Source organism: Brassica rapa, chromosome A06 (genome assembly GCF_000309985.2).
Source record: "Brassica rapa cultivar Chiifu-401-42 chromosome A06, CAAS_Brap_v3.01, whole genome shotgun sequence".
NCBI lineage: Eukaryota > Viridiplantae > Streptophyta > Magnoliopsida > Brassicales > Brassicaceae > Brassica > Brassica rapa.
Genome location: NC_024800.2, coordinates 21,402,708 through 21,540,538, shown reverse-complemented (window position 1 = coordinate 21,540,538; position 137,831 = coordinate 21,402,708). Strand labels below are relative to the sequence as shown.

General features: G+C 34.4%; 22 protein-coding genes, 2 long non-coding RNA genes and 1 other non-coding gene across 35 annotated transcripts in view; 12 read left to right on the top strand and 13 right to left on the bottom strand.

The window, feature by feature from the left end:
• Positions 1-4,265, bottom strand: part of LOC103874257 (alpha-humulene/(-)-(E)-beta-caryophyllene synthase) — a 17,848-nt gene extending 13,583 nt beyond the window's left edge. For 2 of the 4 annotated variants that reach the window (XR_004448607.1, XR_004448606.1), the window contains exons 1-7: positions 4,127-4,265; positions 3,716-3,998; positions 3,228-3,603; positions 2,932-3,150; positions 2,689-2,827; positions 2,345-2,593; positions 1,462-1,648 (exon numbers count right to left, since the gene is read on the bottom strand). Coding sequence is in view for 2 of the 4 variants with exons in the window: in XM_033273622.1 (XP_033129513.1) it covers positions 2,345-2,593; positions 2,689-2,805; positions 2,910-3,150; positions 3,228-3,603; positions 3,716-3,998; positions 4,127-4,219 (1,359 nt within the window). In the remaining 2 variants the exon portion in view is untranslated. Of the gene's footprint in view, positions 1-1,461; positions 1,649-2,344; positions 2,594-2,688; positions 2,828-2,909; positions 3,151-3,227; positions 3,604-3,715; positions 3,999-4,126 lie in introns of all 4 variants that reach the window. The other 2 variants (XM_033273622.1, XM_009152672.3) reach the window with 2 other exon arrangements.
• Positions 4,266-29,173: 24,908 nt separating this feature from the next.
• Positions 29,174-32,560, top strand: LOC103874254 (BAHD acyltransferase DCR). The gene is made up of 2 exons (XM_009152670.3): positions 29,174-29,763; positions 31,369-32,560. Exons 1-2 carry the CDS (start codon positions 29,308-29,310, stop codon positions 32,299-32,301), a joined length of 1,389 nt encoding a protein of 462 aa, XP_009150918.2. The 5' UTR covers positions 29,174-29,307; the 3' UTR covers positions 32,302-32,560.
• A 3,523-nt stretch (positions 32,561-36,083) lies between these two features.
• On the top strand, positions 36,084-38,664 carry LOC103874253 (endoglucanase 9). Of its 2 annotated transcripts, none has more exons than XM_033273661.1 (4): positions 36,084-37,537; positions 37,638-37,787; positions 37,939-38,020; positions 38,110-38,664. In XM_033273661.1, the coding sequence occupies exons 1-4, from the start codon at positions 37,370-37,372 to the stop codon at positions 38,295-38,297; spliced, it is 588 nt and encodes a 195-aa protein (XP_033129552.1). In that variant the 5' UTR covers positions 36,084-37,369; the 3' UTR covers positions 38,298-38,664. The 2 variants fall into 2 exon arrangements, with proteins under 2 accessions (XP_033129552.1, XP_033129553.1); XM_033273662.1 differs by having other exon boundaries at positions 36,087-37,537; positions 37,939-38,040.
• Positions 38,665-39,507: 843 nt separating this feature from the next.
• On the top strand, positions 39,508-41,231 carry LOC103874251. Its single transcript, XM_009152665.3, has one exon. It carries the CDS (start codon positions 39,747-39,749, stop codon positions 41,085-41,087), a length of 1,341 nt encoding a protein of 446 aa, XP_009150913.1. The 5' UTR covers positions 39,508-39,746; the 3' UTR covers positions 41,088-41,231.
• LOC103874252 (kinesin-like protein KIN-10C) lies at positions 41,210-46,059 on the bottom strand. Of its 2 annotated transcripts, XM_009152666.3 has the most exons (18): positions 45,601-46,059; positions 44,989-45,154; positions 44,688-44,888; positions 44,422-44,599; positions 44,142-44,344; positions 43,787-44,043; positions 43,630-43,684; positions 43,523-43,555; positions 43,382-43,435; positions 43,248-43,301; positions 43,064-43,175; positions 42,925-42,990; positions 42,545-42,837; positions 42,316-42,362; positions 42,089-42,110; positions 41,931-41,999; positions 41,733-41,771; positions 41,210-41,491 (listed from the first exon to the last, which is right to left on the bottom strand). In XM_009152666.3, the coding sequence occupies exons 1-18, from the start codon at positions 45,792-45,794 to the stop codon at positions 41,447-41,449; spliced, it is 2,088 nt and encodes a 695-aa protein (XP_009150914.1). In that variant the 5' UTR covers positions 45,795-46,059; the 3' UTR covers positions 41,210-41,446. The 2 variants fall into 2 exon arrangements, with proteins under 2 accessions (XP_009150914.1, XP_009150915.1); XM_009152667.3 differs by lacking the exon at positions 43,523-43,555.
• LOC117126174 lies at positions 45,858-48,929 on the bottom strand. The gene is made up of 3 exons (XM_033273669.1): positions 47,373-48,929; positions 47,015-47,290; positions 45,858-46,926 (listed from the first exon to the last, which is right to left on the bottom strand). Exons 1-3 carry the CDS (start codon positions 47,431-47,433, stop codon positions 46,847-46,849), a joined length of 417 nt encoding a protein of 138 aa, XP_033129560.1. The 5' UTR covers positions 47,434-48,929; the 3' UTR covers positions 45,858-46,846.
• Positions 48,930-49,983: 1,054 nt separating this feature from the next.
• On the bottom strand, positions 49,984-54,395 carry LOC103874250 (restin homolog). Its single transcript, XM_009152664.3, has 10 exons — positions 53,895-54,395; positions 53,557-53,643; positions 52,523-53,457; positions 52,334-52,422; positions 52,125-52,228; positions 51,956-52,046; positions 51,590-51,665; positions 51,402-51,516; positions 50,792-51,323; positions 49,984-50,676 (listed from the first exon to the last, which is right to left on the bottom strand). Exons 1-10 carry the CDS (start codon positions 54,178-54,180, stop codon positions 50,193-50,195), a joined length of 2,799 nt encoding a protein of 932 aa, XP_009150912.1. The 5' UTR covers positions 54,181-54,395; the 3' UTR covers positions 49,984-50,192.
• A 171-nt stretch (positions 54,396-54,566) lies between these two features.
• LOC103874248 (cleavage and polyadenylation specificity factor subunit 2) lies at positions 54,567-59,687 on the bottom strand. The gene is made up of 17 exons (XM_009152663.3): positions 59,409-59,687; positions 59,149-59,317; positions 58,977-59,073; positions 58,768-58,894; positions 58,542-58,660; positions 58,368-58,462; positions 58,127-58,278; positions 57,981-58,038; positions 57,732-57,839; positions 56,923-57,166; positions 56,393-56,577; positions 55,850-55,942; positions 55,610-55,708; positions 55,393-55,524; positions 55,262-55,306; positions 54,926-55,171; positions 54,567-54,824 (listed from the first exon to the last, which is right to left on the bottom strand). Exons 1-17 carry the CDS (start codon positions 59,555-59,557, stop codon positions 54,723-54,725), a joined length of 2,220 nt encoding a protein of 739 aa, XP_009150911.1. The 5' UTR covers positions 59,558-59,687; the 3' UTR covers positions 54,567-54,722.
• An 821-nt stretch (positions 59,688-60,508) lies between these two features.
• LOC103874794 (zinc finger BED domain-containing protein RICESLEEPER 2-like) lies at positions 60,509-64,296 on the bottom strand. Its single transcript, XM_009153233.3, has 3 exons — positions 63,336-64,296; positions 60,859-63,091; positions 60,509-60,778 (listed from the first exon to the last, which is right to left on the bottom strand). The coding sequence occupies exons 1-3, from the start codon at positions 63,450-63,452 to the stop codon at positions 60,741-60,743; spliced, it is 2,388 nt and encodes a 795-aa protein (XP_009151481.2). The 5' UTR covers positions 63,453-64,296; the 3' UTR covers positions 60,509-60,740.
• A 443-nt stretch (positions 64,297-64,739) lies between these two features.
• On the top strand, positions 64,740-70,161 carry LOC103874247 (pectin acetylesterase 9). Of its 4 annotated transcripts, none has more exons than XM_018659454.2 (14): positions 64,740-65,124; positions 65,479-65,561; positions 67,257-67,386; positions 67,984-68,063; positions 68,210-68,296; positions 68,381-68,505; positions 68,598-68,658; positions 68,757-68,816; positions 68,920-68,997; positions 69,133-69,238; positions 69,314-69,462; positions 69,546-69,671; positions 69,811-69,841; positions 69,945-70,161. In XM_018659454.2, the coding sequence occupies exons 1-14, from the start codon at positions 64,983-64,985 to the stop codon at positions 70,040-70,042; spliced, it is 1,356 nt and encodes a 451-aa protein (XP_018514970.1). In that variant the 5' UTR covers positions 64,740-64,982; the 3' UTR covers positions 70,043-70,161. The 4 variants fall into 4 exon arrangements, with proteins under 4 accessions (XP_018514970.1, XP_033129521.1, XP_009150909.1 ...); XM_033273630.1 differs by having other exon boundaries at positions 64,743-65,124; positions 70,021-70,161; XM_009152661.3 differs by having other exon boundaries at positions 64,743-65,124; positions 70,015-70,161.
• Positions 70,162-70,844: 683 nt separating this feature from the next.
• Positions 70,845-73,256, bottom strand: LOC103874246 (tubulin beta-8 chain). Its single transcript, XM_009152659.3, has 3 exons — positions 72,772-73,256; positions 72,374-72,643; positions 70,845-71,792 (listed from the first exon to the last, which is right to left on the bottom strand). Exons 1-3 carry the CDS (start codon positions 73,163-73,165, stop codon positions 71,107-71,109), a joined length of 1,350 nt encoding a protein of 449 aa, XP_009150907.1. The 5' UTR covers positions 73,166-73,256; the 3' UTR covers positions 70,845-71,106.
• A 4,404-nt stretch (positions 73,257-77,660) lies between these two features.
• Positions 77,661-82,110, bottom strand: LOC103874245 (O-glucosyltransferase rumi homolog). The gene is made up of 6 exons (XM_009152658.3): positions 80,201-82,110; positions 79,138-79,721; positions 78,815-79,007; positions 78,639-78,703; positions 78,302-78,512; positions 77,661-78,206 (listed from the first exon to the last, which is right to left on the bottom strand). The coding sequence occupies exons 1-6, from the start codon at positions 80,384-80,386 to the stop codon at positions 77,841-77,843; spliced, it is 1,605 nt and encodes a 534-aa protein (XP_009150906.1). The 5' UTR covers positions 80,387-82,110; the 3' UTR covers positions 77,661-77,840.
• Positions 82,111-91,276: 9,166 nt separating this feature from the next.
• LOC103874243 (heavy metal-associated isoprenylated plant protein 39) lies at positions 91,277-93,867 on the top strand. Its single transcript, XM_009152657.3, has 3 exons — positions 91,277-91,519; positions 91,642-91,720; positions 93,536-93,867. Exons 1-3 carry the CDS (start codon positions 91,511-91,513, stop codon positions 93,757-93,759), a joined length of 312 nt encoding a protein of 103 aa, XP_009150905.1. The 5' UTR covers positions 91,277-91,510; the 3' UTR covers positions 93,760-93,867.
• Positions 93,868-97,979: 4,112 nt separating this feature from the next.
• Positions 97,980-99,888, top strand: LOC103874242 (remorin 1.4). The gene is made up of 5 exons (XM_009152656.2): positions 97,980-98,363; positions 98,727-98,768; positions 99,111-99,198; positions 99,322-99,403; positions 99,471-99,888. The coding sequence occupies exons 1-5, from the start codon at positions 98,153-98,155 to the stop codon at positions 99,663-99,665; spliced, it is 618 nt and encodes a 205-aa protein (XP_009150904.1). The 5' UTR covers positions 97,980-98,152; the 3' UTR covers positions 99,666-99,888.
• Position 99,889: 1 nt separating this feature from the next.
• LOC103874241 (40S ribosomal protein S11-3) lies at positions 99,890-101,229 on the top strand. The gene is made up of 5 exons (XM_009152655.3): positions 99,890-100,138; positions 100,214-100,355; positions 100,557-100,701; positions 100,786-100,875; positions 100,959-101,229. The coding sequence occupies exons 1-5, from the start codon at positions 100,127-100,129 to the stop codon at positions 101,047-101,049; spliced, it is 480 nt and encodes a 159-aa protein (XP_009150903.1). The 5' UTR covers positions 99,890-100,126; the 3' UTR covers positions 101,050-101,229.
• Positions 101,230-101,356: 127 nt separating this feature from the next.
• Positions 101,357-106,391, bottom strand: LOC103874240 (dual specificity protein phosphatase PHS1). 2 transcript variants are annotated; one of them, XM_009152653.3, is made up of 11 exons: positions 106,101-106,391; positions 105,866-105,946; positions 105,617-105,759; positions 105,283-105,484; positions 105,001-105,180; positions 104,747-104,907; positions 103,184-104,285; positions 102,549-102,695; positions 102,256-102,483; positions 102,005-102,162; positions 101,357-101,928 (listed from the first exon to the last, which is right to left on the bottom strand). In XM_009152653.3, the coding sequence occupies exons 1-11, from the start codon at positions 106,140-106,142 to the stop codon at positions 101,571-101,573; spliced, it is 2,802 nt and encodes a 933-aa protein (XP_009150901.1). In that variant the 5' UTR covers positions 106,143-106,391; the 3' UTR covers positions 101,357-101,570. The 2 variants fall into 2 exon arrangements, with proteins under 2 accessions (XP_009150901.1, XP_009150902.1); XM_009152654.3 differs by having other exon boundaries at positions 105,283-105,479; positions 106,101-106,246.
• A 179-nt stretch (positions 106,392-106,570) lies between these two features.
• LOC103874238 (DNA-directed RNA polymerase III subunit rpc6) lies at positions 106,571-107,636 on the top strand. The gene is made up of 2 exons (XM_009152651.3): positions 106,571-106,721; positions 106,828-107,636. The coding sequence occupies exon 2, from the start codon at positions 106,843-106,845 to the stop codon at positions 107,542-107,544; it is 702 nt and encodes a 233-aa protein (XP_009150899.1). The 5' UTR covers positions 106,571-106,721; positions 106,828-106,842; the 3' UTR covers positions 107,545-107,636.
• On the bottom strand, positions 107,533-112,316 carry LOC103874239 (coiled-coil domain-containing protein SCD2). Its single transcript, XM_009152652.3, has 17 exons — positions 111,082-112,316; positions 110,825-110,991; positions 110,579-110,654; positions 110,432-110,473; positions 110,267-110,329; positions 109,811-109,860; positions 109,686-109,713; positions 109,458-109,532; positions 109,265-109,375; positions 109,117-109,177; positions 108,868-108,984; positions 108,660-108,772; positions 108,533-108,593; positions 108,363-108,404; positions 108,106-108,146; positions 107,842-107,971; positions 107,533-107,758 (listed from the first exon to the last, which is right to left on the bottom strand). Exons 1-17 carry the CDS (start codon positions 111,403-111,405, stop codon positions 107,628-107,630), a joined length of 1,632 nt encoding a protein of 543 aa, XP_009150900.1. The 5' UTR covers positions 111,406-112,316; the 3' UTR covers positions 107,533-107,627.
• LOC117126186 lies at positions 109,868-110,759 on the top strand. The gene is made up of 2 exons (XR_004448645.1): positions 109,868-110,059; positions 110,192-110,759. It is a non-coding gene; the product is annotated as an uncharacterized LOC117126186 (long non-coding RNA).
• A 1,411-nt stretch (positions 112,317-113,727) lies between the features above and the next one.
• Positions 113,728-116,866, bottom strand: LOC103874237 (poly(A) polymerase I). The gene is made up of 14 exons (XM_009152650.3): positions 116,599-116,866; positions 116,408-116,516; positions 116,162-116,263; positions 115,947-116,044; positions 115,772-115,858; positions 115,551-115,690; positions 115,404-115,476; positions 115,261-115,306; positions 115,053-115,162; positions 114,861-114,968; positions 114,739-114,798; positions 114,598-114,659; positions 114,185-114,509; positions 113,728-114,098 (listed from the first exon to the last, which is right to left on the bottom strand). The coding sequence occupies exons 1-14, from the start codon at positions 116,680-116,682 to the stop codon at positions 113,889-113,891; spliced, it is 1,614 nt and encodes a 537-aa protein (XP_009150898.1). The 5' UTR covers positions 116,683-116,866; the 3' UTR covers positions 113,728-113,888.
• A 2,074-nt stretch (positions 116,867-118,940) lies between these two features.
• LOC103874236 (ankyrin repeat and SAM domain-containing protein 6) lies at positions 118,941-122,338 on the top strand. Of its 2 annotated transcripts, none has more exons than XM_033273652.1 (2): positions 118,941-120,370; positions 121,229-122,338. In XM_033273652.1, exon 2 carries the CDS (start codon positions 121,379-121,381, stop codon positions 122,090-122,092), a length of 714 nt encoding a protein of 237 aa, XP_033129543.1. In that variant the 5' UTR covers positions 118,941-120,370; positions 121,229-121,378; the 3' UTR covers positions 122,093-122,338. The 2 variants fall into 2 exon arrangements, with proteins under 2 accessions (XP_033129543.1, XP_033129544.1); XM_033273653.1 differs by having other exon boundaries at positions 118,941-120,372; positions 121,232-122,338.
• A 1,365-nt stretch (positions 122,339-123,703) lies between these two features.
• Positions 123,704-123,775, bottom strand: TRNAQ-UUG. Its single transcript has one exon. It is a non-coding gene; the product is annotated as a tRNA-Gln (tRNA).
• Positions 123,776-131,111: 7,336 nt separating this feature from the next.
• LOC103874235 (bidirectional sugar transporter SWEET12) lies at positions 131,112-133,259 on the top strand. The gene is made up of 6 exons (XM_009152648.3): positions 131,112-131,367; positions 131,483-131,519; positions 131,701-131,911; positions 131,987-132,148; positions 132,248-132,367; positions 132,746-133,259. Exons 1-6 carry the CDS (start codon positions 131,316-131,318, stop codon positions 133,028-133,030), a joined length of 867 nt encoding a protein of 288 aa, XP_009150896.1. The 5' UTR covers positions 131,112-131,315; the 3' UTR covers positions 133,031-133,259.
• Positions 133,260-133,514: 255 nt separating this feature from the next.
• Positions 133,515-137,831, top strand: part of LOC103874234 (transcription factor SRM1) — a 4,438-nt gene continuing 121 nt past the window's right edge. The window contains exons 1-2 of the mRNA XM_033273637.1: positions 133,515-135,559; positions 136,077-137,831. The exon at positions 136,077-137,831 is cut by the window's right edge and continues 121 nt beyond it. Of these exons, the coding sequence (XP_033129528.1) occupies positions 135,189-135,559; positions 136,077-136,689 (984 nt within the window). The 5' untranslated portion in view covers positions 133,515-135,188 and the 3' untranslated portion in view covers positions 136,690-137,831. The remainder of the gene's footprint in view (positions 135,560-136,076) is intronic.
• The window catches only part of LOC117126182, a 15,327-nt gene continuing 15,326 nt past the window's right edge, over position 137,831 (bottom strand). Inside the window, exon 4 of the long non-coding RNA XR_004448641.1 lies at position 137,831. This exon is cut by the window's right edge and continues 84 nt beyond it. This is a non-coding gene — a long non-coding RNA (uncharacterized LOC117126182).

Below are 137,831 nucleotides of genomic sequence, written 5' to 3'. Positions count from 1 at the left end.
CCAAAAGCTACAGTTAAAAAACTAACAAGTGCAGTAGCTCAATTTTGGTGGAGTCCAGGAGGGAGCACAAAAGGCTTGCATTGGAAATCATGGGATAAGTTATGTCTCCCTAAAGACAGTGGTGGTTTAGGTTTTAAGGATCTTATGGATTTTAACACGGCGATGCTTGGAAAGCAATTGTGGAGGCTGATTGAGAAGCCAAACACTCTTTTCTCTAGAATCTTTAAAGGACGGTACTATAGGAATGCTTCACCCCTTGAACCGATCCGATATTACTCCCCGTCATATGGCTGGAGAAGTATGATCTCTGCTAGATCTCTGGTTTGTAAAGGACTAATTAAAAGGGTGGGAACAGGTTCATCTATTTCGGTATGGAATGATCCTTGGATCCCAGCCACTCGCCCGAGACCAGCAAACAAAAATTTTCACAACAGTTACCCGGATCTCACAGTGGATTCCCTCATTAATTTGGAATCCCGAACTTGGAATCTTGAGGCAATTAAGGCTTTGGTGGATCCTCATGATGCACAAATTATTGAAAGTATTCCATTAAGTAAACATCAGATGGAAGATAGGAATGGATGGCATTTCACTAATAATGGAAAATATTCGGTCAAATCAGGGTATCAAGTGGAACGGGTCTATCCTGACAAGGAAAAACCACCAGAATTTTATGGACCCACAGTGGATACGTTAAAAGCTTTCTGTTGGGAAGTGCGGTGCCCGCCGAAGTTAAAGCATTTTTTATGGCAACTCCTTTCAGGTTGTATAGCGGTAATGAAGAATCTTCGGGGGAGAGGACTACAAGGGGATATTTGTTGTTCTAGATGCGGAGACCCGGAGGAATCAATAAATCATGTGTTTTTTGAATGCCCTCCAGCACGTCAAGTGTGGGCATTATCTAAAATACCATCGAATCCAAATTCTTTTCCTACTTGTTCGTTTTTTGGTAACATGGATCATCTTTTTTGGAGAGTTACTCCAAAGATGGATGACCACCAATTCGCATGGATATTATGGTATATATAGAAAGGTCGGAACAATAAAGTTTATAGTAATCTGGATATTGATCCAAGGGAAACACTTAGATTAGCAGAAGTAGAATCGACACTTTGGGCTGAAGCACAGGTAATCACTGATCAAAGAAGGGAGAGGCAAGTGCAGACCATACCTATATTAGAAACTACAGGACGATGGTGTTTTATAGATGGTTCGTGGAAAGAGAAGGAACTATTTTCGGGACAAGGATGGTATAGTACCTTACCGGGTTTTGATGGTTTATTGGGAGCAAGGAATGTAAGGGCGTGTCTATCACATCTTCACTCGGAGGTGGAGGCGTTGATTTGGGCAATGGAATGTATGAAAAACTTACGACAATTTCAGGTTACGTTTGCAACGGATTGTTCTCAATTGGTGAAGATGGTTTCGGAACCAGAAGAATGGCCAGCATTTGAAAGCTACCTGGAAGATATCAAGCTTTTATGAAGAAGCTTCATCAACTCAGACGTCGTCCATGTACCCCGAACGGAGAACCTAAGGGCGGATAGCTTGGCACGTTGTGCTAGGAAACAACCGTCTTTCGTCGTTCATATGGATGCAGAGTTGCCGATTTGGTTTACAGAGTCAATATGAGTCTGTGAATGTGTTGCTGTCAAAAAAAAAAAAAAAGATGATTTCATATTTATAAAAATATTTATATTTATTAAAACTAATTTTGTATTTATAAAACATTTTTTTATTTATAAAAACTATTTTATTATTTTTTGTATTTTAAATATGTTTTCTATTTCAATTTTAATTTTATATTTTCGAATTTCAATTTAAAAAAATAAATTTATAATTTTTTTTTTAATTTTGGAAATATTCCGAGGAAGTGTATCCCTCGGGATATTCTGACGACATCTTCCTCGGAATATTCCGAGGACTTTCCGACGAACTGGTGGTCCTCGGAGTTTCTTCGGAAATTCATTAATTTCCTCAGGATTTCGTCGGAAATTTCCGAGGGATTTCCGAGGAAACATGAATTTCCGAAGAGTTATTTCCGAGGACTTGTTTTGTCGGTATGTCATCGGAATAACGTTATTCCGACGACATACCGACGATTTTTTCCCTTGGTATGCCGCTGTTTTCTTGTAGTGATATTTTTCTAAAGAGAAAAGAAATATCGGATTTTGCGAATAGTATAAATACATATGTAAGGATTGTAAACTTATCATTCACATAATTAATATACAAACCTTAAACATGTATTTGATTCGATTGGTTTTGCTTCATTTGCTTCCTTATAACTTAATTCGCGTTTGGTCATTGACAAAATTCAAATAATAAAATATTAATTGCTCACCTCGTAGCTAGAAATGTCATCTGTGAATCGACTGATTTTCTCTGAAGCTACCCTAATTTTAGGGTTTGAGCTTAACCATTCAAAAGCATCAAGATTTGCGACATCTCCCATTCCTGCGAAGGTCATTGCAATCAAGGGATAGTAACCGGAACTCACTATCGCATTCTCTTTATACTCGTCAAATGTAGCAGTGTACTCTTCTTTCAACCACTTTGCCTCTTGCATATATCCATTCGCCGTTGTCTTCAACTGATTGTAAGTAATTCATCAGGTCTGAATATATATATATATATATATATATATAAAACAAAATGATATTGAAGGTTGATTCTTGTGGTCTTAACTGATTTCTTAAGATGAAAGCCACAACCTGACCTTCCTTCGTTCTCAAATTCCTCATCAAGTTTTTCATAGAAATCTACCATGATACGGTACACGTACTTCATGCTCTCAGGTATCATGTTAGGCGGAGCGGGAAGCCACCTATTAAAGCCAACCATATCGTATTAATCATAGCCATAAAGAAAATTAAAATTCTACAGTACATGGTTTATTGTATTTTAATTTTTGTTTTGCAAATGGAGTACTTTTCTATTGCATCTGAGAAAATCTCAAGTTCCTCCATTGTGCCATAGGCATCATACGTATCATCAAGCATTGTGAATATGATTAGTGCAACAGCTGTTTTAACTCGTGCTTGAGAATATTGAGGCTCGAAATATGCCCCAATTGACCACAAGTACGCCTCTGCTACTCTATGCCTTGTGTATGTTACTTTAGATTTAATTTCCATTTCTTCGTACCACCTGAATTGTAATGGTAAAAAAAAGATCAACTTCATGTCACATACTACTTACATGCGTTGAGTAGCTCATATAGTTACCTTGTTACGCAAGCAAGCTCTGTGCGGTGCAATATTTGGAGCATATTGAAATCTATCTTTGCAAACTCAAGTAAAACTGCGTCACGCTTCTCTTCTGCCTCGTAGTATGATATATATTTCCTCGTTTCTATCCTTGAGATGCCTCTGTGGTAAGGATGCTTTAGAGCATTTTTGATGCGTACTGCAAGATGCTGGGGGATAGATTGAAAAGAAATCTCTTTTAAGTGACAGCTTGAAAAAGCAAGAGCTTGGTCGATGATATCTTCTCCATGAGTGTTCCATTGTGAAGCTTCATACAAGCTTAATATACCGCTTGTATCTGCCACTAAGTGTTCTTTAAACTTCCCATCCTCGCTCTTGAACTTCTCAAACACATCTTGAGAGTATACATTTTAATTGGTTTAAATGAAAATAATCAAAAGTTGGCAGTGTTCTTCATTTATATATTTTTATCTGAAACATATATATTAAAAAATTAAAATAATTACCAGCAGAAAGTTTGAATCCGAATTGCCTGAAAACTTGGAAAAGCAACCCAACAGTATACAAATCGCACTCATCATGCCGTATCAACCGATTAAAATCAAGACTATCAAATGAATTTCCCAACTGCTCTATGATGTCTATCTCAAAGTGATAGGAGACACCAAGGCGAGATAGAGAGTCGATGAACTTGATGTTCTCTATGGGATTCACTTTTGAAGCCATAAACGATTCCTTCACAGCCTCCTTTAGAGTCCTATGCTTTTCTTTTGACGTATCAGTACTTCCCTATACGGAAATGGAGGAATGTGAATGCATGAGTGAATCAACTGAAAAAAATCACAATAGGCTGAGGATGCCAATGCATGTTATAAAATGCAATGCTTAAAGTGAATAATATGAAAGAATATACGTACAAGCTCAGATTTTGAGAAATGAGTTAAGAGATCTTCCCAGATGTTTGCGGAATAATCAGCTAGCGGACGGTGGACTTCACTCTCCATGCTCATGTTTACGCTAGCAATTACTTGTGTTTTTAGAATGCTTTACCAAAACGAGTGAGCTCTATATATATATATATATATATATATATATATATATATTAGAAACTCGAGGGAAGTTGTAATACATTATACATGGATGAATTTTTTTATATATTGATTAGATATAAAATTAATATTTAAATGATAGACTAAACTTATTTTATTTTCATAAATATAAAATTAACCAATAAACATTTATTCAAAAATAAAATAGTTAACATATTTTAAACTTTTATATCTACCACTACATTATATTTTATCTAAATTAACTAATTTTCAAACAAAATTAAAATTTTGTTAAAAATAGTTTTGCGTTTTAACGTTTTTAAAATGTGACAAGAAGAATAAAAACATTAAAAGAAGGTATTCGTTCACGATTAGGCATGGTTAATAATGCTCCACCAAAGAAACGAATAGTGAATCCATTTTGGCTTTTAGGATAGTCGACAATAACATTAGTCCGTTTTAATGAATTTAGTTAATTGTTAGGAAGATTAACTAATTTGTGTTTCCTTAATTGTTAAGAAGATTCTAAAAACACCTTTCAACTTTTTTCAGCTAGTCGGTAGACTTGCAACAAACAAACAAAATAGGGCTAAGCAAATCATTTCCATTGTTTACATTGGTAATCTGGATCCAGACGAAGTAGCCAACTAGTTCTCCATTCAGAGCAACAGATTAGAAAGGTGAGGTAACACAAACTTTGATCCAATTTATGAAAATTGATGGCAGCTTAAATTCGAAAATTTGAAAATTCAGTCATTTCCATTTTCAACCGAATTAACACAATCATTAGTCATTTCCATTTCCATTGAAAATCCAATATAACACAATCATTTCCATTGTTTAACATTTTACATTGTCAACCGAATTATATATAGCTAAAACATCAAAAAATCCAACCTTGAAAAGAAACATATCTGAAGTTCGAAAATTTGATAGGTTGCTTTTTTTTTTTTTGACATCGAAATAGAATCTAAAAACTACTCTGCAGCCGTTAGACTAGCTTCCGGGGCTAACCATATGGGCGCAAAGACACTAACTGAGGGGTTTAGCTTGCGTAGTCGGCCACCTTTGGCGAGTATGTCCGCACATGCATTCTGTGATCTTGGGATAGCAGATATAGAGAAGCTTAAGAAATCAGAGGATAAAGCTTTAATCTCATCTATCTCCGGCGCTAAGGCTACCCACTCCATATCGGTTAGTATGATCTTCACAAGTTGTTCGCAATCCGACAGAATTTAGATCTCTCTTCTCCCGCTTTTAAGAATCTCCTGCATCGCCCAGATTATGCCTTCGGCTTTCGCATGTAGAGGAGAAGCTGAGCTGATGTTGCCCCTGGACCCGAACATGATAGATCTTCCATCGTCTATTAGTACAAACCCGAGACCTGTAGCCCCCTGCTCTTCGATCCAAGATGCGTCAACCTGGCATTTCCACCTCCCTGCTTCAATTTCCTGTCTCGACTGATCACCACCTACTGGCAGATCGTCTCCCCCAATATCCAAAATCTCTGTTGCCATTTGAGCTAAACGCAAGCTCTCGGCTTCCTTTATCGCCAATTGGATCGTATCCATCGGAGATGTGTCTTTGTTATTAAAAACCTTATCATTCCTTGCTTTCCATATGTACCATATTATCCACGGGAATACCTCTACTTGCTGCGCACTCACTCCTCGAGTTGTGGCTCTGAAAAGTAGGTAATCAAAGTTAGCGTATAGAGAACTACTCGGGAAATACCCCGGAGATGTTGGAATAGGAGACAGAGCCCAGCATTGGAGGGCTGGTGGACACTCGAACAGAGTGTGATTTATTGATTCTGTCTCCGCTTCACATCAGACGCAAGTGCTTTCACGCGCACAGTGTCGATGCTTTAGTTGCTCCGCCGTCGCAATAAAACCGGAGATTGAATTCCATAAAAAGTGTTTGAGCTTTCTTGGTGCTTTTAGTTTCCATATCGTTTTCTTGGGAGTTAAGGTACTAGGTTCTAAGACTGTTGGGAACAGAGACCTGTTTCTCATCTCATGGGCCATCTCGTATCCTGATTTCACCGTGTAGAGTCCAGACTTTGTTAAGTCCCAGCTGACACAATCCGGGCTGCCAATTCTACTTATGTGTAGAGATAAGATTCTTGGAATATCTTCGGCACTCACAAATTCATTGAGCATGTTCCGATTCCAGGTCTGCGATTGGTAATCTATCAGATGATGTACTTTGAGCTCCTGGTCATAGTGGTTGCTTCTGCTAACGGGAGGTCTTGCTGGTTTACATGGCAGCCATGGTTCTTCCCACACCTTTGTATCAACACCATTCCCTATCCTCTTTCGTAGTCCTTGCTGCAGTAGCGGTCGCGAGGCAGTTATACTTTTCCATCCATACGAGGGATTATGCGCAGTACCGACATTCATCGGATTTGTATGGCGATAGTATCGGCCTTTCAGAACTCTGGCTAATAACGAGTGTGGGAACTTGAGGAGATGCCACAACTGCTTCGCCAGGAGGGTTAGATTAAAGTCTCTGAAGTTTCGAAACCCCAGGCCACCACATTCAAGTGGGATACAAATTTTGTCCCAAGCTATCCTGTGTAAACCTCTATTGTTATGCTTTGTACTCCACCAGTACCGGGACACTGCGCTGGTTAGGTTCTTGGTGATCCCTTGTGGTAAAAGATAACATGACATGACGTAGGATGGCACCGCTTGAGCAATCGATTTAATCTGCACTTCCTTACCCCTTTTAGATAGGAGTTTCGCTGACCACGAGTTAGTTCGATTATTGAGTCTTTCCTGGACGAAACTGAAGACCTGTTTTTTAGAGCCACAAATCTTTTCGGGTAGGCCGAGATACATTCCCATTCCACCTTCTTGATCAATGGCTAGAGACCTTTTCAAGTCAAGTTTTTTGGACGCTACCACCTTAGAACCGAACAGAACTGAAGATTTGGATTTATTCAGTTGTTGTCCTGAGGCGTTGCCGTAGACGTCGATGAGTCGCATTAGTTCGCGACATTCTTCCGGTTCCGCTTTGCAGAAGAACAGACTATCATCTGCAAACAGCAGGTGCGAGACTGCGGGGCATGCTCGAGCGATCTTGATACCAGATACCTTCTTTTCAGCTTCAGCATGCTTAATCTGAGTTATCAGCACCTCTGTGCATAGGATAAATAAAAAGGGCGATAGAGGATCGCCTTGCCATAGCCCCCGAGAGGGACTAATATGTCCTTTGGCTTCTCCGTTGATAAGGACTCAGTATGACACCGAGGAGATATAACTCATGATCCATTGGATCCAACGGTTGTCAAATCCCATCCTCTCCATAAGTTTTTCTAGGAATCCCCATTCTACTCGATCATATGCTTTACTCATGTCTGTCTTAATGGCGACATATTTCCTCTGGCAACTTGGGTTCGTACGGAGAGCATGGAACATCTCTTGTGCTACTAGAATATTATTTGTGATAAGACGTCGAGCCACAAAGGCTGATTGGGTTTCCGATATCAATTCAGGAAGCACCTTTTTTAGACGGGAAGATAAGACCTTGGATATAATCTTGTAACTAACGTTGCATAGGCTGATTGGACGGAACTCTGTCATGGACTGTGGTCTGTCCGTCTTAGGTATGAGACATATTTTGGTCTCATTGATGCGTGGGTCCATCTCCCCTGTAGCGAAGAATTCTTGTACGGTCCTTATAATGTCTTTCCCGATTACTTTCCAGAATATCTGATAGAAGAGGCTAGTTATCCCATCTGGGCCAGGTGCTTTTTCTGGATTTATCGCAAAGACTGCATCTTTGATTTCTTCCTCTGAAGGTGCTCTTGTCAGGAGGTTGTTCATGTCATCAGTGACAGACGCGGCAATATACCGGAAAGCTTCATCGTTGTCTTCAGGGACAGAGGACATGAACATATTATGAAAATATTCAGTCGCCATGTGCTCAATACCTTCTTCAGTTTCAATCCAATTCCCCATTGAGTCTAAAAGCTTTGTTATTCGGTTCCGAGCTCTACGTTGTTTCGTCTTTCCATGGAAGAACTTTGTGTTTCTATCCCCTTCTTTTAGCCATAGGGCCCTGCTCTTTTGTTTCCAGAAAAGTTCTTCCTTCCGGTATGCTTCAGAGAGCTTCCATTTCAGTTCTAGTTCCTCCTCGCTCGATATGGAGTCATCGTTTTGAGTCTGGTCTAGTTTACGCTTGAGTTCCTCTATGAGTTTCTTGGTGTTCGACGGGTTGCTTCGTTTCCATCGGGAGATAGCTCTGCGACAATTCTTAATCTTCTCGTATAAAGAGGTGATTCGCTAGAGTCTACATGTCCCCATCCTTCCTTAACTGTTTCGATAAAGCCCTCTTTGCCGAACCACCTTCTATCAAACTTAAAACCTCTTCTTCCACGCCCTTCCTTTGATTTAATCCGAACCAGTACAGGCCTATGATCAGGGCCCCAGCGCAAGAGGTACTCCACATCAGTGTGGGAAAATAATTGGTGCCAATCTTCATTACCAACCGCTCTATCTAAGCGACATTGGATCCTTCCTGATCTTCTCCTGCCTTCCCAGGAAAAGAAATTGCCCGAGTGAGGGAATTCGATCATACCACAGTTTGCCAGCATGTTCTTGAAAGCTAGGAAGGATGACTCAGTGCGTTTTCTCCCTCCCTTCTTCTCTAAGTTACTCGTGATCTCATTAAAGTCCCCCACCATCAACCATGCTCCTGACCGTCTTAAGCTGATCCTCGTCAGCCTCTCCCATACTCTTCCGCGGTATTCGACTACCGGATCACTATACACGAAGGTCATAAAGACCTTGTGTCCTTCAATCTTTGCTGCAATATCTATCATTCGATCGTTCGAGAATTCAATATTCACATCAGCATCATTCATGTAAAATAAAGCTAGTCCACCGCTTCGCCCAGCTGGTTCCACGGTGAACACATTGTCATAACCAAACTCAAACTTAAAGTCTTGCATAAAAGAGAAATTATTTTTTGTTTCTGAAAGAAAAAGAAAACTAGGATTAAAGCAGCGATGTAACTCCCGGAGATGTTGTTTCGTCAGGTACGCTCCAGCCCCCTGACAGTTCCAAGCTATTGTGCTCATATCCGAGAACTGGATGGTTTCTGGGACACCACTGAACCTGAGTTTGACACTGGTTTTCTGCCTTTACTGGCAGAGGGATACACCTCATGGCGAGGGAATTTTAGACTGTTCCGAGCCGAAGCACTTGGCTCTCTCGACGGCTTTAGCAACTTTGCTTTCGGGGAAAGCCTTCCACGAGTTGCTAGCTTCTTGGAGGCCGCGGCACCTTTGAGGTCAGGGCTACGTGATCCTCTCCTCTTCCCTATTGTTTGAGCGATCGTCGTATCAATTTTTCCTAGAGCTGGCTTATTTGAAGTGCCCCGAGCTACCACCTCGCCACCCTGTACTTCAGATGGTTCCTTTAGCTTCGTTAGAGACAGGCGATCCTTCCTGGATGGGGAGAGCTGTGAGATTGCCTCGATTCTCTCATCTTCAAGTTCCTTCTCAAAAGCCTGTACTTCTTCAGATATTTCATCTAATAAGTCATCGTTCTCCATCATCTCTTCATTCATAGCCAGATCAGCATACGCATCTTCCTTTCCCTTTTCATTGTCCTTTGCTATGTCAACATGGTCCTTATCTATCCCAAGCGTGGGGTCTTTGTGGAGCTCCACTTCCGTCACCACCTCCTTGTTGTTCCTGGTAGTATCTTTCTCTCTCTCCAAGCTTGGAGCGAGATTCTCAGTCGCCCTCGGCATGATAGTCTCCTAACCCTCTTCCTCGCCAGATGCTTGTTGGCGACGCTAATCTTGATCACTTTGGATTCTGATATCAACACTAGTTCTTCCACTCTTTGCAGCGTCAGGTCTATCAGTCCCGACAAGTTCTCTGCTTCTACTCCCAGCATTCTCTTGTCTCTGTGTTGTGTTACACTCTTTTGTTCATGTATCTTTGCGCACCGGTCTCCACTCCATGGTTTGAGTAGGTGGCGATCGGGAACGTCTCCCGCCATATTTTCCTCTGGGCCACTTACTCTGTAAGTTCTCTGATATGGTGCGTTGAGAATCTGGAGAGTGCCTTCTCCTGGGGGAGTGATTATCTTGACGCTCATTATAGTTACCTTTTCCTGCCTGTTTCACATAACTACTATAGCTATCAGTCCTCCTGTCTTGTCAATCTTTAGGGCGCCATTCCGAGGAGGAAGCTGTATCTCTGTTTTTTCCCCTAGTCTCCATTCTTGAGTTATTTTGGTAGGGATGGTATCTCTCTCGATTTCAAGGAAGTTCAGACTGATTGGAATTTTCCAAACGGTTCCATACGTTTTTGGATTGAGCTTCTCGCCGGTCTGTGATTCTATTTCGGAGGTCATGTGATCTACCATATCGCTTTTTTTTATAAATTTCTGTAACTTTTTTTTTTTGTAAATTAAATTTCTGTAACTTCTGATGAGAAAAAAAATCCTGAGCATCGGCTCCTCTCCCTCGACAACTACAACAGTCTTAACCCATTTACCAGGTACATTGTTCAACCAAATCTTCTTCAAGTTTTTTTTTCTTTTTTTTTTTTTGAGAAGTATCCCTTCTATTTTGTAACGGGTTCTCAGTAGGTTTTATTTTTTTCGAATGTTTTTTTTCTTCAATAAAAAAGTGTACAAAGGTTGAAATTGATATATAGTATCATTACAACGAAGAAGGAACTTTTCACATATAGTTCCAAAAGCTTGCCAAGCCAATGGTGCTCTAGATCAGACGAGTTTTTCACAATTTGGGCATGTCATTTTAGATTATATATTTTTTTTTGTCACCAACATAACAGACTCATATAGACTCTGTAAACCAAACTGTTAGCTCCGCATCCATATGGACAACAATCGACGTTTACTTTCTTGCACTGCGTGCTAGACGATCAACCCTTATATTCTGCGTTTGTAGTATATGGATAAGCTCTGAACTGTTGAAACTTCTTCTCATAAGCTCTATATCTTCCAAATAACTTGCAAAAGTCGGTCATTCTTCGAGTTCAAAAACCATCTTCACCAACTGAGAATAATTTGTCGCAAATGTAACAATAAACTGTCTAAGATTCCTCATATATTTCATTGCCCATATGAGAGCCTCGATCTCTGAATGAAGTGGTGATTGACTCGCTCTTGTGTTTCTTGCTCCCATTAAACCATCAAAACCATCCAAAATACTATACCACCCTTGTCCTGAAAAAATTTCTTGATCTTTCCATGATCCATCTGTGAAACACCATCTACCAGGAATAATTGCTACTGTTGCGTTCATTACAGATCATGTCTGATCTGTTCTTTGTGTAAGAGAGATTTGCACCTCAGCCCAGAGTATCGACTTCGTTTCTGCCAACTTGAGGGTATCCCACGGATCAATATCCAGATTGCTAAAGATCTTATTATTTCGTCATTTCCATATATACCATTGGATCCATGCGAATTGAGTGCCCAAATCTGAACTGCCGGTGGACATTCGAAAAACACATGATAAGTGGACTCCTCAGGTGCTCCACATCATGCACAAATTGTGTCTCCTTGGATTCCTCTTGCCCGTAAATTTTTCTTAACCGCTATACAACCTGCTATCAGTTGCCAAAGAAAATGTTTTATCTTAGATGGGCATCGCACTTTCCAGCAACGAAACCGAAGGACCATACTCTGGTAGTGTTCTTTCTCTATCTGGATACACTCGCTCTACCTGATATCCAGATTTAACCGTATATTTCCTATTAGTTAAAAAATGTCATTCATCCCGATTTGCTGTCTGAATTCGACTTAGAGGCATGCTTTTTATAAGTTTCATATCTTGTGGATCCATCATAGTCTGAATAGCCTGTGAATTTCATGTTCTCGATGTGACATTGATTAGAGAATCTACTTTACGGGTAAAAGTAAAAGTTGTGTTGATTTTTGTTTGCTGGTCTCGGGCGAGTGGATGGAAACCAATAATCATTCCATACTGAAATAGATGATCCTAATTGGTGGTATATATATATATATATATTTAAAATAATTCGGTTACATATGTCAGTTAAATAATTTCATCAATATCTAAAAATGTCTAAACAAATTATCAGGCACAATGATCAACAAATGAGTGTCTATATCCGAAATCAAACGAGTGTTTAGTTAAGGGTCAATTGCCCACCCAATTAATGGCAGAATCTTGGGAAAATATATTTAATTAGAATAGAAATCATTAAACAATATCTCCTATATATTAATTGAGGAAAATTTGAAAATATATAACTTTAAGTTTGTAATAATTAAAAAAAAAGATTTTGCTGAGTTGTCACGTAATTAGAATACTAATTTTGTTTACGTGGCGGCTTGAGAATCAATTGAGTATTTTGTTAGTCCAAAATTAAATTTCTAGAGAATGTTATATTATATAGTATGTCCATTATAGATCATTCATTTATCAAATTGAAATTATTATATATTCTTTCCTTAAATAAAACCTACAGAATTACCTAATGTGATCAAAATATATGACAATTAATGATTTTAAATAATAAAGATTTACTAACAATATGTATACTTTCTATCATTTTTGTTTAATTATTTATTATTAAAATAAATTACATAATTAAATTAATCATATAAAAAAATTAGATTTTTTTGTATATGTTGTATTTTGAATTTTTCAAAACGAGTATCAATTACTAAAACTGTTAAAAGCTTAAAAGCTTCACATAAACTTTTGTAATCAAGGTTTAATTTTTTTCTATAATAAAATACAATAATTACAAAATCATATGAATAAATAACTTTATTTTAATAGGTGTTTATGGTAATATATATATATATAAACACATATATATATATAGTTCATATTGTTTAAATTAAACTATACATCATATGAAAATACATACTTATATTTTGATATATGCGTTGAACATATATTGAAAAGTTAATATTTTAATTTTGAAATCTTCAATGTTTTTTTTAATAATTATAAATTATTAAAACCGCAAAACATTCCACATTTAAAAAAAATCCATTCGTGTAAACTTTTGTTACACAAATATGCAAATAATCATATGAGTAGAAACCTCATTTAATAAATATCCATATTAAAAGTATACTATATATATATCTATGTTAATATCATTTGAATTTAATTATATATCATATACGATAGATAAGATTGATTGTTTTGATTTATTTACCCTAAAATAATTGCGAATAAACAAGAGCGTTTGTTTGATTTTTAAGCGCACGCCAATTTATTACATAATAGTAAATGATTTCTTTTTTATTTAATATATAATTATTATTTTATTATTTCATAATACGTAGAAAAACATAAAATAAATAATAAATATAAAATATTTATTATGCTTATGATGCGGATCTTAATATAAGTATGTATCTCTTTAATAATTTTAAATCTTTAACATTTTTGAAATCTCAAGCCAAAACAAAATAACGAAATGAAAATAAACTCAAAAATCAATATTTATATCGAACAATAACCAAAATGAAAAAAGCAACACAAAATGAGAAAAATATTGAAGATAGATAGGATTGGCACATGAACGTAAACTTCTCATAACCATAATTAACCTTTAAATTGCTAAATCATGATATAAAACCGAGCCGCCATAGTTTCATTGTAACCAAATAGCAGGCCTGAGATTCTTGGCCAAAACGTTAGGTTCTTATGCTATAAGTGATTTTTTGACCTAAAATATATATTTTTTTAAATGAGATCAGCTCATCAGTAAACAAATTACGTAATTAACAGAAAAATTTTTAAAAAAAAATTTAAGGGCCAAAAATATTTATTCGATCAAGAATATAAATTTTATTTTTCCATACGATATTTCTTAGGTAATTTTTCTATAAATTCACCCTTCGTAAGGTGCAGGTCTTATCCTGCGAAAGATATTTGTATTTCTATAGTTAACTAATCAAGACTTACGGTCTAGATTATGGGTTAGGTGGATGGGTTTAGGATTCGAGGATTAGAATGATACTTTAAGATTTATATTGTAAAATTTAAAATAATAATTTTAAAATATTTTTAGGAAAAAAAATCGATTTTTATTTTTAATATATATAGAGTACATTTTAATATATATAAAGTCTGGATAGATATACTTGTGTGTGTTTTTAATCATAAAAACATTTTAAGGTCGTTTTGGGAGATTTTCCCCGTTTAATTATCATGACTAGTGGGACACTTGGTTTGGTTTAAGCCTGCAACTTTTAACCAGATCTGACCCGAAATGGACCGGTTTGGTTTCGGATCCAAGAGATTTAACCAATGAATAAAGTAATAAATTTCCATGGATATCTAGTCGGGTTCATTTTATATCCGGAACCGTTCTGGCACTACAAGAAAACATCGGGATACTGAGGGAAAAAATCGTCGGTATGTCGTCGGAATAACGCTATTCCGAGGACATACCGACGAAAAAGTCCTCGGAAATATCTCCTCGGAAATTCATACTTCCTCGGAATTCCGTCAGAAATTTCCGACGGAATTCCGAGGAAACAAAATTCCGAGGAAACTCCGAGGACACAAAGTTCGTCGGAAGGTTCCTCGGAATATACCGAGGGAATTCCGATGGTCCAATCCTCGGAAGTTTCGACGAAATATTCCTCGGAATGTTTATCGGAAAATTCCGAGGAACATATGTTCCTCGGAATTTTCCGAGGGAAGAACCTTCGTCGGAATTTTCCGAGGGAGTGTAGTCCCTCGGAATTTTCCGAGGAACTCCATTCCCTCGGAATTTCGAAAAAAATTATTTTTTTAAAAAAATTATTTTTTAAAAAAAAATTAAAATTTTTTAAATTTAAATTCAAAAATTTAAAATTAAAATTAAAATTGAATAAAACATAAAATAAAACATAGTAGATAATATTCAAAGTTAAATAAAACATTCCGAGTTTTTGGTTAAAAAAAAAAAAACTACGGGTCTTGAATGTTCGGGAACACCTCGTTCGGGTACATCCTCTTCATCATCTCCATCATCTGCTCGTTCAGCCTCTTCTGGGTCTCATAGCCCGCCTAATGAGCTGCCATCTGGGTCTCCAACGCAGATATCCGATCATCCTTGTCCTTCAGCTGAGCCGTAAGAACTTCTGGATCAACATATGGCGGTGGTGTAGAAGAAGGAGCAGCCGACCGGGAGCGACGACCCAAACCGACCAAACGTCCCTTCTTCTTTGGAACCGACTGAAATATAAATAACCAAATTTAGATAATATAAATTGATGATAAAATAAAAATCAAGAAATAAATAAATTGAACTTTAAAAAAAAAAAACTTACCGATTCAACGATTTCGTTGATTCGAATCCGGGACAAGTTGGTCGAAGCCGTCGAATCGTCATCATCGGTTTGAAGCTGAGACACTTCGTCGTACACCTGAGTTTGGGGGTAGGTTGTATGGTGTAAGAATGACTGGCCATAGAGAATACTGTCTTCCACTCTTGCCAAACGGGCTGAAACCATCAGTACATAATCCAAGGTAGACATTTCTTCTCTCATACGCAAAGTCGGGATACTTTGATTGGAAATGCTTCCACGCTTTTGCATCTGAAGGATGTCTGATCTCACCATCTGTTGAGTGCTCCGCATGCCATCTCATTGGTTGCGCTGTGCGTTCAGACAGATACAGCCTCTGCAACCTTTCCGTCAAAGGCAAATACCACATCCTTTTATATGGTAATGGAACTCTTCCACTCGTATCTTTATAACGAGGCTTCCCACAAAATTTGCATGAAACCCGCTGTTCATCCGCCCTCCAATAAATCATGCAGTTGTCTCTGCATACATCTATTACCTGATACGATAAACCAATACCAGCTACGAGTTTCTGAACCTCGTAGTATGAGCCAGGAGCTACATTATCTTCGGGTAGAATACCTTTTACATAATCAGCAATCGCATCCACACAGTCTTCAGCCAAATTATAATCCGTCTTAATGCCCATCAATCTTGTAGCAGATGATAAAGCTGAATGACCATCTCTGCAACCTTCGTACAATGGTTGCTTTCCAGCATCCAACATATCATAAAATCTCCTAGCTTCGGCATTGGGTAAATCTTTCCCTCTAAAATGATCATTTACCATCTGCTCAGTACCTACACCGTAATCTACATCCGTTCTAATTGGATCTTCTAATCTAACCGCTGGCTGAGGTTCGCTAGTACTACCATGTTCATAATCAGTTTCCCCATGATGATACCAAATTTTGTAACTTCGTGTAAACCCACTCAAATATAGATGAGTCCAAACATCCCACTGTTTAATAACTTTTTTATTTTTACATTTAGAGCAAAGACATCTTAACATACCTGTTTTTGCTTCCGGTTGTCGGTGAACTAACCCCATGAATTCGGTTATACCTTGTTGGTATTCTTCCGTAAGCAATCTCGTGTTCGGATCCAAATGAGGTCGATCGATCCAAGAACGAAAATAATTTGAAGAAGACATGTTTTTTATGAATCAAATTCGTGTGTAAAGAGAGTGAGAGGGAGGATGAAGATATGGAGTGAATGAAGAGGAAGAGGGGTGCTTGTATTTATAGTTGAAATCCTGCCGACACACCGAGGAAATTCCGACGGAATTCCGATGCAAACGGCTAGTTCGTCGGAATTTCCTCGGAATTTTTAAAATCCCTCAACGGTTCTCCAACGGCTCTCTAACGTCTATAATATTTCCTCGGAATTCATCGATTTTTTCCGAGGAATACAATTTTCCTCGGTATTCCGTCGGAATATTCCGACGGAATGAATTTTCCTCGGAATTCCGTCGGTATATTCCGAGGAAATTCCGAGGAAACCAAATTTTGTGTTTCCTCGGAATTTCCTCGGAAACTCCTCGGTATATTCCGAGGAATTCATTTTCCGTCGGAACGTCCGTCAGAATACCGCTGTTTTCTTGTAGTGTGGTAACCCGATTAATCCAAAAACTATATGTAAGAACATGAACAATAAAGGATTACTTTTCTTTTACGAGTTTATAATCGGTGATTCTATGTTAAATCTTGATGTTTTATGCGTAATGGAAAAAAATCATGAATCAAATGATGAATTACAGTCTGTAACACCAAAGGAGGATGCAAGTTAGAGTTTAGAAAAGGGAGGCACGAAGAAGAAGAAGATGAAGAAAATTATAAAAATGCCATTCATTAATGTTTTTTTTGTAAAAAGCAAAAAAAAAAAAGCAACATGTTACACGAACCCAGGTTGCCATAGATTTTAGAACCATTTGTGACCGTTGGAACACTTAAACCAATTGTTTAATTCTTTCAAAGTTTTCAAAGATATTTACATTTCGGGTTTTAAACAGTATAACCGAAACCGAAACCGACCCAGAACCAAACCGGATCCAAACCAAGATTCAGTCAAGTACTATTTGGATATATTTGGACCCAACTCAAAATCCACACATAAATTTATAATATTAAAATTGAGTCTACTTTCAAAAAAAAATGATACCCAAAATGAACAACTCATACTTAAATTGATAACCAATGTTCATACCTAACTGATTTTATAAACTAACAAAAATGAATTTTCTATGTATTTGGCTAAATTAAGTGAAATAGAAAAAAAAATTAGTATAATAATTATACTGAGTGAAAAAATTGACAATAAATGTAATATATTTTTATTATTTTGATTTAAGTTGTTATTTGATTCACAAAAACATATCTTTGAATTATGTTTTTCGCTACGTAATTTTTCACCGACTGAAACTAAAATAAAATAAAAGTTTTAGTAAAATAAACTAAACCTAACATTTAACCATATGCAAAACCTAGTTATTTTACATTTTTTGTTTTATAATTGGCACAAAGTTAATGTTAAAAACTAATAAATAAAAATATGCACTTTTATTGTTATGGTAATGCAATTAATGATGTGATGTATTGTTAAGGTAATATAATTAATGAAATTGTCAAACTGATTAAAATAGGAAAAGCCAATTAATGTAATTATTTTAATGAAATTACTAAAAAGACTATACTTCTTTTTTATATTGCTATCTATATTTCCAAATAATTCTTATTTATATTCATGTTTCCAAAAAATTCCAAAAAATATTTCAACTTTAATAATATAGATTACTAGCGAGAGCGAGAAAATATACAATGTTTCTAAATTAAGAATACTTTTTGGTTACATTACATGTTTATAAATTAACACAGTTTTTGTGCATCAATTTATCAGATTAATGTTTGTTACTATGTTAGCGTGAAGAGTTTAGTAGTTCATAGGCCTGAGCGTTCGGGGGCCCATCGGTTTCAGTTCGATTGATTCAGATTTTTGAATTTTCGGTATTATGCTCATAAGTCTCATTCAAATTTTACTAACTACTGGGTCGTGTTCGGTTTGCTTCCTTCTGGGTTCGGATCGGATTATAACCAATGTCTTAAATCGCCAAAATGTGTTTTTTAATTTAAAAAATTGACTCAAAAAAATTCAAAATATATTAATTATTCACAAATCTAATTAAAAATTATTTAAACTATCTAAACTAACTAAAAATTATTCAAAACAACAAATAAAACAAACTACCAAAATCTTTAGAATATAATAAAAATATCTAAATTACCTTAATATATATAAAAACATTAACATATTTAACTAATTTGTGATATCTACGGATCCTAATTTGGATTTCGGTTCGGGTTATATCCAAACCCCAAAGTACTAAGCTCATAAGTCTCGTTTAGATATTTTTATACAACGCTTTGGATCCAAATTTGGTTTTTTCGGTTCGGGTTTAGGTAGGTACTTCGACTTGGGGTAAAAACGCTCGAGCCTAGTAGTTCATGTAATATTCGATTTGCTAAAAAAATCTGTGTATTTTTCTGGAAGTTATTATTTAGTTCAAGCAAATAGTATTTTCCAAAATTTTCTTGGTCACATATTTTTTAAAAAACTTCACATTCTGTTATTCAGCTTTTTTTTTGAAAATACTATTTGCTATTCAGCTTAACATTCATTTTAAACTCTTCGAAGAAAGGCCATAGAACACGAAAAGAATAATCAAAACACGGAGCCAACACGTCTATTTACTTGGCCCAAGTCACCTATCGTCTTAAGCGTTATATGGCCGGTCAATTACTATTCAAGAATCAGGCCATAAATTTTATAAGTTTTTTTAAAAGATCTTGAACCACGACTCTCTTGGAACTTTTTGATACACATGTACTGATAGAAGCAAAGAGCTTATTAAACATCATTTCAGAAATCAGAAGCATGTATTCAGCCAAACTATTGACTGTTCCAAGGTTTAACTACTTTAAACTACTCCTATTTACTGTTCAAAACGGTGACATAATTACTTTATTTAAAACCTTAGGCCATCTTTATTGGTGTCCTTAGACAGAGTCCTAAGCTATATTGGACTGAGAAATAAATGAAAAATGCAGAAATTACAAAGAAACGGAAGTCATTTATCCTTAATTAAGAAGTTTTTTGAGATGGTCCTTAGTGACAGCTGGCGAGCTTTTTTCTTCCTCCTCCTCTGATGATTGAACAATGGCGTTCTATCTACCCATTTCTCGAAACCCTTAAACTCTTCTAAAACCATTTAGTGAAACAGAAGTAAGAGAGAATCATCTCATTCCACGAAAAGATTCGATTCAGGTATTAAACTCTCTTACGGAACCAAGCCATAGGGTTGATGAATTGCATTCTGCTTTGCTTAAGAACAGTAGCTCACAGCTTCTAGTCAATGATTCATACGATGTTGGTGTTTGGAGTGCTCCAAAGGTTGAACAAGCATACATTTTAGATATGGATTCGGTGGAGAAGTTGGCTCAAAAGTCAGTGGGGGCTATTGATTTAGTTGCACACCAGCTGTTTGATCAAATGTGTTTAAGAGGAAGAAGATAGAATCAGCAGAAGATCGTGAGTAAAATGCTAAAGACATTAAGTTCAAAAGAAAGGAGTTGACTGCAACCAGGCCACAACTTGACCATAATAATCAAGGGTCACATGCGAACATTGGAGAATGCAAAAGGTGTTGATGGGAAAGGGACTCTCGGGTTTATCTCTTTGTGTTAGAGTGTGGGAACCGGGTGGTGTCTTCGTTAAGCTAGCTAAGTGCAATAGATTGGAGACTTGTCATGTATATGGTTGGCTGATGAGAGTGATAGGTGTTGGTGATGTCAAGTTTGTCAAGAACCAGAATGCAAGTTTGCTATCTGTTGTGGGTGTGATGAACCTTGCTGGCCACGAAGTGCTAGAAATGCAGGAATGTTTTTCTAAAACATGGAAAGATAAGTACAAGAAGATAGAGCACAAGGAATGTTCCAAGAGTTGGTTCGTTTTATTTTCAGAATCAAACGTAATACAAGTTCTGCTTCTTCACAAATTCCACCTTCTTCAACAAATGAATTTCACCTTCTTCAACAAATAAATTTACCCTAAAGACCAACATTAAGTCCCACCAATAATCCTAATTTTCATTAAAAGTCCTTAACATTGTCCTAAGCTAGAAATAATAATAAAAAACACTAAGGACCAAAAAAATAGGGACATGGATAATCATGCTCTTAGTTTTCAAACATCATTGATTCTCGTCCCAACATCAGCCAACCTGTAAAAGTTTTGAAACTAAAATTAACACGTAGGATTGATGTTGGAACGAGAGGAAATGATGTTTGAGAACCAGTGTGTTAACTTTGAAATTGTGTTTTGTTTAATTCATTAGTTCTCTAACACTGGTGCAATGAAAAAGCCTCTAAAACCATAACAAAAAAAAATTCATATTGGCTAAAAGCAAGCATTTAGATCAATGTGAATTGATCAAAAACCATTTCTCTCTCATTTCAATTTTTTTTTTCAATTAGGTGTGGCTTCTGTGATCTCCTACGAGCAGCGCTCGGCTCTTTTAGTGCCATCGCCGGTTCAGATCTCCTTATATCTTTTTCTATTGTACTTTGTGTAGTTAGTCTCGGAGGTCGCAGATCTGAACAAACAAAAAGTGTGAGAGCTCACTTGACGTCGTTCTCATAGCGATGGTCCTGAAGGTTTTAGTGGGGTCGGTCTCCATCACAACGTGGTGGATACTACTGGACCCGAGATTTCGGTACATTCTAGTTTGGGATGGTTTGGAAAATTTAGGGCCAGGTTCAGGTGTGGGATTTTTGATGGTCTAGAACTATTTGGTCGAGGTCAGTTACCAGTGATGAACGTGGTTCATGATCTCCTCGAGCGATCATGTTTGCGACCTTTTCCGAGTGGATTAATTAAAGTTGCTCCGGTGGAAGTCTATTTCTAGATCTCTATATTTGAGCTCGGTGTGGTGGTGGTTGTCGGTGTCAACTAGTTCAGAGTCTCTCCTGTAACTATTTTTAATTTCCTTTTCAAGCTCTGTCTTCTTCTCTTACGGTCTTAGCGTCTGCTTGTGTGGTTGTTTGCCTCTTGCGGTGGATTTTTCGTTTTCTGTAGGTTGTGCTTATCCTTATTATTTGTTGCGAAGGCTGAATTCAGTTTGGTTTGGTGAATTTTCCGGCTCTTGATTCAAGGATTTGAGGATACGTTCTTTTGGTGGAGGTTTGTAAGAGCATGTACATTGAAGGTTTATAAGCGGGTCGTGGGCTCAGTTTCATAGGGCTGGATTTCGAAAAGAAAAAGAAAAATTGGTAATTAACGTTGAACCGGGCCGCTGGAGTGATCCTGTATGAAACGGGTTCAAGCCACGTGGCGAGCAGGGAGTGGCTTCTTCGACTCGCGTTGACGACGCCGAAAGAAGGGCTTTCACGTTATTCTCCTCATTTCCTCTTCTCTCCAAAAAAGCTAGGGTTCCGCGTCGAGAGGCGATTTTTCGTGCGACGCCGATCCAGAGCTCTTTTCTCCATCAAATCGACGGCAGAGTGTCTTCTCATCGAGCACAGGTCCGTTTCCGAGTAGAGTCACGGTTCAATAGAGTTGTTTTTAGGGATTTAGGGTTTCGAGTCTGGGATCTGAAATCTATTTGGGAGTTTCTTTGTTAGGGGTCTAAATCGATAAGGGGGTTTCGATTTAGGGTTGTTTATCGTCATGGTGGTTTGATTTAGGGTTCGTTTATATGTGATTTCACATCGAGTTAATCGTTTTGGGTGTTTCGATATAGGGTACTAAATCGTCAATCTGGTTGGATTTAGGGTTCGTTTGTATGTGAATTGAATTAGACTTACTTGTTTCTCTTAGTTAGCTGTTTCTCTTAGTGGTTCGTTTAATCATATTGTTTAGTTAGTATGTTCTAATCATTTCCTTTTCTGGTGCAGATGGATCCCGCAGAAGAGAGAAGACATTCAAAGAAGCAAAAGGATTACTGCGACATGTTAGGGTTCGTCGCCGATTCACAATCATTAATTCCCAGAAGGTGTGCTTGCGGTGGAAGAATCATTGACGAGGTTCGGGGGAAGGAAGACTATGACACTCTTCCTGGAAAGTGCTTCTTCACCTGCGTAAACTATGAGTTAAGTCTCAAACGGTAATTATGTTCTTATAATTAATGTTACTCCAAGTCTTATAATTAATGTTTCTGTTGTCAACAAGGATGACGGGTTGCATTATCATCATCCTTGGGTGGTTGGTGTCCAGGAGGAGATCAAAAGTCTGATTAAGCGTGTGGAGGAGGCTGAGCAGGTGATCAAGGGGGTGTGGGATCTCAATAAACGGATTGAGACACTGGAGGTTAGTGTATTTCCTTGCTCTTTCATTGCTTTTACATTATACTTATGCACTTATTAAGTCACTAACACTGTATTATTGTTGTTTCATGTCCAGGAACAGGTTAGACACCTCTCTGGGTAGGTAGATTACCTCACTGTCGAGGTAGCTGACCTGGAGAAGGTCTGCTACGACTGAAAATCAGAGGTAAGTCTAAACTAAATTGTATCTGTGTAAAACTAGAACTAGTTCATTTTTTATATAAAAATAATTCGATTTTTTAAACTAAACTAAAGTAGTAGTAGTTCAGTTTGTTGGTTGGTTGCTCTGATTGTATTAATTAGCTAAACTAGACCTAGAACGAAAAGTACACTGGAATTAATTCTGTGTTGGTTGGTTGGTTGCTCTGATTGTATTAACTAGTTGATTGTATTAAGTAGTTGATTTGATGTGTAATGACTGCCCTCTGTTAAGTAGTTGTTCTGTAATGGCTTCTATAATGAATGTTTGGTAGGTAGAGTTTAATTGTTCTCTCTTATCAAAGCTAAAACTAGTTTAAAAACATACCAACCCCGCCTGTAAAACCCCATTAACTTAAAACATCAACCTAAATCAAAACGAAAACGGATCCTTTTTCAATACACTCTCCCGGGTTTATTGACATATTAGCTTCGCAGGTAACTCTCCCGGGTTAGTTAAACCGTTGCAAAAGAGAAAGTGGTCAACCAAAGAAGACCTTGTGCTCATCAGTGGTTGGTTGAACACCAGCAAGGATTCTATTGTTAGTAACGAGCAGAAGGGAGGATGCTTTTGGAAGAGAATAGAGGAGTACTTCAATTCAAGCCCTCAGCTCACTGGCTGCGTCCCTAGAGAGTGGAGTCAGTGTAAGCAGAGGTGGGGAAGGGTGAACGAGCAGGTGTGCAAGTTTGTGGGAAGCTATGAGGCGGCTTTGAAGGAGCAAGCTAGTAGCCAAAATGAGAATGATGTCATGAAGGCTGCCCATGACATCTTCTTCAATGATTACCAGGTCAAGTTCACCATGGAACACTGTTGGAGGGAACTGAGATATGATCAGAAATGGAAGTCAATTTCGAAGTCCAGAGATGGTGCGAAGGAGAAAAGGAAGGAAGCTCAAGAGGTGATGCATGAGGAGGAGGTTAGGCCGTCTGGTGTTAAGGCTTGCAAAGCAGCCAAACGCAAGAGGCATAGGAATGAAGCAGCTTTCGATCAAATAGAGAGCATTCTCGCTGCGAAACAGAAAATATCCCAACAGAAACTCCTTGATCGTCTTCTTGCCAAAAACGACAATGATCTATCTCCTAACGAAATCACTCTGAAAAACAAACTCATTTGTGAAATGCTTGATTGAATTGGTTAACTTGCTTGGCTGAATCTCTCTTCTTTTAATTATTTAGTTGCCTGAATCTGTTTAGTTATTTATTTTCTTGTCTGGTTTTTGTTTTGCAGGTCACGGGTTTGTCATGAAGGCTGGATCACGGGTTGCTATATGTCTGCTTCTTCACAGGTTGTTTTACGTCTGTTGTGCTTAGCTTTATATCTGTTGTTTCACGGATGCAGTGTAGTATTTTGTTAGTTTCTACACTGCTACTATGTACTTTGTTTCACGGGTAGTACTGAACTTTGTATCACGGGTTATGTAACAAGCATATATAAATATGCTCTCTTCATGTATGTTTTTAAATCAAAACTCAACTTCTTCTCTTTGTATCTCTGTTTTTATATTTCTCTTTATGTATGAATCTCATCTTATCTCATAATATTTCTCTTTAAACACAACTACAACCCAACAAGCCGAACACTACTACAAGCCAACAAGCCAAGTTTTGTTAAACACTTGATTAAATTTAGAAAAAAAAAGGTGAAGAATCGCAAAGGTCTTGAAGAATCACGTGAGCCATTGCCAAGGTTTTAAAAAAAAAATTTGAAAAATGTCAAGTTCCTCAAATGATGAAGTATATGAAGTTTTTGAAGAAATAGTCGACCAACAAAATGATGATTTCATCGACTCTGTTGTTGATGCTCAAGCCAACGAGCCGAAGAGACGAGTCTATATCGAAAGAGATCGGGAACAAAGACACAGTCAACTACGGCACGACTATTTCAGTGAAAATCCTACATACCCACCCGAAATGTTTAGGCGGTGTTTTCGAATGAACAAGCCTTTGTTCCTTCGCATTGTCGATCGCCTAAGTTATGAAGTTCCATACTTTCAGCAACGAAGAAATGGTCACGGAAGGTACGGGCTATCTGCACTTCAAAAATGTACTTCAGCTATACGAATGTTGGCATATGGTCAAGCGGGAGATTCGTATGATGAATATCTCCGACTTGCGGCAAGTACTGCACTTTTATGTTTTGATAATTTCACGGAAGCGATAATACAATTATTTGGAGATGAGTATCTAAGAAGACCTACACCGGATGATCTTCGACGATTACTCGACACTGGAGAGGCACGCGGGTTTCCGGGGATGATAGGCAGCATCGACTGTATGCATTGGGAGTGGAAAAACTGCTCAACCGCTTGGAGAGGGCAGTACACACGTGGTTCAGCAAAGCCGACAATTGTCTTAGAGGCTGTGGCATCACAAGATCTTTGGATATGGCACTCATTTTTCGGATTACCAGATACCCTCAATGATATTAATGTTCTTCATCGGTCACCAGTTTTTGATGACATTTTACAAGGTCGAGCTCCTAGAATTCATTTCAAGGTCAACAACCACAAATATCGTATGGCGTACTACCTTACCGACGGAATTTATCCGAATTGGTCAACATTTATCCAATCCATCCCACTTCCTCAAGGTCCTAAAGCAGAGTTATTTGCTCAACGTCAAGAATCGGTTAGAAAAGATGTCGAACGTGCTTTTGGAGTATTGCAATCGAGGTTTGCAATAGTTAAAAACCCAGCTCTATTATGGGATAAGGAAAAGATAGGAAGGATTATGAAAACTTGTGTCATACTCCATAATATGATATTAGAGAACGAACGCGACGGATACACTCAGTATGATACATCTGACTTCGAAGCAGGAGAGTCCAGCCGAAGTTCCAAGGTGAAAAGGAGAAAAAGTGTGAATGTCCCTATGCTTAACATTCGCAACCAAATTCGGGATCCACAGATACATAAGCGTTTGAAGACTGATTTAGTTGAAAATGTATGGAAAAAATATGGTAATCATGATGAATAATCTTTGTATGTTCATGATTCTCAATGTATTGAATAAAAATTTTTAAAAAATATTTTAAAAGTTGTTGTAAGTTTATGAATTCTCAATGTATTGAATAAAAACTTTTTTAAAACATATTACAAAATATTTTCTATCTTCATGAATTCTCAATTTATTGAATAATATTTAAAACAAAAATTTTATTCGAAAATTCTCATTATATTGAATAATAAGTTTTCAAAAAAATTAAAAATTACTTTCTTTTTCAAAAAAAAAATATTATTTTATTCCTATGAACTCCGACTTCAGATTCATTGATGGAGGACTACAATTGATCCGGATTCATCACTATTCATGGCCCCACCATAAAATTAATAAACAATACATATGAATCCCAAGAGGGGGTTCATTGATGTACATGCTCTAAGGTAAAATGTTTTTTTTTACCTTCCGGATTTGTTTTTTTTTTTGTTTTGTTACTCTTGGCTCGTCAGGGTGTGTGCGAGAGCAGTATATTGAGTTTTAGAGTTTTTCTTTATCAAGTTCATCTCAAAGTGTGCGCTTAGCTTCTTCCTCCTTATGCGATGGATCTGTTTGCTTTGGTTTTTGTTTGATATATGTAGGTTTTATCTGGTTATTCTCTTAAATCCTTGTTGTCTAAGGTTAATTTTTGTTCCAAAAAATTCATGTAATGCTGCTGGCTTCTTGTCTCTAGGGGAACTTATGTTCATGCTGGCTCTGGTATCAAACATGTGTACTTTTCTGAAGAATGCATTTCCAGTATTCAAAAAAGATCAATGTGAATTTAAACCATATATCTAGCTAGTGTTTATACGAGAGAAAAATGTGAATATTTACAAAATAAGAGCAAAAGTATCAAAAAGAGTAAAATGTACAATAGAGCTTGCAAATACGAGAGAACAATTTTAAAAATGTAAAATCCTTGTAAAAGGATAAAACGATGCAAATCTTCTTTTAATTTAGTAAATGGTCACTTTGTTAGAATGTGAAATACGTTTGTACAACCGGCCAGGTACATCTCTAACAATACATACTAGATTTTGACCCGCACGCCCGTGCGGGTGTATTTTTTTTTAAAATATGATATTATTTACTTTTTATGTTACTATTTAGGGTTGGGCAAAAAACTCGAATTCGAAGAATCGAACTGATCCTAATCCGAATAAGTAGTACTAAATCCGAACCAGAATTGATTAAATATCTGAATTATTCAAAAATTTTGTATTTGAAGAATTGAAACCTAATCCGATCCGAACCGAATTATTTTGGGTATCCAACATATATTTATATACTTATATATATTAATTATTTTTATATTTAATATATATAAAAAACATCCAGAATATATATGATACTTTTAAGTTCGCATAAATGCTTGAAAATATATACAAATAATTAAACGTAAATATCTTAAATAGTTAAAAAATACTCAAAACTCCAAAAATACTCAAATAATTATTAATTCTCTATCCAAATATTTAAACCAAACCTATTTAAATTGGTTATCCAAATCAGAACCAAATCCTCAAAGATCTGAACTCAACACAAAATCCCAAAAAGAACCGAAAACGAACCCGAACGCCCACCCATAATCACTATTATATATATATATATATATATATATCCATATATGTGTTATCATAGGTTACAAAATATGTGTGAACATATAATTAATCGTATTTTATACGTACCATCAAATAAGTTTTCTTATAATTAATAATATTTTATACGTACAATCATATAAATAATCACATATATTATATTTTAAAATTTAATATGAAATATAAAAACCATAATTTAAGTTGTTGTTTGAAATTGAGCTTTGTATTGTATTTTTATTATATATATTGAAAATATTTTTATAATAGTTATTGGAAAATATGTTAGTAAAAATCAAATTTTGAATATATGTATATTTTTGAATGAATTTTTGATATAAATCAAGTTTAAATTATTATTTTGATTTGAATATATATATCAAGTAAAATAGACTCATTACTTTTTAATATAATGTAATGGACTTTTAATTTTTTTTATTAGCATAAACCCATTATTTATTTTTCTAACTTACTACTATCCATGTTTCCAAACAATACTATTTTTTTAACTACTATTCATATTGCCAAACAATCTCATTTTGTACTTGAGTTTTAATAAGATAGATTCTTAACCAAACACATTCGGCTTCTAGATTCCTTAGTCCTTACACTAAACACAACACACCTAGTTCTAACAATACATATATGTTCATGCTTGTTTAAATTGCCAAACACAACACATCACACAATCAAGACCAGAACATATGGTTAGTGCATTATGCTAACGTTGTCATTCTGTCACCATCCAAATTTTAAATCATATATTAAAGTTGACTGAAAAAAAATTAAAACATCACGTTGCACCCTTTTTTGTTAAGCCTATCACTTTTTATTTATTAATCTTCTTTGTTTTATATTTTGTCGACTGTTTGTCTTCTTTAAAACTTTTTGTTTGGGTGTAAGTCTTCTTTAAAACTTGCATCCTTGATGTGGGTAATTTTTCTACAATAATGTCAAAACATAAGATTTTATTAGCCGGAGAAGTCGCCCTCCAACTTCCACAGTTCCACATACCTACTATTTCAATATGGGCAGTAGAGTCCTTTAAATCCAATAAAGTGATTGACATGTGTAATGTTTAGAGAAGGTAATTTATCCCATAATAAAGTTTAGAGGATAAAAGTAACTCAAACTATTAAAAGGCCATGCACCAATTTTGACAGCTTAGGATCTTTGTAAATCCAGGTACGACCCATAATAATACCGTTTGCATTGGTCCACTGCTTTTAAGCTTCTTTACCATCTTTCTCGGCGATAAAACACATCGCATCATTACACTAATTTAATTTGTGTATCTACTCTCTAACCTAAACCCTAACTCACCTTAACAATTCATGCAAATATATTTATCGAGAGCGAGTTTAATTGAGTCATTAGTTGAATCTCAACTACTTTCATGGAACCTTAAATGCCTACCCAACTACACACTGTACGTCTCTATAAATAACAGTCTTTAGTTCTTACTTCACCACCCCACACTACACTACAATCTCACACCAAAAAGAAAAGATTGATATATATATTCTTGTGATCATCACAGGTATATTACATTGATCCAAAAGGATATATAAAATCTCTTTTTCACCATGAAGATAAAGATAACAAGCAAAACACATGTGAAACCAAACAAGCCAATACTAGGGAAGCAACAATTCCAGCTCACCACATTTGATCTTCCTTACCTAGCTTTCTACTACAACCAGAAGTTTCTGCTCTACAAGTTCCAGAACCCTCTAGATCTCGAGGAACCCACTTTCCAAAACAATGTCGTGGAGAAGCTCAAGGACGGTTTGAGTTCGGTTCTTGAAGACTTTTATCAGCTTGCTGGTAAGCTGGCCAAGGACGACGAAGGGGTCTTCCGAGTTGAGTACGATGCTGACGACGAAGAGATCAACGGCGTGGAGTTCTCGGTTGCTGAAGCTCCTGACGTCAGCGTCGGTGATCTCACGGTTGAGGATGGGACAGCTAAGCTCGAGGAGTTGGTTCCGTACAGCAGGATCTCGAATTTGGAAGGACTTAGCAGGCCTCTCCTTGTTATCCAGGTAATTACTTAATACAGTACATACATATTATTCCATATAGAGAAAAAGACTAGGATAGCACCAAACCAAGTTTTTGTTCTCAAAGTAGCACTCAAGGCTCAAAGTCACAAAAATAGGTTTCATTAAAGAGGTAAATATACATTTATATCCTTTGGGTTAATTAATCCAAACCTTAAGGTTTAGAGTTAAGGGGTGGGGTTTTGGAATTAGGGTTTAAAATTTTATAAAAAAATAAATATTAAAATAAAAAAAATAAAAATTTTAAAAACAGTTTCAAAAGTATTTTAAATTATAAAAAAAAAAATTTGAAAAAAAAAAATCGAAAAAAAAAATTTCAAAAAAAAACAAATTATAAAAATTTCGAATCTGAAAACATATAATCTGAAACTATAAAAAAAATTCTTTTTTTTTCATTTTTTTATTTTTATTTTATTTATTTTTGCTTGTTTATTTAATTTTAAATCAAGGGTATTAGAGATATTTTACCCTTTAATAAATGTCATTTTTGTGACTTTCTCCTTCAAGTGTCATTTTTTAGACATAAACTTCAAAAGGTGGTATTATGGACAATTGCCCTTCCATATATGCTAGTATATTTGTCGTGTATATTGTCTATTCTCACTCGAAACAGAAAGGAATTATATATAAAAACCTTGGTGGCAGAAAAAATGCTAGTATTGATTTTAAGCGCGTTTGAATAATATGATTATGATATACCCACTTATTTGACATATCTGTGGCGATGTTTTATCTATGTCTATTGCTGACGAGGTTAAGTTGGTATATGTTCATCTCAATGAAGCTCTTACAAAAATGAGTCAAAATTTAGTCATGAATTAACATATTCAGCTTTCAAATGCTTTTGCAATTGGTTGAATATGCAGTTTTATGTAAAAGAAACATAAATTTAGCTAACACACTCATTAAGTACAACATTCAATGACTGACCAATAACATTTTTATGGATGGTAACTACGAATCGGTAAGTACCGGGACAACGTCATGTAGACATGCATATTTACTCTACCATGTACGACAAAACAAGTACTCAGAATTTAATTATAGGTTTTGCGAATCAAATCCTAAGTATCTTTAAATACAATTAGCACACAGAATCTGGTTGACGTTATCAATCAAAACCTACATTGATATGGGTGTCAGCTTTAGAATAAATAGAATTTGACCCAATGCATGTTAGTGACTTAACGCACTTAATTTATCTTAGGACTATATTGTTCGACTTGCAACGAATTATATCGTCGACCTTAAGGCAAACATATAAAATACAAACATGCATTGTATTCATACGTAGAAACTTACTTATGAAAAAAAAAAAAAAAACTTGCTTATATATTAGTGTATAGGTAACGTACAATGCATACAATACTTTAAATCAGTGTCAGATGCTCATTTAAATTCTTTACGGCATTTAAAGTGAAATTAATATATAGGCTTTTGAAAACAGGTGTGGTAGTTGGAGTGGTCATTGTTTCTGTTGCTTTTCTGGTCTCATTGAGTACTAACTCCAAAGAAACGTCGATTGTATTATTGGATTCTTAGAAAAATATGTACTCAATCAAACCATTAACTTGTTTCTCAAAACAGGTGACCAAACTTAAAGATGGGCTTGCAATGGGCCTAGCTTTCAATCACGCAGTGCTAGACGGAACTGCCACATGGCACTTCATGAGCTCATGGGCCGAGATTTGCCGTGGGGCCAAAACCATCTCGACCCAGCCTTTCCTGGACCGAGCTAAGGCGCGTGACACACGTGTGAAGCTGGACCTAACTGCCCCAAAGGACCCCAACGCCGGGGATGGTGCGGCGGAACCGCCGCAGCTGGTAGAGAAAGTCTTCAGGTTCTCAGACTCCGCCATCCACACGATCAAGTCAAGAGCCAACTCAGTCATCCCATCCGACGGCTCAAAACCTTTCTCCACTTTCCAGTCCCTCACATCGCACATCTGGCGCCACGTCACCCTCGCGCGTGGGCTCAAACCCGAAGACATAACTGTCTTCACTGTCTTCGCCGACTGTCGCCGCCGCGTCGATCCTCCGATGCCGGAGGAGTATTTCGGGAACATGATCCAGGCGATCTTCACGGGGACCGCGGCGGGGCTTCTGGCGGCGCACGGGCCGGAGTTCGGAGCTTCGGTGGTGCAGAAAGCGATCGTGGCTCACGAGGCGCGTGTGGTGGACGCGCGGAACGAGGAGTGGGAGAAGTCGCCGAAGATATTCCAGTTCAAAGACGCGGGAGTGAACTGCGTGGCGGTGGGGAGCTCGCCGAGGTTCAAGGTGTACGAGGTTGATTTCGGGTGGGGAAAACCGGAAACGGTTAGGAGCGGGTCGAACAACCGGTTTAATGGGATGATGTACCTGTACCAAGGGAAAGCTGGAGGTATAAGTATAGATGTGGAGATCTCTCTGGAAGCTCATGTCATGGAGAAGTTAGAGAAGAGTAAAGAGTTTTTACTTGTCGAAGAGGAAGATGGAAAGAATCTCAGCAATGGCAATGCTAATGGTAACGGTTTGGTTTGAAGTTTATCAAAGCGAGTTAATTAATCAAAACTTCAAATCTGGTTTTCGGGTTAATGAGCTGATTATATGTCAGTGGTCGTATTAAAGTTTGCTCTTTGTGTTGATAATAATCAGCAGAGTGCTGGCGTGTGAGTTGTAAGTGTGTTGGTTTGTGACTTTGGTGTGTGTTCGGACAATGTTTTAATGTGGCTTATGTTGTTGTTTAGGGATTAAATAAAATGCACTTTGCTATCTAAATCTCGGAAAGTTGTCATTAGAATTTTTTGTTGTCGACCAAACAACTTTAGATTACGCATAAAAAGGCAAAAACATTATGTGGTCTTTGATGGATTTTTTTTTTTTTCTTTTTCTTTGATGGATATTAAGTTTTAAGCAGCTTTAGATCATGTTCCCATGTTTTATTACTGGTTAACTACATTTTCAAAACTCATTTCATACCTTATTGGTTTATATATTTTGATTGATTTAGAAATCCATATAGTATTTATAAATTCAAGTAAAATATATAAATGTGGAGGCTTTCCCTCGGATTTGAGTCTTTGTATTTTTAACAGAAAAATCCAAACAAATCCATTCAAATCTATACTAATAAAAGGGACCTTTTGAGGCTCCATAGAGCGTCCACATCAGCAAAAAAACTTCTCCCGAAAGATGACACGTGGCATAAAATATAGTTTTACATTTTAATATTACTAATTTTCGAAAATTATAAATAATATGTAAACATACAGCATAAAAAATGGAAAAACTACATTAAAGATATGTAAGATTACCATTTTTCACTTAAAAAAAAATGATTTATCTCCATAATGTAACATTACCGTTTTATAAAAAAGATACTAATAAAATTGACCTTTTAAGGCTCCATAGAGCGTCCACATCAGCAAAAAAAACTTCTCCCGAAAGATGACAAGTTGCATAAAATATAGTTTTACATTTTAATTTTACTAATTTTCAAAAATTATAAATAATATGTAAACATACAGCACAAAAAATGGAAAAACTACATTAAAAATATGTAAGATTATCATTTTTCACTTAAAAAAAAGACGGCTTATCTTCATAAAATATAGTTTTACATTTTAATTTTACTAATTTTCGAAAATTATAAATAATATGTAAACATGCAGCACAAAAAATGGAAAAACTACATTAAAAATATGTAAGATTATCATTTTTCACTTAAAAAAAAGACGGCTCCATAGAGCGTCCACAATCAGCAAAAAAAACTTCTCCCGAAAGATGACAAGTTGCATAAAATATAGTTTTACATTTTAATTTTACTAATTTTCGAAAATTATAAATAATATGTAAACAAACAGCACAAAAAATGGAAAAACTACATTAAAAATATGTAAGATTATCATTTTTTACTTAAAAAAAAAGATGGCTTATCTTCATAATGTAACATTACCGTTTTATAAAAAAAACAAAAAAACATTCTATATAATTTTGAAAATAATAAATATATGTAAAAATACAACATAAAAAATGGAAATACTACATTAAACATATGTAAGATTATCATTTTACATTTTTATTTTAAAAAAATAAAATGTAAACATACAACATAAAAATGGAAAAACTACATTAAACATATGTAAAATTACCATTTTTCACTAAAAAAAGACGGTTTATCTCCATATATAATTTAGAAAATAATAATAATATGTAAACATACAACATAAAAAATGAAAATAATACATTAAGCATATGTAAGATTACCATTTTACATTTAAAAATAACAATAATATGTAAACATACAACATAAAAAAAATAGAAAAACTACATTAAACATATCTAAGATTATCATTTTCACTAAAAAAAATGGTTTATCTTCATAATGTAACATTACCATTTTATATAAAAAAGAAAAAAAAACATAAATATAACTATTTGACTATTTGTCCAAGTTCTTGTATTAAACAATGCCGTTTTACATTAAAAATGGAAAAATACATTAAGATTTAAACATCTATCTTAAAATATAAAATATCGATATTAACTAAATATAAAGTATAAGAAAGAGAAATACTCAATATATAAAAATAAATAATAAGTAAATATTATAAATATAAAATATACGAATAATATATACAATAATAAATAAATGCATAATTTTTAAAAAATGGAAAGAGTACATTAAATATTAAACATGTATCTTAAAATGTAAAATATGGATATTAAGTAAATATAAACTATAAGAAAAAGAAATACACAACTTAAAAACAATGGAAAAAGTATATTAAGATTTAAACATCTATCTTAAAATGTAAAATATAGATATTACCCAAATAGAAAGTGTAAGAAAAGGAAATACACAATTTAAAAAAATGGAAGAAGTACATTAGTATTTAAATATCTATCTTAAAATGTAAATCTATCTTAAAATATAAAATTATTAGTAAATAGAAAGTATAAGAAATAGAAATACACAATATAAAGAAAAATAAATCATAAGTAAATATATAATATAAGTAAATACCCAATTTAAAAAATGGAAAATTACATTAAGATTTAAAAATATATCTTAAAATTTAAAATATAGATATTACGTAAATAGAAAGTATAACAAATGGAAATATACAATTTAAAAAAAAAAGGAAAACGTACATTAAGATTTAAACATCTATCTTAAAATGTAAAATAGAGATATTAAGTAAATAAAAAGTCATGAAGTGGAAATAAACATTAAGCATTAAATATATAATATATGAATTATCAATAAATAATAAGTAAATAATGTAAATATATAATATATAATTATCTATATAATAATAAGTAAATACACAACTTTTTTAAAAAAATGGAAAAAGTTCATTAAGCATTAAACATCTATCTTAAAATGTAAAATATATAATATAAGTAAATACACAATTTGAAAAAATGGAAAAAGTAAATTAAGATTTAAATATCTATTTTAAAATATAAAATATAGATATTACGTAAAAAAAATAAAAGAAATGGAAATAAACATTTTAAAAAATATAAAAAGAACATTAAGATTTAAGCATCTATCTTAAAATGTACATCTATCTTAAAAAGGTAGTAAATTATATTAAAATGGAAATACCATATTAAACAAAAAAAATAAAAATGTATAGTTTTACATCAAGAAAGTCCCTATAAAACTCATTATAACATCAACATCAACCTCACACTATGATGGATTGGTGAGTCTAACGTGAAGACAAAAATATAAATATTTGATTTTCAAGATAAGAAATTCAGCTTTTATTTAGTTACTCAATATATAATATCTTAAATTATTTTTTAAAAAATATACATAATTTATATATATAGATTAATCTTCCAAACTTAAACTATTATATTATATATGAATAATGTTTTTAAATAAAAATAATTTCTGATTTTAAAAAAAATAAAAACAACAAATGGTTATTTTCAAATAATGGATGTAATTTACATTATACTATCATTTAACAAGTATTAGATACGTTTTGATATATCATTATTTTCTATTTCCAGAAAACAATAAATTGTTAAACATCAATATCATCTAGGTTAAGTATACGAACATCACAAATTCAAACATTACAAAAAATATTTACATAAACAATATTCAAAAGAATAGTTATATACTTAATATTTGAAAATCAAAGATATTTTTGCTAAAATTGTACTTACCTGGCCAAGGAGATCGACCATCTTTTTACGGATCAATCGATTATTGAGCATGTGGTCGATCCAAAAATATTCTACAGTTTAATTAAATATCTAAAACATTTATTCCAACACTCAACATATAGTTTTGCTAAATATGATAAATAGATAGCCAACAAAATTACAAAAACATATTTAAATAGTAAAAAATATGTTAATTTAACGTGTTAAAGTTTAAAAACAAATTTTAATTATGACATGTATCTTAACATTTATATAAATATATATCATAACCTAAATATAAATGATTTAACAATTTAAATTAGAAAGAAATAAAAAATCCCGGGCGTAGCCCGGGCTAATCCCTAGTCTAATACTATAAAGTAGAGCTACACTCTTTTTTGGTGTTGCCACGTCACTAAATAGTTTCACCAGAGGCTGACATCTGTCCTCCCTTTCAAAACTTCGCGTTTCATTAATATGACTTATTGTGGGCTTCTCTGTTTTTATTTACCGTAGAGGCCCATATCTTCTTCTTGAACTGGACGCTGATTCTAGGGTTTGGCATCATCGTCCGTCTCCGACACTGAACTCGTGTCTCTGCAAAAACACAGTCTCTTTCTCAACTCTTTACCTCCCAAATCTGTTCATATCCATCTATTTGTTTGGCTTCATCCAACGTATTCTTCTTTAAGTTGACAATAAATTATTTTTTTCATTAAAACGAGTAACAATATCTGAGCTCTTCGTCTCCTTTCACAGACAATCAAAACCGTAACATCGCCTCAAATTCTATAAATTGGAGATTGTCGAGAGTAGGATGAATCTTCATAGACCCTCTCAGTTAATCTTTTATCTTAAACATAGAAACCTGCCTCGAATTTGTCTTTGTCTGATGCTGTTGTTGTTGTTGTCGAAGCACCCATCTGCCACTCAATATTTGAGGTTCTCCTACTAGATAGATCTTCCCAATTCATTGTTTCTAGGCTAAGAAGCATCATATATTCAATCTCTATTTCATTTTACTTCTCATTGATTAGAAGGTATTATCTGTCATCTTACGCTAAGAAGCATCATATATTCAATCTCTATTTCATTTTTTGGAAAGCCTATTATTTAACCCTTATAACTTTTATGTTGGATTCGGTGGTAGGATTCGGTGATCAAAGGAATCAGTATCTTAACATCTGCTTCAGCTTAGGAGGTGCAGTTGGAAAGTATTTCCCCTGTATCGATTTCAAGTCAGGGATCAAAAAGAAAGAACTTGTCTCGAATTGGAGATCTCAACAAAATCATCTTCAACTCTAACAAGCAGGTTACATTTAGGCTTCCTACATAGTTTAAAATTTGTTTTTCTTCGAAATAGAATTATTAAATCTATTGTCTCGGTGAAGACACATGAAGCTGATTTTATTTGAAAGGCTCGGCTGAAACCGCAGCCGCTATGGCTGCAGCTTCTATGGTTTTCAGGGAAGTTGATTCTGAGTACCCGCTTTTGCTGCTGGCAACAGCTAAGAGTGTGATGCAGTTTACCATTCAGTACAGAGGAAATTGCAGTGATTCTCCTTCTTCATCTCTCTGTCCTTTATACTGCTCCTACTCTGGTTACAAGGTCTAAACTCACATGTCTCATCTCTTTCCCAAAGACAAATCATTGCAACTAAAACACTTTTAGTGCTACATCGGTTCCTCATTTGAATTTATGATGACAGGACGAGCTTATGTGGGGTGCGGCATGGCTGCTGAAAGCAACCAATGATCTGCATTACAAAAACTTCATAGAATCTCTAGGAGATGGAGATCAGCCTGACATCTTCAACTGGGACAACAAATATGCTGGCGCCTATGTTCTTCTTTCACAGGTGTGTTTAGTTTTGATTTTGACTAACTGTGGAAGTTTCGTTCTCTCACAGGCCCAAAGTCAACTTTTTAAAATTCTTTATCAAATGTGGTTTGAACCCGAGGCACCTTTGACTCACCAATTAATTACAAAAAAAATTCATGTTTTGGCAGCGAGCATTACTTAACAAAGACATCAACTTTGAACTATGCAAGATCCTCCCAGACGCAAGATCCTCCCAGTCGCTCCCTCTAGGTCTACCCATTACACTCAAGGTGAACATATGATCATGAATACAAATCGTTATAACTTTCTAATACGTGTTTTATTAAAATTTACAACAGGAGGCTTGATGTACAAGTTACCTCAGAGCAACCCCCAATATAACCGCCATAACATTCTTGCTCACAACCTACGCCAAGTACATGAAAGCCACACAACACATATTCGACTGCGGAAACTCCGCAACCATCATCCCCAACGCCTTGATAAGCGTATCGAAGAAACAAGTGGATTACATACTCGGCGCTAACTCAATAAATATGTCGTAAATGGTTGGGTTCAGACCGAGTTTCAACACCAGTGAAACTCCATTAGTTGAAGGGAAATTTGGCCAAGCATCCGCTACCACTTCTTCCAGCAACACGTCTGCAGCTGGTGGTGGAAAAGAAGGTGAAAGCAACGCCCCTGTGAGTGAGGTTTTAAGCAGTGCAGCCGGTCAACCCAATATACTTTCATCATTTTACAGTTTTCTAAATTGTTATGCTTTACCTATTTTGGACCTTGCAATCTATTTTCATGTTTTGTTTTTTTTTCAACCAATTACGGCATTACCTCCCATGACGAGAATAGTTTCTAAGATTTAATATAAAATAGTCAGGGTTGACTTAATCTTTCTATTCAGGTTAACAAAATGTATAACTGCATGTTTACATAGTAAAATATATATATAGCTCACGTATATTTTTCATTAACATTCGCTCTTTACACGTAAAGTGTTGGAAGTATATTTTCAATGAAACTATATATTACCCACTTGACGATTTTTAAAATTTATCTAAAGCTACAGATCATATACATCCAATTAATCACTCTAAACATACACTTCTACCATTTTTCACAAAATAAGAAAACAAAACTAAGTTGAGAGTCTTGGGACATACAATTACAAAACCTCGATTTGAAGTGGCGAGACATAGAAACCTATACTTAAGTAATTCACCCAAAAAACAATCTACTCTAACTATAGATATTAGATTCCTAATAATATAATTGGAGAAATGTCTATATAGATTAACATAAATGTCTCTCTTCTCTCTCAACAAGATTAAAACAATAAGAATTAAGAACTATCACCTCAGCAAAACACACTTATAATCCCTATTCATCTAAAACTTTTTAAAGACAACAATTATTATCGTACACATCTATTGTAAATGCAAACCAAAAACATAATTCATAAAGAATAATAATCTAAATCACAAGTAAAGTATATCCCGTCCGTAGGGCAGGCCGATCCTAGTCCATTATAAAATCAAATATATTAGTAAATCCATGCGATTGAATAACACTTGATTTGATATAGAATTTATGAATCATTAAACCAATAACACATGATTTTAATACAGATTTGAAAATCATAAAACTAATAAAACTAGATTTAGTTCGAATTTTCAAATCCATAAAAATACAACAACTAATAACCCCTACTAAGACATGATTGATCCTATCATAAGATGTGTTTCTTAAAAATCAAACTAGTCACTTGTGCGTAAGGTTTTATTTATATCAAGAATCGAAGAGCCCACCAGACATATTAAGCCCAACAGGCCCACACAATAGATTTTACGACAAAACTCCTCAAAACTAAACATTCGGTTTTGTAATAATAATAATAATCATAAACCCTAAACCGAACCGGCTTCTTCTTTCTCGCCGCCAATCTCTAGTCCCCCATCTTCTCATTTCTTCCTTCTTCTCAATGTTTTCATTCATACTCAACGCTCGAAGGTCGCGCGAGCTACATCAATGGAGAAACTTGACATCTCCACTATCGAATCTCCTCCTCCCACAAACCTCACCTCCTTTCGCTACTTCCTTCTCTTCAGATCCAACCCCAGAAGACGATAAAAAGAGAAAGACTTTCACAGTCCATTACCTCATCAACTCCTTGGGTCTAACTCCAAAACTCGCCGAATCAATCTCATCGAAAGCCAACTTCGACTCGAAACAAAACCCAGACTCGGTCCTCAAACTCCTCCGAAGCTACGGATTCGCCGACCCGCAAATCTCCACCATCATCGCCACCTACCCGCGCTTCCTCGTCGAAAACCCCGAGAAGACCCTCCGCGCGAAGCTCCACTTCCTCAAGCTCAACGGCGCTTCGAGCTCCGAGATCACGGATATCGTCTCGAAAGTCCCCAAGATCTTAGGAAAAAGAGGCCACGTGTCAATCACTGGTTACTTCGATTACGTCAAAGAGATTCTGCAAGATCAAGACAATGTGAAGCAGACGAACAGAACAAGGAACGTCTCTGTTCTGAGAGAGCTTGGAGTGCCTCACAAGCTATTGCTCAACTTGCTGATCTCCAAGGCCAAACCGGTCTGCGGTAAAGAGAGGTTCGAGGAGTCGGTGAAGAAGATCGTCGAGATGGGGTTTGATCCTACCTCCAAGAAGTTCGTCAACGCTCTTTACGTTTTCTACGAGCTGAGCGAGAAGACTATAGAGATGAAAGTGTGTATTTACAAAAAGCTAGGCTTCAGCGTTGACGAGGTCTGGTCAACGTTCAAGAAATGGCCTTACTTGCTGAAGTACTCGGAGAAGAAGATTACTCAGACGTTCGAGACGTTGAGAGAGTGCGGTCTAACGGAAGAGGAGGTGCGTGCGGTAGTTAAGAAGTATCCTGAGTGCGTAGGCACTTCGGAGGAGAAGATAGTGGGATCCGTCGAGACTTTTGTCGAGCTGGGGTTTACTGGAGAGGAGGCGTTGATGATTATCAAGAGGCATCCTCAGTGTATTGGATTGGCTTCGGATACGGTGAAGAGTAAGATAGAGTTTCTTGTGGGGAAGATGGGTTGGGGTTTGAAGGATGTGGCTTCGACACCTATTGTACTTGGTTTCAGCTTGGAGAAGTTCATTTTGCCGAGATGTAATGTGATTAGAGCTCTTATGTCGAAAAGGCTGATCGGTGAAATGCCTGCGATTTCGTCTGCGTTGACGAGTCCTAAGCTGAGGTTTTTGAAGAATTTTGTGAAGAAGCATGAGGAGGTGTTGCCTGAGTTGATCTCTATCTTCAATGGAGATTGTGTTTCATTAGCTTAGGTAATGAAGAACAACAACACAACGTTAAGGATTTGTTTGTTTTGATTTTCATTATTGAAGTGTATTATGTGACTTTTTGGTTGTAAAGAAAAAACCTTTGGAGATTTACTTACAGCGAGATGATAAAGAAAGATTGATTTGAAATTTTGATTCTTTGACATTGCTACAAACACGCACAAATCATCCGACAGTAGAAGGTCACGACACAGATGTCATAAAAACGAAACTACACACAAAAACACGTTAACTTAGTATTCCATTGATCATATACATAATCTTTCAAACTCTTAGTGGAGCAACTTCGACAAAGCCTTCTTATTCAGACCCATTTACTGTGATCAGAAGTGACTGTTCTCCGGCTACTGGAAAATATCTCCAATCTCTTTCCTTAGCATTCCCTTAATCTGCATGTAGGTGCATTTACAATTTTTGAAGTATGCTTACATGCTTGAAATTATGTATCCTCATCATAACAATCTCAATTATCTCTGCCACACTATCTATATAAACCTGATTTTTACAACATTCATATACCTAAATTTCAGAATTGAGTTGGATAATATCCTCAAAATTATGAGTTGGTAACCAACTTCTCATCAAGAAACTAAAGAAAAAGAACAGGACGAGGTGATATAACAAGCTTACCTGTTTTTCTGAGAGTCCAATATCTTTCAAGTCATCAAGCTGCAATGGAACATAAAAGAAAGCTTATAAAATAACCCAAAATGAACCTTAAATTTCACATTTAAAAACACTAAATTTGGATAGAGGTTTGACATATTTATAGTGCTGTAGATGCTATTTCTCATTCATAAATCACGAAAAAGCAGAGGTGAGCCTTACTTTCTTAAATGGTTCAGGAGATTCTTGGCGGAGCTCAACTATGTAAGTCGCTCTCTTTTCTCCGATGCCCTATATCATCATCAATGAAGGCCGTGCATACGTATTAGTTATTCTACCATAACTATTTAATATTTTTCTGATCAGACTAGTCATCTAACCTTTAGCTTCTTTAAATCTTCCCTGTAAACACCAAAAATAGAACGAGAACAAAATAGATTAGTTCACTTCATTATCACACCGAAGTAGACATGGTTTCCAATTATGATCGAAACAACAATGTGGATCCAATGAGAAAGTTTTTGATAATCTAAAAAAGCAAAACGATTCATGTCTCTCTTGTTTATCTATATAACTTTATTTTACAATAGAGATTAAGACAACTTACTTATCTGCAGTGTTTAGGAACTTGAGGTACTCACCAACCGCAGAGTTCTGCAGCAATTCCACACAAAAAAAAAAAAATTGTTATAGCAACCAACCACAATTAACATACAACAATTTCAAAGCAAGCTATTTAGCCAGCTATCACCAACATAATCATACGAATAAGGTTATGATACATTTCTGTTCAACCAAAAAGAACAACTTAAACCATGCTTGTTAACTCTTCTTACCTTCAGTTTAGAGCTGTGCGCACTGAATGTCTTCCAAGGACTAAACCCAACATTTAAAGGCATACTTCTCTCTGGTGTTCTTAGCTCAGCTTCAGCAGTAACATCGCCATGCTCTGGTACTTGTTCACGATATTTAGTCACTGCAGCTTGGTACTTCTCAGGTGTTGATGGTTGGTTTGAGGTATCGCATATCGACTTCAATTTGTTGGATAGCTCTTGAAGCCGCAAGCTGAGTGGTGGTGATGTAATTTCATTGGTTAGCAAATTAATGTTTTCTTTTTCCAAGTTTTCACCTACAAACAGGAGAAAGGCAAGAAACTTAAATAAGGTTTCACATATGATAGCTTCTAAGATTTATTATTATAAGACTCACTGCCTACCTTCACTAAACGGAGTGCGACCTTCTTCAGCGTCTGAACGGTTGTCATCCCTCTCTACAATTTGAGCTGCAATACAAAGAACAAATAAGTTAAATATTTCAGTAAACCAAACTCTTCACTGTCGACTTTACAGTTTCACCTTTGCATGCAACAGCGTCAACGCAGTTAGTGGCTTCTAAAAACCTTTCTTCATGTTTCCGAGGTGTCGCCTGAAGATTATTAGAACTTGAGACAGCCTGGACAGAACTTTCCTGCAAAGAAGTCACCGTTAGCCTGAACCACTGAATAAAAATATTGTCATTAACAATACTACAAAATATTACCTTCACTAGCAAAGAAGATTGAGAATCTGTAACAATAAATGACGAGCAGACTTCCTACATTCAAAGAACAGAAGAGCTTGTTAAGTAATGCTTTAGTAATATAGAACCATGAATTTCCATTTAAGTTCATTTACTTCTTCTGATGCGGAGGACTGAACGTTCAAGACAACTTTTGAAGTGAAAATTTCCTGCACCAAAATAAACATAAGTGTCATTTGAAGTGCTAAAAGAAACTGAAGAGCATTATTCTAACAATCCAGAACAAGGATCTCAACCTTTTTCACTGCCATCATTTCTTTGCCTTCCATCTACAAAAATCCAAAACGAGTCTAGCTAAACTACTACTGAAATTTTATCTGAATAAGAACAAGTGATGATTTACCTTGTTAGAGTTATTTTTAGATTTCACCGAACCATTTGCTTCACCGAACAGTTTCCTTCAACCATTGGGGAAAAAATAACCATCATTATTTAATGTTCTAAAACTGAATATAACATATGCAGGTATAGCAAGTAAATTAGAGCTGATAAAGTGTTACCTTCCTTTAATTGCAGAAGTGGAAGTGTTGAGTTTAATCTTTCTCTCACTCGCGTTTGCCCTTAGCTCAGTCCTTTGTTTAGAAGAAGCAGTCACATTCAAAGGTGTTTGCCTCCTTTGAGCGACAGAAGATGAAGAAATAGATCTTGCAGGACCTTTGCTCTTCTTAGTTGCATTAGCCATGGCTCGGTTACCGCCTAAGCAGATACGTGAAGCTAAGTTTAGCATGTAAAACGAGTCTTGGCTGAGTTCCCGAGGCTGAAACAAGATAATCAAATAAATTGTTAGCATCATCTGCAATTAATTTCAGTGAAGTGTAAGCCTAAAACAATTCAACAGACAGCAAAAATGTCTACCAAACAAGTGATCAGCAACGTTCTGTTGGATCCTTGTAAACAGTCTTTTAGCATGCGAGTGAGTTTGCTCTCCCTATACGGCACGTGAGATTCATTTGCGTTGAGAGCATACATGACGTTCTGCAACGCATATATCGACTTATTGATTCTGGTTATCTCTAGAGGAACCAGATCAGTTTTTTGTTTCCTGGAGTCCTCATATCCTGTCAGAGGCAAGACAAGACCCATCAGATGCTAAGGGAAGATTATCACACTAACAATGTGATAGAAAATATTCAACCTGCCAAATCAAGAAAGTTCATCCTCCCAATGGATCCTGAACTGACGTTGCTACCAGTAGCAGTTACATGTATCATCACACCTCTATGGCTCCGAAGAGGAGAGTCACCCTTCAGCTTCTGAGTTTTCTTGAGACCGAAATATAATTCTTTGAACTCTGAGAGTGACTTCACATGTACCTGAAAGCACAAACTTTAAAACATTAATAACATTAACCAGCAAAATATGAATGATACACTGTTTAAGACTTAATGCTAATGACTTTGCCTTGGAAAGTCCCTTTAGTTGGATTCTCCCTTGTGCACTTTCTAGTACAGACACCACTCTCTTTTCTTGGTCTGAGATGTCATACACTGCTTCATTACAGACCTCGTAAACCGATACTAAAATCGAGTATCCCCTTTCCCCAGCCATGGATAACATCTCAGCCATTGTAAGGACAGCTAATCCAGGTTCCTTCTCAGACCCCTACAAAAAAAATCATAACATAATAACTCCACTATAGCATTTTTTTTATCGTCAGTAATAACTTAAAATGATTTAGAGTACCTTTTCAAGGAATCAATACCTGAATAAGATGTGTTTTTCCACTACCTCTGGCTCCGTGTGCAATTACGTTAGCATCTTTACCTTCAAAGACAGTAGAGATAAGAGGCTTAATCTCCTTGGTGAGAATTAAACTCGTGGTTTCATCTTCTTCATAGCAGTAGTCCAACTTATATGAATCCTTCGAACTGCCACAACATATACAAAGAAAAAAGGTATTTTGTTAGTTAGGCTTGGGGACGCTTATGAATTAAAAAACTTTGTCACTGGACTGGTAGATTTCTTTTTCATATTAATCCTACTCAGCACTGCACATCATTTCTCAAAACGTTAGTTTTTACACAACAGATAACTCACAAACTGAGACCAAAGTACAATTAAGCTTAGTAGCTTTTCGTGTAATATGTAAAAATATTAGAGACATAGTGTCCCACTTTGAAAGTTGGAATCCTGAATAATATATAAGATAGATGAGTCAATCCAATTATCGAGTTTTAAAACAACTAATATTAATCAATAATATAAAATAAATGGTCAATCACTTATCATTGGTTTTAAGACATTTAACTTAACAAGACATATTGATAAATAATATAATCAGATTGAATTGAGTGAAAAAAGAAAACGGAATTACCCAGGGAATTGAGCTCCGAACGAAATGGAAACAGTCTCGGATTCATCACCGTTGGGTTTGTGAACTGATACAGCTGCTGCTGATGATGATGATGATGATTTTACATTCGGATATGCTACTGATGGCTTGAACCTAGCCACCACCCGAACCGCTTTATTTCGTCCATGACTAGTCATCGGCAACTTGGTCTCCATAATCACAAAATCTGAAACTCTTCAGTGTTTTTGACCCAGAGAGATTTTTTTCAATCGAGATGGAATCAAGAAATCTGTAGATAAGGGAAGGACTTTAAATTTTGAAGTTTGTTTCCTTTCAGTTCATTTGTTTATTCTGCTCTCTTTATACTTTGAATTGATTTATTTCAGATTCGAGTGAGTAAAGCGGGTTAAGTAGAAATTTGAAATTCGCGTCGTCTAGCTCTGGGGGGAGCTCCTTCGATGACTAAGAATGGTCCCACACTTATTGTGCGTGTGAAGAAAGCTTGCGTTCCGTTTCGAGTGTATACATCTCCCTTTTTGAATGATAAACATCTAAGACTTTTTTAAGAGAAATTCCGTAGGACAAAGATAATCTTTTTTAAATTTTTATTATAAAAAAAACACTCAGCAAAAAAATAATTAAAATAAATTTTATTAAAAAGTAAAAATAGAATTAACTAATCTAGATTTAAAGTTTAGAATTAAGAGGTGAGATTTTAAGATAGGGTAAAAATAAAAAAATTAAAATTTTCAACAAAAAAAAAAAAATTATTTTGGTTATTTTTTAAAATTATTTTTATGACAAAAACTTAAAAAGGTTGTTTGAGAGAATTACCACCTTTTTTTATTTCAAGTGTTGGGTATGGATCCTTCTTTGCATCTTTTCCTTCGACATTTAGCTTAACACTTCAATAAACGAAATCGTTGGCCTTCTAAACACTATTTATTGTTTGGTTAGGATCCTTAAACTTGATTACGGGTTTTAGGATTCAACACTAAGAACAGAAATTTTTGTAAACCAAAGATGTTCCGGCCAAGTGAATTTTCTAAATGTTTGTTTAGCCGGACATGTTGGAGTTTTTGAGCCCAAACTAATATATTCCATCTAGATCAAAAACTTTGAACATATGATGACCAATTAAAGAGAAGATGAAAATGTTTGTTCAGCCTTAAAAATAAGCTGAAGCGTTGAGTTTAGCCAAACCAACAGAGTGCGTAGCATGATGAGTAAAAGACATAACCAATAAGATAAAATGAACAAGTGCGAATCAAACTTTATAACCAGCATCTCCCTTTTGAACTGTCTTGAGATCAGTTTCATGAGCCACCTGAGCTCCTACCACTTGACCTATAATTATATTTACTTCCAAACCGTTACCAACACTATATAACACCAACACAAATTCGTTAGGTGTTGTAATATTCATATTACTAACCTGGAAAGTTATTGATGTTGGCTGCGTTTATAGCCTTTTGCCTCTGGACACACACGCACCAGATCCCCGCGGCGACACCAAATATCATGAAAAGCAAGAGGAAGAGTCCGAAGACAGCACTGGCAGCAGAGACAGAACCCGAACCCGAACCACCTGTGTACCCTTCGGTGTTGCACTCCAAACCCATCCTTCCCAATTCACGTTGTGATTCCTCGGTGGATTCCATCTGATTCTTCCAATTAGGAGCTGTGGGAGTTGATCCACACGGCGTTAGTCCTGAAAATTCCATGGTTATATTTGGTCAATTATATACTGAGTTTGAATGGTAAATGTATTTGATGTAGTATAAGGTAGTTACCATTAATTGATCCAACCAAAGCCACCAACGAAACGATGAGGAAAAGTAGGACACGAGACATGGCTCTATTGGAGCAACCTGATAGTTTGGTGTATGTTTTCTTGATTTGGTTAATGTATGTGTTGCCAAATTAATGGTATTTATACTAACAAGCATTTTCTCTCAACAATTTAATCTAATGTTTTATGCAAATGTCATGCCCACAGGGGTGTATACTAAAATGGGCGATCCTGTTAAGAATGATTCTCATTTGCCGATTCTTATTTGGGGAAAAAAACATATTATATAGTCCATTTGATAAACAAACTAACTCACCCTAATTTTCATCTATATTATCATATACTTATTTGCTAAATAAATTCGGACTATGGTTAACTTTCGAATATTATTTCACTCTTTATCTTTAGTAAAGTACACAAAAATTAAAATAATTATGTCTTCCTGTAATTAGTTGAAATACACTAACTACAAAACTGGCTGATCTTTTTTATTATCTATGGAAAAAAGCAGTAGATATTAAAAGGGAAAGATGTTCTTTGTTTTATATACTTTGGGTATTCCTCTATATATAGTCTATAATCCCACTAGTACTAATTAGTTTGTCTTGATTCCTGATTTAGAGCATGGCACGTAGGTCGTGCTCGTTTACTTTTTGGTATGGAAACTATAGATAAGTCAAGAATCAACCAATAACAATTACATTTTCCTTTTCTCCCATTACTAGGGCCTGGCAAAAAATCTGAGTCCAAAGAACCGAACCAAATCCGACCCGAAAAAATAGTACTGAATCCGAACCGAAATTGATTAAATATCCGAATGGGTTCAAAATTTTAGTATTTAAAGAACCGGAACCGAATCCGACCCAAACCGAAGTATTCCGAGTATCCGAATATATCCGAAATTGATATATACCCCTTTATATAAAAATATTTTAGATTTATTGTCTATTAAAAACATTCAAAATATATAAGATATTTTTAAAATATCCAAAATACTTGAAAATATATACAAATAGTCAAAAGTAAATGTTTAAAATAGCTAAAATATACTCAAAACACAAAAAAATATTTGAAATGTCTATTGATTATCTATCCAAATATTCAAACCAAATCAAATTATATGTTAAGTTCAGGTATTTTGACATATGTTATTCAATTTTTTATGTAATATAATATTTTGTTTATAGATTTTGAGAAAATTAAAGTATATAATAAATTTTAAAATTTTTAAAATAATTTTAATTGGTTATCCAGACCTGAACCGAACCCGCAAAGATCTGAACCGAACCCGAACCGAAACTTAGAAATATCCGAATGTGACTGAAATCTTTGACCCCGAAAACTCGAAAACCCAAATAGACCCGAACCGAACCTAAATAGGTACCCAAACGTCCACCCCTACCCATTACAGTTAAGCTTAAATAATTACAACTTTGTTACATCCCCTATATATTATTTTAGAAGCATTATAACTTCTTTTTGTAGCCACATGTCATCACTAGGTTGATTCTTAGAATCATTAGAGAAATATGTTGGTCCATTTAATTATATAATAAACTTTTTATTAAACTAACAATAAATTCATCATTAATGTACTTTATTATTTCCTTTAATAAAATTTACGGAATTACCTAATGTGGCTAAAGTATATATGGTAATTAATGATTTTGAATAATAAAGATTTGATAAAAAAATTAGTGTATCTTCTATCATATTTGTTTAATTTAAAACTATTAAATAAATTAAACAACCACAATAACCATATAATAAAAATTTAGATTCTTCTGTATATGTTATATTTTGAATTTTTAAAAACGACTATAAATTACTAAAACTGTTAAAAACCTCACATTCAAATTTTGTGATCCATGGTTTAAAATTTCTGTTATGAAAAAATACAAATGATTACAAAATTATATAAGTAAAAAGTCTAATTTAACTAATTATTTTAATATATATATATATATCGTTTTAAATTAAACTATAAACCATATAAAATACATAAATAATTTAGTTTCAAAATTTACTTTGAACAATTTTTTTGATAAAAGTTTTGAACGAACATTGACAACTTATTTTTAAAAAATATAAATTACTAAAACTATTAATCCCATAATAAAAATTTTGTTATCATTAATTTAATTTTTTTTAAAAAGATACAAATGATCAAAAAAATATATGAGTAGAAATCATCATTTAATAGACATTAATATTAAAAATATACTAAAATATACTATGTATGTTAGTATCATTTAAATTTAATTACATATCCTATCAAATAAAAAAAAATATTTTTTGGATTAATAAAATTGATTTATATGTTCACACCAATTTAATTATATATCTAATAGTTACTGACTTTTAATTATTCAATATATATTTATTATTTCATAATATGTAAAAATATTTAATACATAAAATAATTTTTATATATAATGTTCATCCCGTTCAATGCGCGGGTCTTAACCTAGTTTCACATTATTCTGACTACTTCATTTTTGAAGATGTTTTTAATATATATGGGCAATTCAGATGCGAGTTATGGCTACCTGTTATGTGCATGCAGTAGCCGCACTATTTGGACTTGTTTCAGTGACTACTAGCAGATCATGGAGTGTTTATTTGCCTATGTATACCATATCAAGGCAACTAGTAAACACACTAGAGTGTAAGTAAGCACATAACAAAGATTACAAAATGTTACAGTTTTTAACTCTCTGATCATCACTGACCGATACTGTATATAGTGTAATGGCCACATCCCATTATTCTCTTTTATTTTATTCCAAGAAAACAAAAAAAGCAAGTTGAAGAAACTCACTTAGGTCTTGAACCTCTGAGTGATCTTCCCAACGCCATCTCTACACTCCTCGGCCATTCTCTTCACCTTATCACCAACCTGAACCGTCCCTTTCTCAACCTCCTTTGCTGCTCCTTTTGCCTTAACAACGGCTGCCTCGCTCATTTCTCCTGCTCGCTTCCCCAAGTTCTCAGCGTATTCCTTCAACACCATAATCCATGAACGTATCTTCTCCATCACCATTGAGATCACTTCCCGGGATTTTCCACTCACGGATTCTGCCATCTCCTTCAGCTTATCCATAAGGGTTTGGGCTCTCTCCTCGGTTCCTTCAATGGAAGATCGCTCTACGGTGTTTAGCAAAACGCTTTGCTCTGTCTCTACATTCTCTTGAAGGTCTTTGTCAACAATAACTCTTAGTCCGTTTGTTTCCCATCGCTTTCTAGCCTCTTCTAAAGCTCTGGCTTGCTCCCTAGCTCTCTTTCCTTCCTCCTCAGCCCATGATCTGAGAAAATAACATATGAGGATTCAGATGCCACAGTTATGGACAGAATGAAACTCATTGGCTAGCTTCACTGACATTATTAACAAAAACATAGCTGTAATTGTAGAAGAAGTACCTGGCCATGGACAGGGCTTTACGCTCTACTTCCAATTCATATTGCAACTTAGAAATCCGCTGGCTCTCTTCTTCTGCTTCTTTTCGAAGACTGGAAACCTTTTCCTTCTCGAAAGATATCTCTGCCTTGTTGCTCATCAAGTCCTCCAGCTTCTCTTCAGCTTCATGTCTTAACCTTGATAGTACCTCCATTTCTGACTCAACTGCAGCTCGTTCTTTCACCAACACCAGATTCTCTTCCTCTCTCTTCTCCCTCAGCTGCTCCAACTCCAGTTTCACCTGTTCTGCCATTTTCTCAACTGCTTCAATCTTTTCTCGTTCCATGGAAAGCTCTTTCTCGAAGCTGGCATTGACATCCTTTTCGACCTCGGCAACCAGGGCGTTATGTGCAGACACGGCTTTTTCGGCCATTGATTCTGCTTCGATGCGTGCCAGTTCTTCAATCACTATGTCGGAAGCCTCACCATTTGAGAGAGCAATGGCAGCTTGAGCTTTAGTGACGGGTTTATGAGGCTGAAACAACCTTGTACAACCTACAAAACGGGTGTGCACAATACAATAAGGCCATGATGGTGCTAGAAGACATATCTAGAGCTGGAATATGCGCATACCAAATGCAAGGGCAGCGATTCCTTGTTCTCCGGTAGATAAATCTGCGATGATGGCAGGCCATGCATCTGGGTTTATCTTTTCGATATCAATGAAACCCGAAAGGTCATACAGCATCTGCATGGTGGATTGAATTGATGATTATATGCAATATTATGAGAAGTATATAAAACCAAGCTTGATATGCAACCTTTTTATCAGCTACTGGAAGCTGTCGTTTCTCCAAGGCCATTTTCCAGCTTATAAGATCCTGGCGTGAAAGAAGGCTGCATCGACAAGAAACAAGCTTAACTAGTAGAAATAAGCAAGTACATCAATGCAAATGTAATGTGAAAGTACAAAGTACCATACTATTCTAAAAACAGAAATAACAATGATTTTATGTCGTTCTGTTTTACGAGAATACTGAAGACATAGCACTGACATCTTGAAGAAAAATTAAGAGTGCCGTGTCAGTTAAAGATTATCTATCTTTTATTGTCCATGCGATATACACAAATGCAGATTTTTTTTATAACAAGCTGGACGAGTTCCCATTTTGCAGTGACATAAATACCTTTCAGGGGAAAACAAGAATGTGCCTTCAACATCGTTAAGCAAATCGCGGTTAGAAAGCTTGCTTGTGATAAGTCCTGCTTCTGCCAAACCTGAAAAGAGTATACAGAAGTTAGCTTTACAGGTTATCTTCGTTTTGGGAAGAGTTAAAATTCAGAGTCCACTTTCACCTTGAATGGATGAAAAATCAGGGTCTTCAGGAGTAATATCATCGAAAGCAAGCTCCGTAACATTCTCTATATACATAGCAGGATACACTTTTGAGGTCGTGTTCCTGCAGAGAGTTGAAGAACACACACAAACGTATGAAATTCACTTTCCAATACCACAGATGAACAATCTAACCCATCAGATCCACTAACACTATCATTAGATATACCTTGATAATGCGCTGCTGGCAGAAACCAACCACCTGGCATATTCTCTGCGAGTACATAGATCGCTAGGTTTGATGTCAGTTTCAATGACCTGGAAAAAGGAAAAATGATTCATAAGCTGAAAATTTTACAAGTGCCAGAACGAAGCAAACAACATACCGAGAGTCTGTATAACAACAAAATAATATTACCTTCAGAACTTGCAGAGCAGCAAATGCTTGACACTGGACCTGATCTGCAGCTGCAGGGACGAGAATCTTTCCAGGATTCACTTGAAAAGATATTGAAGGTGCAGGAATCCCTGCAGAAGAAAATGCACTTCCACCACTCGGTGTTTCCAGAAGTCCGTTGTCGGTAAGCTCGACTTCACTATCCACGGTAAGTTCATTTTTTGACAAATATGAAGATTCTTCTGACACAGGAGTTTCTGAAGATTCAACTTCTTTCGCTGTATCTATGTCCGAGATTGATGACAGACTTCCCGCAGCCAAGTCCTCAGGTGTTCCGTTTACCTCAGGAAGATCCTCAGTCACAGTCGAGAATGCTGACCCCGCGGCATTTAGTGGCACAGTGTGAGGATCCGAAGTCGAATCTGACTGTGAGGCAACCAAAACGCCAGCAGCTACAGTCTCAGTGGCTGCATAAGCATCGGTGTCAGATAAAGAAGACATGGAATCTTCTTTCTGACTGTCGACTTGATTTTCTAAATCAGACACATTGGTCGGTTCAGTGTCAGGAAGCCTATCAGCTCCTTCTGGATTTTGCGCTCCAGTAATATCACTCTTTTGTGAATCAATTGACTCAGATTCAGAAATTATTTTCTCACTCTCTGGCATGTCAGGATCAGACTGAACATGGAGCTTCAACTCTGCCTCAGGCGTAGTTTCGGAAGTGATATTTTCAGTGGCATCCGATCCATCAGATACGATACCATCAAGTGACGAATCCTCAGTACCCAGTATTTTATCTTCATCACCTTGCTGACCTATATCATTGTTCTCTATACTCTCAACCTCCTCCTTAAGAATGTTTTCCTCACTGTTAGCTACCTTGGCTTCATCACTAGGTGTTTCATCAGATGAAATAAGCACGCTTTCCTGCTGGGAAGTCAATTCCGGTTTGAGTCCTGCGCCCAAAATTAAATTGCCATATACATCAATCAATACAGAAAATTCTGAAAGAGAATGTATGTTTAAACAAAAGAGAAGGAAGGAACTGAACTTACTGGCATGATTACGCTTGTTAAAAGAGGAAACAGCGTAGCTTAGACCAGCAAACAAAACGATCGCAGCAACTCCAGCCCCAACTACACCTGAAAGCAAACTAATTACAGATTATTAGTCCACCAGAAAACAGTTTCAAGCAGAGTACTCAAAATGCTGAATTATAATCTCAACATACAATCAATGTACTGTTAGACAACAACCTCTTAATGATTATGTGTGCACACCTCAGTGTTGAAGTGTAAGGTTAATAATCTACATACATACTCATTGGAGAAGCATTTTTCAATTTTGTAATCAGATACTCACTAACTGAATTAAACAATCAGCGTATGTATACCTTCAATCAAACTCTTCTTCTTAGCTCTGGAAGACTTGTTGCCGTTACCGTTACCAGAATCGGCCCACCCGGCCAAACCATCGGCTGGCGGATTTGACGAATCCGATCCAGTCCACGCCTCCACTTCCGGCTTCTGCGAAACGCAACAGACAACTCCACAGCCAGATTTTCTACCAATACGCGAGGGGCGTAGGAAGACGGCGTTGGATTTACGGCGAACGCCGGAGCTCAAAGCGAGACGGAGCTGGAGGGAGGTAGGAGTCCACGTGGCGGTCGCAGAAGCCATGGTTGGTGGTAAGAGAGGATAAGAAAAATCACGAGGGAATCGGTAAGAAGTAGTAGAAGAAGAGATTGAAATAAAGGCGAATGAGGATTATTATTATTTAGGGTTTTAGAAATTAGAAGAATAAATATGTTTGGTGGTGCTTTGTCTTCGTCACTGAAAAAATAAAATGAGAGAGAGAGAGAGAGCGTTGTCGTTGGAGTGATCGCCCTCACACAAAACACACACACACCAACACCACCTAACCAGCTAATTAAATTAAAATTTAACTTTTTTATCTCTCATGTTTACCGCGTTAGCAAAATTTTTAAATAATGCATGCCATGTCAGCACACACTTAGGCCATGTAAGCAGAGCACACTTTTTGCTTTTAGTTTCAGTATCTCTGATAAGATGTCAAAGGACAAGGCCGATATAATATGGCTCATCGACTATGTAAAGATTACACTTAAAAGTTATTCAAAACAAAGAAGATTACACTCAAGTAGTTGAAAAGTGTTGGAAACAACAGAAGAAGAAGAAGCTGCATCTTCTCTCTTATACCATCAGAGGAGGTAAAACTGAGAATATAGATAATCCCTGATCTTATAATAATCTTCACACAACGGTCCTTCTATCAGAATTTGCTGTGGCCCTGATGCTCCCCCCTGAAGACCAACCCACCGGTTATAATTATTAACTTTACATAAGCCATTGACTGGTTATAAATAATATATTGGCTTTGAATACATTAGCATAAAGTTATTACCTTCTGACCAGTTGGACCGACCTTCCTTAGAGTGACATACTCACCGCATCGTAAAGCTCCTCCACCTGCAAACTCTACCTGAACTCCTTTGCTTGCCAGAAACTGCTTGAAGTCTTGCATTTTCAGATCTCCCACTAGCACGGGTTTGTGAGGAGCTGCTGCACTTGCCATTGGTTGCAGACACCGCTTCTCGCTCTCTGTCTTCCCTACCTCTGAATCCACCCATGCTACTTCTGAATCTCCCAGCTTATATCAATATTTCAAAAATTAAGGTTTCACAATCGGATGAGAGAATCGGATACCATTAGTGGTGTGTAGAGGAAAGTTATAAGGTACCTTCTTGAAGATCACATTGCTCATCAGCTTCTCAGAGAGTTGGACCTGATGTTATACGGAGGAGGAACCATACAGGTTAAGTTTTTATGACAACTCAAAACCCATGTGTTAAGAGGATCTTCCTAGTTTACCTTATAGGCACATAGATCAGAAGTCACATCAATGGTCTCCTCTATTTTCGGAGCGTACACGTGCGGACAGATGCTGTTCAAGCAGTGTTGCTTCAAATGCTCCGTAGCCTCTGCTGTTGCGTGCACCAGAACCTTCACATGATATTTGATTACATCAGCTGAAGTGATTGACTACTATACATAATAAAGACAAGGGAAAAAGGAATCGCTAACGTACAAGTTTCAGAGGAGAAACATGTGCAATCGTTGACTTGATTGAGCGGCCATCCGAACGACCTTCGTAGTCTATTTTAACCAGTGAACAACTAACAGTCACCTGTGCAAAAAAAGAAAAAAAGGATAGAACAAACCAAAATCATTTATCGAGGAAACTTGACAGCAGTAAAATCTCTATCAATGTCTTGCTTTTTAGATGGATAAGGGAGCTCTTATGAAGTTTGTATTGGAGTCTACTTACAATTAGCTCATTGGATATGACTTTCGAAGGTCTAGTATCTAGCATGAGACTAGCAGTTGCCTCATCAAGCCTTCCATCCACATCACCTCCTGCCTGAAATGGGATTTTATGTCATAAATCTATATAGCAACACAAGAGTTTACATAGCTAATTCTGAAACGGTGATATAAAGATTAACATTTTGGATACATTTACACAATCAAAACCACGTACAGCATAGAAATCCTTGCTCGCAAACAATCAAATGTCAAAAAGAAAACAAAGAGCCAATTGTAGAACCAATGCACTGAATTGAAGAACTGTAATCAACCCAAATCAAGAGCCTAAGCAACTTTTGGAAAAAAAGTAAGGGTTTCCTATTTATATCTCAAATCCTCAGTGCCTATCGTCGAGATTTCGTATATATATATGAATAAACAGAAAGTCCTGTTAAAGAACTAGTATGCAAACAACATGATGGGTTAAGAGAAGAGGACTAGTTGGTCGCTGATAAAAAAGAGCTAAACGAAAACCAAACAGAGACCAGATGTTAAGGAAACGTACATGCATTGCTCCTCGGTCCATGTCCTCATCCTTGATCACGTAGTCATCTGGATTAATGACCTCCCCATACTCGTCCCAGTCAGCAGTGTTATCATAGAATGGGAACATTGGGGCAATGCTGCTGGATGGGGGAACAAATCCATCTATCAATATATCTTTATATGCAGGTCCGTGAGACCCAACAACTGCATGTGTGGTCAGAAATATGAAAGGTCAGCTGCACTGCAGACAACTACGTAATGGCAAGATGGCCCATCAAAAAGACAACAGGAAGTCTAACCGAAAAAGAAACACACTGTGGGACTGAAAACTAACACGGAATTTACATAAATATAACATGAGACTTCTAAATATAGATTCTACGTCACTACATAATGACCATAAAATTGCCTCCTAAGGGCAGCTAACCAATTCATATACAAGGAGTACCATATGGACTTTTCAATCAAAGTTGAAGTTTACATGAAAAGGAAGAAGTTATAAATAATCAAGGTTGCTGGAATTTTTTAACAGTTTAAGACAAACATTACCATCGTGAGTAGTCTTGGTATCTATGACCATTGGTTCACTTGAGTTATCATCAGGTCCGTGGGAAGCTTTTGTTTCCTCCTCTTTGACGAGGCTAGCTCGCAAGGCTTCCTCTCTCTTAAGTCTGTTTTGCTCCTCTTCATATGCAATCAACTCTTCCCCGGCCAAAGGAACCCTCTTAGACATGGTGACTTTAACAAATTTGGGAGGTGGGGCTGCCTGAAGCATACGAGCTAAAGTGCCAAACTGCGAATAAAAACACATGACAACAAAAATTAAACAATTAACCATTCCAGTGAACACGGCGATATCTCGCTTGAGAAAAAAAAAAGCAAAATGAAGTACGCTAGTTCAAACTCCTCTTCTGTTCAGTTGAAATGAATGATAGGGTTCATTAAACAGTTTGTGCACCGTGATATCAATTTCAAGAATATGAGGTCTACCAACAACCGCTTTATTTTTTATAATTTTTAATGAGTGTGCAAGACTGAAATCCCAGGAGATTAACCTAAAGGTGCAAGCCAGTCCGATTGGTGGCTATTTATGCTTTAACTTGTGACTAAAAATGTGAGTAACTCAATCTCTGACTATTGTACACACATTGGTGGTGAAATATTCACACTCAATAAGTAGGACAATATCTGGGTAAATTCTCATTCAAGTCAGGTGACACACAAAATAAAAGATTCTAATTTATCATGATTCCACACCCACTTAACTAGCTGGCCAGCACTGGGGAGAAATTACCATCAGCTCTTTACAACAACCCGTACATTGAGTTCTTCAACAAATAACGGGTCTAAAAACTTACCTGGCCTGTTTCAGTAAAGAGGACTAAATTTCTGGGATCATTGGCCCATTCCACAAATATATCTCGAGCAAAACCAGCTTCAAGACTAGCCATGGACGCAAGAACAACCTATATAAGCAGGTTAAGTTACTAAAAATATTAATAAGAACAATATAGTTCTACTATCACCTGAGGAGAAAGAACACAAAATATCTAATCCACCAAAGTTCTATATACGACCAAACATGCGTGAGTTACTTATAAACCAACCTTTGGACCAGGTGGAGCATTATCCAGATCAGTCTTGTTTATCAAGAGAGTGACATGCCTGAAAGTGTTTGAATTACATTTAAAGTCTTCCGTTACTGTATGGGAACGTCGGCACAGATAAGATACTTTTAAAAGAAATTTCTTACCTCAATAGAAAGGCATTATCACGTGAAGTCTCAAAGGACTTTGAAATGGAGTCACTCATCCACTCGAGGAAGCTCTTAACATAGTCAATTGTGCTAGATGACACATATGTGAGAAAGTAAATGGGAAAGCTAAAAGCTCTCTGTGACCAATGCTGCAAGTTCGATCAATATTCAGTATCTACATACAAATAGCTGAAAGGATTAACCGAAAACAAAATACATTTAAAACTGAACCTCCCACCTGTTCAAGTATCAAGAGAAGTTCCAGAACTCGACCCGCAGTATCTACTGGCAATAAAACATTGCCCCCAACTTCCAGATGCTTTGAAATGGTATCTGAATTATAAATGTGGGACATGAGCACTCCTTAGTAACATAGAAGAGATATATAACAGATATTGAGCTAAAAGCCAACCAAGAAATTCTGTGTCCCTGTGATGGCTTTGGGTTTGATTGGTATAAAGAGCATTGTACGCATCGGTAATCAGAACAGCAGGTCGAACAAAAGACTGTAAAACAGTTCCGTTTAAATGCCTGAATAAAGATGTACAGCTCAGTATCAAGATCCTGCTTCTTTACTATTAGTTATGAACAAAAAAAAAATCGAACTCCACAATCAGATGAAAGCTGAACATGCGTACCTTTCTTTCCGATGATTGTAGTCAACAGCATACACAACCTCCTCCCCATCCTTTGTTATCTTCCAGATACTACCTCCCAGCATATGTCCAGCAACATGAGGAGCAATTACAATACCCTCTCCCTTCCCTAATAGGACAAAGATAAAACTTTTGAGGCCTCCTAATAAACTCATTCCGATAAAGACTGCGGATTACTGAAACTGCATTACCAGAAAGATGGAAGTTCTGAGAGTAAGTCAATCTGATGACATTCTGGAAAGCTGAATCAATGTCATCCAGCGTGAACAGATCAAAGTCGGAGACTTGCTGCAAACAGTAAGATCATCGTATTAGCACAACGTTGAAAATGACATAAATAAACAATACTGCAAAAGATTTCACCTTTCTGGATAGATACTGATCGTACATAGTGAGGAGACCTAGTCTGTGAACAGGCTCAGTGGCGTAAACAGGAGCAGAGAGTCCAAGCTGCTTCATGGCATAAGGAAGAGCACCGAGGTGAAGCGTATCTGGATGAGAAAGCAAAACCGCATCTACGGTAGAAGCAACCCTGATTTAAAAAAAAAGAAAAACAGAAGAATCGAAACTGAGATTGAATCTTTCGATTTCAAAAACAAAGAGGGAGTAATAAGGAGAGGAACCTGGAGAGAGGTTCGAGGAGGGAAGGGTCGAAGAGGTCGTTCCAACCACAGTCGAGGAGGAAGTTGAAGCCATCGATGGAGACCAAGTATGCGAGTGGATTCTCGTTGTACACTCCGCACAGTGGAGAAACCTGCACCGAAGTACCCATTCTTCGCCGGAAGTAAACCCACGCCGATGGTAAACCCTAATTTCTCGGATAAACCAAGAGCCACCGTGGTCGTCTGAGAGTGTGGGGTTTGTTCTTTTCAATCCGATTCAAATCGATCTGATGATCGACACAATTTCGGTTCGGTTCGGTTCGGTTAATATTTTGCAGGTCCTGTGATCTGATCTGGTTGAGAAAATTTCAAAAGGCCCAAAATATGAATGGTAAAGCAAGCCCACGATCCATATGTGGCCTGGTCCATGATTTGGAAACAAAACTACTCACTCTCGTAGAGAGAGCTTTAAGCTTCTTTTGTTTCAAAGCTTGCACTAACGTACAAGACTAAGACTTTGTTTGCGGAGTCATCATTTGATTTAACCATCCTTGTTCAATCAATCGAAGAGGTCTGAGTTTTTCTTTTTTTTTTAACAATGTTGGTTTATATATTTTTATATATATGGATAAAATGTCTATACACTAAAAGAAAATTGATTTTTATTTAATTAGATACATTTTGGTAGCTTCACTTCTTTTTCTTAAAAGAGTTTGGTAGCTTCACTTCAAAGGGAGAGAAAACAATCATCTGCGGTTGGACAACAAGGAGGACCGTTAGGACCAAACCCAACTCATCATAATGCCAAACAACTAGGCCTGCGATTTCGGGTATTCGGGTCGGTTCCGGGTAGGATCCGTTCGGTTCCGGGTCAATCGGTTAAATTGATTATGTACCCAAATAGTACTTGGATCATCTCCGGTTCGGTTTCGGACCGGTTCCTAGCGGTTCCGGGTCGGATCGGTTATAAATTTTTTTACCCGTCTTTTGATCCGAACCAACTGGGTATCATTCGGTTTCGGATATATTGTACCCGAAATGCAAATCAAAACCGAATTTTCGGTTATATTGTACCCGAAATGCAAATCAAAACCGAAGTTTCGGTTATATTGTACCCAAAATGGTAATCAAAACCGAAACATACTCATATTATCCGAAACACTGTTTTGAAACACAAAAAACATAACTGAAACAAACACACAAGTGACACAACACAAAGATAGTCTTCTTGAAACATAGAACTGAAACAAACATTGTTTTCTAAAACAGCCGAAAATGAGAATAAAATCAAACGCAACAACAGAAAGATAGTCTTCTTAAACTTCAAACGAGACAGCCACTCCTTAGTCAAGTCTATGCTTGTTCTTGGACGTTGAATTCAGGTTCATTGGCTACAAAATATAATAACATCAGTTTTGAAATTATACTTGAAGAAACCGTAATGAAAGAGTTCAAATCTAGTAAAGTTTACCTCTCATGAGATCATCTTCTAACTCCACAGCTTCAAGAAGTTGTTCTATAGTAGGAATGCCTTTCTCATTCATATGCTTCTCTGATTTCAACCATTGCTGTGTGCAAACCAACACCTCAACCATAAAGTGTGTCAAGCAGCTCATGTATGTGTCTAGGACCCTCCCACTAGTGCTAAACGCACTCTCTGAGGCTACAGAGGATACTTGAACAGCAAGAATATCAGCAGCAACTCGAGACAAGGTTGGGAACTTCAGACTGTTTCTTCTCCACCATGACAGAACATCATACTCGGTTCCAACCATAGTCTTTGTGATCTCGACTTTCTCTTTCAGATACAATTCTAACTCATTAGTAGAATCCTCTGTACCTGCTTCTTGTATAAGCTCCTCGTAGAGGTTATCCATTCTTTCATATCCAATGCCATTACCAAGATCTCTTGACTCAAAAACTGCACCAGCATCTTGATCTTGAGTCTGAGAAGATGATCCTCCTTGCGATTGTGACCCACCTGACCCTCCACCACTTCTATTAGCCACAAGACTGTACTCATCATAAAGCCTCTTCAAGATCTCTAAAATTGATTCAGAAAGCAGAGTATACTCGATGCTCTCTTTACCATACAACTTCTCAAAGCAGAGGTTAGCAAAGTTCATCTTCTTTCTTGGGTCGAAGACAGTTGCAACTATCATGAGCTTGTTCATTTGACAGCTCTTAGACTTACTCTTCTCAGCTTCATCTTCTTCCCAGAACGGATTCCAGTATTTCCTCAACTTCCCCATCATAGACAACGCTTTGTACCTTAACGAATCATCAGGACCTGGTGCACTGCTTATCATACAAACATTCCTAGTGATGGTGACTATCTCATTGTAGATCTTGTGTGAAGTGATGGATTTCGAAGCTGAGAGTATCAAAGTAGAGTTGTAGAAGATCACAAGAAAGTGTACCAACCTCTCAACCTCTTCCCAATCTGTTCTTGATGGTGGTCCAATCCTCTTTTTCCCATCTACGGTCTCCATGAAATAGTCATTGTACGGTTTGTCTTCAGACTCCATCTTCTCAAATGCTAGCCGAAACTTCAAAGCTTGGTCTAACATGAGATATGTCGAGTTCCATCGTGTCTTCACATCAAGTGGCAGACTTCCTCTAGTCATCTTCCCAGCTTCAACCCGAAATTCGAAGGACTTGAGACGATTTGTTGAAGACCTCACATACTGAATAGCATTTCGAATGGCAATAATACTATCATCGATCTCATTTAAGCCTTCTTTGACAATCAGATTCAAGATATGTGTCACACACCTGACGTGCAAGAACTCTCCATTCAAGACCAGAGCATCGTCACCGTGACTCATAAATTCTTCCTTGAACTTCTTCATTGCTGATGTGTTAGCTGTTGCGTTATCCACCGTGATGCAAAAGACTCTTCTTATATCCCATTCAGCTAAACAGTCAATCAGAACCTTAGCAATTGTAGACCCTTTGTGATCATCAACATTCTTGAAGCCTATTATCATCTTCCTAAGCTTCCAACTTGCATCAACAAAATGAGCAGTGATCACCATGTAGCTTGCTGAAGTGTACGGAGCAACCCAAATGTCTGTCGTCAGAGACAATCTTTGTTTGTTCTGTCCAAGAACTCTCTTCATTTCAGCTTTTCTTGATGCATACATGGCCACTATTTCCTTTGTAGATGTCTTCCTACAAACCGGCGTATGCAGCTGAACCTTTAAGCAGAAGCTTCTCCATGCCAAACTTTCAATAAAGGCCAATGGCAACTCGCCTAGTACAATCAACTCATTTGTCGCCTCTTTGAAAACATCTTCAGACACCTTATACAAAGTCAGATTGCCTTCTTCATCAGGAGTTAACTCTGTCTGTTTACCCTTCCCTTTCAATGCTCTTGCAGCCTTCCATGCGAGGAATGCCTTACATCCAAGTACATGCTTCCTGAGGTTGGATGTCCCGGACTTGGTTGGACAAGTCATCTCTTTCCCACAGTAACGACACTTGCATCTGTTGTAGTTGTCTTTCAGTCTGGTGACATGTTTCCAGACAAAAGACCTGGTCTTTTTCCTTGATCCTAAACCAGAACTAGCAATACCATCGTCCTCTCTCTCGTTCATTTTGGCGCCGTTGCTACCCGGTGTTTCTATGTCCTGATCAGAAGAAAAGTCCTCATCCATTGGTTGATTTTCGTTGTCTTGTTGATGAGTGTCAGAAGAAGCCATCTGCAATAAAAAAAAAACCAAACAATATAATGTCAATAATCAATCGAATTCAGACAATGATATGAACAAATAGTAAAGAACCAAACAAACAGTCGAATTCATCAACCAAAACTCAAAACAAACAATCGAATTCATAAACCAAAATTCAATCAATTAGAATAATAGCTAAGAAATGATATATGAACATAGAGAACAATTAAAAATAAATCGATTTTAAGATTAAGAACTAAGAAAATATGCATACCTCTGATTGAATTCTCGATGATGCAGATGGTGGAGATGGAAAACAATCGTCGATTCTCTCTAAGGATTCCAGGTTTGTGGTTGCATCTAACACGGTTTGCCCTTTTTGTAGAGTCATTGTCACGATTCTCGATCTCTAATGGGGGAAACGAATCGAAAAGTTAGGTTTTGGAATTGGGGATGAATGTGAAGAGACGACTCGGGTAAAGCATCGAGACACATGCGTGCTTTACAACGGTCTTAATGAATAAATGATTCGGGTTGCTACCGGGTATCCGAAATCCACCGGATAAAAACCAGAACCGACCCAAAATCCATGGTTTAAAATAATTTTATCCATCGGTTCAATTTACCTATAACCAAACCTATCCGAACCGGTTCAATTTCGGTCGGTTCCGGTTCGGGTAATCGGATTCGGTTAAATGTCGCAGGGCTACAAACAACCATAATTATTGAACATCTCTTTCTTGATGACGAAACCAAAACTTTACATTCAAAAATAATACACATGCCTTTTTATAATAAAATAAATTAATTAATAATTTTGGTGGACAGAAAAACATATTTGATTAGTTAATCAATGTAAGTTAGTGTTTATAAATATAATTATATCATATATCCCCGTTTAACATCTGTAAACAAATTTCAATGATCTTTCGTATGTATTTTTTTTTGTCTGAGATATTATAGAAGTTTCGGTGAACCTAAACCAGAAGACACCTATCAAGGTTGATTTTCGAGTCTAATCCATCGGGTGGTGACCCACTTCATGAGTCCATGACCCATCACCATACTTGGAATTATTTCTAAAGATATATAAGATAAGTATTCTCATCTATAATTTGTTTGTCCCTATCTACACACTTTGATGTCTAGTCTACTGTCTAAACATAACTAAACTCATCTCTCCTGTGGAAGTAAGATTTTTTTTCAACGCAAGTATATAGATATCAGTTTTACATAAACCAGAAAGAAAAAAAATACTAAATATCGAAATAATAGATTTTGGATGGTGACCAACACTTGAATTACATGAAAAGGTATGTAAATGTTGACTTGTAAAAAAAAGGTTAGGAAATGTTGACTAGTGAAAGAACAAAATTAAGAAATGCTGACTTCGAATAAATCTTTAGCTGAGTAGAGTCAGAAAGTCTATTAAAAAAAATCATCCCATAAGAAAATATTCTTTATTGTTTTTCTTTTAAATGAAAATAAAATAAAATAAAATGTGGACTTTATCTTTAAATAGTAACCCAAAAATGTAAAATAATTTATTTTTTGTCAGATGTTTCTCTGTACACACATACATATGAAAAATATGTTCTCTCTCCATGTGATAAAATGTGAATGCATATGAATCTATGTATAATTTTGTATATATGAGATTTACAACAATCCATCTTTCTCCAAGATGAGGAAAGTTTCTTTGTGCCTATCAGAATCATAAGCTCTCTCTTTCTCTTGCCTCTTGCCCACTTGGTCTCTCCTTTCCCTTTCTTCTTCTCCAAATAACTTTCCATATATTTGTGTAAAATCTCTATTACCTTATCTTATAAATATAACAAAAAGGCAGGCATAATTTTCACGACACCGTTTTCTTCGCCCTTTCGCCTTCACTCACCATTGAAGCGTCAAAACAGGTGAAACTATGAAGACTACGCGGCTTCTCGATCTAACGGCGGCGATGGTTCTTCTCGTCTGCGTGGCCCTATCTCCACCGCTTGTTTCCGGCGACCCAGGGCAGCGTGTTAGCATGACACTAGTTCGAGGGGCCGCTGCTCTTGGTGCTTGTATGTCTTCCTCCTTTCTCCGTTTGTCGTCTTTTCTTTTTCTTTAACGTACTTAATCATTTGTCGTCTATAACACATTTATATATATTTTTATTGGTAAATTATCAATAATACTGCTATTGCTCTATTGATATATGGTTTTTACTTTTTAGTCGATGAGTTCACTATACGTTTTAACCGCTTTATTTGTACAATATGACGCAACTCACGCAACATCATCTAAAAGCATAAACCACTCTACTTGCTGCGCTACTACTCACTATTGTTTTGGTCATTAATTTGATTTTCCTAACGTCAGTTTTTATTTTCTTACATTTGGATTTATATGTTTTGCTTTTATACTTTATTTTGTAGTTTGCTTGGACGGTAGCTTACCAGCGTATCACTTGGACAGAGGCTTCGGTGCTGGATCAGACAATTGGCTTTTGCAGTTTGAGGTAATTTAATTATTTACTTTAGTTAATTCAAAAAGATTCAAACACAGAACAGTTTTTTTATTCTTACAATGGTGTGTGATTAATAAATACTACTAGTACTAGGTTAAGATTCGTGCCTTGCGTGGAATGAATGTTATATATATAAATTATTTTATGTAATTTAATAGTTTAAGTAATTTATAATATTTTTAAAAATTAAGTTGTCAATATTTTTCAAATTTTTTATCAAATAAAAATTGTTCAAAGTACTTTCAAAATTAAGATATTTATGTATTTTCTTATATGACATATACTTTAATTTAAAATGATATATATATACACACATATATATATATATATATATATATATATTTATTTATTTTTAATACTTATTAAATGAGACTTTCAATTTATATAATTTTTTAATTATTTGTATCATGTCATAACAAAAATTTTAAACCATAGATCACAAAATTTGAATGTGAAATTTTTAAAGGTTTTAGTAATTTATACTCGTTTTTAAAAATTCAAAATATAACATATAAAGAAAACTTTTAATTTTTATTAAATGGTTACTATGGTTGTTTAATTTATTTTAATAGTTTAAAATTAAACAAATATAATATAAGACACACTTATTTTTATCAAATCTTTATTATTCAAAATCATTAATTGTCATATATAATTTAGTCATATTAGGTAATTCCGTAATTTTATTTATGGAAATAATGAAGCACATTAATAATGTGTTTATGGTTAGTTTAATAAAAAGTTTATTATATATTTAGATGGACCAACCTATTTCTCTAAAGATTCTAAGAATCATTCTAGTGATGATATGTGGCTACAAAAAAATGTTGTTATGTTTTTCAAATAATATATAGGGGATTTAAACAAATAATCAATCTATCTTAGATGCGAAGCGAATAAATTCATCAGCCATCCATTTGGTCGTTGAAATTGTATTTTCTTTTATTGATCATTGCTTGATTTAGTTCATACCTAAAGTGTTGTTGTTGTAACCAACCCCATGAGTAGGCAAATTAATTGAATCCAGCTAGCTAGTATCTGGAATAAACTCAGATGTTTACAGAGTTTTTGTTAGTGTTTGTCAGCTATCGATAAACCATTAACTAATTCTTAAATAAATCGTAATAATTACGATTTAGCCATAACAATCTTCATCATAAATATGGGTTATAGTGCAAACTATCTCGACAGCAAACCCAATCAAAAGATTATAATGTAACCAAATGGCTCTGTATTAGTATACTATAATACGTCGATATATGCTAGTAATTGATTTCTACTACTACATCTACATGCTTGTAAAGAACAGGTAAAGAGAGCAGAGACATATTCATGAACAGAAAATACTATTACGCCGCTGTCTTAGAATTTTAGAGCATCATAGTGTCTTGAGCTAGTTGGATCATGTCTCACGCCTTTCACTTTATGACGCGCATTTATAATATTCTCTACTTCTTTCCATGGTTCTTTTTTTTTCCGAAACAGAATAATGAAAGAGAACCACATTTATTTATTTGTTTTATTAGTATTTATTTCATTCAATCGACAATTCATCTGTCCGCAAGTATTTACTATATTTGTAAAAAAAATCCCAAAATTATTGGATTTTTCATTTTGCACGCATTTTTTCTTCTTTTTGCAAGTATTATATATTAATAAAAAGAAGTGGTGAAAAACTGGTGATAGGGAGGAGGATGGTGCAATGATATAGCATCATGCAAGGATAGATCAAAGACCCATCGAGGCTCGACACGTTTTATGACCAAAACCGCCGTCTTCACCGGAATCTTGAGCAATAACGCCTCTTTAAATCCAGGTCATTTCTTAACTTTTTGTTAGAACGGAGTTCTTTTTAATTTAATTTCTTGATAGCAAAGAGTATATTTTAATATAAATGACAACATTAATCAATTAAATAATTTATTACGTGAACATGTTTGCTTGTTGTTTAGGTCTCTCTTTCACGTGACAGTTCAAATGTTTCTGTTTAAATTCGGCTTTTCTTATAAAATATACACATAGAAACAATAGTTTTGACTTTTTCCTTTTCTATTAATTAAGTTATATGGCTTTGTACAACCTTATTAGCTTTTGTCTTTGTCCCCTTCCTTACGAGCACGAGTCGATCAAAACCTCGTCGACCTAGGTCAAATTACATACTCACCCTACCTTCCTCAGGTTAAATATACTTCTAAGAGGGTAAAACTGTCTACTTCACATATAGACATGTGAAGTCCAGTTCGTTCCTGTCTCGAGTCAAAATTCGCTGTTGCTTTACTGGAACATCATTCACATGCACTAACACATACTGAACACATACTATTATCATTCACTCATATTTTTGTATTAGTAGTATAGATGCACACTTGCTGGACTACACATTGTTTTATAACATAATTTTTATAAAAATCAGATTTCTATAACTGGAACAAAGTCAGGCTGAGGTATTGCGATGGAGCTTCGTTTGCGGGAGATAGACAAGTTGGCAACGGGGTAAGAATAAATAAACAACTCGTTTATCAGTCTAAAGCAAATCTTACTTTATTAACCCGCTTTCAATAACCGGTTACATGTACCAAACAACCTGGTTTATGAGTGTTTATTTACTGATACATTTTAACCAATTGAATGAATGACAGACATCAATGCTTTATTTCAGAGGACAACGTATTTGGAATGCCATCATTCTTGACCTTCTACCCAAAGGTTTAGCCAAAGCTGAAAAGGTAAAAACAAACTGGTTCCGGTTTGGTTTGGTAGACTCAGCATTATTAAATCTATTGGTACTAAACCGGTCAACTGGTGCGCAGGCTCTTCTTACTGGCTGTTCAGCTGGTGGCTTGTCCACATTTTTGCATTGTGACAACTTCACGAGCTATCTGCCAAAAACCGCATACGTTAAGTGTATGAGCGACGCTGGATTCTTTTTAGACGCGTAAGTTTTCTTGATCAAATATATGTTTTGATCTCTTCTATATACGGAACGGATGGTTTACCAACATATATGGCCTATATTGGTTTTAACAGAATCGATGTAGCATCAAACCGGACAATGAGATCGCTCTACACTCAGCTTGTCTCTCTACAGGTATATATTGGAGATCTAACTCTTGCTATCAAGTTTTCAAATATCTCTATTGTTCCCCACAATTTCTGATTTTCTTGCACTTGGAACAAAATTTTCAGGGTGTACAAAAGAACCTCGATCCAAATTGCACACATGCGTTCTATCCCGAACCATCTTTGGTACAATCTCAAATCTTAACTATATGTCTATATATCAACTCTTCTTATGAAGTTAACTATACAAATCTCTAAGTTAATGTTACACAATATTTGAATTTTGCAGTGCTTTTTCCCGCAATATGCATTGCGTTTTATTAAAACGCCAATGTTCATCTTAAACTCAGCCTACGATGTATTCCAGGTTTCTTTCTCTATTCTTAGCTAACCATAACGATTTTATATGTTAACAGTATTAAACTTGTCTAAGCCGGTTTAGTTTTTTTTTGTTGGTTTGATTGCTAAGCCGGTTTATTATTATGTTACACTTGTTAAACAGTTCCATCATGGGTTGGTACCACCTTCTGCTGACCCCACTGGCCGTTGGAACCGCTGCAAGCTTAATGTGACAGCATGTAATCCACACCAGCTCGATGCACTTCAAGGTTCAATTCCAACTGGCTTGTTTAAATAAGATAACCGGTAAAAATAAGAGCTAAACCAAAACCTTTTTTTTGCAGGCTTTAGGACAGACATGTTGGAAGCATTAATGAATTTCTTCAGAAATTCTACTAGAGGAGGAATGTTTATAAACTCGTGTTTTGATCATTGTCAGAGTGCTTTACAGGAAACTTGGCTCTCTCCTACTTCACCCAGGATCCACAACAAGGTATATACTAAACCGAGAAATTTGTTCTTAGTTTTCGATTCCGGTTTACAATAATTTTAAGCCGTGTTCGGTTTTGGTTTCAGACGATTTCTAAAACGGTCGGAGATTGGTATTTCGGGAGAGGAGAAGACGTGAAAGAAATAGATTGCCCATATCCGTGTGATAAAACGTGCCATAATCTCATTCCAGCTTCTACTACAGATTCTTTGGTAAATCTTGACATTTAATTGTTTTTACAATTAATTATAGGCATTACAGTTTTTCTATAGCAATTAATTACTGTAAAGATTCGATTAATCCTAAATTGGATTGTGTAATTATATGTTTTTTCTTCTTTTGTTATACAAGGCTCCCAATGCTCCAGATCATAAATCTCTCGGTACACAATTGTTTCCTTTTTTCCCTGGCGTTTTTTTACTTTATATTTTATGTTTAACATGAACATTCAGCTTCTTTTGTTTTTTAATGATTTGATTATGTAGCAATCAATCTGGAACGAAAAAGACAACTCTTCTCTCTTTTATATATTTTGGTTTATGTCTTTCTGATCAGGTACAGTAAGCCAAGTTCTTCTAAATGATATTATATCGTGATAGTAGACTAGTCAAGATTGCAGTTATTCCAGTTACCAACATCAAAAACTATAAAAAGAAAAAATATCATGTCTTTCGTTATTTCAAATAGAATTCCCACTTTATATTTGAATGCTTTATAATTTTCAAATATAATTCTCACTTTTCAAACATCAAAAACTTTATTCCCGTTACCACAATTCTCACTTTATATTTGAATGTTTTGCTAATTGGTGGTCAAACTGATACAAGGAGAACTTAAGAGATTAGGGGAAGTAAACTAGAAATTTCACCCACATTAACAAGCAGTCATGAGTCTTCTAGACGAACTAAAAGAACACTATACGGTCGAAATTAGATAGTTTTTACCTCAAGATTTTGAGTTCAAGATTTTGGAATGAGTATTCCTAAGTCTCAACATCTACACCAACAAGGCAACAATTCACTAATATACTCTTGAGAGAAACTACACATGATGATAGCTCTGTCGTCATTTCATAACCCAACAGACCTTAACATAGCAGAGACCAGGGGCGAGTCTATGTGGTCAGTGGGTGGGCACTTGCCCACCATGGATTTTTTTAGCTAATGTAATTTTTACTAATATTTTATATTTCCCCTGTTGAAAAGTTAATTTTGTAAGTATATTTTTAGTTTTGCCCCAGATGAAATTTGTTTCTAGATCAGCCACTGCCAGAGACCATACCAACTAACAAGGCTTCTACTTAACAGGAGTTGCATCTTGTATCCCATTTAAGTTGAAAAAGCGATAATAATGTGATAAAAACACCGTGTTGCACGCAGAGGGAATCACGAGAAGAGAAATCATATTACCACAAAACCTTTAGGGGAAAAATAACAAACAATATCTCAAATCCAGTCACTTGAAAAGACTTATATAAACACATATTTTCCTAAGCTCTAAACACACATATCCAAATGTCAATAAAAGAAAACCAAACCCGCATAAAAGAAAAACCAAGCCAATCAACATGAGAGATAAAAAAGACACTAATAAAAAAAACTCACACACACGACAATGAGCTGCACGAGGTCTTTTCTTCTCTTACCGTCATTGCTCCTCCTGCACTTCCTCTTCATCTTCTTCATACTCATACCCTTCTTCATCATCAGCCGTTGCATCTTGGTACTGTTGATACTCTGACACCAAATCGTTCATGTTGCTCTCTGCCTCCGTGAACTCCATCTCGTCCATTCCTTCACCCGTGTACCAATGCAAGAAAGCTTTCCTTCTGAACATAGCAGTGAACTGCTCGCTCACACGCCTGAACATCTCTTGGATCGAGGTCGAGTTCCCGATGAAAGTGGAAGCCATTTTAAGACCCGTCGGTGGAATGTCACAGACGGTTGATTTCACATTGTTGGGGATCCACTCGACGAAGTAGGACGAGTTCTTGTTCTGAACGTTGATCATCTGCTCGTCGACTTCTTTGGTGCTCATTTTGCCTCTGAACATGGCTGACGCTGTCAAGTACCTGCCGTGGCGCGGGTCAGCTGCGCACATCATGTTCTTCGCGTCCCACATCTGTTGGGTGAGCTCAGGGACGGTTAAGGCTCGGTACTGCTGCGATCCGCGAGATGTGAGAGGTGCGAATCCCACCATGAAGAAGTGGAGACGAGGGAATGGGATCAAGTTCACAGCAAGCTTGCGGAGGTCAGAGTTTAGCTGACCAGGGAAACGGAGGCAGCAAGTGACGCCGCTCATGGTGGCAGAGATCAGATGGTTCAAGTCTCCAACTGAACGAAACACAAACAAATTAACAAGCCCATTAGAACAGTGATGCTAGCAACAGGACAATATGCAAGTGCGTGAGATGTTACAAATCATCGAGTATGTAAAGATATTTTAAATGCAATTTCTACTCTAAGCAGATAAAAGCATAGTTCAATCATGCAAACCATTCAATTTCTATTAATATCAACATCAAGCAGCTGGATATATACAAAAAGAGAGTCTTATAGTTAGGAGTGGTGACATATTAATATAGTTAATTTATATTAAAGTAAAATAAATTTTGACTAATATAAGGTTAAAAATAATTTTATATTATAATTATAAAACTTTAAATATAAGTAAAATTAATACGAGATGGACCATATGAATGAATTGTTTTATTTATATATATATATTATATATATAATTTAATTTAATTGTCTATATTTTGAAATCACATGTTTTATTAAAAATATATGTATAAACTTTCTAATTTTCAATAAATAAAATTTTGAAGAAAAATTAAAAAACACAGATCAAAAACTAGTTTCTATTCTAGTTAATGAACGTTAAGCAATTGGATATACAAAGAAGAGATGCTTACAGCTTGGAGTGGTGAGCTTAAGAGTTCGGAAGCAAATGTCATAGAGAGCTTCGTTGTCAAGAACCATACACTCATCTGCATTCTCCACAAGCTGATGGACAGAGAGAGTTGCATTATAAGGCTCAACAACAGTGTCAGACACTTTAGGTGACGGGAACACAGAGAACGTCAACATCATCCTGTCTGGATACTCCTCCCTGATCTTCGAGATCAGCAAAGTCCCCATCCCAGATCCAGTTCCTCCTCCCAGTGAGTGACACACTTGGAATCCTGAAAAAGACCGTTCACATCAACACACACACTAATCTTAACCAAACGAAAACGAAGTCAGGGCCGGCCCTGAGATTTTGAGATTATATACGATTTAATAAAGATTTCAATAGAGAACCGAAACTAACCTTGCAAGCAGTCACAGTTCTCGGCCTCTTTGCGGACGACGTCCAGAACCGAATCTATGAGCTCAGCACCTTCAGTGTAGTGTCCTTTGGCCCAGTTGTTACCGGCGCCGGACTGACCGAAGACGAAGTTATCAGGACGGAAGATCTGCCCGTACGGACCCGATCTGACACTGTCCATAGTCCCCGGCTCAAGATCCATCAAGACGGCGCGTGGGACGAACCTCCCGCAACTAGCTTCGTTGTAATAGACATTGACTCGTTCGAGCTGCAAATCGCTTTCACCTTGGTACCTTCCCGTCGAGTCGATGCCGTGCTCGGCGCACACTACTTCCCAGAACTTAGCGCCGATCTGGTTCCCGCACTGTCCACCTTGAATGTGAAGAATCTCTCGCATCTTCGATGACTAGCTTAAGTATTCAACTAGAATCTATAGAGAGAGAGAACAGAGATTTTGAACGGTTACTACTTGGGAGGAAATGAAGAAGACGAAGCGGTTGGTTTTTATAGTGCGGAGCTAACGGAGACTCGCCGGTTCAAACTGAATCGGTTTATGTAAACCATACCAAGCTGAACCAAACCGACGATTTAACTTGCACACCACTTTGCTTTTTCATTTTTTTCAATTATAATCCCTTACCTTGATGATTTATTTACTTCAATTTTGTGTGGTTAATTTACTTTTTCTGATTATGTGTTAAAAAATAATTTGAACTAACTTAACCTAACCGAAACCGATGCTAAACCAAAGTCGCACACAGTCCACGATGGATTCAAACCGGTAACGTTGGTATTCGACTTTATTGGCGCCACGAATGACGGAGGTAAGTAAGAGCATCAGCATTAGACCCTCTCCAACCCACCCTTATTTCTATCTCTATATTTTCCCCTAAAATAGAGAAACTCTATTATAGAGGTGAAAATGCTCCAATGTATGCCTCTATAATAGAGTTTCTCTATTTATAGGGGAAAATATAGAGATATGTTATTTTCACCTCTAAATATAGAGGCAAAAAGTAACTTTCCTCTATATTTTCCTCTAAAATAGAGGAACTCTATTATAGAGGCATACATTGGAGCATTTTCACCTCTATAATAGAGATCTCTATTTTAGAGTAAATTATAGAGGTGTACATTGGAGATGCTCTTAGTGAACCCCTTGGAAGGGGGTTCACAAAGCATTTTTTTATTATTATTTTTTTTCTGTTTGCTTTTTGTTTTTTAAAAAAAAAAAAAAAAAAATTATAACCGGACCAATCGCGGGCCGCCACGTGTCGTGGGGCCCGCGCTACAGTGATGATCCGGGTTCAATGCAGTGAACTTCTAAGAAGGAGGTTCATTGCTTTTGTTTATTTTAATATTTTTTTTTTTTCGAAAACTGTGTGAACTCCCCATGGAGTTCACTAATGCAGATGCTCTAACGGCTGTTAGGTTCGTTGGCCCATGACATACATAAATATTTAAACACTCTATCTTCAAGTTGGCATTTACAAATAAAGATTGGTACCCACTGAGCAAATAATTGTGGATATTTTGTTTTCATAGCAGGAAATTCTGTATATTTTCCTGTCATTATGTGGACAATAAGTTAATTCTTTTGCAAAAGAACCTGTCGCAAATAGAGAAACACTATTTTTTCAGGTAAATCCATAAACACAATTCATTGAGGTAAAATCAGTTTTATTTTACAAATTTTATTGGAACTGAAATTTGATCTATGATAAAAAAAATTACAAATGTTATTAGCATATTCATTTTTCTAACTAAGATTAATAGAGGATAAGTTATAATTTGTGATTCTTCATTTTCTGCATTAACTCCACTGGCCATAGCACCCAAGAATAAAAAACATGGAGGGGGTTGTACAGATGGATCCAGACTGGCTCAGGTGCGGAGACTGAAAGGCTGCGAGATCTGAATAATTTCTTTATTTTTCTCACTTTTTTATATTCTTGCACATGAAGCGAACCGTGATAGACACATGATACCAACGTTAAAGCACGTGATTGGGATTACTGTTAGCAATTACTAGGTCCTTGTCCGCGCTACGCGCGGATAGTATTTTAATTTTTTTTTATATATTTTTATACTATTATGTCAATTGTTTAGTTTTATAAAATGTTATGTTTTTACTGTAAATTTGGAATTAAAAATCTAATTTTTCGTTACTGTAAAGTAAGTTAATTTTTTTGAATCTTACCACAACACATTATACATGAAGAGAATATAGTTGGTCTTTATATTCTTATTTGCTGTAATATTGAAAATTTTGATGATTTGCTTAAATGGTTTTTTTTTAATTATATATTTTAAGATTGATTTTTCGTGACTACATTCTATAATTGTCTAAAAAAAATTGTTTGTCCCATATAGACATCCACATAAATATGAACTTTTGATAAATTTGTTCATTGGAATATTTAGTTTCACTTTCAACTTTATTCTCTTTTTTGGCACCCTCATGCTAACTTGTGGGGCTAGCCAACTTGGTGCAAAAGGGTTGACAAAAGCTGATCGAGATGCGCGTGATCGGACACCTTTTGCTAGGCTATTCGTACAGAATTTTAAAGATCTAAGAATATAAGCAACAGAAAGTTCAGAAAATTATTTAGATACAGCCTGTATTTCGTCTAGCTCCGAGTCCAAAGCAGACCAATCTTCCTCCTTTTGAATGAGTATAACCAGTTGTTCACAGTTGATTAAAAGATCATCTCTTTGTGTCCAAACTTCAGTATCACTTGCATTGCCCATAGCAAACCATCAGCTTCCGCTTGCAGTGGTGATTTGGTGCGTGTATATTGGCCCTTGCTCCAAACAGCATTGGAAAGTCACCATCCATTAACACAAAGCCAAGTTCATATATGTCTCTTTCATTTTATCCAGGATGACTAGCAAGAGCGTTTCTTTGCGGAGGAACAGTTGTGTCCGTTACTTCAACTCCCATATCAATCTCCATAATCTCGTCTATACGTTGAGATATCCTCCAACAATCTCCTTCAATTTTATTCGCTAATGGAAAATACATAATTCCTACGACACTATTAATTATTGTTTTTTTTTGTAACACCGATACGACAAACTTATGTTTGATTTAACAAAACTCTTATTTTAATTTTGTATTAAAGAATCAATCATATTTCATATTATCCATAATTTTAGTAAATTTGCTTATTTGTCATGTTTTTATTAGATTTTAGCTAAATCATTGATTTATTATTTATTTTTAGCTAAGTCACTAATTTATTAATTTAAAAAATACCCTTAATTAATATTATGTATATATTAAAAAATAAATTTTATTTTAGTAATATTAAATTTCTATTTTATATTAAAATTTAGTTAGTTTTTCTTATTTTTCATATTTTATTAGGTTTTAGACTTTTAGATAGGTTATTGATTTATTATTAATTTCTAACTGATTCGGTAATGTGTTAATTAAAACAATACCCTTAATGAATTTTATATATAATTAAAAACGAATTTTATTTTAATCATATAAAATTTATATGTTATATTAATATTAAATAATTGATTCTAAAATAATATAATAAAATTATCAAAAATTTAAAAATAAGATAATTTTTATATATATTTTGTTGCTATTTGAAAACAATATTTTTATTATAAAAGTTAAGAAGATACAAAAAATTATAGTTAAATATTATTCAAGAAAAAAACATTTATATAAAGATATTTTCTAAACTATTTCTAAGATATGAGTGTTTTAAAAAATTCAGGATGTTTAAAACAGGGGATTATGCTTATGAGAGAGTGGCTCGGGAATGGGTTTCGAAATGGGTCGAATGGGCTCCGAAAATAGCTTATTTTTTTTAACTCAAACTCAAGTCCGGATGACATGGCATCTTGGTTGGTTTACAATATTTTGCCCATGTGGCAAGGCTTAGAAAGTAGAGATTTAGTCCCTTTTATATAATAGGATGCTAATCCCGAAACTAAAAATCGACAGGGTCTGATTAGCAATGAGGCTAGTACTTTTCGGTTTGGTACGGTTATGAATTCTTAGACGGTAACACGTAATGCATCATGCACAAAAATGGTAAAACGTAGTTAGAGAAATGAAATGAGTAAATATTCGAACGAGAAGTGTGTATTAGTAAATGGCAAAACAATGATTAAGAAAGAGATGAAAACAAATAACTAAAGATGCACATGTGCACGTAAATTTCCGATAGAGTCGAATGAAACTGATAGTTTTGAAAGGAAAAAAAACTGATAGTTTTGTTGTTCAGTGTGTAATTACCATTTTATATAAAAGTTATCATTTAGTTTTGTGTGAATACATTCGATTGCTTAATCTTTCTATATATTATAATCAATACAGTATTGTAGTGCGATGCAGACTGTCTAATCTGAATAGTAACGTGCAAATCACTCTATAATCAATTAGACAAGTCCAAAAGGTGTACTCGGGTCCTACATACATGACGTGAAAATTAGAGAGACAGCAAAGACAGCTTTTTAAATGATTATGGCCTCAATCAGAAGCAATGTATCGTTCTCAAAGTTAGAGCAACTTGTGTCTTGTAAGTAGTAGCCATCAAGTTACACCATCAATTTCATAACCAACACAATCTGATAACTCTGCGCTTATTAGTATTTTTCTTCTGCTGATAGTCCTGGTTTACCAAATTTAAACTAATTTCAAAGTAACTTCCTAGGCCGGCGAGTTGCGCACTCTAACATAACTTCAAGATAACTTTTGTCATTTAGCGTATAGAGTTATAGACTATTATTATAAGGAAAGAAACGAAGAATACTAATCACGAAATCGAGCCTAGATAATGGATATTCTTTGTCGCAATAATCCAACAAACAGACGAATCCGACTTAATTTACCTGAGTTTATATAGAACATATAAAACGTTTCCAGCTAATAAATAATAACATCTTCATAAATTTAGATAACTGTGTGAAGTTTTTTTCGTTCTGATTCCGTATGAAATAGCCTAAACTCGAAACATGTAACGTGGCAACCTATAACAACAATAAACCGGATTATATATATGTTATTTCTCTATACAACAAAAAAAAGAAACGAAGCTAAAAAAAATTCAAGAGCCGGTTTGATTCTGCTTGTTCCAGTACTTCATCTCCCACTGTAGTATTCTCTTAGTTGTACTTTGTTTCCTCTTCTCAACCGCGTAAAACGACGCCGGGTCGTACGGAGGCGGCATGGTACACGGACCGGTCTCTGCAGGGTGCTTCACTAGTGACTCCGTCATAAACTTACGCTCGTTCCCGCTCCTTGGACACGCCATTGTTTCCGAACATATCTCCATGGCATTCTGGGGGATCTCTGGTTTAAACTGAAGGAGTTTCGCGTATCCAGTTAAAAGGTGGTACATGTAATCATACACGTAGTCCATCTTGAGTTCTTGTTGGATGAACTCGCTCGCCGTCTTTCCAATATCCTGCGCCTGGTTATAAGAAAATATAACCGGTAGATATGACTTGAGAATCTAGACTCTATATTATCAGTTCAAACAACTGTTCTATAGGTTAATAATTGTACCTTTTGAATGTGAGAGTTGCCCCAATGAACAGCAAACTTGATGGAGCGGCACTTGTCGTGCTCCCTAACGGGCCAATAATGGTGAGCCGGAAGCAGGCCTCGAGTGAAGAAATCATAGTAATGGGGTCTCACCAGCAGAGTCACCGAGTCACATGCTAAAATGTACTTCTCGCTAACGGACCATGCAGACCCTTCTATGTATATCTTATATCTACAGATAAACATTGCATTAGACCCATACCGTTACTAATTCCTTATGTCAACTTTCATGTTTAGGGATGATTTAAAATCCCAAAATCTTTGAATATATATTTAAATTCTACAAAATATACTCTACCTGTGATGGCATTGACTCGCCAAGTCTGATTGCTTGTAGCCTTCCTTTGATTCTCGGATCCAATCCTACCAAGATCAAAACAAAACAAAAAACACACACATAAATCAAGATTGCAGTTGTAACCAGCAGAATCAGAGTTTTTTGGTATTTTCTCAAAAAGGCCATATCATTACTACCTGAGCGTATACACGAGCGTTCCATTCGTGTTCCTCGGAGACATTACACTTCATAAGATCTTGTCTTGTCTCGGCCACAGATGGATTCCCTTTCCAATAAGCATAAGGCTCTCTGTTTATCCAAGTGCTCCTCTGGTTCCCTTCTCTTAGTTCCTTCAACAAACTCTCCCATGGCTTTATATTCACTTCCGACCTACAAAAATCAACCATGTCAAAAAAACTTTAGTGGGTTTCTCTGATCTATTCGAAACTACTATGGTGTAATTGAGAGAACTTGGTAAATCACGGGTTGCACTAAAACAATAAAAGAAAGTTCTCATTACCACCCCCAGAAGGACCAATCAGGAAACACTATATCGAGCGTCTCCTCGTTTCCGCAGTACCGAAACAGCGGCGGAGGCGACGGCGCGTCGACTCCGGCGAAATCCAAAGCTCTAACGACCGGCCAGTCAACGCAGTCAAACATGAGCTCGAGATCAGGAATCTTCCCAGGGTACTTCCTTAGAAGCTGCAAGAATCCCCAGATGGTGAACACATCTCTCGTCTGAAACGCATCCTGAAACTTCTCCACGTAGACTCTCCCGCCGACGATCGCTAACCGGAAATTCGCAGTCTTCCTGGCCCGCTCCAGTGCCTCCCTCGTGATCCCTGTCTTCGCCCAGGGACGGAGATCCTCGTGGATCCATCGGAAGTAATCCGGACACGTGGCGGTCGGAGCATCTTCTCCGAAGCTCTCCGTGGCCGGGTAGTTGTTTCTTGGACACGTTGCATTGGTGTCGTTGGCGGAGCAGTGTAGTGTGAACTCGGGTTTAGGGCTTTGTGTAGTTACTGGAGTCGGAGGAGGGTATTTTGGGAATATCGTATGTGATCTAGTCTTTGTCGTGACGGCCTCTTTCTCTAGCAGAACCTATTAAGTTTGAAAAAACGGTGATGACATGTGTTAGTCGTAACTCGTAAGTGGGTTACAACTAGTTAACTCGAAAAAGTCATAGGTAGGTCCCAAAATATGCACGTGTCAGTTTCTGCGGGATTTGTCAGAGAGCCGACATCACCACCACCAAGACTCTTTCTAACACAATTGAAAATCCTCACGTGACGGAACAAAATTCAAAGTATTAACAAAGTTAATTAAAGATCGATCCATTATCACATAACTATAGTCTGAGATATTATATTGAGTTTTTATGTAAATTTCGATAACTTCTATTTATGTTATATGCTTTGTTTATACACAGAGAGGAGCTGGATCTTTATACAAGGAAATAATGCAATAAATTAAGAGCTAGTAGCCTAGTAGGACATAAGTACATGATGCGCGAGATATATTCTTTCCATAATTCTACTAAATTCAGCAAGAAAAGTTGGGAGTGTGGTTTTGAAACTTACGGTGGGGTCTAGTAGGATGCGCGTGGAGATAAACGCGCCGACGATGAGTAGGGTGAGTAAGGAGAGGAGGGCGTAGGATCTGTTGGGAGATATTCCAAAACCGGAGGACTTGACAAAGGGAGACCAGTTCGTGAAATTGCGAGAATGCCCACCTCCTGGCTCGTTCTTGGACGGTGAGCTTCTCATCGGTGGCTGCTGTTGTTATACTCTTCACCGACGGAGAAACCAAAAAGAAGAAGATGGAGAGAATCGAAGAGAAGATTCGAAAGAGTTTGGGAAAGAGGACAAAAAGAGAGAGAAGAAGAAGAAGAAAGAGAGAGAATCTTGTGAGGAAAGTAATGTGAACCATCAAGCTTTAATAATGCAACACATTGAGGGTTTTATTTAATAAAGTCATAACAAATCTTATAGGTTTGGGAGTCATAAAACCTTATAGGTTTGGGACAAAAATATATTTACGAAGTAAACAAAATATATTATTGAATAAATAGTTGATTTACATACATTTTACTCTTCATTAACTACCCTAATTTTTATTCTAAAATATATTTTGTGTAATAACAATACTTACATTAAACCTTTCTCGACCTTTTGGCCAAAAATAACTTCTGAGATTGAGAAGTGAATCTGAGAAACTCCTTCAACATTCGTTTGACTAATGAACATTATAGTTACAGCGGAAAAGAAATCAGTTTGTTATTTAGATTTTAGTATTTTTGTGACTGATATTTGTATGCAATCAACGTAGCAATAGACATTTCTAAAACTGTCCGCTTCGTTAGTCATAAGGTTTGGAAGTCACAAAAACCTTAATAGTATAATTATCCCTTCCTCAGGGCAAGGATTCAAAATTTAATGTCGCAAGCCACGACAAAACCACATGTTTTTTCTATTGCGCAACAACACGAGTTGACAAACCTTGCCTAAGAAAAACGTTTTTGGGGCCCTGATCGAAAGTTTTCGTTTAAATCTAAGCGAGATTTTTCAATCGGGAGATTGGTATAGAGCACATGTTCTTTCACTTCATGTCGTTGATTCTTCAGCTTTAACCTAATTTTAACATCTTATTATGGGTCATTAACTAGCCATGTTTCGTTTTTTCTTTTTTTTTTTCTTGATCAAATGATCAAAAGCCATGTTTCGTTAGACTTGAAATATTACGTATGCGTATGCTGCTATGGATTTTGAACTCTCTTATCTTTGGTTTATATGTTTCTGTTCTAAATACACAATTTGTTGCAGGGCTAGCAAAATAATTTTATAGGTTCTTTGGCAAACAAATTATCGACATCTAAAATTAATATTTTTTTTTTATAAAAAAACTATAAGTACTATTTTATTAAATTTATGATGAAATATATATATACTAGGTGTTTTGCCCGCACATGCGGGCATGTCTTATTAATCCAAAAATCCGCATTATAAAACTCTAATTGGTGAACATGTTGAAGGAAAAATATTATGGTAAATTCTTTGTTCCTCAAAATTTATACCAGTTATGTTGAAATTTTAGTCAAATTATTGAAAGGTAGATCTCATTTTTTTCTTTTAAATTTCCCAGGGAGGAATGAATTTACAAGAAAAAAATTTTCCTATGCAATTTTGATAAGGAACAAATTGAACAAAAATTCATATTTTTTTATTTTTTCAATTCCAAAATTTTATTTTTTATTTTGTTCATTTTTTTCATTCTTCTAGTGGTCACCAACTGAAGCTATAGTGTTTCACGGATTAAACTTAAATTGGTTTAAAATAAAAGCAAAAAAAATTGTTTTGAACTTAGTCACAAATTAAGTTATTATTAATGATTTTAAATAGTTAAATCAAACTTCAAATTATTTATATATGTCAAAAAAACGTTCATCAAACTATGTACTTATTATTGTGTTAAAAGTTTTAAAACACTCATATATTAGAAATAGTTTAGAAAATATCTTTATATAAATATTTTTGTTAATATTTAATTATAAACTGTTTTATATCTTAGTTTTTTACTTTATAATAAAAAATATTATTTTCAGATAGCAACACAATATATATAAGAATTCTCTTAATTTTAAAATATATTTTCACAATTTTATTATATAAATAATAACTAATAATAAATTAATGACCTATATAAAAGCTTAAAACCTAATAAAATATAACAAATAAGAAAATAAGAATTTAAATATAACATATAGATTTAAATATTATTAAATCAAAATTCGTTTTAATTATATATAAAATTCATTACGGATATTTTTTAATTAATAAATTACTGATTCAGCTAAAAATAATTAATAAATCAATGACTAAGATAAAACCTAATAAAAACATGACAAATAAGTAAAATTGACTAAAATCATGGAAAACATGACAAGTAAGAAAAATTAACTAAAATCATGGAAATCATGACAAATAAGTTAAATCACTTCATAAATAATATTATAAATATATATTCTAGGAGTTTTATCCGCATTTGAGGGCTTAATAATTTTACAAAAAATATTTTTTTTCTCTCTCTGTAAATAGATATATTATAAATTCAAAAAACATTAGAATAAATTATTTGCATACTTTTAAAATATTTCATAATTAATTAAATATTAAAATTTTAATATATGATAAAAAAATTATTTTAATAAAATAGCTTTTGTTATGTAAAGTAAACTTGAAAGAATTCATACATACATAAAACTATCTACATGGTTTTATATTTATTTTTAAAATATTATGATGAACAATAGTTTTGGATAACATAATATAGAATATCTTTAGATAATGATGGTTATCAGATTAATGATTTTTTTAATTTATGAGTAATTATATATTAACAAACTAACCTAATTATTTAATAAGGGTAATAAAGACTAATTTGACCGCTTTAATTTTTAACGTGAGAGCGAAAAAATATAAAATAAATGTAAAATATTGTTATATAAATAAATTAAATATTATATAAATTTAAATATTATATAAATTTAAATATTATATTATTTTTAGTGTTTTAATTATTTTCAAGATAATGATAAATTATCAGCTAAATCAATAAAATTATCTATTAAGATTAATAATTGTGTATAAAATATGGCTAAAATTATGGGGAGCATGACAAATCATCAAATTTACTTCTCAAATAATAAATTATTATTTATTAAAATTAATAATTATGTATAAAATATGACTAAATATAAATAATGGAGATCATGACAAATCAGCAAATTTATTTTTCAGTAAATAAATTATTTATAAAGACCAATAATTGTGTATAAAATATGATTAAATCTAAAATTATGGAGAACATGACAAATTACCAAATTCACTTCTTAAATAATAGTACATATATATTTATATTAAATATTTTTACTTTTTATTACTTTTTATAAAAATATATTTTAAAAAATCGAATGTGTAACTAGTGAAAAATGAAGAGAACGGAATTGGACCGGGCTGTCGCACTAGTTGTCCACTTACTTCAGCCGCCCTGGTTTGCTGTTTACTGTGGGAAGAGTATAAAGACAGTTTTAATTATAACTAGATTTTGATCCGCACATTCGTGCGGATATTTTTCATTTTATGAATGTATACTTTTGATTTATTATAAATATTTTAAGTATATAATTTTAATTTTAGTGTTATATATTGTGAATATAAACTATTATTTTATTAAATTGTATACATGGTAGCATCTATCATATTATTTTAGTAAATTTTATTGATATAGAATATTTTTTGGATGTTATGATATTAATTTTTTTTTTGTTATTAAATTAAGACTTCAAAATATTAGATTACTTTAATTTTTATAACATAGTTTGTTTTTTCGTGTTACATTTCAAAAAGTTATTCTTTATTATCTATGATTATACCTTCAGAAAAATTTAAAACATTATCATTTTAAGTTTGCATACTTATTTTTTAAATTTTATATTTTGTCAAATTGTTTGGAAAATTACACAACTATATTTGAGGTGGGAGATTATATGATTTTTGAAATTTGTTTGTTGCTAAATTAATACATTATTTTATATAAATAATTTTAATTTCGGTAAGATTTTTTTATCTCTCAGAATATTTTTTTAATTAATGTAAATATTAAATTTATAATTAAAATTTGATTTGTCATTAACATTTTGAATGAATTATTAAAATTTCATAGTTTTCTAATAACATATTTTTAAATAGTATATGAACTAAAGGTTAGTTATAAACTATTATATTTTTGTATATTAATTTTTTTTAACAATATATTGTTGATAGTTTCAAAATAAAAAATAAAATAATATATCGTTGTAGATATAAAAGTTTAATCTATGTTAATAAATTTATTTTTTCTAAAAAATATAATATAGTTTAAGAATTTTAACACATTTTAATGATGAGTGATAATTTATTTAAATGAAACTATTTTAAAAACAAAATAGTACTTCTATTTTAATTCATATAGTACTTCTATTTTAATATAATACTTAATATAATTAAAATATATACAAAAATAGTATAGACTTTTATTTTCTTGTTTTATAATAAATTTTTAATTAACATTAAATTATAAAGTTATATTAGTATTTACGAAATTAATTAAGTATTATTTTATAAAAATATTTAGAAGGTTAGTAAGGATTTTGTTGGATTATTTCTCAACAGAATTTGTTATACTTAAAAATAAACTTATATTTATATTTTTTTATTATTAATGTAAATAATGAAATATGTCCTATTAAGTTATTTTTTAGATGGTCCTAGTATGACTTGTTAACAGTAGATAAAAAATAAGACTCTATTTTAATAGATTAGATAAGAACAGTATATCAGAATATCTGAAATTTCTGACTAGCTGAGAAACATTGAGTTAGCATTTTAACTGCCTGCGCAAATCAGCGTGTCTCGACAAGGAGATATAGCGAAAACGAGATGTTAACTTAATCAACAATAATCTAACATCTAGGGTGTCAAAACAAGCACACTTGAATTTAAACTACACTAGTGTCTATAGTTACTAGAGATTTTTTCCGCGCTTCGCGCAGATTATATCTTATAAATTTATTTTATTTATAATATCATTTATCGGTTTTTTTCTTTTACATTAACTTCTTGTTTTTCCAATGTTAGTTTTTCTTAATTTAAATTTATATGTTTATAATTTTTCATTTTTCTTGTTGTAAATAGAGAATTATATTTTTTATTGATAGTTTTTTGTATGTGACATAAACTTTTTGAAATTTTAAAATAATGTTATATATAGTACGATTAACACATTAAAGAAGAAAAACATATTGAGGCACATTTTACACAGGTTTTATATGCATAATTTTAAACATTATATACGTATATATTATAAGTTTGAAACATGTAAATGCTTTCTAAAGCTAAATACTTGTTCTGAGTTTATATAACTTATCGAAAGTTTTATCTCTTTTTAAATTCAAATCACAGAAAAAATATCAAAAAATCAGTATATATGGGTTTTTTGGGCTTTAAAATCAACACTGAAAAATTATATGAATCAGATAACAACAGTTTTATAAACAACTGGATAAAATTTGACCGAGCCAAAGATTTTCACACAATATGTTCTTTTTTCTTCAAATTGCGAAAAGCCTATAGGCACAAGAAAAAAAAATCATAATTTTTGTTTTCACTTATATAACATGTTTTCTCCTTTACACACGAAGTTTATTACACTGCTATAAGCAATGAAGAACTCTATTCATATAAGATTCACATCTATGCATTTTGACAAAGAAGAATTTTAGCCATCTTTAGTTTCGGAATGGTCCAACTTCAATCATATACACTATATTTTCTCTATGATTCAAATCTTACAATTTTAATATATGTGCAGATTTCGATGTGAAAAAGCATGCACGCCATCTATCATTCAACCTATTATTTTTTCCAAAGTAAACACTATAATCCTCGTTTGGTTAGCTCCACAAACTAATCTCTTTGGATCAGTTTACTAAAAAATATGGATACTAATGTCAGAAAAGAATATAAACACTATCAACAACAAATATTGGCACAAGACTATTTGGTTCAAGGAACATATTCCACGTAATGCGTTTATATCATGGCTGGCTTTGCGGAGAAGACTGCCAACCAAGGATCGCTTGAGGCGTTAGGGGTTAAATGTCTCAGGAACGTGCGTCCTTTGTAATCTGGAAATAGAGACTCACCATCATCTCTTCTTTGAGTGATCTTTCTCTCGCTTGATATGGGAGCTTTTTGCTGCTGAAGTTTAGATTTCTCCTCCGGCTGATCTACACTCTGTTGCAGCCTGGATCAATCAACCTCGCGTCAACGCAGATGCACATGCTACTCCAGTCATCAAGCTCTACTTTCAGTCATCCATCTACCTGCTGTGGAAAGAGCGTAATGCTCGTGTGTTCACAGCTGTCTCCTCACCTTCATCAGTCATCCTTGTCTCTCTCGACCGTATGATGTGTGACCGTCTCCTCTCTTACCCGGTAAGTTCTTCTTTCTCCTCTTCTCTACTTCTTTTTATTTTTCTTGTATAAGACTTCCTTAAGGCTTTTTTTATCTTGAGTTGTTGTTGGTTGTTTTTGTTTCTTTGCTGTAATAAGTTGTTTAAAAACAACAGTGTAACTTTTCAGAAAATGATAATCTTAACATCTTACCAAAAAAAAAACAACAAATATTGACTTATTTATGTGAATATATATTTTATTTTAAATCATTATAGTTGACGAAGAAAACACCATAATTTGTACAACAAATTTTCTTAGATTCACCTCATCATACTCACCATTTTACCATTTTAATTACATAATTTTACATGAGCTTCTTCACCCTCCCCGGTTATTTTCTCTTTATTTATAACTAAAATATAAAGTTATAAACTATATATATTATAAATTAATAATTTATTTATCCTTGAAGTCTAACAATTAAAAATATAACATAATTCAATATAAATATATGATCCTATTAATAAATTAGCAGTTACAAATTTGAAATTTCTAGAAATATCAAAAGTCGTATGTTAGTTAATTATTTTCTAAATGACATCTATTTTTAATTTTTTTTGGATGAGAATATTTTGGCTGAGGTGGATAGTCTCAAAAGCCTTGAATTTAGTCCCTTTTATATAGTAGGATGGTGTCAAAATGAGCTATAGCTCATGATCTGGCTCAGCTCAGCTCGTTTTTTCATGAGCACGATTTTTATATTATAAATTCATTTAATAAATGAGTTTAATGATCGAGTTTAAATTAAATTACGAGTTATATGAACGATCTTTAATGAACATGAGCTGACTCATGAACTTGTTCATTTGGATAATTTCTATTTTTTATGTAAAAAAGAGATAATTTTTATATTTATTATATTTATCTTTCTAAAATTAAAATGTAACACATACATATAAGACATTGAAGATGAATTGGTTCAAGACTCTCACGAAGAATTGGATCATTGGTTTTGCTTTAATTTAATTTATATTAGGTGTTGTTTTTTTTTGTCATGTGTTGGCTTTTATTTAGTATTTAATATTTATGTTTTGGATTTTTTAATATTTAAATTTTGAACAATATTATAGAAAATATTCTATCATTATTTTATTTTATAATTATTATTTTTATTTAGATCACGAGTTAGCTCATTTAACTCATGATCTAGATGATATGAGTTCGAATTTACATATTGAAACTCATATATTAAATGAGCTGAGCTGAACTAGCTCATGAGCTCCCAATGAATTAAATTGAATTGAGCGAGCTAGCTCATTCCCTATCTATAGTTACCGTTTCTTATACATGGTCACATCAAATTGTTACTTAAATTGACAAATCCCAAAGTCATATGACTCATATCCTCTGAACTGAAATCTCAAGGGCAAATGGGCAATACATATCTTTAGAGATGGCAAACGAGCCCACCCGCAACCAAATGGCCCGCCCCGCCACGGGCTCAAGTTCAGTCGGGTCACAGCGGGCTGGCCCGCCGCGGGATGCGGTATCGAGAAGCAATGTCCAATCCCGCCCCGCCTAGTGCACAGGTCTTTGCGGGTAGGCCCGCGGGTCACCATCCAGAAGTTGAACGTCTCATTTGATGCTTAACTATAGCTTTTGAGTCAATGCTTCTCGATACAGTCATACAGATCAACAAAAGAAGTATATGAACCTCTATCATACGTTTCATCTCTACGTATCTTACATAACATTACTCTTGTGTTCAATACAAACATATTGAACCTTATCGGGAAAACATTATTCTTGTGTTGAATGGCATGTAGTATCAACAAGAAACTAAAACAGAAATAATCTTTGATGCGTATGCACTGATGTGTATGCATAAGAATGACATTAAGTAACAACACCAAATCTAAGTAATCATATCCAAGTAATGTAAATGAACACCCAAACAAAATCCAAACAATGTAACGTGGCCTCGGTAAAAACCTTATCGAGAAAACCCATTGGGACAAAACCCGACAAGGGAAAAAGAGCGCCACAAAATCCATAATGCGAATAAAAAAAAAACACCAGATCAAAATAAAAATCAAGTTTCTTCTTCTTCAACTTCAACTATCTCTTCTTCACCATCCATTTCATCTTCTGTAGATATTAAAAATCGAAGTTAATTAAATTTAAAGAACATGACACCCTAAAATATATAACAAAGTGAATAATTTACCATGTTCATAAGCTTCGAATCCTTTTAGCCAATTCCTACTACATATCAGAGCCTGCACATTTTTGGGAAGTAGACGGCTCCTGTATTTGTTCAGAACTCTCGAACCGATGCTAAAGGAGGATTCTGAAGCCACTGTTGTGATCGGAATGCTAAGCAGATCACAAGCCATTGCTGGCAAATCACCAAACCTGTGAGTATTATCTTTCAAACTAAACAATCAAGAGCAAGCAACCATATCATATGTAAGAGACGATCAAGAACAAGCAACCATCCACGCATAGACGATCAAGTACTAGTAAGTAGTAACCTATTACCTAAATTCTATCAGCTATAAGAACAGAAGAACACAACAACACAAGAAACAAAAAGATCTATGTACTAGTAACCTATTACCTAAATTCTATCAGCTATAAGAACACAAGAACACAACAACACAAGAAACAAAGAGATCTATGTACTAGTAACCAAGTATCTAAATTCTATCAGCTCTTATCATAAGAACTGGAGACGACATAAAAAAAAATAGAACAGAGACTAACCTGAGGTCCTTTGCCTTATAGATCGGAATGCAAGTGTGAAGTGTCCTTTGCATTCTCATATCGTTCTCCTCCTTGATCATAATACAATCCCCCACTCACCACATGTCATTATAAAGAAAAAGTTTTAGAAAATAGATGACTAAAATCACTTGAGTTTATATGATAAGGACATTAAGAAACAACAGGCCGAACATACTTCTGATTTCAATATCAAGACCGAACAGAGCGAAAACAGAGTATAAAAACAAACATCAATATTCTTTGTTCACGCAGACATCGCAAAAGATGAGAACAAACAACAATATTCTTGTTCACGCAAACATCGCAAAAGAAGCTCCATATATTCTCGATAAGAAGCTGTTTGATAAGAGATAACAATGAGACAGGACAACTTACACGATTGGTCATTGTGTAGCCGGTTGATTAGAGACAAAACAGACCCAATATCTTGTTCTTCTTTCACTGAAGATCATGTAATCCACAATAAAGAATTAGGGAATGAATTTTTATCTGTCCTTACAAATTAAATCACGGTAATGAGCAAAAGAACATGTAATCGAAAACTTTATCCTTACCTGAATGCATTGATGTTCATCAGCAACATCAAAAGGCCCTTAGTTCTTGAATCGTGGCTCAAAAGAAAAGAATTAAGCTGAAACAGCGAAGAGATGAGAGATGGATCAAACGAGAAGATGAAGAACATGCATAGAGAAGTGGAGCTTAGTGACGGATCAAAGAAGAGGAGAAGCCATTTCTCTCATGGTGAGAGCTAGAAGAGATCGGCTTTCCAATCGCCATCTCTCTCACCGATCGAGCTGGAGGAGATCGTCTTTGGCGGAGCCCCGCGCGTCCCGCGGTACACATCGAGCCAATCCCGCGTCTGGCCCAAAACCGCACAAGCCTTACCCGCAAGGCCCGCTTAAAATTCGGGCCTGTGTCTTAGAACCCAATCCCGACCCGAAGCAAGTTCACACGGGCCTGGCCCGCGGGCAGGTTCTTCTTTTGCCATCTCTACATATCTTCTTCTTTTTTGACGGAAAGGGCCAATAAGCTCTGAAAGGATATAGCCAAACTTTCATAATGATAATGACTTGTTAGTTCAACCTTAGGAAATTCTTAGTAATAGAAATTAAATGCGTTTATATGGTCCAAGTTGTTAAAAAAAAGACAAATTTGTAAAGAACTCACATTAAGAAATGGTCCACCCTTAAAAATTAGGAGAAGTTAGGTAAAAGAGTAAAAGTTGAAAAGATTTAGGTAAAGAGGAAACGACCACCATGCGGACAAAAGGGGGGGGGGGATTCACACACGATTTTGGCCCCCAACATCGATATGTCATGTGCTATGGGTGGAATCACACATTAATAGATATTCATGTCATTTATGGCTAGCCTTTAGCATGTCCCGTGAATGTTTAGGATTTTACTGTTTCTCCGCCACGTTAGTCGGAATGTAACCACTGATACCCATTTTTGGGGATTTTTATTTTAAAAAGAAAACTTATGAACACATCGTCTTATACGTGCATGTGATGTCTATAAAAATTACGTTATGTTGAAATATGACAAAATGACGCCGAACAAAGAAATCACACACATAATAATCAAACAACATGCATTTAAAAATATGAACATATATACTATATCTATATGTTAAATTAACAAGCTATTTGTTCAATGTCTATGAGCTAGTTAAAGTAACACAAAAAGTTACATGCAGCGTTAGTAAATGATACGTGAATTATGAATGTTTTGGGCGAAGTGATGAATGTCTAACAATGATGTAAAAATCACTTGATTCGAATTTGTTCTCTTGATTTCCTAATTACTTGCAAACTCCTTCTCATATCTGTTGCCATTTTTCTTAAAAATAATAAAGACAAAACAAAGCAACTTTAGAAAAGCATGCGTAGTAATAAGAATAATGTAGAGCTGTCCATTACACTGAAACATACGTCACATGTCTCATCCTTTACCAAAAGCCACCACAAACAATTTGTCAATAATCAATCAACACTCGATTCTCTCTTTTATTCCCCACAAATTTTATATTCTCTTTGAAAAAACAAGATATCAAACTCTTTGCTTTCTCGATCTCATCTCTTCTTTACTTCATCAAGATCCCAGACGAAATGGCTCAGGTTTTTTTTCTCACTGATTTTTAAAACTGAATATGACTTATGATTTATCTCTTTCTCCGAGATCCTTTTTTTTGGTTCAACCTCCGAGATCCTTTAAACTTTAAACTTTTTATGTTTTGTAGAAGGTGGTGTTGAAGGTTTTAACCATGACGGATGATAAAACCAAGCAGAAAGCCATAGAAGCTGCAGCTGATATTTTCGGTGAGTACTGAGTAGTATAACTACTTCCTTTCTTTAATTTACTGTCAACTGAAATTCGATTCTAGTTTCTACGTAATTATTTGTTATTGCTAATTTTAATCTATTTAATATTTTTTTTAGAATTTGTAAGAAGAACAAAGCAAAAATCATACAAATTTGCTGCTGGTCAATAAATTGCCACTTTTAGCTAAAATTTGATAAAAATTTGGTTCGATTGTGTAATTGCGTCAGAATTTGAGAGCTTGGATGGTCTCACCTACTTCGTTTTGACATTGTCAACGAGTTGAACAGATAGCAAGGGGTCAATTAACTTTTAGAGGCCCATAATTTATGGGCCTAGAAGAAAATGTATGTGTGAGTGCTATCTGCTTATGAAAAATTATAGATTATAGGATAGTGAGATAACACAACCGATTAAGTGTTCAACTTAGATTCATAACATTGAGTGTTGTTGGAACTATTTTTTGAACATTATGAATAATGTATTCATATGTCAAAAAAGAAGTTTTATTTGAATGAGAAATGGAGGTCTAATGTGTGTGATTTGAAAAACTTGTATAAAGTAGCAAATACACACATTGGATATTTGAACTTGGATTTGGGTTTTTTTGATTTGTTAGTTGGACTTCATGTTCATTGACTTAATCTTATAAACCAAATATATGTTGATCTTTTATATTGATAAAATATAAAAAAGAAATCCATTTTAAAGTATATTATTTTGTTTGAATTGGTCAAAACAATAATAATTTTATTCTTTAATTTTTTGGTCAAAATGTGGAATAAATTCACATAATAATGACAAGAATTAAAAACTCCATTAGTGCACTATGGAGGTTTCATTTTTGTGTTGAAAGATGAAACTTGTGCTTCTCATTATATTTCTATATAAAGGCTTGTGAGCCATTTAGAAAAGACACACACCAACACATTCCTCTACTCAGAATAGTTATACTAGTATATTTTTTCATTTTGAGTCTGAGAGTACATCACAGAAATATGTTCGATAGATTCTGTTTTTCGGTGATGGTAAACAGAAACAATGCTGCAGTTGTATCTTGGGAATCTGAGCGCCATAAAACCGTCACACTACGGGGCGTTTAAAGATTTAAGGAAAGAGATTAACAATCTCGCCTCTGCAATTCTTCTTTATTTTTATATTTTGGTATTGAAATTTTAGTTTATGTTCTTATTATTCTTTACAAATATCAGTTGTCCTATGATAGTAAAATAAGGTTCTTACACTCGTAAATCTTTAAATATTGTTTATGCTTTTGCACTAACAATATTGATATTTGTTGAAAGTTTTTTCTAAGAACAGGTTATATGAAATTTTAATTCTTGGAACCGGGAAATGCAAGATGATGGAAATCATTTTTTCATCAGAATTATCGTTTATTTATTATTATAGTTTTCAGTCAATTGTTTCTTTTGTTGAGCAGGTGTTCATCATTCTAACAATCAAACTGGAAAACAAATGCAGGGTTTGCTGAGTTATTTTATTGCAGTTTTTAATAGAATAAAAAAAAAACTGTTGGTTTTAATTTTGATTTTGGTTTGACATGTTCAAAGCACTGATTTGGTTTCCATTGTTTTAACTCTTAAAACGTTTTCTGGAAGAAGAAAAATGCATACATTTTTTTTAATTTACTACCTCATAAAGGTGTTTAAATAAAACGTTACTAGTCACAGTGTGTGTTAATGCTTTGACTTCTTTGATTTAATTATCAAGATTAACGTTTTTTGTTTCATACTAAATAAGATACAATGTGGTTCTGCAAAGTGGGTAGATGACTTGGTTATTGTGTTAAGCAGGAGTTGATTCGATAGCAGCGGATATGAAGGAGCAAAAGTTGACTGTGATTGGTATGATGGATGCGGTTGCGGTGGTAAAGAAACTGAAGAAAGTCGGTAAAGTAGATTTGATATCGGTCGGACCGGCAAAAGAGGAGAAGAAAGAAGAGAAGAAGGAAGAGAAGAAAGAGGAAAAGAAAGAGGAGAAGAAGGAAGAGAAGAAGCCAGAAGAACCTAAGAAATAAGTAACTTAGTTGATAATTATAAACCCTACGTTTTGTCATCTTGGTTTCATAATCAAACCTTCCAATCATTGAATAACTGAATATGTATAATTAATTGTTAAACTGCCAGTATGAGCCAACCCAAGACGTGCTGATGAGCAACACATGCTGGCAGAGTGTCGGGTGCAAATAACTTTTGCGGTTTGGGCGGGCCCAAAGTTTTGTAAAATTTGCCTAAGCATCCCATACACTAGGCGGTCGGATTAGGTCGAGCCATTGCATTTCCCTCGACCATATAGCCGTCCAGGATCAGTTGTCATGCTATTTTCATAGGTTATTGTATATTTCATATTTGTGTGGAATAGAAGTTTAAGATAAGATCATGATTAACCACAGTCTCTTTACAGAAGTTTTTAGCTTAGGCTAAGAGACGGTTTTTGGCTTTTTTTACATTTTAACTAAGAAAAGCTAAAAAACGTCTCTTAAATAAAAGATATAAGAACCGATTTTTAGCTGAAAAGTGTAAAAAAAAATGTCAAATTATAAATTAAGAATCTCGATGCGGCGGCATCCGTCCTACAGTGAGAAAATATATGAACTTCTTTGTAAAAATAATGAGAAAATACAAAAGTACCTGTCAAATCAAGATTTTAAAAATAAAATTAGAAACAACAATGTTGAGTGACTTGGTAGCCAACCACCACGATCACGTAGGTAACACGTAACTACATAATCAATCTATTGTCTCAAACCTTTTATTAAAAAAAATTGTCAGTTCCTCAGAAAATGAATTATAATACTGACGATATGAAATTATACAGATACAAGATTTTAACCGATGACGCAATCCTATAAGACCATCTCCAACCCAACTCTATAATAGAGATTTCTAAAATAGAGGAAAAAATAGAGATGTTGTTTTTGTTCCAATGTGTTCCTCTATAATAGAGGAACTAGATTTTGACCCGCGCTTTTAAAGCGCGCATTTATTTTTTTATTTTTTAATTGACAAATATTTAGTAAATGTCGTATTTTTATATATTTGTCTTTTATTTTATAAAAAACTTAAATTTTTTATCTTTATTTATTGTATTTCATTTTAAATGACTATTTATATTTAAAAAATTAAACTTTATTTTTTTTATGAATTAAGTTGGTATAACTCTGATAAATTAATTTTATTATGTGGTTAATATTTTAATAAAAAAATTATATACTTTTAATAAAGATTTGAACTTTTCAATAAAAAAATTCAATTATTTTTATGAATGCTTAAATTATATTAAGAAAAGAAAAAAAATAATAATTAAGAATAGTTGAAAAAAAATTATTTTAACTTGGACTCAATGGTCCAAAGGAAAAAAAAGTGAGAATTGAATCTGATTTTTTAATAGGCCCAAATTGCTCAAGAGAGATTTGATTTGGGCTGGATCCAAAAATAATGACCCAATATAGATTTGTTATTAATATTACTTAATTACCCTTAATGAAACATGCAATGTTAGTGAATGAAACATACCCCTAAGGTAATTATGACAATAGGATTCTGCTTTAATAGTATAGATGCTATATTTGCCTCTATAAGAGCATCTCCAACCTCACTCTATTTTTCACTCTAAAATAGAGTTTAGAGTAAAAAAATGCTTCAATGGTACTCTATTTTTCACTCTATAATAGAGTAAAAAATAGGTTTATTCCAAATATAGAGTAATTTGTTTTTTTTTTTGTTCATCACTCTATTTTCTACTCTAAAATAAAGTACCATTGGAGCAAACTCAAACTCTATTATAGAGTTACTCTATTTTAGAGTAAAAAATAGAGTAAACTATTGGAGATGATCTAAATAGAAGAATGCTATTTTTTTCTCTAAATACATCATCTCTATTTTTTCTTCTATTTTAGAGATCTCTATTATAGAGATGGGTTGGAGATGCTCTAAGTCTCACAGAGATATGTACATTAACTGTAAAAAAATTTATCAAAAAAAAGAAAAAAAAAATCAACTGTAAAATTACTACTATAGATCGTATATTTTTTCTTGGACAAATATAGATCGTATATTTCTATTAATTTCTGTTATAAGGAAAAAAATAACAATTACTACGTACTTGTTTTTACTGTAAATGGCAATAGCATTGTTAGGACATCTTCATCCTCACTCCATAATTTACTCTAAATATGGAGTGAAAATATAGTATGAACAAACAATAAAAAATTACTTTATTTATGGAGTAATCATTTTTTTGTTTTTTCATTATTCTATTTCTCACTCTATTTTGCAGTAAATTATGGAGTAGGGATGGAGATGGTCTTAGTTACCTTTAGGGATGGAAATGGTCTTAATTACCTTTATGCAGTAATAGAATATCAATATTAATAATACTCTGGATTTAGCAGTATTATAATTAAAATGCATTTATGAACTTCACAATTTGACATCAACAATTAAAACTTTTACAAAAAAAATTAAAACTTTTACGGTTTCGATAAGAAACTAGATTCGCGTAAAGAAATGTTACAAGTTATAAAAGAGTCCATTTTGGGGAAACAATATAAGTAACGTAACGTAAATATCTTCAGCATTTCTCTAACCTTTTATCAACCTCATATATATGACGTCATGGGAGTTGGTGAATTCGTTAGCCTCCTGTGAAATTTATGTACAAACTTACAATAAACCAAAAAGACAAGGTTAACATTTTATCTAATAATTTTTTTTACATCGAATATGACCCGGTTTGGAGTCTAGAACCGGCTCTACTATCTCTAGTTCCGGTTTAACGTTTGTATGGTCTAAACATTAATGATCGTGCAACAATGAATCAATGATAATACTAAACTAGATTTTGACCCGCGCAGGCGCGCGGGTGTATATTTTGAAAAATATGTTGATATTTGTTTTTCATGTAATTATTAGGATTTGGAAAAATGAATCCGAGGAACATAACCGATACCGATCCAAAGATATAGTACCAAACCCAAACATAAATTGATTAAATATTCTAATTATTCAAAATTTTGTTATTTAGAGAACCGAATCTGATCCGAACCGAAGTATTTGGGTATCCAAATTTATCTAAAAATAGATTTATATACTTATATATATTAATTATTTTTAGATTTAACGTATATAAAACATCAAAAATGATACTTTTAAATTGGTTTAAATACTTGAAAATATATATAGATAGTCAAAAGTAAATATCTGAAATAGTTAAAGTATACTCAAATCACCAAAAATACTTAAAATAATTATTGATTTCGTATCCAAAATTTTAAATCAAGCCAATTGATATGTTAAGCTTAAGTATTATGACATATGTTATTCAAATTTATACGTAATATATTATTTTATTTATATATTTTGAGAAATTTAAAATATATAATGATTTAAGACTTTAAAAATAATTTAAATTAGTTATCCAAACCCAAACTAAACCCGCAAAGATCCAAATCGAACTCAAACCAAAATTTAGAAACATTCTAATAAGGCTGAAATCTTTGACCCCGAAAACCCAAAATACAAACCGATCAGAACTAAACCCGTATGGGTATCCAAAAGCCCATCCCTAGTCATTATTATATATCGTATTTTATCATCATATAATTAATCGTATTTTATATGTACCATCATATAAGTAATCATATAATTAATAGCATTTTATACATACCATCATATAAATAATTACATATATTATATTTTTAAAACTTAATATGAAATATGAAAACCATAATTTGAGTTGGTATTTCAAATTGGGCTTTGTATTATATTTTTCTTATATATATTGACAATATTTTTTTTATAATGGTTATTGAAAAATAGTTTAGTAAAAATCAATTTTTGAATATATGTATATTTTTGAATCAATTTTTTATATAAATCAAATTTGAATTATTATTTTGATTTGAAATATGTATATAAAATTTAAATTTTGTTTTATGGTTAGTTTAGAAAAAAAAATTTTAGGGAATTAGATTGACCCATTTTGGTATATTTTAAAAGTGGCCTAGATAACTTTCAATTTTTTAAAAAAACATAAGCCCATTACTTTTTTTTCTTAATACTACTATCCTTGTTTTCAAACAAAAATATTTTTTTTTTAAAGACTGCAATCCATGTTTCCAAACACTCCAAATTTTTAAAAGTCCTATTTAAGTCTCCAAACACTCCAATTTTGTACTTGAGTTTTAATAAGATAGATTTAGAGGAAAAACAGATAAAATAAGAAAGAAGGCGAGTCATTTTATGACAACGAGGAACAGAACATCACTACCAAACAATTCCAGCTCAGTTTCTTCTCTCTCCTCTCATTCTCTCTCTTAAATAGCCAGACTTCTGGATCATTCTTGATTCTCTTCAGATTTTTTTGTTCTCTTGTAATCTTTAGTTGGTATACCTGACGTCATATACGACATGGCCGAAGAGGAACAGAACAAGGTGACGGAGAACGTTACAACCGTGTCTGAACCAACTCCATCAACGCCAGCTCCGGTGGAGAAACCTGTTGATGCGGTGGATGTTGCTCCACAGGAGAAGCCTGTGGCTCCACCACCAGTTCTTCCATCTCCGGCGCCTGTGGAGGAGAAGCTAGAGGACTCCAAGGCTATTGTTCCGATCGTCGCAAGTAATTACTATTTTCTTCTATAATATACAAATTATTACCCTAGTTTGGCTGAGAGAAATTAAAAAAAAAACGTGTGCCATAAGATATGTTTCCTATATATTAACTGATCACAGTCACCTTGGAGATTATTACTGACAAAGTTTCAAACGTTTTTCTGTTTAGTTCACAAACTAAGGACAAGATTTTGTAACTTTTTACTTATAGAAGGAAATAACAACACAAAAAATAGAATTTTTGTATTTATGTCAATTATTATTTTGTGACAATGATAAGTCAAAGATTATTGTTCTTTAATAATTGGTAGTTTCCCAATTTTATTTGGTGAGGACTATATATAATTCTCTCCCTTTTTTTGTGTGGCAGAAGAAGCAGGGGAAGAAAAGAAAGAAGGCTCAGTTAATCGAGGTAATTAAACGAAATAGATTCATGGTTTACTACTAATATAACGTGAAAAGAGAGAAAAATAATAATTACAAAAGTTTATTAGCACATGTCTGCTTGGCCTAATCATAGCTATGTATGTAAATCAATCTGAAGACACTAATCAAAGCTAAAATGTTAGCAACCTAATTAATCAGTGTTTAGTAATAACGGAAAGTACTTATTTAGGTAGTTTTGCTTTGGTTGTAAATAAAATCAGACAGTTGGTTTAAGGTTGGACGCGTGTGTGTTTAATTAACGATGTCTCTTATTTTACTACAACTCTGACAAATGGTTGTACTTGTTTAAAATATTTGGGGAGTGAAGATGCTGTCCTGGCTAGAGTTGAGACAGAGAAGAGGATGTCACTTATCAAAGCATGGGAAGAGGCTGAGAAATGCAAAGTGGAGAACAAGTAAACTTTATTTCAACTTTTATTTATTATTAGTCTAACATTTATCTATATAATGGATAACCGGTTACTATCATTAAGGTCTTTGAATTTAGTTGTGAGAAATGAAAACAATGTTTGAAACAGAGCTGAGAAGAAACTTTCTTCAATTGGGTCATGGGAGAACAACAAGAAAGCAGCTGTTGAAGCTGAGCTCAAGAAAATGGAGGTATGGTTTAGTTATAATTTATTTCGAAATCAAGATCTAATTCTGAATTGGCCCCAAATTTCAACAGGAACAATTGGAGAAGAAGAAGGCAGAGTATGTGGAGCTAATGAAGAACAAAATAGCTCAAATTCATAAACAGGCAGAAGAGAAGAGAGCCATGATCGAAGCTAGACGCGGTGAAGAGGTTCTCAAAGCCGAGGAACTAGCTGCCAAGTACCGTGCTACTGGAACTGCTCCCAAAAAGCTATTTGGATGCATGTGATATAATATCATTGGGAACACATGAAGCTGAATCTGGTGTTACTGTAATGTTTTTATTTTCATTATATATTATTTAATGTGGAAAACAAACCAAAGAAAGGGTTTCATTTATACGTTTGTAGTTTGCTTAATGTTGGGGTTTAATATTGCAACATAGAAAGTCATGTATGGGAAACGTTGCTTATAAATTGATTTGGAGTGCGTTTGTATTTCTACAGCTTTTATCTGAAAGGCTTTTCTTGAATTTGTACGTGCAAAATTTAACGTGCTCTAGTTTCTAGCCCAAATATAGATGGGCTTAAGGCAAATAAACTACTGACGGCCCATGAATAAAAGGCCCAAATAAAATTAGGGTTTTGTCGGGAGCTTCACTGCATCTCTTTTACACTCATTTTGCCTCAATCCATCATCAGCGGAGAGCAGCAGCAGCAGGAGCAGGAGCAGGAGCAGCAACCAGTAGCCATGGCGGAACAGGTTCGTTTATGTCTTTCCTTATCTTCGTTTCTGCACACTCGATGAATCTCTAATCATCTTCTTCTATTGTTGCAGACTGAGAAGGCATTTCTAAAGCAGCCAAAGGTTTTCCTAAGCTCGAAGAAATCAGGGAAAGGAAAGAGGCCTGGAAAAGGTGGTAACCGTTTCTGGAAGAACATTGGTTTGGGTTTCAAGACTCCCCGCGACGCCATTGATGGTTTGTTTGACTCTCTTTCCATTTTTTATGTTTTAGAACTAATCAGGGCTATAACTGATATTAGGTGACTTTCTTGGTTAATGTTGAGCTGAATATCGTTGATGGGAAACTAGAATATTAAAGATCATAAGCATTCAGACATGTTTTTTTTTTTGCATTCAGACATGTGTTTTGTAATGGTGTCTTGTTTTTTTTTTTCAGGACATTACATTGACAAGAAATGTCCATTCACTGGAACTGTCTCTGTGAGAGGACGTATCTTAGCTGGTACTTGCCACAGTGCCAAGATGCAGAGAACCATCATTGTTCGCCGGAACTATCTTCACTTCGTCAAGAAGTATCAAAGGTGTGAATCTTCCTGACACAGTCTAGATTAAGATTTTTTATCATCAATGTTTTTTAAAAATTCTTATTTTCAAATTTTGATCAGATATGAGAAGAGGCATTCCAACATCCCTGCCCATGTCTCACCCTGCTTCCGTGTCAAAGAAGGTGACCATGTCATCATTGGCCAATGCAGGTATAGGAAAATGAAAAAGAGCTTCTTTACGCTTTTTTAGGTGAGATTTATCACTGATTTTTTTTTTTTCGATTTTATCATAGGCCATTGTCAAAGACTGTGAGGTTCAATGTGCTGAAGGTGATCCCAGCAGGCGCATCTGCCTTTGCCAAGAAGGCATTCACTGGAATGTAATAGGTTTTTTGAAGTTATGGAGAGTTTCTATGTTTCGTTTTTTATGTTTCAGAATGTTTTGTTTGTTGATCCCTTTTTTGTGAGACTTGGTTTGTAATACTGCATTCTACTGTTCTGTGACTTCTGTCTTTTGTCTTTTGGTATCTCTAGAAGAAATCAAGTACTGTGTGTCTGTGTCTACTTCTTGATTGATACTAGAGCGTAAAAGAAACAACCCGAGTTGGTATTTAGATAGTATATGTTGATGATCAAATTTTTGGGGGAGATAAATTTAGATAATATTATTGAACATAATACACTCATAACATTTATATAAAAAAGCTTTTTGGTTATAATCCAAATGTTAGAAATAAACAAAGTTCGAATGTTTACATACAGAAAGATTCTGTCCTAATCAAACAGGTTTTATTTAGTTGTATGCCAAACGAAAAAGATCATTACAGGAAACGGAAAACTGAAAGATGTTCGGATTAGAGACATTAACCGGGACAAACCGCTTATAGATACTAAACCGAACTCTCTTAACCAGTAAGAGACTGAAAAGAACTGGAGCTAACATTTGAGCCACGACCACTGCTGAGCTGAAGTGCCTCCAAAGCCTTTTGTATCTCCATGTTCATCGCACTGTCCACACTTCCCGAAGACAGTTTCTTGTGAGATTTCTGGAGATGCAGTTTCAATGAACTACTGCTTAAACCCGCGTTCTTACCACAGACCGGACACACTTTCATCGTCGGTTTCCTCTGTCTCCACTCCATCGACACCTTCCCGTGACATTTCTTGTCAATGTTCACTAAGATCCTCGCAAACCCGTCGTTCGGTTGAGCTCGTCTATGAACTTTTCTTAGTTTGCTCCACGCTTCTAAAAGCGTCAGGTTCCTGAATGATAAAGTTATTATTAATCAGTTCTTGTATCGCTTTAACAACTATTTTTAAACTGTCCTCAAGAACTTACTTTCTAAGCATTAGGTAAGCAAGCACCACGGTTGCGCTTCTACTCCGACCCTCAAAGCAATGAACTAAAATCTTTCCTCCTGTTTCTTCACCATGGTTGATAAAATCAAGAGCTTCTTGAAAGATGCCTTCTATCTTTGAGTCTTCATCGTCAGTTATCTGGTCAAACAGAAGACACAAGAAGAGAACTCTCTCCACTTTATAGATGCATTTTGGTGACTAATGATATTAATCAAGAAGGGTTTTACTTACTGAGAAATTTTTGTACTTGAAGAGATCCGGGTACTGAGTATCTGATTGTCCTATTTCATTTGCACACAAGCATAGAATATGAGTTATACCCAAATGCTGAAGAGTGTATACAGACCTTGCAGCCAATCCTCCACCGATGAAAAGATTATCTTGTATCATTGATGGTTTCTCTGTATTAGCAGCTTTGGTAATCAATGATATTCTCTCAAGAATGTGCTCAAGTCTAACCTGTTATTATATGTGAGAGTGTTTATGAACAAGTGAAATGAAAAAGAAAAAAAAGTTCAGAATACCTTAAGCTCGTAAGCATCAGTGCAACTGTTATTATCACTCCCCTCAAAGAAACCAGTGTTGAAACCGTTCTCTTGGCAGAGTTTCATTACTTCATTCCGCAATGTTTCATTCCACTGGTCTAGTTCTTTATTAGACTCCGCATCAATCTGTGGACGCACCATGTAAAGAATCAATATGAAGAAGGAAGCTGAAATCGTCTTTCGTAGACCTGTGGTTTTGAACCGAACTGAACCGGAATTTTTGGTTAGTTCGGTTCAATCCAGGAAGTTTATAAAAAAAACTTCGGTTTTTGGTTTGGTAATCGATTTGTTTGGTTTTCAGAAAAAAAATTTGTTAACCAAATTTCGAATAAACTAACAGAATTAACTAAAATTTTGAACCAAATTAACCAAACTAACCGAAATTACCTGAATTTAACCAATATTTTAACCAAAATACAATAAACCCAAAAAATTCGGTTAGTTTTGGTAATTTTTTTAAAAACCGAACTACCCTAACCAAATTTTTCCGGTTCAATTCGGTGAGATTTTGGTCGAATTCGGAACTACCCAAACCAAACTATCCGAACTACCCGAACCCCGCATGCCTAGTCTTCTGTATTAGAACATAGTGATCAAAGTCTGAATAAACAAACCTTTGCAAATTTATGGAAGTCACGGAGCTTTGCTGCCAAACGCTGACTGCTAAGAGATTCTCCACCTCTACTGTATCTTCCATGCCAGCTTTCTCGTGACTTAGGCGAAGTAGCATCTCCTCCCCCTTCCTTGTTTTCAGAACCTGGAGTCCTAGGAGCTACTGATCTGTGCATATCCGACTCACTATGGTCAAAGCTGTTATCACTAGGCACCCGTTCTTTCGAAGGAGATGGGTAATGATGATTCACCTCATGTCCAAAACTTTGCGATGGCGACTCAGGAACAGCAAAGTCATCTCTATCAAAATCTGCGCACATTGTTTTGTCCATCATACTGAAAAAAGCACGCAGCAACCCATCTAGCTTCTGATGAAGGGTGACGAGGAAGATGTGGAACTCGTGCAAGTCCCTGAGACCAGCGCGAAAACCGTTCCGAAACTCGCGCACTACTGGCGTCACTGCAGTAGGTGTTTCTTCACCATCTTTCGCCTGTGGACAGCCTAAACCTCCTTCTGTTATTTCGTACAACAGATTCGAAGAGTACTGGCTGCTATTGATAAGCAGCTCTACTAGCCTCGGATAGATCTCTTGGTCGCTTGCTCGTTTGCCAGCAGGAGGACGCCGTGGAACGCCGGAGTCTATAGTAACAATGTGGAACTCAGGAGCCATGGAGGTATCAGACATTGGACTCATGAACTCAGTGTCATAAGATCTTGGAGATTCAGTTATATCGGAAAAGTCAGAGGACTGCGAGACCAAACGGTGATCGCTAACACTCAGTCTTGATCTGCTATCAACAGAGGAAGCTCTTCTCTCCTTTTGGATTGATCTGTAGTCTCTTGGATGGTACCGTTTGATGGCGGAATCAAAGGCTTCTTCGAATGAGCACTCTAGAGGTTTGGTTGATGACATGATTCTGTCGGTTAGTAAGAGGTTTGCAGGGTTGCCACGCCATCTCAGCTGACGGCAGGGTAGTCTGTCTTCGTTTCTTATCACAAGATCTAACACCAAGATTCTCCCTAACGCTGAAGCAGCTCTCTCTGCTTTTTCTTCGGTTTCGAAACTGCTCATGCTCTCTAGTAGTGGACATCCATGAACATAGCTGCCAATAACCAATTTGAGAATTGCAGCGTGCTTAGAAAGAGGGGTGTTACACAAACATCACATACCAACAAAATTGAACTTTTGAATGTGTGGAATAAGGTCAATGCCTATATTATCAATTAGGAAAAGACAAATGTCTGGTCAACTATTTTCACCAACTAATTACTCAGATTAAATTTTCTGTTCAACTATTGTGTTTTTAGGCCATACTTCTGTCCAATAAAACGATTCCACATCATAATATTATCTTACATATTTGTTATTTTATCTAATAACATTAAACTTTGAAAATTTTCCCCTAACAATACTATACTAAAATGGTATGTTCAAAATTTATAATCTCTTAGTCTTAACTTGGTAACATTGTCCGGTTTGCAATCTAATTAAACTGTGAACGAAAACGATGTGAACTGATGTTGCTGGTCGAAATAGAGAAAGTTATAAAGATGAATGTGTCACCTCATAAGGAGAAGACAGCGACTGAGCTCAAGGGCTTCCAGAAGTTCTGAACAAGTCACCTCACCAACCTCGTCTCCCTCCGAATTCGCTTTAGCTTGTGCCTTCTCAGTTGCTTCTCTGATCAGTGTCCACTCAGGATTACAGCTATGAATTACTCTAGCCTGTCTCATTGAACGGAAAATACGAAAGTGAGTGGAATGAGCGAAACCAATACTACAGTTTCTGAAGTAAGCAGCAAAAAAGAAAAGAAGCACCTGCGGAATCTGCACACCTAGCCACTTGGCAAACTCATAACCCAGACGTTCTGATTGCGTGGCCATCCTCGATGACGCAAATTTAATAACTGCTGCTGCTTCTTCCTTCCGAGAAGCATCTTCAGCGCTGGGATGACTGAACAGGGCGAAGAAAACAACTCCCCCAGAGTTCACAGTAACCTGTGAGTGAAAACCAGTAAACAAACAAACAGTGTCAGAAAAAGAAGATCTGGTTAAATGGAAGCTAAGAATCAAAAGACAATACTAATGCTATATACATACCTCGAGAGGTTTACTCTGGTCCTCTTCAGAATGATCAGTGCTACTACTATGTTCAGTATGGTGAAGCGAAGACAACATGCTCCAGGAGAAAGAGCTGGAGTCGATATCAACAATAGAAGCTTTGCCAAGCCTTTCCCACAAACTAATCTCTGAAGTCTCCTTGCTTGGTGGACTTTTTGGATCAGCATTCCTCTCTCCTGCACTGAATTAACACTTACCGTTAACAAGATTCTCACAAGATTCCAAAAACCATTAAAAACTAACTAACCCAATTAGATAAAAGCACAAAAATAGAAAGGAATCAGATTAAAAAAAGAAAAAAAAGAGACTAAACCTTGGAACCATATCATCGATGCGGTGAAGACGGTGAGGGAAGCCAGAGGAACCGTAAGTAGCACTGCGTTTACGAACTAAGTCCAACCATTGGGTAAACCTATAAGCTGGACCAGCTGCTATGTCTCCTAACATGTACAGTACCTGCAACAACAACAAAAAAAAGTCTCCCAACCTTAGAGATTAATTAATTAAAAGCTAATGTTAATAAGCGCTTATTTGAATGAAGAAGAGGGTGGTCAAGTGTTACACGAGAAGTGACGGTGAGAGGAAGAGGAGACTCGTGCTCGTCGCAGTGGCCAAGGTCGAGATCTTTCTCCTCGTCCTTCTCCTGTGAGACCACCACCATCATCATATCAGATCTCAATAATCAGAGAAAAATAAAGGAGAATTCAAAATCTGATTGAATGTGGGTGTAATGATGAGTTGCAAAAGGTGATGATAGATTACTAAATTTGGGGGGGTAAAGTAATGATTTTTTTTACCTGAGGAAATGTTTGATCTCGCTTCTTCTCAGCTTCCGCCATTGGAAAGAAAGCTTCCTTTTTTTTTAATTTGTCAAAAATGTCTTTTTCTTCAAAATGTCAGCTTTGCCGGAAGTCGCAAGGTATAGCGCTTCCCCGAGGAAGAAAGACGATCGGATATTTTAAAATTTAAATTTGCAAGAAAGACCCTCATCTTTTCTTTAATTATTACTAAAGCTCTTCATTTTTACATTCACCAATTTAGCACCAATGTAATAAAACACCATTTTTGTACTTCTTTTATCAGAGGTAAAAATCCATAGCATAATTCAGCTAAAGTGCAGTGTTAAATATTAAATTTGCAAGAAAGACCCTCATCTTTTCTTTGATTATCATTAAAACTCTTTCTTTTTGTATTTACCAATTTAACACAAATTTAATAAAACACCATTTTTAAACTTCTTTTATCAGAGGTAAAAATCATAATTCAGCTAAAGTTAGTGTGTAATTTGAAAATATCAGTGAACTATATTTATTGCAAAAACCTAGGTTTGGTTCGTTCTCTTACAAGATTAACACTGTCGTCTTCTCCGTTCTCTGAGCTCCTTTCACTTAAAAGCCTTCGTCTTTACGAACCTCGAGGTAAAATTGAATCTCATCTTTCACCATATCGTCTCACAGTTCTCATTCCCCTGTCTTGAATTGAGACATTAATCTGATAAAAGTTTGTGTTTTTAATTTTCCTCAGTGTGATTTAAGGAAGATGAGCAAACGAAAGCGTCCAGAGCCGAAATCATCATCAAGTGGTATCAACGAAGACGAGAAGAACATCCTCGGCCTGATCCGATCCAAGCAAGGCATGGGCGCGACCACTTACGAGATGAGAACAGCGACAAAGATCCAACCAACCCTCGTCACTCGAGCCGTCGCTTCTCTCAAGAAGAGCAACCTCATCAAAGAAGTCCCCAACATGAACAACAAAGGCATCAAACACTTCCTCGCCGTCGAGTTCCAGCCTTGCAAGGAGCTCACGGGCGGGGACTGGTACATCGACGGGGCCCTCGACGTCTCCAAAATCGAAGGCCTCAAGGAGATTTGCGTCAGGATTCTCGAGAGGTTGAAGAGCAAGGTCGTGACCCTCGATGTTATCTATTCGTATTTCGAAAAGGCTAGTAGTGATGCGGATAAGTTGAGTAGAGAGCAGACTAGGGAGATACTCAAGAACTTGGTTTTGGATAATGTTGTCATGGAGGTGAAGAGCAATGGGCTTACTGATTTTTCTGCTACGAGGATTGGAGAGATTTGCTATAAGCTGACTGGGAAGAAGTCTGGTGGTGGGGAAGTGAGAGATGGAGGTTTTGCTTCGGTGCCTTGTGGGGCTTGTCCGCATATAGGGCTTTGTACACCTGATGGTGTTATCTCCCCGACAACATGTGTTTATTTTCAGAAATGGTTAGACTTTTAGCTTTCTTCTGGTGTTTCAGAAAAAAGATGTTACAATAATGTTAAAGTTTTTTTCTCCCATACAATTTATGATAATCTATGAAATTAAGTGTCGAGGTTTGCGAGAGTAGAGGTAGGAGAAGAAGATGGAGGAAGGTGTTCGGTTTCTTTGCGACAAGCTTCCCATAGTTGTTGCTCTATTCCTAGTTTCCTTAGCTCTAACATACCTCGCTCCACTGTATAATAATAGAACAACAGTTTAGCCTTTAGTGCGTGATATATATGTATAAGAATCAGAATTAGGAGAAGCTTTTATTACCGTCGACGGCATCGTGAGAGGTAGTAGATTCTCCTTCGCTACAGCTGATCCAAAACTGGAGACGTTCATCAGCGATGTCTTCTTCTACACCGAGCAACTTGGCTCTAGCCCAGAAGTACAACAGCCATGCCTGCGTATATATACGTAAAAGAGTGTAACTAAAACCATAGATGACTCTGATGACACATTTATATAGTTATATTGGTGTTTGAACTAAGAGAACATGTAGTAGTCATGAATCATGGGCGTGAGTGAAGAAAGTACCTGCTTAAAGACAACATCTTCTTGTTCCTCCTCTTTCAGTTCTGCATTTGACAAATGTGATAACATGTTACGAAGTCCATGAGTTATGCAATGATGATATTATGCTCTAGGCTAAAGGCCAAAAAAAAAAACTATTAGACAAAGAACCAAGCAAGTGTTTCTTATCAAAACCCAGGAATGCTTTTAGGAGGATGATAAAACCTTCAACAACCCATAAGACCATTGTATCTTAAAATATTGGGGAGACGTTTGCTTACCATATGCTTCTACAAATTTGAGTTCTCTATTCCCTTTGGATTCTGAGAGAAAACAAACAACTTTAAGTTAAAGAGTACCTCAGCAGAAAGAAGAATGACACTATGGATCGTTAAAACTATTTTGTCATTGTGTACTAGTTGATGATAAGGTTGCAAATACATATACATACCTTGACGGACAAAACTCGGTGTTCTATTCTGGGAGACTGCAAGCATAACAGCATCCTCAACCTAAAACCTCATTTAGTACTTGGGAGGAACAAACATAAATTTGGAAAGAAAGGGTAGATTGATTACCTTTAAGGATGCTAGCTCTCTCAAACCCATCTCAACTGAAAGCATACTTTCGATATTACCTTCTCCGGTTAGCTCACTTACAAATCTTTCAGTTTTGGTCTGATCACTCCCACCTGGTCATTTCCAAAAGATTGGCAATTGAATGATGATAGCAAACAACAGTATCAGGGGGCATTTTAGTAAAAGTAAAGCAAATATTTAGACTAGCCTTGATCTCCAGACAACTCTTTGGCCCTTTGTGCTGCAGATATGACCAGCTCAACTGGAAGAGGAGCCAGAGCTGACCACTTCTCGTGCCTGGATGGTGCTATATCAGCACAAATGCCTACATAATCCATATGAATCAGTGAATAACTCTCTCATATGACTTAAGAGAGCTGGGCAAATGTGTCATGAGAAGACATTGTCAAGTTCAGGAAGTTAACAAGGAGAACTAAAAAACGGATGCATCACTTACCATGCTGCACTGCCAAACCCCAATACCGAGCAAGCCAGCATCTCTTCAAGGCTACTTCCTCCTAGATGATAGATTGTTTTGCCATACAATCAGAAAAATCTTTGTATGTGAATGGTAATGAGAGTTTTGGGGATTTTTAAAACATTACCATTTCGTCTTCTGTTAAAACCGTTCGTTGAGTCATTGTACGAAGATCATTTGCTTCTGACTCTGCTTCTTGTAGCCGTTCCGCAGGTTTTACAGCCTCATCCTTCAGTATCTGAACATAAAAGACATGATTTCATCATGCAGGTCAGAATAGCACATATATTATGACAAAGAGTATACTGTAATACTTTTACCTGAATTTTTGAACGGAGGGAAACAAGTTCCTCCTTTTTCTCATCTTCTTTCTCGTTAGCAGCCTTAAGAGCAGCCTGTATTAGGAACCATCATGACAGCCATCCAGTTTAAATTGTTAGGCTTCACAAAAAGTATCTATTTCTGACTTAATGTGGCATCAGAATAGTACAAAAATTGAGCTTGGCTAAAGAAAAGAGAAAAGACATTTTATTCATCTAAACACTAACCTCTCTCTGGCGCAAGGCCGCTTCCTTCCTGAAGAAATAACAAAACTCATCATGAGCCTTACAATTACTGCCGTATCTTCTAAAGTAGAGAAAGATAAAGAAAAAGAGTTCACAGGGTCTCTCACCTACTTATCAGTTTGGCCTCCAGAGACACTCCTTCTCCAAGAAAAGCAACCTTTTGGAACAAGGAAAAAAAAAACATTTAAGAGAAGGTTCCATGGAATTTAATTGTCCTAGACATCGAAAAGTCATTGCATTTGAATGTCTATATGGCCTCAAAACTTGTCTGCTTCTTCACATGTTTTTGTCATCATATATTATTAGCAGAGTATAAGTTCACTGCATTTCCATTTGGTGAATCAAAAACACTACATGTTTCCACCACGTCTCAGAAACTTAAACAATGTGGCATGTAACTACGTTTTGTCTCTCACCACCACGCATAAATAAAGATGCAGAACACAAAAGAATTGAGACAATAGACTTTTTTAACAACATAATGAAAGATGGTTGACTTGTTTTCAGTGGCTATTGTCAAGAAACAGATGTGAGGAGGTTGCTAATGAGAACTAAATCAAAACCTGTTTCTCCAGCTCCCTAGCCCTGGCTTCTGCTGCCTGACGTTTTTCTTCCGCATAGTGAAGCTGTAATCCAGATAAATTGTTATAAATGAAAAAAAAAAAAAAGATAATAGCTTAACACTTTAAAATAAAATAAAAAAAATCCAGTGAAAAAAGACATGGAACCTTGTCCAATACATTCTCATTCTCCTCTTGTAGCATCTCCACCTGAAATTAACATAGAGTCAGCCTCAAGTCAAAGTCTCCTGACTATTTTATAAAAAAAAACAGCAAAACTTCAATCCAAAGTTTAAAATGGGAATGAACACATACTTCATCACGAAGAGCTGAAGCTTCCCGCCGATACCCCTTATCTCTCGAATTAACCAACGGTACATCACCATAATATCTGAAAAAAAAAAACTTAAAATATAAGGAATCAAGCAAAGCAGCACAACATCATAGTAGCGTAAGGACTAATCATTTAAGTCAGACATAAAAAAAATAACAAAAACTCCAGAAAGGAACTGTTTTGACAAGTCCTCACTCAGCAAAGTGAGTAATATCTTTTCTTACTACCTGGTATCTCTGTCCTTAAAGTGAGGATCAAGTGGAGGTTTCAACGACGCCTTAGGTGGCATCCAAACCGGAGATGCATTCGGAGCTATAGATCTACCAAACGTTGATGACCTTCCCGTCGACGAAGAACGCACCGAAGTGTTTTGCTCGTTGAGGTATCTGCTTATCTAATTCAATCACCAAAAAAAAACGAAAATGAAGCTAAATCTCAATCTCATAATCATCAAACGAAACACACAGATCCGAAATTATTATACCGCAGGTGACGGCGAACGATTGCGGCTAGCGAAGGGAACCGCCGGTACGTTACTGATACCGTTGATGGCAGAAGAAGGATTAGCGAATTTGAATTCATCATCGTCGTCGTCATCATCATCATCATCATCATATTTGTGCTGTAAGGCCATGACTTTGGCCAACCGTTGAGCCGCGGCTTTGGTGGCAACGTTCTGGTTACGATGAGCAGGGGAGTAACCACCAACACCAACACCACCGAGATGGTTACGGTGAGCGGGAGAAGCCGGCGTTGACCTTAATTCAATGTTGTTAGATGATCGGCTCCCTGCTCTTCTGAGATCCATATCACTTAAAGATTTATTACCAAACTCCTTCACAGAGTTTCGAGCAGTTTTTTTAAATGGATGTGAGACTGTTTAAAACGGTGGCGTTTTAGTGCGGAGCAGAAGAAGAAGAAGAACACATGCGTCGAGCGCGGTTTTTGCGAGATTTAGCGGAGGAAAATATGGGACCCAATAGTCAACTGCTTATGGATTCTATTCTAATTACGTAATAAAATATTATATAGTATATTTCTTTCATTAAATTCAATGACAAGTCAATGCAAGAATACTCTAAATCGTTGACAAATAAAGTGTATAATAATAACGATTCCTTAGTTGGGCAAACAAAATCTATTTCTTTTGGAAATGTATTTGTCTTTTTACGCAAATTGACGAAAAAATATGTGTCTTTTGGAACTACATAGTACAAGTGATGTTAAGGATAAATCACCTTTAATGACATGATATTATTGGTAAAAATAAATAAATATGTCATAACTTCTTTTCAATTTATAGTCATACATATGGCATTGCTTATCAACTATCGAGTCACACAAATTGAACTAACCATCAAGACATATCCGTAACAATTACATTATATTAAATGATATCCTTTTAACAAAATCCCCCTATATATTAAATGAGAAGTCACTTTAGTGATTTCTGATGACGTATCGTTCATATGTGAAGTTTCAAGAAATCATTATAATTGGATTAGTCAATTGTTCTTAATTTTTATTTTTTTAATTTAGATCTAAAAATTTAAGGTAAGTCTAAAATTATTTAACATCACTTGCCATATAATCTAAAGAATATTACAAATAACAATTTATGGAAACTAATTCTCGAAATTATAGAAAGATTAATAATATTTTTTATTACTTTTAATATTTATAAACTATAAAATATAATGAATAAAAATATATAAGATAATTATAATAGTTTTATACTCTACTTGATGAATTGTATTCGAATATAATTATATAATAACTATTTTAAATATTACAAAATCCAAACATGTTTATTAATATTATTTTTAAATTATTTATCGTTGTTTAAAGAATAAGTTTATCAGAATTTTAAAATAATTTATAAAATGTTATAAATTATTTATAAAAATATAAACCTACTATATATTGATTGAGAAGTCACATAAGTGATTTTTTATTACGTGTCGATCATAAATGAACTCTTCAAATTGTTATAATTTGATTAGCCGATGATTTTTAATTTTATTTATTATAATTATATCTAAAAGAAAAGGATAATTCAATTACCACTTTTCAAATAATCTACATAATTTTAGAAATAATTATTTATGGTAACTAATTGTTGAAATTATGAAAGAGTAATAATGTGATCAAATTTTTTATATATTTATAAATTACATAAAATAAGAAAAAAAATTTGAATTGATATAATGATTTTATATTCGTATAGAAAGCCTTATATGTGTATATAAAGTATCATAATAACTATTAATGTCTAATAAATTCCATGCATGCTTTATAAATCATTTATTAAATTATAAATAAAATTTTAAAATTGTTTATATTGGCCTATCAGATGTTTTAAATTATTATAAGAGGTTCTAAGTCATTTATAGAAGCTTATATATTAATTTATAAAATATATTTCATATTAAATGAGAACTCACTTAATTAATTTTTTCTTAGGTGTCTTTGAGTTTTAGAAAAACTATTATAATTTGATTCGTTAATATATTTTCTATTTTATTTATTTTATGAGTAAAAAATCACTTCTAGAACCAATTTTTATCAGTATCCAAATGATATAAATATATTTCATAATATAATTTATGGTAATTAAATATGTGATTTTTATAAAATATATGTAATGCTCATAAAATCATTTTATTACTCAAGTATTTATAAACTATATAATATATTTCAAAAGTAATTTATATAATTGATATAATAGTTTTATATTCCTATGTATTTGAATATGAATATATAGAGAATGTGTAACAATCATTTTGTTTTATCTTTTAATCTTAATAAAGATATATGACTTTAGCTATAAATTATTTGAAAATCAAATGTTTCAAAACTACGTACCTTCAAAACTTATTTTTATGAAAAACTGAATTATGAATATTATATATAACTAATTTTAGTTAAAAAATTCAATACAAAATATCAACAGATATTTAAAATAGTCATAATCATCTTTTTCTAAAATAATTATTCTTTAAAAATATTTAACAGTAAACACATATATAATTTTTGATGATGAAAAAATATTTTAATTTGACAAACTATAATAAATATATTATTACAAAACATTCAAAACCGCAAAATTGTGGGCATCCACTTAGTATATAAAAAAAAAACAATTAACATTAAAATTATCAATCTGCATTTTTTTTTTTTCGTCAACTCTTTACTACAAAATCTTTTTTTCTTCCAATTCATAGGGGTAGATATGTCATTTGACCAATTAAACTCCAAAGAAACCAAACGAACTCTACGCAGAGCTTTTGTTTACGACTCTTGAGATAGGTTCAACGGAAACACAGTGTCGAACACAACCCTCGCAAACACATGCCTAGTTTCCGTAACATCCCCTGAATACAACGCAGCATACTCAATCTTGCTTCCTTGCTTTGCATCAACAACTCCCATTCGCCTCTCTTCTTTCACACACTCGAAGATTCTCCCTGCTCTAAGGTACAACTGCAACGGAATAAACACCTGAAAAAAAACAACATCAACACATCACAAGACATCAACTTCACCACCTTTGTTCTAAAGATTTTTCTTTCAAGGGCTTCTATTACCATATCTGAAAACGGTGCTTGAGGGTAAGCTGCCATGGCTTTGGAAATATAATACCCATCAGTCATCTGGTTTAAAGCGTCTTTGACAGATGCATCAAGATCCATGACCTCGTCTAGTAGTGTTTGAAACTCGATATTCTCCTTCTTCTCGGGGTCTTGTACTAGCTCGAAGAAGCTGCTATCGTGTGGCCTAGTGATCTTCTTCGTGATTTTCGCAGCTTCTAGAATATCTCCGCCGTTGTGAACAGCAAGGCTAAACGCAGCTACCACTAAAGGACTCCGAGGTTGATCAGAGAGTGCTTTGTGAAACGCCAAGATTGCTATCCTGTTAAATTCCCAGATGTTATAATAAACCATAAGACCAAAAAGAAAAAGAAAGTATGACGAATAAGTTAATATATGAATCATCTTACCATAAGCTGCTGTGACAAGGTCTATCAGGCGCTAACAACTTATCCAAATTAGCAAAGAGAGACTGCGTGATATAATATTCATTTTCATTTTCTTGACACCAAGTTTTAAGCGACAAACACATCTAAATCTATCTAACTGACCAGAAGCATGTTAGTCCTTTTGTCACGTCTCTTGAAACCACTCCGCGCAAGATATGCTGCCTGTGAAATCAAATGTTAGATAATAAAACATTTTAACAATAATGACCCTGATTGAAACTTACCTGAATTGGTAGAATGATTTCTAATATCCCAAATTTCCACAGCAATCTCAAAGAAGCTTCCGCTGATCCATAAGCTAACATGTAATTCATCTCCATCAATATCCTTCCCTAAACGTTCAAGGCAGAATCATTCACGAACACGATATAGGCTACCAAACACGAGGATAGATGCAGCAGTAATGTAAGCATTACCTTGTCAAGTCTTTGTACCAGGAAAGAAAGGTGCTTGATAAAATGAGCTGTTTCCTTTGAAATTCTGAAACCTAAACGAGCAGCAACTCTTATTGCACGAAGAATCCGAGCTGGAAAACATCATAAATGATCAGCATGGTAATCAGTTACTCAGTAGCCCACACGATTACATAGAATACACTTGTTTTCTTCAAAAAAAAAAACTTACCACAGTCTTGTTGAAATGATGTGCCAGCGTGAATCACTGTTCGAACCTGTGATTGTAGAACCACATTGAGAATAAATGTTTATGCAAAATGTTTTGTTTGAAATAAATTTTGAAAGAAAATTCAAAGTAGGATACATTCACACTTTAGCTTTTCTAATATCTTCGATTCCTCCCAGATAGTCATACACGACTTTGGCATATGGATCAAACATCAACCTGAACACACAAAGAGACGTGAGGAAGTAAGACGTAGAATACTTTGCAAAATCACTCAAGTATAAACAAGATACCCATTAATGGTGAAATCTCGCTGCAAACAGTTATTCAAACGGATACAATCCTCGTCACCATCTGAGACACTGGATTCTCTGAGCTCACTTCTCATGTTTCTCGAAGAATTATTCTGTGCGGAGGTACTAAAACTCGAAACCTACTCAAACAAAAGAGAGAGAAATCAATAAAAATAACAAAGAGAGTTATTGCACTAAAAAGTTAAAAACAGAAAACAAACCTCAACTATATCATCATCACCAACGTGTACGTGACATATAGGAAACCTTCTTCCAACAATTTCACATCTTGAGAAGGTCCGAACCACCTGCACACGATTGATACCAAAAGCAAACAAAAATGAAATAAGCTTGAGTTGATGGTGTAGACACACTAAGAGAGGAAAAAGGAGAAACCTCTCTAAGTTCTGCAGAAGTGAGGATATCGAAGTCTCGTGGTGTCCGCTTCAGAATAAGATCCCTTACACTTCCTCCCACAAGGTAAACGTCATGTCCTACAGATTGTACAAAATAAGAAGAGGAAAATTTATCAAACCCAATTACGAGATGTAGTTGAATGAAATTCTGAATCTTGGAGATACGTTAGGACTAAGGCAAGCTAAAGACATAACCTTTACTCTTAAGGCCATTGAGCACTTGTCTTGTGGGCTTATCAATCATCGAACTGCTTATACCAAGGTCTTTCGAGTTCACCTGCTTCCACTCACGATCCCCTTCATTTGCCAAAATCAATCGAAATAGTTGAGCAGACAGAACTCAAGTTTGAATTAACAAAACATTCAGACTGACTTCACACAAACAGAGTAGCAATAGTTCAAGAAGTACTATGAAACAGTCATGGAATGGAAGTAACTTACTTGTTGCATCAGCAACTTTGTGTTGACGATCACCGACCTTGGCGAAACCATCTGGCTCGTCCACTGTCTCATTTGCAGCAGCAGCAGCAGCAACAGCGTTGAACCGAATCTGAGAACGAAACAACCAATTAAGAAGAAATAAAACATATAGCAGAATCGAATAGAGAAGTATATTTAGCTAAAAGAGTCACCTTTCTTAAGCAGTGATGCTGGAGCGTACGATTACGAACAGGTAAATAGGATCTACAAGCGAAACCCACACTGGAAATCGCCATTGAAATTGAAATGATTCAACATGTCATCATGAAGTTTTAAGCTTTGAGCAGAGAAGCTAGGGTTCTTGCTCTCGGAGGATGAGGACGGAAGAGGTTTTAGGGGAGATAACCACGCGCCACGCGCCCCGCGCCCCAATCGCCATTTGATAGTCTTGCCGCTTTTACGTTACTATTTAGAACATCTTGCCGTTTGCAAGATCTTTGGTGTAGGGGTAGGCACTTTACCCGATATCCAAAGTGGTATCCGAACCCGATCCGAAAACCCCGAACCGAAGTAGCAAAATACCCGAACGAGTATTGAATAAGGAGAGATTGGATATCCGAACCCGAATGGATATCCCAAGATAATCGAACATATGTATAATTAACCTTATATTTCTAGTTTACATCTCCTATTTTATATAAAATATTTATATTGATACTACACATACTTTAAGTTCATATGATATACATACAATTACGGAAAATCTAATTTGCTACTCACTTAAAATGCATGTCAAGTTTTTTATTTCAAAAATTAACAAAAAGTTACATCCAATTTTTTTTTAAAAAACAACTAAATTAATGTCTTTTTAGTTTTAAAATGTTATGTCCAAATCTATTAATCATTCAATCTATTAAAAATAAAAAATTAGTTAACTGAAAGTTATATTTTTAAATACAAGAAATTTGAGAAATAGAAATTTTAATTTTTTTTAAAAAAATATCCGAACCCGATCCGAAATAATCGAATCCGAACTAAAAATATCCGAACCCGACCCGAAGTACAGAAATACCCGAACGGGTTCTACACCTCTATACTGAAATACCCAAAAATCTGAAATACCCGATCCGAATCCGAACGGGTACCCGAACGCCCACCCCTACTTTGGTGTCTCATGAAAACCTTTTGCCGTTTGGAAATTTAGAGAGGTAACTGCGCGGTGTCCGATTAACCTATATTTATAAGATCAAGTGAGCCCATACAAGCTATCTGCCCCAAAAAAATAGGGCTTATTTGCTAAATAACCAAAAAAATAAGGGAAATTAGATTTTTAGAGAGAGAGTAGAAAGAGATAGGAAGAGAAAGTAGGAGAGAGGGGGTGTTTTTAGTTAGTTAATGAATTTTGGTTTTTGTTGTGTATAGTGAATGCAATTTCCCAAAAAAAAGCCCATGCAAGCCTAAATATATTTGATTCATCGTATGATCAAATAATATGAATATTACCTAAATTTTAATATTTATTTTAGAGAAATTCCATAGACCAAAAAAAATCACAAATATAAACCTTAAAATAAAAATGACAAAAATAGAATGTTTTATCAAAAGAAGTAAATATACATTTATACTCCTAAGGTTAATTAATCTAGACATTAGAGTTTAGAGTTGAAAAATGGAGTTTTGGAAATATGATTTCAAATTTAGAAAAACAAAAAAAAAAATAAAATTTTTAAAATAAAAAATTCAAAATAAAAAGTGTTATTTTGTCATTTTAGTTTTTGAAGTCTATTTTTGTGATAAAAACTTAAAAATATCTTTGAGAAAATTTCCTTTTATTTTATTAATTAAAAGTATAGCTATCTAATTTTTGATATTTTGACATTATAAGTATTTTAGATGATAAATTATAATGCATATATACTTGTATTGACTAAGACCATCTCCAACTTTATTATTTTTTTCTTTTTTATTTTTTGCTTCAGTTTGAACTAAGTTTTGCTCATCCTACTTTAGTTTCTATTCTAAACTAGGTGTTTCGCCCGTATGTACGGGCATAGAGATTTTATAATTACTTATTAATACATGTATTATTAATTAAAGAATTATAATTATAATTTTAAATTATTATTTATGTTTTCATTGAAATTTTGTATGTATTACAAATTTTTAAAATTCATTTGTACACTATATTCATTATTAATAAATAATATAAAAATCTTAGAGGTGAGGAAATTACATGTTTACCACTTTTATGGTACCACTTTTCATTTTTACCACCACTAAAGAGACATTTTCAAAAATACACTTTTCATTATGTGGCAAAAGACTCTTATGCCCTTGTTATTTATATATAATAAATTATTATTTAATTAAAAAAACAAAATAAAAATTAAAAAAAAAAGTAAAATTTTTTTTATGTTTTCGAATTATACTTTTTCAAATTCGAACTTAAAAAAAAAATTGTAACTTTTTTCCAATTTTTTTTTTCAAATTACTTTTCAAATTACGAAAATTATGTTTGAAACTATTTTTTATATATTTTTAAGTATTTATTTATATATTTATTAGAATCTTAAATTTCACATTCCAAAAACCCTACCTCACCCCTCAACTCTAAACCCTAAGGGTATAATTGTCTTTTACCTTTCATTAATAGTTATGGTAAAAGTGGTTATTGTAAACATGAAAAGTGGTACTATGAATGTGCTATTTGCAGCAATTTTCCATTTTAAAATTCCTTTGTACACTATATTCATTATTAATAAATAATATATAAATCTTAGAGATCACTTGATATTCTCTTTCAATTATATAGAATTACTAATTTTACTTAATATTTAATTATGTATTTTCTGTTTTTTTAAGATAACAACACAATATATATATGAATTATCTTTTTATTTTAAATATATTTTTAAATTATTGATAATTTTTATTTTATTAATTGTAAGCACTCATCTAATCAAATAAACATTAAATTCATTTTTTATTTTATCTAATTTATTTAATTTATTCATTAAGCGTATAAACGATATTAATCGTGCTAACTTTTAACGTGAGAGCTTCGTTCCGAAAATTTACTTCACAAATAACAGTATAGATGAAGTAATGAACATTGTTGCTTTAAATTTGGAGAAATGATGTTCAGGTCTTAATTTTTTAAGATGAACTTTGTAAAACGTAAACTGGTACTTAATCGTTTTTCTTATTTTTTTCCCAAAATAAATTATAATGTTAATATTATCCAATTAAAAGTTTTGACTATTATTTTCATATAACGTGATGTTTATATCGAAGAGCATATGAATATTCATTTTTAGAAAAAGAATCAAAAATAAATAAACTCATATCTAAATTATAAACACTTTTGTTAATCAAGTATTGAAAAACTATATATATAGTGATTTTCAAAAATTATGATGTTTTGTGTTTGTTTATTCATGTTATGTAATAAATTTATAATGTGGGAATGTTTAATTTATATTAAATATTAATTATGTTGGATTATTGTTAAAAAATAGTTATGTAAAATTAGTAAATATGACAAAATTAAAGTTATTAATAATTGATGATAAAGTAGAAATAGAATATACTTGGAATAGTCCTTTTATCAGAAATAAATTAAGTTGTGATACACTATACCTTTGCATCAAAAGTGTGATATGCTAAAAAAAAATTAAATGGGATATTCACAATTAACCCCGAGAAAAACAAGAAAGTTGATTGTAGAAAAAAAATCTAAGGTGCCAATAAATCTTATTTATGTCATTATAAGCAATGATTATTGAAGATAAATGTACGCTTTGAGTGGGCTGTATAGAAGTAGGACAGTAAACCATTAGTACAAAACAGTATCTTCCCAAACACGTGTCCACTATTGAACACATTTTTTCATCTCTCTCTCTATCTCTCACTCACTCACTTCGTCGTTTCTTTTCACGATTCTCTTTGTTTTTTCACATCTAATTTCTCCAGATAAACCCTAATAATGGCTCCGACTGGTGACATGTAGTATTAGAGTTGAATTACAATATGATTTATAGTTCGATGTAACTTGCAGTAAAAAGTATGTGGTAAAAACGGTAAGTTTATGTTGTAAGTTTTACAGTAAAAATAAAAGTTATCATTTTATTAAAACTTGTGACTGGTAACATTTTTGATGTATAAGTTGCAGTAAGAGTTCTGAATAAAAAAAATTGAATATAAAAACAGAGAAATAAACATTTTTTTATTAAGCTATATTTTAAATAAATAAAAATAATTTTTTTAAAATAAGTATAAAAGTTTAAAAAATAATTTTCAGTATATATAATTTTCTAAGTATTATAATAACTACTAATAATATTTATTTTAATATCAATAATAAGTTAAATTAAATGAAATAACTTAGGTCAATATATATAGAATTTTGTGACTGGTATTTTTTTGTGAATTATCAAATAGAATTTATGCTTAATGTTTTGTATAATTGACTAAACGTGAATAATTCAAAAACTTAGGAACAAGAAAGATTATAAAATCTTTGACTAGCCTAAATTTAGGTAGAGTACACTCTGTTCACGATTTTCTTTTGTGGTAGTTCACGATTTTTTTTTTAAAAAAAATAGAAAAATTAATTAAATTTGTAACTCAACTCCTAAAACATTGGATTTTGGTTGATGTAGGTTTATGTTTTGAGTTAGCAATTTTATGAAAGGTTTAAGTCAAAGTTGTAACTCAACCACAACACATCTTAAATCAAACTTAAAATCAAAAAAATAAATTTAATGCATGATTGGTAACATTTTTGAGTTACAAGCTTAACTCAAACTTAATCAATCCTACCACATGTCACCAATCAAACCCAATAATAAAAAAAGAGTAACAAAATCCTCTTCGTCATCTTCGCCAATCTCTGAAATTAGCGCATGTTAGTGGGAGGGCATGGTTCCGCAGTGAGAAACTGACAAGACAAAACTTCAATTCTCTCTCTCTCCATCTCTGTCTCGCTGAGCCATGGCCGAGTTGCAGCGCTTAGTGGAAGGTCACCAGACTAACGGCGGTTTAGGCTTCATCCCCTCAGCCGAAGCACCGGAAACATCCGCCGGATCGAAACGACTGAGAAGACCGAGCGTTCGGTTGGGAGACATCGGCGGCGGCGACCAGTACCAGCAAGCACCGTACGATTCGCACGTGCGGCAGCGTCCGAGATGGAGTAACGGAAAGGAGCCGAATCAGAGCGGGAAGCCTCCGTCGAGGACTCGAACCCTAACGAACCTGAGCTCCGGGTACGCCCTAGACGAAGATCCGATTCCCATCGGGGCTTTGCGGGTCAACAAGTGGGTCAAAACTTCGAGCGGAGAGAAGCGAGGAGTCAGGTCGAGTTGGGCGGCGAAAGAAGATGAAGAAGAGTTGGAGGAAGGGTTTCGCGATTTCAGCAGAGAGGATTCGGGGAGTCCGGAGGAGGAGGAGGAGGAGGAGGAGAATCGGAGGAAGGAGAGACAAGGGTTTGAGAGTAGGACAAGGTACGAGATGATGTCGGGAGTGAAGATTTGGCTGCGGGGGTTGGGGTTAGGGAGGTATTGGCCAATGTTTGAGATGCATGAGGTTGATGAAGAGGTGTTGCCTTTGTTGACGTTGGAGGATCTCAAGGACATGGGGATCAATGTCGTTGGGTCGAGAAGGAAGATGTTTTGTGCTATTCAGAAGCTTGGGAGAGAGTTTTCTTGAAAGTCTTTTGTTTTTGTGACAGCCATTGCAATGTCTGAAGCTCTTTTTTCTTTTTCTTTCAGTAGTGTTTGTAGTTGTAGTATTAGAGGATGAAAAGGAAGAAGAAGAAGCAGGTTTTGCTTATTGGTGATTGTATTTGACCTTCTTTTTGTTGGTGTCTTATGGTTTAGATATTGACCATAACAATTATGAAATTTCTAACATGCAAAGAGTTTTTGTTTTGGAGAAATAAAAGCTCTTTTAACATTTTTCGGTAAGATAAACTATACATAGATGTAGACTCGCTGTATTACAAGCTGCTAATGAAGTTAACAAGAATCAAGTCATTAAGAGGATAATAGAATTGTGGAGGTGAGACCGTGAGAGTACTATAGATAGAACAGAGGAGTATTCTTAGAGATTGAGTCTTGTGAGAGATATGTGAGGGATATAGTCTTCTGTGACTATAGGAGAGATAGGGACTCTTTGTCAAATCCTAATTTGTGATTGTAATCGGTGTTGTTCTTGATCAATATAAGTTGGTATGGATGCAGTGTAAAGATGAGCTGGACATTGATGCTTTAAATATTGGATGGATGAGCTCTTGTAAAAGTTGAACGTAAATAAGTTGATTGGTCTTTTGTTGAAATTGAGAAGTGTACAACTCACCTAAGCATCACATGGAATGTGGTATAGAGACCGAAGGCTTATCAACATGCTCAGAGTTTTTTTTTTTTTTTATTTAGAAAGAGAGTCTCGGAGTTTGTTTTTACTATTGAGTGAAGGACTGAAGGTTACTGCTACCTTTATTTCTTTTGAATTCAGCTAAACGGTTAGAATTTTGATTTACAAAAACAAAGCTTAGACCGCTGAAGATGTCCAGTTAGAAGATCAGTATATAAAACAAGTAAGAACATTTGTTATAGTAAAGGTTCCCATCATCAGCTGTGTCAACTCCCAGGAGTTCACAAATACCCTTTCCTGATTTACTAATTTCTCCCAATGCTGAGAGCTTCATCTGAGTAAACATATGCCTGGAAGGAGGATAGAAAGTGATAAAGTCACTTTCATTCATGACTTCAAAAACTCTAATTGGGCTTAGAAAACTTGACTTTGCAATGGATAATTTGGTCAACAGAGTTCCTGAAATATGTCGCCAATACTGAATGGTTTCAGTTGTCAACCAGTAATTCTGGATGTGTCCTCTAATGTTCTCATGCAATTTGTTATCTCAAAACACGTTCCAACTTCCAAGTGTGAAGCTGCTAAGAAACAAAAGTAACTAAGTAAGAGAATAATGTAAGCTAAACTAATCATTTGAAAAGAACCTCTACAGCTGGGAACACAGATGGTGACTAACCTCGAGCACCACCATTGACAATGGAATTATGGTTCAAAGAATCACTCATTATCCTTTATCAACCCCCTCCCTCTTGTATAAAGCAGCGGAACAACAGATTTAAGATAAACAAAGAGGTCCTACTGGAATAATAACACAAATGCCTAAATTCAATACATATTTCTTGAAGCAAGAAAAAGAGGTCCTACTGGAATAATAACAAAAAGGCCCAAATGACTGGAAAAGTAACAAAAAGGCCCAAATGCAATAGTTACTGTTAGCTTTAAAAATAAAGGTCCTACCGAGAGTCGAACTCGGGTCGCTGGATTCAAAGTCCAGAGTGCTAACCACTACACCATAGAACCAGATGTCTTAAATGTTAAAATAATATTATCTGTTGTGTTATTTAACTTAATCTAACCCTTTTTTTTCTGATCAACACTTAATCCAAAAATTCTCTAGATACTTCAATTTTAGGCTACTGTCCCAAAATCGATTGCATTATTTAAAAATATAAATAAGTATTTGAGATGTATATAGATATTAGGTTATAATTTTATAAATCTGAGTGTAAACTTTTTAAAAAATTTGACCAACAAAAACATACTAAAATATTTAAATATCTGAAAAACATAAAACACTAAGTTTTGGTTCACCAAAGCTACCGGCCAATTGTACTAAAGCCAAATGAAGGAACCTTTATTCAAACGTTTTGCCTAATAGTGGATGGAGATAATCTTCATTTCTAATTCGTATTCTCGAATATAATTGATTTTTTCATAGACAATATGATAATGGGATATATAATACGCACTCTCCCAATCATAATACAACTAAACAAGTTGCCAAGTGTTCTCTAGCAGATTTTGGGGAAGACACATTATTGTTCTTAGTGTGTTACAAAAAAAAGAGAAATAAATCATTTATAGAGAAAAGTGATAGGAAAAAGAGGAAAAACACAAAAGATTGATATTATCCCGTTCTTCTTTTACATGGGAGTGGAATCATCACTCATATATTGTCCAGTAAAGCCTTCAATAATTAGAGATATTATTCTACAGAAAAGAAAAAAAAATTGGTACGTAAACCTTATCTCTCTGTTTATTTAATATTTGTACATTTCCTTCTTTTAAAATGTAATAATTAACTCCTTGAAAAATATATTATGTGGTGCAAATTCCAAATTAGTTTGATTTAGCTGGGAAAATTGGTCGATTTGCTTCAGCTTTAGACAACAACATAAAGAGTTATAATTTGCACCATGCACCACGGTAGTATCCTAAAAATAACACAACACAAATGATCCTCACTCGATTATTATGTTTGGCATATATAATGAATGATTAGCCCAAGTCCCAAGGGTTGTTACTAAAATTCATTTTTCATAGATAATGATCTACTCCATCACCTCTTCTCAAAGCACCATTTGATTTAGAAAGTTGTCTCGAAGAGAAAAAGTGGGATAAAATAACAGTTTGCAGGATCATCTTGCTAACTATACATACTACAGTATAATTAAAACAAGGAAATTACATGTTCAAATTTATATAATAAAAATAAAGATCTTACAATTCAACATTAAAAAGGGATTGAAATGCATAGACGTGAAATTTAGGTTATTAATTTTTATCTTAAAAAATTAAGTTCTTTGGTAAAAAAAATTAAGCTACTTATTAAAGATGTGATATTTATCTAGTGGCAATAACAAATTCGGCCAGTCATATCATATCCTCTTGATTTTTTTTTTTTTGAAACACATCCTCTCGGATCTATCTTTACATTTTTCTCTTTTATACAGGGGCCTCTAGATAAAGCCGATCGACGTGCTCGTTATCTTCATGCATATTTCATTTAGTTTTTGTTTTCTCGTATCTTATAAATATTTAAATATTTGCATGAAACATAATCCCACGTCACGACTCACGATGGACACGGTTAGCCATGAATGATTTACCAAAAAGTTTGGAATATAAAGGATTCAATTACCCAATGACGTAATTGTATCACTCGATAGGGATTTCTCCTGCGCACCTCCTTTCTCTTTTGCGTTTATTGGTCAGATAAAAACTTTACATCAAAAAGAGAAAGATATGGCTATTAAAAAACTCTTGCCGAGGCAACTGGAAAAATCTTCAACGGTGCTGGACTTTGAAGGAAAAATTAATCATAAACTCGTGCAGAGGCAACTGAAAAATCTTCAATTAAATACATAGCACTAGTGATAAATAAAAAGTTTAGGCTAAGATAAAGACACGTAGTAGCGTAGCATTTGTTAACATGTTCCAGTAATGACTCTATACTAGAGAGGACACAACTGACATTGCAAGTTACAACTGCAAAATTTAGTCACCAAAAGCATTGAACATAGTGTCGTTTTCTTAATGGCACGTACGGCAGTAAATATAATATTAGTTGGTTCATTGTTTTATTACTGTGCATTTCTAATTATAGAAAAACATGATTTGAATCATTCTCATTACATTGACTATACATAGGATTTTTATTTAGTTAAATCACTCTATTTATCTATTTATGTTAGTTTAGTATCTACAAATATAGTATCTACAAATATAAATCCGATCCTGATTACTATTTGGAAACAGATATTCCACCAGAGTATAGATTCAGTATCTTATGTAAGATCGCAAACTGAAATAAGATATGAAAGTTTTCTTGTAGGCCTTTTGTCAGGAATGCGCGTTTAAACATAATAACAAGCATAAAAATTAAGTTTACAACTTATAGAGGATATTTAGTTACAGAACTATCATGTTGTATACATGTATATATCAATCTTCCTGAACGCAAGTTGCTCTTTGTAAAATGGAAGATAGACGAAGTAAACAGAAAATAAAAGAAAAGAAAAAGCAAAAGAACATAGAGAGAAGATGATTGGACATAAAAGAGTGAGAGCAACTTGGTACATTAGAAGAACCACATTTCAGTTCGTCTTTCTGCTTTGCTTTCTTGTTTGCTCACCTCTTCATTTTTTTTTTCATTTTCTATTTATTTATTTTATCTGCATGATTTTCTTCTGCCATAAGAATTCTCTAGCTAGTCTACGTACGTAACAAGTTGATTACAAATTTACAACACGTGTATTTTTATCATTTCCTTAGTACTAAGAGCATGATTAATAAGGGTTCTTAGAAATAAAATTTTTAGCATTAATTTAAGAACCGGTTTTTAACTTTAACAAAGAAAAATATTAAGAACCGGTTCTTAAATAACTTATTTAAGAACCATTTCTTAACTTTTTTCTTTGTCAAAGTTAAGAATCGGTTCTTAAATTACGCTAAGAATTTTATCTCTAAGAACCCCCATTAATCATGGTCTAAGGAGGAAAATTTGTGTGGAATTTGATGATTTTAAAAGTTGAGTGATTTTAAGAAGTTAAGTAGATTTAACATGTATCTTATGAACTTTTATCAAATATTGTGTATAAATTTTCATTGATTGTTATTGACATTTATGAACTCCCATATATATATTTTTCAAAAAATATTTCCTTCTAAGACAATATATACAAGTTTTTCTAGAAATTTCATTTAAAATAATTGACGTAATTTGTAAAGCATATATATCTTCACATAATTGATACATATTGCTTATATCACATTTTGTATTATATTAGCCAAGTCTTATTTTTAAAGTATGCTCGCTTTGTGCTAAATGGAACAGGAAAATCGTAGTAAGTATATACATACATATAAAATTGATTCGGATGAAGTTAAGTTTGTAACAATAATACTTCGTCATAAAACTCTAGTTCATAAACTGTTTCATCTGTTAAGAAATGTTTCTTATTAAAATAATTCATGTTATTGTTTGTTATCAACTTATACTCTTGTTCTTCGAGTACAAATGTCAATGATGATATGTTTTTTTTGTTAACAGTTCTTACATGCTGATGTTAGAATGATAAGAATATTGTTCTAAGAAAAAAGAATGATAAGAATACCAATAAAATTGCCAGAAGGAACTGAAGTTGTTCGTGTAAGGTATGTTCTCAGGAACTACAAACAAAATGAAATACTTGTGTTTGTATGTGTGTGTTTTTGTATTATACTCCCTCTGTTTCTGAAAATAGGATGTTTAGGTAGAAACACACATATTAAGAAAACTACTTTTTCTCTAGAAAATATCATTAAAACTATAAATTAATTGTACTCAACCAATTACAAAATAGACTATTAACATATGATTGGATACACATTTTTTAATAAAGTAAAAGGTATCTTGAAAAATGAAAACATCTTATATATTGGAACATCAAAATTCTATAAAACATCTTATTTTTAGGAACAGAGGGAGTACTTGGTATTCTCGAAGGAGTAAAAATATAAAGAATTTATTTTTTCCAATAACTATAGAATTTAATAGAATTGTAAAATAAATGATAAGTAAATTTTTTCAATAACAATTTTTTTAAATAGAGTTAGAGAATCTTCAAACCAATAACAATATATTTTTCTAGGATTTTAGAAATACATAAACCAATAACAATAGATTTTCTAAATTTTACGGTTTCTCTAAATTTATCTACCAGTAAACCCTCTCAAGCGTATATTTTTGTTTTTTTTTGACAACAAACGGCTATTCTATTACTCAAACTTGAGGTGGCATGGGGAGCCATACCGGAATAGAACAACCAATAAAACATAAAGGTCTATGAAAAGAACGTGCATTCTTAGCTAGCGAATCCGTAATCTCATTCTGCATCCTTGGGAAATAGCTGATCTTGAAGTCCGAAAAACACAACTGAAGAGTTTGAATGATTTCCAGCTATGTTGAGAAGTTAGGCCAATCTTGTGGCTGTTCTAGCATCGCAATCAGGTCCTTACAGTCCGTCCCAAACCTCTGGCAGGACGAGTGTTGTATCATGCTCTCCATTGCCCACTGTAGCGCTTCCAGTTCCGAGTGTAACGCTGTCTCCCTCCTCTGCAAGTTCCTTGATCCCATGAATTGTATCTTCCCCATTGTATCCTTCCAAACCCATCCCATTCCACTGAATTGAGTTGTAGAGGTCCATGAACAATCCACCATACAAATAGCACCCAAGCTTAAGGCTTGTGTTCCTTCATTAGTCTGTACCTGTGGCAGAACCGGTTCAGTGTCTCTTGCGTTGTACCAAGCTTGGCACTACTCTCTGCATACCTGACTAGTTCCAGTGGATCTCTATTTATGCCTCTAAACAACTTATCATTTCTAGCTTTCCATATGTACCAAATTATCCAAGGATAAGGATTTCTATCATTTTCTGGCTCCAGAATACCATTCTTTCTCCAAAAGAGATAGTCCATATTAGCGTAAATATTTGGTACTGGGAAGATTTCAGGGCTCGATGGCGTTGATGATAACTCCCATGCTTGTAAGGCCGGTGGACACTCAAAGATAGCATGAGTAACGGTCTCTTCTGGTGTTCCACATCTTGGACAATAATTGTCACATCGAATGTTGCGGCGTACCAGATTCTTTGTTACCGCTACATGTCCTGATATTAAATACCATATAAGATGGTAAATCTTTTGTGGCGCTTTTACCTTCCAAGCAAAGGCTTGGAGTTTTATAATGCTGGGTTGTAGAACTTCTAAATCCTCCTCATCCCTCATCAAGTTTGTAGCAACCCAATACCCCGATTTAACAGTATAATGTCTATTCTTTGTGTAGCTCCAGCAAAATGTATCACGTCGATGGATAGGGCTTATGGCCAAACTCAGTATCAGCGGAATATCTTCTTGAGCTATATATTGTTCCAGTAAACGAACATCACATTCCTTTGTAGCTAGATTGATAAGACTACTTAAGATCATCTTTGGGTTCACAGTTGGAACCCGGACCCGAGCCGGTCGAGCTGACGACGAAAGGATCCAAAGATCCTCCCACATTAATTTCATATCCTGAATGCACCTTACTTCTGATGTCCAAAAGTAATAGCTTCCTCGCTGCAGTCATACTTGTCTATACATACAATGGCGTATATTTTTGTTTTGTGTGGGTGTTATGACATACATATATATATTCTAGTATGAGAGCTTAATTTGTAAAAAAAAAATTTTGTTAAAAGTTATGTGTCTGGAATTATTTTATTGGAAATTTTTTGTATCTGAAACTTACGGTTGTTCCAATAAATCATGATACCCTTTATTATTTTCCTGATAAATTATATATGTGAAATAGTATTTAGTTTTATTTTGATGCCGTAGTCATTTTCAACCACATACCTAACTAAGCATCTTCTTGCAGTGTTAAGAAAGAGATATTATTAGCCTATTGCTCAAATACGGATGGATTTTTCAAAATTATGAACACCCTCGTCATTATGTACATAATTGAAATAACTCATTTGAATAATTGTCTTTCATTTATAATTTGTACTAGAATAAATTAGTTTAAAAGAAATATTTTACTAGAAAAGACAACCACCCTAACAGAATGACCTCTTCAATTAAACATTTGAAAGCATAATGAGTTACTACGATTAACCTGATCGTTACGTTCAACTAACCATATATAACAGTCTAGTCTATACTGATCCCCGACCTTGGAAGGAAGCTGTAGAAGCATATGCTTCCAACTTCCATCATTGTAAACTATTTTCAGTTATTTTTACTAAAATTGATCTTATAGTATATATATTGTAGTTTTCATTTTCATAAAAAATATATATTGTAGTTTAGAACGTCACGTTCCAAGTTCAAATCACATAGTAGTTTTTTTTTTTTTTTTTTTTTTTGCTTTCAGTCATAAAACTCAAAGACCGGCACTAATTGTGAGCCAGAATCATATAGTAAAACCATATATAAGGTCCTACCATAACTACTTACTTGCATTCTAGGCCAACTTTTTCTCCTTCATGTTGGAGCCTAGCCATATAAAAAACCTTGCACCCATGATCTGCCAAAATCTTATCTTGATTTTGCGTTTATAAATAAAATCATATATATAATGAAGTTTAACAAATTGTTATATCGACCAACCGTTAAATAAAGGGTACTTCTATGCTTTCATCATTCAATTATTACTTGAGAATTTGAACTATACTGTATTAATCTTGACCAGTAGCTCTGACAAGAAAAACACAGCCAATAGGTCTCCATTAGTTAAGCCGTCTACCTCTCTTTCCGTTTATTTTACCTTTTAAAACGTAAGAACAAAACGTGAATATCGTTGATGAAACAAATGTTAATTCAAGTACAAATGAAAGAGAGCATCTATCTATGTGTTATTAACTGTTTTTAGTTGATTGGGGTATGTACGGGCAAAATGTTAATGATTGAGAAACGGCAAAAAAAAATTAAAATGATTTGAAAACTGAGAAACGTAAATTTAGAATAAAAAAGTTACTAAAAGAGAAAACGGCAATATATATTTACGTACAATTTCACGTGAACTAATTTTCTTGGAAACGTAATTTATTCAAGAGCTTTGTAATTTTATCAAACTGCAGAAAACATTGTAACATGTAAAAACAAATCACATATAGATATATGTGAAATAGGTAGAATCTAGACATAAAGCTTTTAAAAGAAAGAGTTGGCCTAAACCGAAATCGACATGCATTATTTATCAAAAAGTTATATTGGTGTGGATTTGCTTTGTGAATAATTTTCTAAGGACATTTGTTTTTGCAGTACACCTACAAAGACAATAATACTTTAAGCATATATATATTTTAATTATATTATGATTCACACAACATATATCTTCCCCATTCCTTCCTGAGACCTTCCACTATATATACCTGAAGTCCCCAAATGCTAAGGTCGTGCCATAAGCTTTTGATTTAAGAGAAACACTTACAAAGCTAATATCTTTCTTACCTCAAAGAGTTCATCTTCTCTTCATATACAAACAAAGACCTATAATTTTCCTTATCCAAAAGACTCTTAAAGATCGATATACATGGCTATCTTCAACACTCAGAACACATGGGCCTTTGCCTTCGGCTTGCTCGGTATGAATTTATCTCCTTTTATATCAAATTTGATATCATCATAAACCTATAACCATATTGTAAAGCGGGTATGTCTACTAACATTATACTTCCATTATAATCATATATATTTCAGGAAACATCATTTCCTTTGCTGTTTTCCTCTCTCCCGTGTAAGTAGTCACATCTTTACTTCATTAAGACATGAGAATCTTAATATATCAGCACATGCGTTATATGTTACTATCTCGCTATAACTAGAACTAACAACTATAATAATGATCATATAGCAAACCAAATTAACCAGTTGAGATATCACTATTTAATTGCCAAGATGATTCGATATGGATGCAGGCCAACGTTCTATAGGATTTGGAAGAAGAAAACCACAGAAGATTTTCAATCTCTTCCTTACGTGGTGGCGCTCTTCAGCGCGATGCTTTGGCTCTACTACGCTACTCAGAAGAAAGATGTCTTCCTTCTCGTCACCATCAACTCCTTTGGTTGCTTCATCGAAACCATATACATCGCCATATTCGTTGCCTTTGCCACCAAGAAAGCGCGAGTATGTTGTTCTTCGATTAGCCCTTACCAATTATATATGTGAGATTCATTATATTTAATGATACTTTTGGTGCAGATGTTAACGGTGAAGCTCTTGTTGCTTATGAACTTTGGAGGATTCTGTTTAATTCTCCTCCTCTGCCAATTCTTAGCAAAAGGATCCACACGTGCAAAGATAATCGGAGGAATCTGTGTCGGATTCTCTGTCTGCGTTTTCGCTGCGCCGCTTAGCATTATCGTAAGTATAGTCTAGCTAGCGAGTGTTACATATATAATGGTAAATGAAAATGAAATTATGTTCTGATTTAATTAATGTTTGTATATATATTAAAAACAGAGAACGGTGATAAAGACAAAAAGTGTGGAGTACATGCCGTTTAGCTTATCCTTGACACTTACCATCAGTGCGGTCGTCTGGCTTCTTTATGGTCTTGCTCTTAGGGATATCTACGTTGCTGTAAGTCATCCTAAATCATTATCATAATCATCATTATTTGCTTTTGTTTCTATATACCTGAGCTTATATACAAATTAATTATCATAGATAAAGAGAGACATGGATTCACAAAAAACATAACCCTTTTGTTCGGTACTATTGTCGTGTTACATTTTATATATCCCACAAACGCTAAAGATACTCCTTTTGTCTTTAAAAAAACATCTTTTACAAAAGAGTTCTATCTATAAATCTGCTATAAAGAAATATTAGTAGTATATTGCACGTAACCATACTACAAAATGATATGGATCTATAAAGTGAAAAGTTCATATATTAAAATAAAAAGTAGTTAATATTGCTTTGAGCACTAATACTTTTCATCTGTCGATATCGCAGTTCCCCAACGTGATCGGGTTTGCTCTTGGTGCACTTCAAATGATACTTTACGTGGTTTTCAAATACTGCAAAACGCCGTCGGATTTGGTGGAAAAAGAACTCGAAGCCGCTAAGTTGCCGGAGGTGAGCATTGATATGCTGAAGCTAGGCACACTGGCATCTCCTGAACCAGCAGAGATCACAGTCGTGCCAACGGCGAACAAGTGTATATGTAATGATAGGAAGGCTGAAACTGAAAATGGACAGGGAGTTAAAAACGGCACACACTCCACTGCAGCTTGTTAAAAACAGAAAAACTGTTTGCCTATCTTTTGCATTGTTGACTTTGTACTCTATTTTGATATCATCAATCACCATCTACGTGTGCCAAGTCGAGGATTAATTATCTCGGGAATTACATTATCCTGAGATGATTTTTCTCTTCTTTTAATTATTAGTGTAATTATATTATCTGTTGGATATGAATATCACCTTATTTTCCCGTTGAAAGGTTATAAAATCGTTCTCCCTAGTGTATAATTCAGTCGTAATCTACCCCATGTGCAATTTTCTCGTCTTTTTCTTGAAATTAAATTATTTTCAAGAAAAAAATTGATACGATTGTAAACGTTGTGTACAATTATACATTCATAAATAAAAGGCCAACCTTAAAAAAAAAATAAGAGACCAATAACCTATATACGATAAATAGTAAAAAAAAAATCTAATTAAGTAGCCATGGAATAATTATATGTTTGGAGTTAACAAGAGTGGTTTTGTGGAGGTTTAGCTCCCTAAGTTCTATTTCCGTTTGGAAGGAATTAAACAACCGGTTTTGTCTTAGGCCTTAGAACTACATTTTGGTACTGTTTGAAAAATTAGATTGTAGATTAAATGAAATTTGTTTGGAAACAAAGATAGCAGATTAAATATTTATTATTTAAATATTTAGTCATTTATTTCTTTTTCATTTACAGATTTTATCGTCTAGAAACTTGGATAGCATATTAAATGAGAATTATTTGGAAATACGAATATCAGATTAAATATTTCTTTTTATTTACACATTTATCCATTGCATTTCTTTCTTATGTACAAATCTGCCACTTCACTTAAAATCAAAAAAAAAAAATTAATTACAATGAATTGTTGTTTCTTTTTGCTAAAAATAAAAACACAAACTGTAATATATACTCCCTCCGTTTCAATATAGATGATGTTTTAGAAGAAGTATTTTGTTTCAATTTACATGAAGTTTTGAAGTTTTAAGGTTAACTTTAACTTTATTGAAAAATGTTCAGCCAATTAGATTTTACCATCTTTTTTATAATTGGTTAAATGATTTAAAAACTATATTTTTAAAAATATTTTTTTACTTAGATCTAACTTTCTTAATCTTTGTGCACTAAGGCAAAACATCAAGTATTATGAAACGGAGGAAATAGTATATATTAATCTGCTACAATATAACTTTCAAGAAAACTAAATATCATAAATTAATAATAATTCATAAAAACCTACTGTAAAAAATTAAATAATTTTTAAATAAATAAACAAAAAAATCAATAGGTTAATATATGAATATTACAATTACACTAAATTGCATCAAGTTATAAAATTATAAATATTACGTACAGATAAAAAATTATTATCAAATATCTATATTATAATATAATATATTCTACTCTAAATATATTTTACAAAACATAAAAATATAAATTGACATTTTATAAAATTATTGGTTTATAAATTTACATTGAACGCAAGTTAAATCCAATATCGCACGGGGACGCGGGTCAAGATCTAAGATCTAGTTAGGGTTAATAAAAAAAGGAGTGATGATTAAATTTTTATAAGATATTGTGCTTATACAAAGGTTTTATTAGTTAAACAAATCTTGATGTCATCCATCTTATGTAGTTAAAATGCATGAGTAAATTTAAGTAGAATAAATTAATTTTACCTCACAATGAAGTAAAAGTGTCAAAATTTGTATATTATTATAGTTGACACCTCAATGAGCATAATAAATCTCTGGTTCTAAGTACATTTTTATTTATTACAAAAATATGATTTTGAAAATATAGATTTATTTCCATTATACACTACTGCAAAAGGAAATAATAAGTCAAAGTCGATGTAGCTTACCATCTGTAACATGATTGTTGGTACAATGTATTATGCACCATATAGGATTAGGAATAGAAATAGGGACCAAACAAAAAAGGGAAAACAAAAAATCACAAATAAAATTTTCAATATAAAAGCTATATAGCGTATCATGAAAATTGATTTGTTTTTAAACGTCTGTTAAGGTTTATCTCTAGAATAAACAAACTTTCGTCTTTATCAATGCTAGTTTGTGTGGTTATAAAAACATAATCTACGACTTCAAGTTAATAGTATATCATCATTCTAGTTTTGGTCTAACTTTTTATATATTTGTAACAGAATTGCTTAGAAAATGAGCATAGGAGAGAAAACCAGTGGTGGTTCATCGTGGAGCAGGGATGATGATATTGCTTTTGAGAAAGCTCTAGCAATTTATGCCGACGAAACTGAGGATCGCTGGGAAAAGATTGCTGGAGTTGTTCATGGAAAAACATTGGAGCAAGTTTTAAAACGTTACGAGGTTTTACTACGTGATGTTCTGATGATTGAATTAAGCTATGTATCTCTTCCTGAGTACGATTCTTCAGAAGGCACACATGCCAAAGATACAAACATTTCGGAGTATGGCATCATCGATCGAAAATGTGAGTATACGCAAGAATGCAAACCAAAACTAAAGCAAAGACGACGTAAGGGGATTGCATGGACACCGGATGAACACAGGTTTACTACTGCGTATTATTCACTTATTAGTTAAATGATACTCCCTCTGTTCCCTAAAGTAAGATTTTCTAAAATATTCACGTTTATTAAGAATTCAATAAATATTTATAATTTAATTTTTTTTTACTTTATTATACACTTTCAAATAATTTTTCACCAATAAAATTTAATCAATTCAAATATTTTCATTTAATATTTCTTAAAAGTATAAAAAGTACCTTAAACATATAGAAAATCTATCTTTGTGGAATAAGTAAAAAATCTAAAACATCTTACTTTCGAGAACGGATGAAGTAATTTTTTATGATTTTTTGAAAAATATAATTTATATATGATATTTTTTTATGATAGAAGAACTTGTATGGTGTTTGTTTTTCTGGTAAAACTTGTATGGTATGTTTTTACAGTGTTGATATATATATTTTTCCCATATTTTTTCAGTGTTGATATATATATATACCTTTTTTATATATATATATATAAGATGTTGAATCTTGTGATGTTTTTTCGTGAACAGCCAGTTTCTTATTGGTCTGGAAAAATATGGAAAAGGTGATTGGCGTAGTATTTCTCGTCACTTGGTAGTGACAAGAACGCCAACTCAAGTCGCAAGTCATGCTCAGAAATATTTCTCACGTCTTAACTCTAAGACCAAAAACAAAACGAGACAAAGCATTCATGACCGTGACGTTGGAGAAAGCAGTAACACCTCAGTAATGCATAGTCCGAACACATGGCAAAACACTCAAGCCACTTCGCAACCATCACAAGACCATCATCCTACATATAGCACACCAACCCTATGGAACACACAAGCTACTTTACAACAACCACAAGACCATCCTATGTATGGTACACCCACCAAATGGAACATGCAAGCCGCTTCGCAACCATCGGTGAATATACCTATCTATGGCACCCACACCGTAGACCAATCAATGGTTGGACATAGGGTCTCACCATTCGGAACTAACATGAACCGCTTGGCTCCACCTCACATGGCTTACGGAGTTCAACATCATTCAGCACCTTACTCCTCGGTTTCAAGAGCACCTTACTCCTCGGTTCCTAGTGCACCGTTTAACATGGCAGCTTCGTACAACATGACATATGCACCTACATCTCGTTAGATAGGTCTGAGGCCTCTGTCTTATATGCTTGTTAAAGTGTAAAATGGTATAAAGAAACTTAATATTCAGTTTGACTTGTTATTTCAAATGATTAAACAAGTTATTTTCCTGTGTTTATGCACGGATATAAATATTTACAAATAAATATATCAAAAATTAAGAATATTATAATTTTAATTATTTTGTAATATATGTGTATAATTTATTTTAAATAATATTATATTATTTTAAGAGAAATTCTCTAGGATACTACTAATTTTTTTAAAAAAAATATATCATACAAGTATCACGATGATAAAAATATTTCATTACAAAGTTAAATAAACACTTATATCCATAAAGTAAACTAATATAAAATATTTAGATTACGTGTTCATTGCTTATGTTCGTCATCTGCTACTCGAGGGAGTGGTTGCTCAGATGAGCTTATCTCCGGTAAAGTTCCTTGGTGGAAACAAAACAAAGAAGTGTCGCCGCAAATCTAGAGAAGAAGAAGAAAGTATAATAACAAGCAGAACCATTGTACCAAATTTTAGTAAAAAGAAGATAAAAACAAGAAGAGACATTGGTACATGTTACCATACATTAAGCATAATTGATATAGTTATTGACATAGTTTGATAATTGAGATCAAGTTTTACGTATATTATTTTACATAGGAGTATATTATTTTCACCAACCAATAGAATTATGTTATTTCAAATTTGTATCTTTTATAAAAGGAAATTAAACAAAATATTGTCAAGTTATATTATGTTTTTAAAATAAAAAAATAAAAAAATAAAATAGTAGTAATTACAAAAAAAATATTTTTAACGTCGTTAGAAAAAAGCTAAACCCTAAATCCTAATCCCTAAACCCTAAATCCGAAACCCTAAACCTTTGGATAAATCATAAACTCAAATCAAAAGCACTAAATACTAAAACACTCAAGGGTTTAGGATTTTAGTGTTTAGTGTTTTTGATTTAGAGTTTATGATTTATCCAAGGGTTTAGGGTTTACCCAAAGGTTTAGGGTTTCGGATTTAAGGTTTAGGGATTAGGATTTAGGCTTTAGCATTTTGCTGATGACATTAACAATATTTAAAAAAAAATTTCTTTTCTTTTGTAACTACTATTTTTTTTTACCTTTTTATTTTAAA

Bases quoted from the DNA above. Each gene is read 5' to 3' on its own strand.
- LOC103874254 (XM_009152670.3), top strand. From the start codon at position 29,308: ATGAAGATAAAGATAACAAGCAAAACACATGTGAAACCAAACAAGCCA. The intron at 29,764-31,368 runs GTAATTACTTAA...TTCTCAAAACAG, and splicing joins GGCCTCTCCTTGTTATCCAG to GTGACCAAACTTAAAGATGG.
- LOC103874253 (XM_033273661.1), top strand. From the start codon at position 37,370: ATGGCTGCAGCTTCTATGGTTTTCAGGGAAGTTGATTCTGAGTACCCG. The intron at 37,788-37,938 runs GTGTGTTTAGTT...ATGTTTTGGCAG, and splicing joins CCTATGTTCTTCTTTCACAG to CGAGCATTACTTAACAAAGA. The intron at 38,021-38,109 runs GTCTACCCATTA...AATTTACAACAG, and splicing joins CTCCCAGTCGCTCCCTCTAG to GAGGCTTGATGTACAAGTTA.
- LOC103874251 (XM_009152665.3), top strand. From the start codon at position 39,747: ATGTTTTCATTCATACTCAACGCTCGAAGGTCGCGCGAGCTACATCAA.
- LOC103874252 (XM_009152666.3), bottom strand. From the start codon at position 45,794: ATGGAGACCAAGTTGCCGATGACTAGTCATGGACGAAATAAAGCGGTT. The intron at 44,345-44,421 runs GTTGAATATTTT...TGCCTCTGACAG, and splicing joins GAACTTTCTTGATTTGGCAG to GATATGAGGACTCCAGGAAA. The intron at 42,000-42,088 runs GTTAGATGACTA...ATGATGATATAG, and splicing joins AAGATTTAAAGAAGCTAAAG to GGCATCGGAGAAAAGAGAGC.
- LOC117126174 (XM_033273669.1), bottom strand. From the start codon at position 47,433: ATGTCTCGTGTCCTACTTTTCCTCATCGTTTCGTTGGTGGCTTTGGTT. The intron at 47,291-47,372 runs GTAACTACCTTA...TGGAATTTTCAG, and splicing joins TTTGGTTGGATCAATTAATG to GACTAACGCCGTGTGGATCA. The intron at 46,927-47,014 runs GTTAGTAATATG...ATATAATTATAG, and splicing joins CAACATCAATAACTTTCCAG to GTCAAGTGGTAGGAGCTCAG.
- LOC103874250 (XM_009152664.3), bottom strand. From the start codon at position 54,180: ATGGCTTCTGCGACCGCCACGTGGACTCCTACCTCCCTCCAGCTCCGT. The intron at 53,644-53,894 runs GTATACATACGC...GTTTGCTTTCAG, and splicing joins GAAGAAGAGTTTGATTGAAG to GTGTAGTTGGGGCTGGAGTT. The intron at 50,677-50,791 runs GTACTTCTTCTA...TTATTTTCTCAG, and splicing joins AAAGCCCTGTCCATGGCCAG to ATCATGGGCTGAGGAGGAAG.
- LOC103874248 (XM_009152663.3), bottom strand. From the start codon at position 59,557: ATGGGTACTTCGGTGCAGGTTTCTCCACTGTGCGGAGTGTACAACGAG. The intron at 58,895-58,976 runs GTAATGCAGTTT...TTGTCCTATTAG, and splicing joins TCAGAACTTCCATCTTTCTG to GGAAGGGAGAGGGTATTGTA. The intron at 57,840-57,980 runs GTTGGTTTATAA...CTGCTTATATAG, and splicing joins ATGCTCCACCTGGTCCAAAG to GTTGTTCTTGCGTCCATGGC.
- LOC103874794 (XM_009153233.3), bottom strand. From the start codon at position 63,452: ATGACTCTACAAAAAGGGCAAACCGTGTTAGATGCAACCACAAACCTG. The intron at 63,092-63,335 runs GTATGCATATTT...TTTTTATTGCAG, and splicing joins CATCGAGAATTCAATCAGAG to ATGGCTTCTTCTGACACTCA. The intron at 60,779-60,858 runs GTAAACTTTACT...TATATTTTGTAG, and splicing joins AGAAGATGATCTCATGAGAG to CCAATGAACCTGAATTCAAC.
- LOC103874247 (XM_018659454.2), top strand. From the start codon at position 64,983: ATGAAGACTACGCGGCTTCTCGATCTAACGGCGGCGATGGTTCTTCTC. The intron at 69,672-69,810 runs GTAAATCTTGAC...TTGTTATACAAG, and splicing joins CTTCTACTACAGATTCTTTG to GCTCCCAATGCTCCAGATCA. The intron at 69,842-69,944 runs GTACACAATTGT...TTGATTATGTAG, and splicing joins TCCAGATCATAAATCTCTCG to CAATCAATCTGGAACGAAAA.
- LOC103874246 (XM_009152659.3), bottom strand. From the start codon at position 73,165: ATGCGAGAGATTCTTCACATTCAAGGTGGACAGTGCGGGAACCAGATC. The intron at 72,644-72,771 runs GTTAGTTTCGGT...GGTCTTTTTCAG, and splicing joins GAACTGTGACTGCTTGCAAG to GATTCCAAGTGTGTCACTCA. The intron at 71,793-72,373 runs GTAAGCATCTCT...TGTTTCGTTCAG, and splicing joins TAAGCTCACCACTCCAAGCT to TTGGAGACTTGAACCATCTG.
- LOC103874245 (XM_009152658.3), bottom strand. From the start codon at position 80,386: ATGAGAAGCTCACCGTCCAAGAACGAGCCAGGAGGTGGGCATTCTCGC. The intron at 79,722-80,200 runs GTAAGTTTCAAA...CAAACTTAATAG, and splicing joins GCATCCTACTAGACCCCACC to GTTCTGCTAGAGAAAGAGGC. The intron at 78,704-78,814 runs GTAGTAATGATA...TGATCTTGGTAG, and splicing joins ACGCTCGTGTATACGCTCAG to GATTGGATCCGAGAATCAAA.
- LOC103874243 (XM_009152657.3), top strand. The intron at 91,721-93,535 runs GTGAGTACTGAG...TGTGTTAAGCAG, and splicing joins AGCTGCAGCTGATATTTTCG to GAGTTGATTCGATAGCAGCG.
- LOC103874242 (XM_009152656.2), top strand. From the start codon at position 98,153: ATGGCCGAAGAGGAACAGAACAAGGTGACGGAGAACGTTACAACCGTG. The intron at 98,364-98,726 runs GTAATTACTATT...TTTGTGTGGCAG, and splicing joins TATTGTTCCGATCGTCGCAA to AAGAAGCAGGGGAAGAAAAG. The intron at 98,769-99,110 runs GTAATTAAACGA...TGGGGAGTGAAG, and splicing joins AGAAGGCTCAGTTAATCGAG to ATGCTGTCCTGGCTAGAGTT.
- LOC103874241 (XM_009152655.3), top strand. The intron at 100,356-100,556 runs GTTTGTTTGACT...TTTTTTTTTCAG, and splicing joins TCCCCGCGACGCCATTGATG to GACATTACATTGACAAGAAA. The intron at 100,876-100,958 runs GTATAGGAAAAT...ATTTTATCATAG, and splicing joins GTCATCATTGGCCAATGCAG to GCCATTGTCAAAGACTGTGA.
- LOC103874240 (XM_009152653.3), bottom strand. From the start codon at position 106,142: ATGGCGGAAGCTGAGAAGAAGCGAGATCAAACATTTCCTCAG. The intron at 104,286-104,746 runs GTGACACATTCA...GGTTATTGGCAG, and splicing joins CGCTGTCTTCTCCTTATGAG to CTATGTTCATGGATGTCCAC. The intron at 102,696-103,183 runs GTTTGTTTATTC...GTGCGTCCACAG, and splicing joins ACTTCCATAAATTTGCAAAG to ATTGATGCGGAGTCTAATAA.
- LOC103874238 (XM_009152651.3), top strand. From the start codon at position 106,843: ATGAGCAAACGAAAGCGTCCAGAGCCGAAATCATCATCAAGTGGTATC.
- LOC103874239 (XM_009152652.3), bottom strand. From the start codon at position 111,405: ATGGATCTCAGAAGAGCAGGGAGCCGATCATCTAACAACATTGAATTA. The intron at 110,655-110,824 runs GTAGTAAGAAAA...TTTTTTTTTCAG, and splicing joins TTTAAGGACAGAGATACCAG to ATATTATGGTGATGTACCGT. The intron at 110,330-110,431 runs GTTCCATGTCTT...TCTGGATTACAG, and splicing joins ATGAGAATGTATTGGACAAG to CTTCACTATGCGGAAGAAAA.
- LOC103874237 (XM_009152650.3), bottom strand. From the start codon at position 116,682: ATGGCGATTTCCAGTGTGGGTTTCGCTTGTAGATCCTATTTACCTGTT. The intron at 115,691-115,771 runs GTTTGTTTTCTG...TTGTTTGAGTAG, and splicing joins GTGATGATGATATAGTTGAG to GTTTCGAGTTTTAGTACCTC. The intron at 115,163-115,260 runs GTAAGTTTTTTT...GATGTTTTCCAG, and splicing joins ATCATTTCAACAAGACTGTG to CTCGGATTCTTCGTGCAATA.
- LOC103874236 (XM_033273652.1), top strand. From the start codon at position 121,379: ATGGCCGAGTTGCAGCGCTTAGTGGAAGGTCACCAGACTAACGGCGGT.
- LOC103874235 (XM_009152648.3), top strand. From the start codon at position 131,316: ATGGCTATCTTCAACACTCAGAACACATGGGCCTTTGCCTTCGGCTTG. The intron at 131,520-131,700 runs GTAAGTAGTCAC...ATATGGATGCAG, and splicing joins GCTGTTTTCCTCTCTCCCGT to GCCAACGTTCTATAGGATTT. The intron at 131,912-131,986 runs GTATGTTGTTCT...CTTTTGGTGCAG, and splicing joins TTGCCACCAAGAAAGCGCGA to ATGTTAACGGTGAAGCTCTT.